The following is a 144,179-nucleotide window of genomic DNA, read 5'->3' on the forward strand; positions in this document are numbered from 1 at the left end:
GGGGTTATTTTCTTAAACTGGTTCCGATTAGCTGTAGCCTGGTCATGGAATTTGTTCAGGTGTTTGGGGTTGTTTTGGTTCCATTTGGGGTGGGGTAGTGCTTTACTGTGGTTTTTATTGCTGCTGAAACTGGTAGTGACTGGTTTTTGCATTTTCTGGATAGCCTTGAGGTTCTTTTCCTGGAGTTTTGCCAAGGTGTCAGGTTTAGACATCTTCACCATGTTAACCACTTCCTCTTTCAATCCACTCATAAAACATGCCTTATAGTAAGAATCATATAGGTGAGGTAAGGATGGCATTACCAGAGCTTTCAACATCTCAAACTTTTCAAGGTATTCAGCCACGGATCCAGTTTGCACCAGTTTGTTGAACTCCTCAATAGCTTCTTCTGGACTCCCCTCACCAAATCTGACACACAGAGCAGTTGATAATTCTGACCAAGGAATAGTCTCCTTACCATGGAAGACTCCATGGAACCAGATGTCTGCTCTGTCTCTGAAGTAGAGCTCAGCTACCTCAGCCTTCATATCCTCTTCAATTCCATGTATCTTGAAATATTTGTTAGCCTTCCTGATCCACTCCCTTGGGTTATCACCATCAAAAATTGGCAGATCCATTTTAGGTAACCTGTTATTGAGCTTGGTCTCCCTCCTGCCATATGTTTCCTTCTGTGATTCCAGCTTTGATTCATCAGGATGATCTCCTCCCCTTGAGCTGCTACTTCCTTCAAGCTCCTTCCCTCGGTCACTGATCTTAGCCATCAACTGAGCCATCATGTTCATCATTCCCTCATACTTCTGGTCCAACCCTTTCAGCAGCTTTTCAGTGGCATCCTGTCTGAACTCCATTGTCCTGATAGCTTGTTCCATTCCCTCACTCTTATTGGTAAAGGTCCTGACCACACTCCCCAATTCAACTACGTCTCTTCTCAGAGTTTCATCCTGATTCTTTGTCATCCCTATGGCTCGCAATCAAGCTCTGATACCACTGTTGTGGTACAGAACCAGAATTGTTGCAGGAAATGGAAAGAACAAAGCTTAGGAAATGAATTTAGAGAATTTGTAGGCACAAAGAATTCAAAACAAACACCTCCTTCGCATTAATCAATCTCGTAGTTCAAATACAGAAATAGACTTGGCGGAAAAAGTACAGAAGGGGAATTAGAATGTAGGAAACGTGAAGAAGAAGAAAATACAAAGAGGAAAATTCTCTTTGATTACAACAGCAAGGATTTAGCCAAAAGAATGAAATGAATATTACATGATCCTTAGCTTTATACTACTAGTAATCTAACTAACTAATCCCACTAGCTAATGAGCGAGTAACACGTGGCTGTAGGAATCTTTCAGTTAGCTTGGACCACAGCTTCAGCAGAGATCGCATGAACCCAGGAAAGACGTGATTTCCTGGTCACGCCTTCTTCTGTTGTCTTTGCTCCTTCCACGCCTTTCTCGTTCCATCTTTGCGCCTTCTTCCTGCTTATGTACTAACTAACTCTTGGTCGCGCCTTCCAGCTAATTTCTCTTCAGACTCACGCCTTCCCTCTTTCCCCTTCCACGCCTTCTGACTATTGACTTCATTACACTTTCATTTCCATCAAACTTGGAAGCGAATTCTTGATCGAAGTCTCTGCAAGTAATGAGTTACAATTGAATATAGACCCCATTTTTTGGTAATTTTTGAACACTCTAGATCTTTACACATGTTGTCTTTGTCATCTAATCTATTTTCAAGAATCGATGTTGTGATGGGTGGGTCTATATTTATCATAGTTGAAGAGCACCTAAAACATCAATTGATATTGTGACGATCCCACCTCTCCCAAGTGCGTACCCTAAGGTATCAGCGGGCCGTCTATCCAACTCTCGTCAGGACTCGTTAACAAACCACAAAATCAAACCCAATATCCAATTTTGCCACAAAATACGCTAAATACAACTAGTACATACAGTTGTCTGTCGAAACAACTTAAAATACAAAAGAGGGTTTAAGCTTACAATTCACATTCAAAATAATGTAATACCCTAATCACTTAGTCTAACTAAAATAAAAGCTAAGTGCTAATTCCCCAAATCACGAACCAACCCTGCTAAGAAAAACAAAAGAAAAGGTATGAGTTTGCACCACGTGAGGTCTAAGAAAGACATGCAATTTAAGAAAGCAATAATTTCATATTTTAAGTCAACAAGAAACATAAACAAAAGGTATCATATAAGCACATCATTAAAATCGATATGTCAATCATTAAAGATACTGAGTACTAGCAAACACTTTATCAATCAGTAATTCAAGTAGTTGATACTCCGTCAACTTTCATGTCATGTAGAATCACCACTTCACACCACTCCGTCCACCTTTCACCCCCTACCGGACCCGCACACCAACAAAATTTCAATGATTGGTATTACTCAAATATACCTAGAATAGTATGGATCCAACATATATACACTACCCAAGGTTTGCTAATCGAGTTGACCAAGCCCTTGCCGGCTCAATCTCGAATAACTAGCCATTGAGTTTTGGGGCCCCCACATATCATTAATATTATATCACATTCACTTATAGCAATAATAATTTAACAGGGTCGAGTGTGATAATGTATACACTTGCCCATTCATAAACAAGTTCAAAAGAATGACAGTTTATAATCATATCATTTTCTCAAGCTCATTAACATATCAAGCATTTGTATAGTGCTACCATGCACTTAGAACACTCACCAAATAGCACTTAACCGTCTACAGAAGGATTGCCTACACGTTCAGATTGCAGCCCTAGCAAACAATTACAACATATAAGTGAACCCTTAGTATTCACCAAATCAATTCACTTAAGCACGAAAACTTTGTTTTCAAATTAGTCGACTTTAGTATCCTAGACACTTCAACCCATTCAGGTTTTCAAATCAGCAATTCAGGTAAAAATACAACTTTTCATTAAGGCAAAAACATTTCAAAAGTTTGAACAAGACTTTTCACTCCTACAAGTTTTCTAGCAAACAAATCATAGCAAAAGTCTACTTTTTCAATTACTTACTTTCATAGTTTTTGTCCCAAAAATCATTACACAAACCAAGATCAAAGTTTAATAAGGTTTCTTGAACTAGACCAACCAAAACTTCATTAAAACAAGGATCCAAAGTCAAATCAATCCATGAAGTTGTCAACCACTAAATTTTGGAGGAAATCTTACTTTCCCCTCTTTTTAACTTCAAAATTTTGATCCAAAATTATTATACATACCAAAATCAAAGTCCAATAGAATCTTTTGAACTAAATTTCACCCAAAACAGTTTTTAAAATAGAAAATTAAAGTTGGAGTTTTTGGCTCACAAATTTGGCCAACTTAGGCCATTTTTCTAGCTTTTTCAACTTTACTTTTTCCAACTAGATAACCCACATCACCACTTCATTTTCTTACAAATTTTTCAACATAATCCAACCAACATACATAGAGTCAAGTAGCATCAAATTTCCTAAAAAAAAATTCAGTACAAGTGTACAAACAAGCCACAAATTCAAGGAAGGTAAAGATGAAATTTGTCCATGATAATTGGCCATTTAAATAGAAATTTTAGCATATATATACTCCAATTTTCACCAACAATCCACCATAAATCACACTCAAATCCTCATGGGTTTCATCAATCATTAACTTTAGGATCTCAAGAGACAAGAATCCCTCAAATTCTAGCCAAATATATCAAGATATAAGCGTACCAAGATCATTAAAGCATTGAGTACCAAATTTTTATAAAACTTTCAAACCCAACATGGGTTTTCTATAAATACCATAGATCTACCAAGATCTAGTCCAAAATTGCTTGAAAAGCAAAAGAATGAAGTAGATTAGCCACTTACCTCTTCAAAGCTCCAATCTTTAGCAAAATTAACCCAAGAAAATGGCAAGATCCACTCTTAGGAGCCTTTTCCTTCAAGATCTTTCAAAAGTTTAAGTAGTTTGGTGAAAGGGAAGTTTGGGTCTGCAAGAATTTCAAGAAGAATTGGAGTCTCTCTCTCTCTCTCTTCCTCTCTCTATGGTTCGGCCATCAAGGGAAGCAAAATGAGGGCATTTTGGTTGTTTTTGAGCTAATATACTAGCCACAAGAAAGGTTTTTAAGTCAACTTTGACTAGTGTCCAAATAGTGTCTTCCACTTAAATTTCTTGTTATTAACCCTTAGACTTTCTAACCTTCTTTTACCTCTCAAAAATCTTTTTTTATTTCACTAATATCTTAACTTATATTCTTCTAGGGTTTTGGCCAAATTCACTAATAAGTCGCGAAATCAACAATTTCAAGAAATTAATCGCTAGAAGGTTAAAATATGCAAGCAAAAGAAACTCATTTATCACTTAACAAGTAGATCACTAAATGAATGCAAATTTTATACAAATATAATTTAAATAGAAATGCAAACAGTTGGGAAGTGAGAAAATAATTTTTTTTCTAGGTTATCACAGATATTGTGTTACCACATGAATTGATATTTTATTATATAAATTCACTTTTGTTCCTCAGTTTTGTGTTGGGATATTTGATTGTTGTCCTCTCCTGAACCATGGATGGTCGATTTTGACAAAGCCAACGACCCGTCGTATCTAGACATCCTTCGAAAGGAACTTTGCAAGTTGAGTCTTTATTTATTAAATAGGAAAGATTCCAAATGAGAAGAGAGTCTCCACTCATCAATATAGACCTTTGGACCGTACCAATTGAGCCTACCGTCGAGACATTTAAAACGAGTTTTCAAAATACAAAAGAGGTACTTATTGGATGGAAAATAATGATTATCTCTAAGAACTCTTGAAACAATTAGATAATTACATGTCTGCATTTATATGAATTGAAATGCAATTTGATGAACATGTTATCTAAATTATTACATGCCTTAGCCAGTAATTAAAGTCCATTGCTTCTTGCCTTTTATAATCATTGATTCATTTAGTAAGTCCAAATTGAATAGACAGGAACTAAAACAACTTTATCTCTTAATGTATCTATAGTAAATACACTTGTCTATATCTAGTTTGGGAAAAATCTCTACAACTTATCATTTCTGGAGCTTCTGACTGATTTAGAGTTTCAGGTTGAACCTAGTAGCTATATGCTAGCTGAAAAGCTATTTGCTGTAATTTCAAGTTGAGTGCTTTAAGGCTATATGCCGTTGGATACAATGGATATGCTGTAATTTCAATTTTTAAACATTCAAGTGCATGACATATATAAGCTGTCTAAGAAATCCATGTAATCAATCAACAAATGGGAGTGGTATTCCTACATTAAAAAAAAAAGAAAGAAAGAAAAACTGGCAACGACTAAGTAGCAACTTCAGTAATCTGGCAACCTTCGTTTTACCAATATGACTCCCTTGTTTGCATAGGCTGCTCAATAATTTTTTAACTTTTAAGAGGCATCACAGTATAATAGCCAAGAAAACCTAGAGGAGGGAGAAGGAAAAATGCGCGAGAATGGCTCATCCCATGCGTGATAAGAAATATAAAATATTTTGGAAGTTAGTATAGCTAATGAATCATCCTTTGTAGATTTAGTACGAAATGTTTCAAAAGGACAAAAATGACAAAAATATTTACACCAAAAACTATCTTATTGCTATTATTAATTTTAATTTTAATTTTGTTTTCCATTCTTATTTCCTTCAGAAAATCTTTTTTGGAATTCCTTTCCATTTGTTTAGTACTTTTCTTTGTTAACCAAACAGAATAAAGCATTAGGGTTTTCAAAGGCATTCACTTCCCATTTTCCACTTTCTATTCCTCACTCGTTTCCTGGAACCAAATAGGGCCTAAAACAATTAAGATACATAGAATTTCTCACTACTTTGAATAGAAAATCAAGCTAAACATGAAAAAATTACTTACTGCTCTACTAAAAATATCAGGCTAAAATTATTCCTGTACAATAATAATTGACCATAACATGGCTAAATTATTATTTTCCAGCCATGCAATTGCATTACATTCAATATTTTTGTACATAGTCTTATTTAAACTGTAAAGAGCAAACAACTAAAGACAAGGCAAGTACACAACAAGACAAAACTAAAGACAAAACTAAAGACAAATCTAGCTTGATCATAGTTTAAAGAAATTAAGATACATGGAATAATTCATTGAGTAGTAAACCATGTCTGATAGTAGCAAAACTATCATAAAGAAAGCAAACACACGAAATCTATGTGCTCAGAATAGAAAAGAGATTACACAAGTACCAAAATAGGAAAAAGAAAAAACATCATTACAAAGATGAAAAAAGAGCAAAAAAATACACAAACAACAAACACACACACATATATGTTTGCAAATACACGATTATTAAAAAGGTAATAAATACTTAAATCTATATTTTTGTTTTATTTTGAATGTTCTCATAATAATTATTTTGACTTTTCTGTTGATTGTCATATAATTCATAAATAATAACCTTTATGGTTTAATAATAATACTAACCTTCATATAATTCATAAATATATGTTGATTGTCTTCTTGATTTTTGATAATGTTCTTGTATGGTGCTTTTTCAACTTAGACATACATCCTATTTTGGACAAGAATTAGTTTGATGGGGAAAATGCACTTTTTATCTCTAATATTTGGGATGTTGGGCAATTTCATCCCTAAAGTTTCAGTCAAAATACATTACATCCTCATAGTTTTGTAATTTTGACCAATTTCATTCCTAAAATTTCATGCAAACAGATTTCATCCTCATAATTTTATAAATTTGAACAATTGAGGACAATTGAATGATTGTTAACCAATTAGGACCGAAGATCATCACATGACTAGCATGTCCTGTTAATAAATGTATTGTTAATACTTAATTCGGTTATTGATTAAATTATATAAATAATAATGAGTGTATTCGAATAAGAATTTTTTTTTTAAAAATTTGTGATATTATGCATGTGAGAAAAAAATAGACTGTATGATAAATAGACGATTGAAAAACATGCATATGATGCAAAAATAAAATAATATTTTGCAAATTAATGACAATCTAAATAATTCTTTCTTTCACTTTAATATTTTTCTCCAATTGGTTGCAAATGGATTGCTTGAAATGTTTCTCCAATTGATTGTTTCTTCTCCACGACTTTATTTCCTCCCAATCTTTTTGTTCAATTTGTGATTAAGACATGAGTAATGGTGGCTGAAATTTTCTTAACTTTTTTTTAGAAATAAGAAAGTGAATTGAAAATGATTTTTGAGGTTTTTGTTGATACAATGTTTTTTGTGTTTTATTTGCATGCATAATATGGTCAAGCAATGATATTCCATTCAAATTGCTTAACAATCTATCAATTGTCCTTAATTAGTCAAATTTATGAAACTATGAGGATGAAATGTGGTTGCATGAAACTTTAAGGATGAAATTGGTCAAAATTATAAAATTTTGAGGATAAAATGTGTTTTGACTGAAACTTTAGGGATGAAATTGTCCAAAACCTCCAACAATGGGGATCAAAAGTGCATGTTTTGTGACGATCCAGCCAGACCCTAGGGCGAACCATAGGGTTTAGCGGACCGCCTGCCAACTCTTGCTAGAACTCACTCAAAAACCTTTCAATCAATAGCATTAACTCCAAAGTAAGCATTCAAACACCACAATTAAATATTACAAATCATCTAACATTGCAAATCATTCATACTTATATGTACAACTAAACGGATCAAATTATAAGTTGTTCAATCAATTCACTAAGTACAAATAGAATGGCAATTTACTTAAAACAAAGACTTCAATTCTCGAACTCACTATTCTCCGGTTCCACATTTCCAATCCATGTTAAGGATGATAAACTAAAGGGTTGTTTTAATGCCCAGTGAGGAAAATAGATAACCATAAACACATAATTTTACACTTTCAGTAATATAACAGGAATAACAAACCAATTAATAATAGGATAATTCGTGAAACAATTCTTAACAAATAGCACAATCAATATCAAATGATACGGTACTAATACGGACTCTAGAGGTGACTCTCGTCTATTTCCAGACACTTAACTCTATTTAGTATTTCATTGCATAACTTCCTGCAATCACTTCACACTCCACCAATCTCCTCCTTATATTCTCCAGAATAATAAACAGTCCCCTACAATCATTAATCATTTCATCACTCCAATAGGCACCTCAATAAGGGGGTAATACTCAAAGTATACCAAACATTTCAATGCCCAAAGTCTTCTAGCCTATTCGACCAAGCCCGCTACTGGCTCGAATAGACTGTCCAACAGTGGGGTTTGGGTCCAGTTCAGCCATTGTAATAATGTACACAATCGGCTTACATTCATACACAATTCCAGTAACAATTAGGCATTTATCATTTTCAACATTCATTTAGGTCGAGGGCAATAAAGTATGCACTCATCTTTCAGTAAAACTGTAGCAATTGTCAATTTTCACTCTAAACAATTCAAGCATTAATAATCCAACAAACATTAGTCAACTAAGCATATAACATTTATCATTCATCATATATTCAATCATTACAAACAAATATAGAACACTCACCCTAAAAGATTAATTCACACTTTGGCTCTGAGGTTTCCTCCTTGCACTCTATTGCCCCTAAGACAATTTACAATTACCATAATTATTTAGCCATTCATTTGATAAAACTCTTGAGAAAAGATCTACATACATGCTGTTTCCTAACCTCTAATCACAATTCCAAAAGGTGTTTAAGCTATAGCCATGTTTAGGTAAAGCAACCAGCTCACCGTTTTCCCAAATTCTCACACAACAATCCTACTTTTAATTTTCAAGGGGTTCAATATGCAACCAACATACATCTAGTAAAACAAGTGGAAAGTAACAATTCATCAAAACCCTCAAAATTCATAGCTACAAGCTGGACAAATAACCAGCTCAAGTTTGGCCAAACTTATGAAATAAAAAATCAGAAATTTCATTCCTCATGTTCTTGCAAACTCACCCAAATTCCTTTCTTAAATCAAGTAAATTACGACATGCAAGCTAAGTTTTAGATATTAAAAGGTATATGAAGCAAGGATATACTTATTAACAACTAAAGTTATGAAGTTAAAGTTGGAAAATTCCTAACTCTCCCCCTCGGCTCTCATCAAAAAATTTCAGTAATTTCCTTAAGTTTTTCTCTTAAAGCAACCAACTTTCACTAGAACCAAAAGTGAAACACATCATACGACATATATATAACAAAGGGTGAATGCATAATAGGAATTCTCCTAGCTAAATTCCTAAGCAAAATTTCGGATAAAAGTTGGGGAAACCAAACTCCTTTTCCTTTCGGCCAAAGCTGGAAATTCCAACAAGAAACCAATAAACTCAAGTTTTCACCCAGAAAACTTAGCATGCATCACTCTATAAACATTATACAAGACATAAAGCATGAATTCCAGCCAGGATTCAACATAAAATCCATTTAAATTGAGAAGAAAACCTAACATCAACTAGGTACCAGGCTGACGAAATTTCAGTTTTGAAGATTCAATTTTCATGATCAAAAATCCAATTTTCTTCAGAGATTTCAACATGCATTCATTCCACCATATAGTCTAGCGTATATAGCATGTATTTCCAGCAAGTTTAGTCAAAATTTAAAGCAAAATACTGCAAAATGCAATATGAACTTGATCCGGGAATATCACTCCAAAACAGTGATGAAATGAGTTCTAATCATCAAAGTTTGCTAGTTTCTTGACTAGATTCTAACGTGCATCTCACAAGTAACCACCCAAGCTTCTAGGTTAAAACTTGAAATCATAGCTTTCATCTTAAGTTTTATCAAAACTCAACCTCAAGGTGAAAATTTCAATCTCATTCATTATTTATTGCTGAAAATTTCAGCAAATGCCTAGCTTTGAAATTAGGATTGTTAACCAACAACAATTAGCTATTCTCCCCTCAAAACAACATGCAAGGCTGTAGAACTATACTCTAATAGATAGAGCTAGATTTCACAAAATTTTTATAAACCAAGTGGTAAACTTCCAGCTTTCAAATGGTTCAACAAGATGGTTTCTTTTCCAGCAAAATGCATTTGTCTTTCAACCAACTCAACATGTAATCATCATTAAACATAATACATAGTCCCTAGTAGGATTTCTATCAAGAAATTCACCAAAATCAACATATAAAAGCTATCTAACCATCCATGTTTCAACATAAGCAAAGCTGGAAAGAAATCCAGCAAATATTCGGTCCAAGTGAGGGATTTTTCCCAACAAATTTCATCAAATTCATCCCAAATCAACATGCAATCTCATAACCACTGAAATGAGGACATGCAGCTTTGAAATCCAGCAAAACTTTCCAAGAAATTTGAATTTTAAAATAAAAATTTCAACTAGACTTCCATTGAATAAGCCAACACTTGTCTCACAGCCATATAGTCCTTGTATAGTCATTTCAGCCCTATTAATTCGAATTTTCAGCAAAAAAACTAGCATGCAACACCACATAAAGATTGTACTGAACATATAACATGATTTTCTAACCACATTTCACCAAATACCCACTCACCATCAAATGATTCACTATCGGTTAGGCTGGAAATTTCCAGCAGCTGTTCAGCTTTTACTACTCAAACCTCATACTCTAAAGTCCAACTTTTCTTCAGTAATTCAACATGCATTCAAGTTCCTCAGTCCTAGTATGAAAATAGAGGGTTTTGGTGGAAAAATTTTACCTTTTTGACAAGTAACAAAAGCTGAAATTCAAGAGAAATGCAGTCCCTGTTTTTCCATAGTTTCTCTAGCTCAAAAGTGATTGAATTCTTCCTTGTTTTCCCCCCTTCCTTGCTCATGGCTGGAATGAAATGAAGTGTCCAAAATTTTGAAGCTGAAACAAGGGAAAGTAGGCAGCTTTTCTCTCTCTCTCGAATTTTGAATGGCAAGAAAGGAACCAAATGTCTCTCCTAGTTTTCTCTTGTTTCTTGCTCTCTCTCTCGGTTCCTTTGAAATGAGTACTAAGGTAGAAAATGGCTGAGAGAAAGAGTCTTTACTTGGCCTAAATGGCTGCCTTTCCATTGGTCAATGATCTTTCATGCAAAGAAAATCCATTTGTCCAATTTTGCAATCAAGGTTTATACTTGAAATCTCATTATGTTGTTACCCCATTAGTTCTTGTTCTAATTAGTATTATATCCCTAGGGTCTAATCTTGCAATGAATTACAATGCACTTGAGCACTCAAGTTACAACAAAAGCAGTTAACACGTAATTAAATCGATAAATAAGTAACATGACATATTTGAATTTCTAATTAAAACGTGAAGAGTATTTATACAAATTTTTGGATTCTCACACTATAAACTTCTATCATTGACTTCTCAAGTGGTAAAAACAATTAAACACTTAAATTCATCAATAATAAGGTATATACAAATTAAAATAAAAGGATGAAATTTACACAAAATTTTCTGGTCCTCACATTTTTTCCCTTAGTTTGATAATATCGAACTTTACAAAATCAAGTGTTTAACACCAATTAAATTGATAGTTTAACAATTCTATTCTAGCCATAGTTTTAACATAAAAACTCACAAGAGTTTTAAAATAAAAGAAATACGCTACAAATGGACATAAATATTCATGCAAACACATGCAAATTCAATACTTAATAGTAGTGGTAGCAAAGATTTGTAGCAGTGAAGAAGAATAACCAATAACCAGTCATTTGGTTGGGGGGATAGGGGGTCCTCAATAGGAATGCTCATTAATGATAATCATTGTCAGCAATTAATACACTACTATGATAATAAATCTATGATAATGGATGTGAGGACTCGTATTTTTATTCTTAATTTAGTCTATTTTAAAATTATTTACATTGGTGTTATTTAATTTTATTATTTTTGCATGAATTTTACTTAAATTATACTTTTATCGTTTACGCGTCAAAATTTTTCAAAAGTCGCGCCGGCATGACTAATCGGAGATTTGGAGAATTAATTTTTAGACTAGCAAGAATGAGTAATTGTAGTGCTAGAGGAACTATCTTGGAGGAGTAGTATTTAAGTGTAGCAAACAATAAGGATATTGGTAGTGCATGACAATATTACCTCCACTAGTCAAAGTTGACTTTCTCACCTAACAAAAAGCTACCTTTCTTCTTAACTTTTCACCACAAATCAAACACTCCAACTCCCTCACTTTCTCTCTCTTGGCCGAAAATTGGGAGATCAAAAGGAGGAAAAAAAAGTTTCATCTTTTGCTCTTGATCTTGCTTAAAGATCAACACCCAACTCTCAAGACCTTTGAATATTGCTCTAACTAGAGGAAAGTTGCTACCTTGTGGTGGTTTTGGTGGAGTGTTGGTGAAAAATCTTGCCTTCAACTAGGGTTCAAGAAACCTTCAAGAGGTAACAAATTTTACTCCCTTTGATCTTTAATTTTTCAAAGATTAGTAATGGTTAGTGGTTGTTGCTTGGATTTGGAAACCCTAACCATAACCTAAGCTAGAGTACTTGAGGAAAACCCTTGTTTCTTGCTTTACATTCTAGGTAGTGGCCTTAAGGTGAACTTTTAGGTAGAAGACTTGAGGATTCTTGCTTGTTTGGTTGTATTCTTGTGGATTATAGCTTGGTTGTTAGCTTGAAAGTTGGATTTGAGCCATGGAAGTTAGGTTTTGTTGAAGACATCTCTTGTTTCCCAATTATTTCTTTGCTGCCAGCTTTATTCCAGATTTGCACTTACCACTTGAACTGCATATTCATCCATGATAAAGGCCAAATCAGTTCTTTCTCAAAACATGAAAGTTGTTGGGATTTGAGTTAGCTTTCTACCCATAAAATTTCAGCTCAATCGGAGCACTGTAACTTATGAATGACTAAAATAACCCTGACTGCTCAAATGCCCTGTTTAACCGACAGCTTTCTGTTTTCTATGAGATTTCAAATTTTGACCAAGAAAATACATGATTTGGCTTGGGAGGTCTTCATAATAAATGTAGACCTATGTATTAGCTTCGAAATGCCATAAGATTCATCTCAATCCGATAAGTGTAGCTTCAGTTGTGATTAAAATTCCAAAAGGTGAGAGGAACTTGAAAATGAAGGGGAAGGGGCTGACGAATTTGGCTGTCTTGTTTCCTTGCTTTAATTTCAAATTTTGTTGCTCAAATGGCTGCAAAATGCTTGTTATATGTTTTATTGTATGGTAAAAATTATCTTTCAAAAATTGTTTCAATTGGTTGGGTAAAACTTGAGTTTTCAGAAAAGAAAGAAAACTAAAAAAGTTGCCCAGGCCAGCCGACCAGGGGCTCTTTGACTGCTCATAATCTTTGTACAAAAGTCAAAATCAAGTTTCGTTTGTGACATTTGAAACTAGACACCAAAATCTTTCCAACGATATAAAATTCCCCTGCTAATTCGTTTTGAGTGAGCCGTAACGAACCGGCAAAATGGACTGATTTACTTCACCTGTTTACCCGAGAAAATCATATAGCTGCATTTTGTGGCTCAATTTTATCCCTCTTGTGAAATGAATTTGGAAATGATATCTTCTGATGAATTATAGAATTTTGAATCTAGTTTCCAACGCCATAAACCATTTCCAATTTGGACTTGTGTGGAGTTAGATATGGCCTGATTTCAAAGCTGTGTCAAAGCTGGTAACTGGAAAAAAATGCTGAACAGGTTGCGAAATCCAGCCATCTTCAAACTATTGCATCTTGTTGTTCAAAAATCCAAATTTAGTTCTGCTTATTGTGTTTAGAACTTGACATGAAACTCTTGCTGTGTTATAAATTTCAGAGGCTAATTCAATTCCTGTGAATTTTGCCGAATTTCCAAACATTACTGAAAAATCAAGACTGGTTCTGCCCTGATTTCATGAAACAGTAACTTTGAGCTGAGATTTGAATAATTTCTAGTTGGAATCTAGGAAAAGTGTCTTCTGGAAAGTTTTAGTACTATGAATCTAGTTTCCAACGGTGCAAATTTTCCAATTTTTTGACTTACCAAACTCAAGATACGATATTTCAAGTATTGTCAAGTAAAGCTGGAAATTTCTGATTTCTTAAGAAATGAACTTTTATCAACTTCCAACTTCCTTTTGAGATTGATGGTTCATTTTAAACTCGATTTCATGAATGATTCGAGTTCACTTGAGACTTTAAATCCTCATTTTGAATCTCAATGTTCGATGAGAAAAACTCTCTTAAGGCATTGTCTTAAGTTTTAAGCAAGTGCATTTTCTTCCTTGAATGTTAAGTGGTCTAGAGTATATGTAAGTGATGGTTGATCACTATTTCTTCAGGTACTCAAGAGGATTTCGAAAGGAATCCCGGTGCGGACAACTGAAGGACTTTATTTGATCACTTGCTTTTGAATTGGTGAGTGTGAAGTGCATGACTTGTTGCTAAATACTTGAATTGTTTTTTGTTAATTAAGTGGTTTGGATTTGTCGAGACGAGTGTGTACTTTATCGCACTCGTTCTCTTTTACTTGACTAGACAATTGACTTGCGTGAACGTGACTTGACAATTGAATTGCGTGAACTTGGCAAATTGTACTTGTATATCTGGGGACGCCCAAAACTCATTGGCTAACCTTGCGACTCGAGCTGGCATGAGCTTGGTCGAGAAGTCTAGTGAACCATGAGAAAAATTATAAGATTGATCTTTTGAGGTCTTGCTTGGCATACTCGAGTTGTATTGCCCTTTCAGTGAGTGTTTGGTTACGGATCCGAGAGGGTGAAATGAGGGATGGAGGAAGTAAGCGGGGTTTCTACGGACTTGCTACCTAATGGGGAATTTAGCTCCTAAGAGCTCCCGTATCTTTATTGATTGTGCTTCACTGTTATTTGTGAATTACATGGACTTTCTAACTATATTTCTTGTACAAGTGTTATTGTTACTTGAACTTATATGTTTGCATGCTTTTTCTTGGCCTCACTGAGCGTTAGCTCACCCCCATAGTTTGTTTTCCTTAACAGGAGCTCGGAACGGAAAGATTTTTGGAGAAGCTGACTTGATTACGTTTTGTTTAGAATTTGGATGTAAATGGTTTAGTCAACTTTGGATGGTTGTATTTTTGGAGAAATTTGATGTACCTTTTGGAAACTTTGTGATGTAAGACTTGAATGATTATAGAAGGAAGCGGCTTTTCTTTATGTTGACTTTTATTATTGGTTGATTACCTTTAAATTTAGATTTGACTAGTACTGAGCCCTGGCGAGAGCTAGGCAGGCGGCCCGCTGAAACCCTAGGGTTCGCCCTAAAGAGAAGTGGGGTCGTTACAATGGAAGACCTAAAAGTGTGTATTCCCATTCCTGACCAAATTGGACACTTTTGCTCCACTATCACCAAAAAAATACTGCAAAGTAATATCTTTTCTTTTTCTTTTCTCTCTCGTCTCTCCATTCTCCCATCTCTCTTCTCTCTCACCTTTCATCAGTTGTCTCTCTTATTCCTCCATCTTTCTTGCAAAAGTTTCAAACCCAATCTCGTAACCCAAAGCTCCTCGTCAAATTCTCCAAGAGACTAGTTTACCCTTATATTCAAAATTCAATAGCCAGGAACATATTGAGCAAGTTTAATCAAAGAAGAGTAGGACCCCTTTTCAAAATCAACTTCAGAAGCCTCAGACCTCAAGGGGATATGTTCTGGAAGAACTATTAGGTCAGACTCTTTTGGAATTCTTCCGTTGCAATTAGGCCAAGTCCATCTAGTTGTTGTGTTATCTTCATTGTCTTGTGGACAAACCCATCTTCTCTTTTAACCCATTTAATCAGGTCTAGTGGCTGCGGGACCAACTGGCTAGGAAAGAGCCTAGCAGTAGTGGTTCAATTGCTAGTGGTGAATGTTCGTTTAATCGCCAATGGTTCTATTGAATTCAAGATTTGAAAAACTTTTAAGGCCAATGATTAGACATTTTTTATTAGAGTTCGTGGTTTCCAAAATGTGTTGAATTTTAAATTGGGATTGTTGGGTGTGTTGGGTTCTTCATAGATTGTTTGCAGATAGGATGCTAAGACATTGAGGAAGAAGGAAGGTGAAAGAAAAAAGAAAAGAAATGTTTAGAGATAAAAAAAAAAGTGGAAAAAAAAGAAGAAAAACCAAAATAGATTCTCATTGAAGAGACAAACCAAACAAGTAAAAAGGAATACCAAAAACTAGTGCTGTTAATCGAGTCAAGTCAAGATCGAGCACCTGATAATCGAACTCCACATGAACATTTATCGAGCTAGCTCAAGCTCGCTTGATTAGTAGTTTGAGCTTTAAAAGCAGTTTCAAATTGACTCGTTATACTCGACTTCAATCTCGAACTCGAGTTCAAAAATCAAACCGAGCTTAATGAGCTCAAGTGAGCTCGAGACTCGAGCTTGAACACCTAGACATTAGCAATCATAATGTCTAACCTGTTAACAAATTTTCCAGGCAAATTCACAACTAAATCTGCATTTGAAATAGATGCAGAAATTACAAATTCACAATACAACTTTTTCTGCATTCAAAGTAGTCAATGTAAAAAGATTCAAGTAGTTCACAATTCAAGTAGTCTAAACAATTAAACATCAGCCATCAAGTTGTTCTAAACAGATTCTAAAATGTCCAAACTTTAAACCAACATGTTTAAGTTCAAGAGTTAAATATAGCTTTCTTGAGTGAAAACAAATTGTGAATGATTGAGCTTGTAAATGAAATCAGCTTGTGAAATCAGCATGTGAACGAATTCAGCTTGCACAAGCTAGCACCAATAGCCACCAAATCAGATTGTGAATGATTCAGGAAATTCAACTTGTGAACTTCCTCAAATGTGATTGATTCAGCCATATCAAGTGATTCTGACAAAACAAAAGTAAAAAAGTTATAAAGTTCTTTAAAATCAGATATAATGAAACTCTAACAACAGTAGAAACATCCAATTAATTACTTACGCGAGACTTATTCTTTAGACTATGAAGACTGCGAATCTAATCATTGCTGCAAAGCAACATTGCACTGTCTCAACTGACATAGAAGCTCGTCAATCACCAATTACTCTACCTCCAACACTAAAGGTAGATTCTGAAGCCACAGTTGTAACAAAAATGAAGAGTATATCCGTAGTTGTCCTCGACAAGATAAGAAACCTCAATCTTTCCCCTTTCCACCAAGCCAAAACATCTAGATTTGCATTTGCATCACAAGCATACTTACCTTCTTCTAAATAAAAATCTAAATCTGATTTTTCTGGTGGAGCCTTGTCAATTTTACTCACATGCATGTGAAACTTTTCTTTACTAGTTAAAATGGTGGGTCCAGTCATTTTACTAGTTTTTTAACTAAAAGAACTAGAAGCTTCATTTTGTCTCCCCTTTTACAGCCTACCTTTGTTGTTGTTTGGAATGGGAAAAAATGTGACAATCAACGTATTAGTTGTAAAGCTCATAAAGAATATCTTTAATCTCAGCCAAAAATCTAGGAGCTGCATCCTCACTATAAATCACCATTCTTTTTTTTTAATTATCTTGGTTTGAACAAAAATGAATAGTCCTTTTAAATTCATTTATTTACAAAACCAATTCGATTTGCAAGGCAGCATCTTTACCTCTTTCAGTAGTAAAATCTAGAAAAAATATTTTTTAAAATCATGTTAGAAGTAGTGTTACAAGCATAGAAAAATTAGTTAAGAAAATCCCAAGCAAAGTCCTTCATTCTTTTGATTTATGCTTGATATGTTAGTCCACAAAATTCTGTATATTGATAGAAGAGCCCTCAGCCCAGTGGCTCAGATTACTGTCAATTAACAATTTTATCAAGTGGATATGCACATTTTGAATATAAATCATGAATATATTGATTAAATATTAGTAGAACATTGCTTAAAACCTCTTCAGTACTGTTCAATATGGCATCCAAATGCTACTCTTGTCCAATATTTGAGGGCTGGAAAGGTCAATTTGCCTGGATTCTAGCTAACTTGATTACAGTTCAATTGTATGCCTCGTGTTAGTTTGTTCGCATTCGACTTCCCTGCCCTTTACTGTTTCTTAAAACAATGCTTTGATGAGATTCGTAATGATAGCCTGAGGAGATTAATTTACTTCTAGTATAGCTCAATGTATTAGCCTTTTGAATTTGGTGACGATTTGATCAGCTTACACGTATTACGGATGTCTTTCTGTAAAAGTCTGTGTACTAGAAATAGTACGTGAGATGACGCGGAAATAGTGTAACACTTTTAAAACAAATTGTAACTGGTTGTATATGTTTAAAACAAGAGTGTAATATTATTTCGTTACTGTTCATGTGAGTCTTATGTATAATAATTATGTGTCTATTATGCAATTTTATAAGTAATTTGTATAGAATCATAAGGTGTTCAAAAAGTATTATATCATTTTGAACAGTAATCACTAACAACCATTCGTGCTTTTAGTCCGTAAAATTCGGTATTTTCTATAATCGGTGAAGTGTTTTATCTCCAATAAACCTGTAAAAATGACTAGGAAATTATAAAAATACTGTGATTTGGAAAACAAAAAGGGATTTTTTTGGGGGGGGGAGAGGAGGATATAGTTCTCACTTATTAAGAAAATATAATTAACAGTTTATTTTGGCCAATGCATTCTGATTGCCCTATTTGAAAAGGCATATATAATTCAGGATAATGTAAAACGTCTTACTATTGGCAGGACAAGGTGATGCAAGTGGAAGGTCAAAATAGGGCTAAACTTCTCGTTGAGACCACTTTAGATAGCAGTATTAGTGATTGATTTATGGTAAACTTCTTACTTTTTGGGACTGGAATCTCGTATATTGATATGTTTAGTACTTTTCAAACATGCAAATGTTTGTCATCCCAAAGCCGGATGTGTTTAAGAGCCCCAATTCAGACACTTAAAGTTATTTTGGCAAGGACCAGATTGAGGATTTGAGCTACGGAAAATCATTTTCATAATTCAGTATAATTCATATCAAAATGTGATTAAAATTGAGTAGGGTGCATGATTTGTATCCGGCTCTGTCTTTTGTTTGTGCAGGCATCTGCTATTCTTGTACATCATGTAAGAGTTTTTAAGCTGTTGCTTCTTCCATCCTTTTTTCACCAAAGACAAGATTGCAGGGATATAGCAGCCTATTTAATAGCTTAAAAATAATAATTAAAGGATATCTTATGAATAAACAAGTTTTTATCTTTTTTGCATCATTATCCACTAAAGTTGTTCAAACAAAATTGAGAATAGGAAAATTGACAAAATAGATCTGATATATTACTGGATCCTCTTGCGAACCTCTTTCTTGATTCTTCTTGGAGGATCGAGTAATACATCAAGATCAATTCTCAACCCAAGGAAAAAAAAAAGGTAATTGAGTCTGGTTTTATATGCATGTCGAATACCAATTCAGTTAGATAAGAATGCAGGTCAAGTATCAGTTCGTATTTTCTAACAATACATGAATACTGGACCATACATACAGTAACGGTAGATCAGTGATTTTGTCCAATATGGCTAAAGCTAATCCAGCAGGACCGAAGTTTCTTCTTTTCAATTCTCATGCTTGGAACGATGATTTTATATCATGTTAATAATTTTGAGTTGTTAGCTTTGCTAAACTTGTAATTTTTTTTTATTATGGAAGGATGTTGTTTTGAACACTTGTTTATTGTGAATCTATGAGAATTGATGTTTTTTTAATGGTTTTGCTAACACTAGCATAAACTTACGATGAGATATTTTTTACTAATATTTGGATGCCAATTGTCCATTACCGAAATATGACCATTTTTCTTTTTCAACTTAGGTACCAAAGGATTCCGAACCAGTATGACTAGGTAGCATATGACCATAGTCACTAATAGTTCAAAATTTTTGACTATCTTGTAAAACTGGTTTTTAATAATGTAACATTCCGATGAACTAATTATCTGGTTCATGAATACCTCAATGTCGATCCAAACATTGGATGTGTTATTATACTTATGTTATTATGTTAATTCTCCTATAATGAAATACCAAACATTACTATTTAACAAAAACTATAATCTTGAAAAGAAAATAAACACTTGATAACTCCTCTTCACTCGATTTAATCTAGCATAAATGAGCCATAGTTCTTCGTTCATATATTTCATGACCCCTTACAATTCCTAATTAATACACTCTTCAAGTAAAATCCTCTTGATTAGAGTAAATTAAGATGTTTCCAACTTGACTCCATCCCAAGTGTACTTAGGAGGCATAGTATTTTTACTTTCATTATATTTTTTTTACCTTCTCTCCACACTATTTTCATCCCTAACTGCTATAATTCTTATTTAATTTTAAACCCTCCCACCTACCCCGAACTGGCATAGTTCTTCACTAATATAATTAGGAGCCCAAGTTCTTTATTAATATACAGTCTCATAATAAAATACTTTTGACTACATTGTAAAAGTGAATCAGTTGAGTTAAGTTTGAGTAGTACTTTACTTGAGTTTGACTTATCTAAAAATGATATGGCTTGAGTTTGAGCAAATTAGACTCAAGTTCGAGTCAATTTTCACATAACTTCGAGGCTAAGGTAATTGTTAACACATCTCAATCCACTACTTCTAAAATTTAGTGTTAATTAGAGTATTTGTATTAAACCATTGGACTAACATTTTATATCCTAACAGTGTAGTTATTTTCTTACACTAATAGCATTGAATGTATGTCACATATGCATTATTTCAATTTCAAATTTGAATTCATATTATGTGGCACAATCTAAACGTGCTAATGTAAACAAAATTATACACTGATAGTATATAAAAAAGTTATTCGAAATCATTATCTATTATCTATTATACTCTCTTGAACATTTAATTTTTAGTAATTTAATACCTTATACGTTCAATCAATGACACATTTTCAATTAAAATTGAAAGTTAACGAATCCTTCTATAGTTCTATTACTTTTGGATGAAAAGGTTTCAAGTTTCAACACCCCCAAGCCCTCCACATTACCTAAAAAAAAAAAAAAAATTTAACACCCCTAATTTAATAACACGGTAAATTGAAAAAATTGTTAAATTGGAGCCACAAATCGAAAACCAATAATAATTCGAGGATACAAATTGCAAATACTGTTGAATTTTCTACCACAACTATTTAGGGTTCTTGGAGGGGTTCTTTTCTTTCACCCCAAATCCTCACTCTAAAACAGACACGCAAACGACGTTTACTCTCCGACAGCATGACTGCTCAGTCCCAGGAAGAACTCTTGGCCGCCCATCTCGAGCAACAAAATATCGATGTAATTTTAATCTCTCCTGTCTCTGTTGATATTTTTTTGTATAAATTCTTGCTATCTGAACTTTTGATTTTTTTTAAAGGAAATTAATATATATTTGCTGCCTCAGTTGCAAAAAATTCGTTTTTTTGTAGTTCAGTATATCTTTTGGAACCTATATTTACAGGAAATCCTTTATTTTTTTGGCCATATTGATCAATGAAAAGTTAAGGTATATTGATATTTAGGTGATGATTTTGTGTTAGTATTGTGGCTTAAGTGGTAACGTGGCTTCTTATGTTTTGCTGGAAATTTATCAATTTTGATGAAATGAATTGGAAAATGAACGAGAACTAACAATTCCATATTCAATTAAAGCTGAAAAATATGACCTTTTTGGTGTTTCGCGGCTACTGATTAGAGAGGATGTGTGCTTCAAATCCAAAAATGTGTTGAAAATGAAGGCTAGTTAATTAATATTGCGGGAGTCAAGTTTCTAAATCGGAGAAAGATATAATCTTTTTGGTATTTTGTGGCTACTGATTAGAAAGTATGTGTACTTCAAATTCAAAAATTTGTCGAAAATGAAGGCTTGTTAATTAATAATGCAGTAGCCAAGATTTTAAGTCAGTTTTTTATTTTGACATATTGGTGATTGCAATGAAACTTTTAGGCAAAAAGATGCAATTTTTGAATGGAAAGCGGTAGTTTTTTTCGCCGAGTTTGGGTGCAAGGAACTGCACTAGGAATTTCTGTGAAACCATCGCAATTAGCTAAAATGATATTACCCTTCTGAAAGCTGATAATGGAATTGCCCTTGGCTTCGTGAAGAACCTGTTGATTGCAACTCTTTTGTGATGCAGGTAGTGCTTCTAAAGTCACTATTATGTGATTTGGAATTTTGTTAAGAGGGATGCAATTACTCATAATGAACAATTCAGGATCCATTTTTTCATGTCCCCCATCACTCATAAAAGTGTGGCACTTGACATGGATGAGTAAGGACTATTCTTTTGTTAACCTTGGCTTGCAATTAGTAGTATAACTTTTCAGAGTGATTTATCAAAGGGTTGTCCTATATTTAGCTGTGCGCACTATAGTGACATACTGTACTTTTTGATTTTTAAGGACTCTAAGGTTGGTTATCAGTTTAGCCAAGGCTTGCACTTATTAAGATATTGTTGTCTCCAAATATCTCACATGTGGTCAAATGTTGTAAAATACTTAATTTGACAGGCAATGATGCCTGGGATCGCTGAGTCAATTTAGTTCCTGTTCTATCTCTTGCGGATTTTGGAAAATAATTGTTTTGTTTTCCTACTAGAGGTTCATAGTGATGGTTCAATTCTTCGTTTATTGCTTCTCCAACTTGGTGAAGATAACCCGCTAGAATGTCTTTAGCAGATGTCACCTTGTGGTTTACTGGGCCTGTCCGGGCTTCTATGAGTTTACCCCTTTACGGCTGTTATAAGTTAAGGAAATGAAAAGAATGGGTACTAGATTCGTCTCAATTATAGATGAATTTACAAGTGTCAATTATGGATTTCATTCTAGGCTGCATTAAACTCCTTTAAATTTAACAGACCACTGGATCCTTTCATCTCTAGAACACAATCAATAAATTTGTGCCTTCTATGCACTGCTCTCATCTTCTGCTGCATGGTTTTGATTCTGAAGTATTGCATAGTTAGAAAAAAAACAAGCAACTGGCCAAAATCTTTTCAATATGGTTAATCTGCCTTTCAAAATTTTCCATTGTTGTCCTGCTATGGGCTAAAAATCTTTTTTCTCCTACAATCTCCCCCTTGTTCGTTCAGCTAAATCCTGCCTAAAATGAAGTCAATTGTTGCACTTGTTTGAAGCTGCATTGCTGGCGTATTTTTATTTAATGATGAATATGCTATTTTACAGCCTGAGGAACCTGTGATCGAGGATGACGATGATGAGGATGAAGAAGATGATGATGATGACAAAGATGAAGATGACGTTGAAGGTACTTGTACATTCTGTATGATATAGCACCTTTTACACTCGCTCTTAACGTTTTTTGTGGAAACTTGATGTCGTGGACTATTCAATTAGAGAAATACAACTGTTAAAAGATTTCTACTTATAAATGTTTTCTCATGAAATCTTACCTCTCATGTCTGGTTGGTGCAATAATTTTGTTGTTGGATAATAGAATTCTTGTAGAGGTGTTTTCATGTTAAAGTATGAATTGTTTATAGTGTACAATACAGCCACATTCTGTGAGATTTGCATACATAAAAACATATTCTTTCTGATTCAAGAAATTATTCTAATTTGCCTGCATCTTCGGTTGGATATAGCACAACTCTTTGTCATGCTTTTATTTAACTTCTTCGTAATTGAACACTATTTTGATGATGTAAGAAAAATATGTTGTACCTTTTCATTAATATGACAAATTAAAACGAATTGCTCCCATCCTTTTACTGCCTGTTTGTTGCTCCACTGGTCATTTTCATTCCTCATTCCCTTGTGTCTCTCTATTTTTCATAGGGAAAATGATCGGTTTCATCCTTCACATTTCACAAAAATATTCTTTTCATCCCTCACTTTTAAAAGGAAGCAATTTCGTCCTTGACATTTAAAAACTGAAGTTCTTACATCCCTGAACCCAAATTTCAATCTGAATCAAACCACCAATCAACCTGATTACAAATTTTGGGAGTCTAATTGATAGATCACTTGGTTAACTCAACTTGATATTCATGTAAAATTTAATGAACCCAAAAATAAAAAATAAAAAATTATAACATAAAAAAGAAATATTAATCTTTCCTATATTATCATTGTATACACTGACGGTTTTATGTACCGCATATCATTTCAATTTAAATTTAAACATCAAATTTTGTATTTATGATACACATCTAGATTCGCAAGTCGATATACTAACGGTGTATGAAAAGATTTACCCAAAAAAAAACTCTACTAGTCCAAGACAAAGAATGGTCTTTTATGTTATAATTTTTATTTTTTTGATTTAATAAATGTCATGTGAATATGATGAAATTGACCGAGTGATCTATCAATTCTATTTTCGAAATTTATTACTGGGTTATTGAATGGCTTGATTCAGATTGAAAATTAGGTTCAGAGATGTAATAGTTTTAATTTTTAAATGTCAGGGACGAATTGCTTCATTTTAAAAGTGAGGGACGAAAAGAATATTTTTGCGAAATGTGAAGGATGAAACAGGTCATTTTCCCTTTTTCATATATTCGATGTTCACCCAAATTTCCTGCTTGCTTTCTCCTGCCACCTCTGGCTTTCCTTCCCTCTTGCTCTCTTTGCCTGCCTCCACTTCTGGCTTCGCCCTTCTCTTAATCTCTTCCCCCTCTCCCTGCTTTTGTTAAGCATTTCTCCTTTCTTCTGGCCCCTGTTGCTCCTCCATTTCTTTTGCTTGCTCCTTTCTCTCTGCACCAGGCCACCCAATGATCATTACTTTAATGCCGACCTTGTGCTACTTACAACTCTTCCCTGTTGTTCACTGGTCCCTCTGCCACTTGCTTATAGCAAGCTCTCTCTTTTTCCTATACACTTGTTTCTGTTTGATGATAATGCCCTGGTAATGGTATGTTTTTGCTTGTGCTCAAGAAGCTATAGCTGTTGTCTTGTGGACTTTGTCAGAGCGTTGGTATGTGTCTTTGTCTATGCTGGTGGAGTGTAGATCTCTATGCTGGTGGTGTGTTGTTTCTGCTATTTGGAAAACTGGAGTGAGGGATCAGAGTTTTTCAGGCTTAGTTTTGAATGAGAAAGACTTTATTTTTGGTGTTGGTTAAACTTGAGTATAGGTGGAGATGGTGTTGTGGTGGTTACTCGGCTGTATTACTGTGGTGGAATGTTTAATCATTTGTTTTACTTGGGAATTTTGGCTAAATGAATCTAGACTCTAAGTATGCCGTTTTAGCATGTCATCCACTAGGAAATAGCTGTCCAGCCATCCAGGCTATCCAGCCAGTGCTACGTCTATGCTGGTGATTGGGAAGAAGAAAAGAAGATTGTAGTGTTAAAGAAAAAAATTGCAAGAAGAAAGGGGGAATAGAGCAAGTGTGCTAATAATCTGTTTTGTGGTTGTGAAGGTAATTTGGCTGATTGTCAAATGATTCGCTTTTACCAATTAAAAATTATGCTGAGAGTGCAAGGGTGCAAGGGACAAATCACATGCTCAATTGATACTGTTATCCCATCAAATTCTAACATGAGTGTAATTTATCAAAACCAGATGGTAGGTACTTGTGACTTTGGCAAACTTCATGTCAATGTAGTTTTTTGTGTTAATCACATCGAAATTTCTCTCTTTTTTTCCCTACTATTCTTTTCCAATGCCTTTTCTCAGACTACTTGTGCAGAGTAGAGAAACTTTGATATTGAATACAACTTTGGTAGGAATATGCATACGAATCAGCTATGACTTGAGGCACTAAATTTTTGTTTCTTCTCTTTTCCTTTTGCCTTTTCCAAAGTGTCTTGAGTCTTTATGGGTTTCACATGAAAGATTCTTTGCAAAGCCTGTAATTCACATACTAGACCGACATTTCAATGTGGAAAGAGTGTCTTCAGTTCAGATGCTTACAATGTTTTAATAAGCTACATTTGTTGCACCAACTTTCCATCATTCATTACTTGAAATGATAAGCATAAACACATATCAACGTGATCTGGCAATTGACTGCTTTGAAAATGGTTACAATATGCGCTTTGCATCTAGAAATTTCTAAAACTGCATACTTTATGAATGATATCACACTGCTGCTTGTCAGGACAAGGAGATGGTAGTGGAAGATCAAAACAGAGTAGAAGCGAGAAAAAGAGTCGGAAGGCTATGCTAAAGTTGGGGATGAAGGCCATCCCAGGGGTCAGCCGGGTCACTGTTAAGAAGAGCAAGAATGTCAGTATATTTAGATGATTTATGAATTCTACTGAAAAGTTATTTGTTTATTATTTTCTGTTCCAAATTTGGAGATATGTTACTTTTTCTGAATATTTGACTTTGTTTATGTTTTAGATTCTGTTTGTCATCACAAAGCCAGATGTTTTCAAGAGCCCAACTTCAGATACATATGTTATATTTGGTGAAGCAAAGATTGAGGATTTGAGCTCACAATTGCAAACTCAAGCTGCAGAGCAGTTCAAGGCTCCTAATATCAGCAATGTGATATCCAAGCCTGAGCCATCAACTGTAGCTCAGGATGATGAAGATGTAGACGAGACTGGTGTAGAACCCAAGGACATAGAATTGGTCATGACGCAAGCTGGTGTTTCAAGGGCCAAGGCTGTGAAAGCTCTCAAGGCTGCAGATGGAGATATTGTGTCTGCCATTATGGAACTTACAAACTAGGAAGCCCTCCAAGAGTTTCCTGAGACCAATGAGGGTAGAATCTGTATTGTCAAGTTTTATACTGTTGTGGCTTTCTTGTTTTATATTGTTGTGGCTTTCTTATTGCAGCTCTTTTTCATTGACTTCTTTTTAACTACTCTTATAATGTTTGAGCTTATCTATAGAATTTTTATGTATTGTATCAGATTTAGAAAAGTACCATGCGATTTATGATGTGGTAATGGCTGGGTGAGAGTTTTATGGCCTCGTGTCCAGCTTCTTTGTATTGGTTTATAGGGTTTCACTTCCAAAACGATGACGCAGGGAAATGATAGAAAATGACATTATTGGCAATTTGAGATCCCAAATCTCTGTGGTGGCTTCTGCTGATGCGACCAAAACTGATAAATGTGTTGTCTTGGGTATCTTCAGCTTCTAAGTGAAATTTTGTCTTGACTTCTGAGATGGTGAAATTTGGTATGTCAAGGACTCAGAGAGACCTTATAGGTTAGAAGTTAGTCGTCATTTAATGTGTAGTAGCTTAGTCGGGCACATGAGGAGGTCTCTATCCCTGCCTATTGCCTGATGGGTGTCAAATATCAAATATCTTTTTTTTTCCTTTTCAAAATGAATTGATATTCAAATATTTTTTTTTTTGAGAACGTATTGATTTGACCTCATAAGTGGGACCAAGCATGTTGCTGTCAAGAGAATCTCCTAATTGTGTAGAGCAGTTAGAAAGATATTTTTTAGGGTTAATTGCACTTTATTCCCTTTACGTATAAGTCATTTATCAATTTACCCTTCAATGTTTGTTTTTTCACAATTTATCCCAAAAATTAACGGTCAACCCTAATGGAGATAAAACAGAATAATGAAAAGACAGTAATATCTTTAAGAAAATAATGAAAATCCAAAATACCCATATCTCTAGGTTTATGAAAGGGATAAAGAAAAGTTTTCAAAATTACTCTGGAATAATGGAGGAGGGAAATTTCCCTCCATCTGGCACATGGCACAAAAAAAAAAAAAGAAATTCGGAAGACAAAAGGTAGGGGAACCTTTTGTCATTGTCGGTCATCTTTTCTTTCTCCTCTATTAGCCACTTTTTCCTCCATCTTTTCTCTCTCCTCTATCTACCCATGAAAAGTGTCCACATGCATGACGGTTCTAAATAAAAAGAAAATATAGCGGTCTAAAACTCTTTTTGACTTATTCATGTATAGAGCAAAATTAAAGACAATAATAACAGATTATTAATGAAAAATTCTAATATTGTAATTTGAGCAGTAGTAAAATCTTCTTCCCAGATTTTCAAGTGTCCAAGAGGTGCATAATGGTGCCTCTTAACCACATCCACACATTTTTTGGAGCGATCTTTCAATGTTATTTGAAACACTTTGTGACATTTTTATGATACTTTTGGTTGACAAAGAAAAATTTTAGGAGCTATTGAATCTCTTGAAATGAAAGAGAAAAAATAGGCTGCAATTGGATGGAAGCATGAAAGAGAAAAATATAGGCTAAAAAGCATCAGACATCCCTTTTTATAACTCATTGAGGGACATTTTAGTAAACCAAAACAAACGACTCCCTTCCAATGGCAATTTCGGCATCTTGAAGTTTTTAACGGTGCAATTGATGAGCTGGACTAACGGAGGGGGTAAACTGTGAAAAAATAAATGTTGGGGGTAAATTGATAAATGACCCATACTTAAAGGGGATAAAGTGCAATTAACCCTATTTTTTAACCAAAAAGAATTTGGTTTAAATGTAGGATACCTATCTAGAAGTTTTTGCAACTCAATCATAGATGATGAGATTTGACCTTTTTGAACTCTGTATGTAACTCAATAGAGACCAGGGAAACAAAGAGAAGATGTGTACGAATGAGATATCTAGCAACAAGAAAGAAAAGGCAATCATAATTCAATTGAATGTTATTATTTTATTTTCGGAGTGTGATATGATGATTGACAAAAAAAAAATGGTTGAAACGTTCATGGTAACATTTGTTTCCTCGAGTGTTCTTTCATGCCAAACTTTTTCATTGTATTAATTAAACGTTCTCAATGTTTGGACAAATTTGAGGTAATCTGACTCTTCTTTTGATCCAAAAAATGGTTATATCCGTTCACAGCCTTGCAATAAAAGGGAAAAATTACCTTTTGCTTCAAAAACATGTATTCTACCTATCTTTGCAATAGATTAATGGTCAACTAGATGGCACGTTTTAATACATGTAATATGAGATAAAATATATTGTTTTTGGGGTCTACGAAGCAGATAAATTTATAAATTATTATGAAAAAAAAGTGTTTCTACAGGGACTATTTGTGAAGCCATTTCTATGACAAGGGTGTTTGCATTTGTTGAATATAAACTAAGCTAAGTTCATATTTGGCAAATACAAATTAGCGTATTAAAATTAAAAAAAAAAAAGGCATACCTTGCATTTGAGAAATGCGAGACCCTTGTTCTTTCAATCAATAAAAAAGAGCTCACAATTGAAAGGCGAAGAACTTCATTGGCACATTTTTAAACCCCAAAATTAGAAAACCCTAAGACATGAACAACATTGGGAACTGCAAATTGAACCCAAAATCCATCATTCAAATATGTGGAAGTGCAGAATCCATCAAGAGGAGGTACGAATTGTAGGGAAGGTCTGCAATTTTGCTTTATCTTACAGCCTCGACACCGAAAGCTATCGCTAGAAATTTGAAGTCACTGGAAAGCTGCAAAATGGAGACCATTACATTGATGCTACATCCATTAGCCAGTGAATGAGGTACGTTTTCTGATGCTATCATCTGGAACAGAAGAAGATGCCTTGGAGCCCGTAGTTATCTCCAATTTTTATTTTGTTTTTTTCTCTTTCTATGGAAAAAATGAATGAACAGGTGGTTTATTAAGCTATTCCACACATCCTAATGTCCTATGTACCGATTTGCAAATGGTTTTTTTTTTTTTTTTGTTTTTGTTCAAAGAAGAAGCCGATTGGTTTTTTAATTGTTAAGCTTTAATTAGGACTGCCGGAACTATGTACTATAACTAGCTGCTTGGAGTTTGCAATTTCTCTTGGTTTGAACTGATCTTTTGGAGAATCTGTATTCAGTAGGATCTTTATGAACTTGCACTGTTAAAGTAATTTTTTTTTCGAAATGGCTGATTTGTCTTATAATTAGGACTGGGTGAATGATGAATTCGTCAATGCATGAATCAAATTACTATGGAATGTAAATGATGAATTTGTTCACTTCCTTTTACATCTTTTTTATTGCTAAAGATGGTTATGTTAAGAGTTTATATGCTTGAATTTTAAATGAGAGTTTATACGCTTGATGAATGTCAAAATAAATCTATGAAACATAGACTTTATTTACATTTGAAATGGTCTCTATTTTGGTTTTAAAACCCAGAATTTAATTATTGCATACTTGGTTTATTAGGCACTCAAATTTTCACTCCATACGTAATTCAAAGAACTAATATTAGAAGGTTTCTTGGAGGCTCCCATTTGTATGTCAATGAAGTTCGGTTCTAGGACATAGGTTGCTTGTTAAAAATTCTAATAAGTTGATCAAAATTTTTGACAAATACATGCTGCAATTAATTTTTTCATTTTTTAGGTTTATGTTGAATATACCTAGATACGTGTGATATATTATACATCAATTATAGGGATTAGATAGCCTGATTATTAGCCTGATTATCCTAGTCTAATTACAGGAAGTAGATAGCTAATTATTCTAGCTTGATTTTAGGATCTTGATAGCTTCATTTTAGGATCTAGATTATTTCAATCTTATATATATATGTCAGTTGTACTACTCACACAAATATGAGAACAAATGTTATCTCAAAACATCTTCCTCTCTTGCTTCTTCTCTTACATGGTATCAGAGCCAGTAAGAAAAAGAAATTCGTTTTCGAATCATCCCACCCGGTGATTTTACTCGGTGAATTTTTTTTTTAACCCAATATCATTATGTCTACATCCTATACATCTATAACATCTACATCTAAATCCACAACTCCTCTCATGGCCAATCCATCTATTACTGGTTCTACTATTATTACTACCGAAAAACTAAAAGGCAGTAACTACTCTACTTGGGCTGCTGACGTTGAGCTATGGTTTATGGGACAAGGATATAAAGATCATCTTACTACTAAACCTAATGATACTATGACTGATCCATCCAAGTGGGAGCGAATCGATGCTCAATTGTGTAGCATGCTTTGGCAGACCATTGATTCTTCACTAAAGCAAATTTTCCGTCCACATAAGACTTGCTTTAGTGTTTGGGAGCAAGCCAAAGCATTATACACTAATGATATATCTCGTGTTTATGCTGTTTGTTCTGATTTGATGAGTCTCATTGCACCTCGAAAACTTGATATGCCTATGAGCTCTTACTTAGGCAGAATTCAAGGGGTCCTTTCCGATTTCAATGAGTTGCTACCCCCTGCCGCAACTCAGCAGGAACAACTCTCTCAGCGAGGTACATTTTTTACGCTTTTGGCTCTCTTTGGATTACCTACAGAATATTCTACCATTTGTGATCAGATTCTTGCTAGCTCCACAATTCTTACTTTGTCTCAAGCTTTTTCACGGTTGTTACGGCTCCCGAATGAATCAAAATCATCTTCGGAGACTATCGTTGTTGATTCATCAGCTTTGGCATCTCAATCCAGCCAAAGAGGAGGTCGTGGACGTGGCCGTGGTCAAGGTGGTTATAATGGTAACAAAAATCGACCCTACTGTGACTATTGTAAAAAGGTTGGCCACACAGAAGATCGGTGTTGGCTCTTGCATGGACGTCCTCCCCAACAAGTGGTGAATATTGTTCAATCCGAACCTTGCGCAAGTTCATAACCAACTCTCAAGCCCGAGTATGAAGATTTTGTGAAATGGTTTACAGCCAAACAGTCTTCCACACCTACTGCCTCAGTTGTACACACTAGTAATGTTAGCGCATGTGTCTCTCAATCTCCATCTCTTGGCCCATGGGTTTTAGATTCTGCTGCCACAGATCATATCTCTGGTAATCCACAACTTTTCTCTTCACTCCATAGTTCTACTTCTCTACCCAATATTACTCTTGCTGATGGATCACAAACCCAAGCTAAAGGGATTGGCCAGGCTAACGCTCTACCTTCTGTGCCTCTCGATTCTGTTCTTTTTATACCCAATTGTCCTTTTAGTTTAGTATCTGTTCGTCGTTTGTGTTGTTCTCTTAACTGCTTAGTTACATTTGATGAGGAATCTGTAATTTTACAGGATCAAGGTACGGAGCGGACGATTGGCACAGGGCGTGAGTCTCAGGGACTTTACCATCTGTCTTTACCAACACCAGTATCTTGTTCTGCCGTAGATGATCCTCTGCTAATCCATAGTCGTTTGGGTCTTCCAAGTTTAAATAAGTTTCGAAAGATGGTGCCATCTATTACTATGTCTTCCTTAGAGTGTGCATCATGTCAGCTTGGAAAACACACTCGTAGTCATTTTCTGAAAAGGGCTAATAGTAGAGCTGAATCTCTATTTTCTTTGGTCCATACTGATATTTGGGGACCGAGTCGTGTTATTTCTACTTTAGATTTTCAGTATTTTGTCACTTTCATTGATGATTATTCTCGTTGTACTTGGGTGTTTCTTATGAAAAATAGATCTGAAGTGTTTTCTATTTTTCAAAGTTTTGTCTCTGAAATTCAAACACAATTTGGTGTTTCCATAAAATCCTTACGTAGTGATAATGCACATGAGTATTTCTCCACCTCTTTCAAGTTCTTTATGGAGTCTAAAGGGATCATACATCAATCATCATGTTCTCACACCTCACAACAAAATGGGACTGCTGAAAGGAAAAATAGACATTTGGTTGAAACAGCACGTACTTTACTTCTTCATGCAAATGTTCCGTTACGTTTTTGGGGGGATGCCATTCTCACTGCATGTTATTTGATTAATCGCATGCCATCATCTGTCCTTAAGGACCAAGTTCCTTACTCTCTTGTATATCCTAATGCTCCTCTATTTTCTATTTCCCCTCGTACATTTGGCTGTACATGTTTTGTACATGATTTCACTCCTGGAAAAGATAAGCTGTCTTCACGTGCTATCAAATGTGTATTTTTGGGGTACTCTCGAACACAAAAAGGGTACAAATGTTTTTCTCCTGATCTTAGACGATACATCATCTCTGCAGATGTTACGTTCTTTGAGTCTACTCCTTTCTTTCAGCTTAACAAGTCTGAGCATTCTACAATCACGGAGGATATTCCTGTTTCTACTTATTTTGTTCCTCTTACTCATGACACTGACATTAGTCAGCCTCCTAAAGCGTCTTTACCTTCACCCGCATCACCACCATTGCTCACTTACAAGAGATGCAATGTAAGGAATTGTCCTACTACAGTTCCAGATAATGGTGTTGGAGAATCTGCTGATGTTCCTGATGCCTCACAAACTATTCCAAGTTCTTCACCTACCACGATCTCCTCTCCAGCTAGCCCACCCATTGCTGTCCGCAAAGGCATTCGTTCCACTCGAAATCAATGTCCCAATTATACTTGTCTCAATTATCAGCGCGTCTTTATCCTATTATGCCTTTTTGTCCTCTTTGTCGTCCATGTCTGTTCCTAAAACTATAGGTGAGGCTATGTCCCATTCCGGGTGGCGTCAGGCAATGATAGATGAAATGGTTGCTCTTCACTCCAATTCCACTTGGGAGTTGGTCCCACTCCCACCTGGTAAATCAACTGTTGGTTGTCGTTGGATTTATACTGTTAAAGTTGGTCCGGATGGTCAAATTAATCGTCTTAAAGCTCGTCTAGTAGTTAAGGGTTATACTCAAATTTTTGGTCTGGATTATACTGACACCTTTTCTCCAGTGGCCAAGATGTCTTCTGTTCGTCTCATCTTATCTCTTTCTGCTGTTCATCATTGGCCTTTGCACCAATTAGACATCAAGAATGCATTCCTTCATGGTGCATTGCAGGAGGAAGTTTATATGGATCAACCACCTGGTTTTGTTATTCAGGGGAAGTCTAGTGGAATGGTTTGTCGACTAAAACGTGCACTCTATGGTCTCAAACGATCTCCTCGGGCTTGGTTTGGACGCTTTCGTGATGTTGTCAAAAAATATGGCATGATCCGTAGTGAGGCTGATCATTCAGTGTTTTATCGTCATTCTCCGTCAACAGGTAGTATTTATCTGGTCGTTTATGTCGATGATATTATTATCACTGGACAGGATCATGATGGAATTGCTCAGTTAAAGAACCACCTTTTTGGCCATTTCCAGACGAAAGATTTGGGCAAGTTTCGTTATTTCTTGGGTATCGAAGTTGCCCAATCCAAAGAAGGTGTTGTTATTTGCCAACGAAAATATGCATTGGACATTTTGGAGGAGGCAGGCATGTCAAATGCTAAGCCTGTCGAAACTCCAATGGATCTCAATATTAAATTATTTCCAGGACAGGGGGAGCCACTTAAGGATCCTGGAAAGTATCGTAGGCTTGTGGGACGGTTGAACTATCTTACGGTAACACGTCCTGACATATCTTTTTCTGTCTCAGTGATCAGTCAGTTTTTAGATTCCCCGTGTGATACTCATTGAAATGCAGCTACCTGCATTCTCAAATATATCAAAGGAGCACCTGGCCAAGGATTGTTGTATACTGATAAAGGAAACATGCAAGTAATTGGTTACACTGATGCAGATTGGGCAGGATCACCTATTGATCGTCGTTCTACCACAGGCTATTGTATTCTGGTTGGTGGCAACTTAATATCTTGGAAAAATAAAAAACAAGATGTGGTTGCTAGATCCAGTGCTGAGGTTGAGTATCGAGCCATGGCTATGGCTACATGTGAGCTAATATGGCTTAAACAATTGCTCAATGAGTTGAATTTGGGGACTAGTGACCCAATGAAGTTGATTTGTGATAATCAAGCTGCACTCCACATTGCTTCCAATCCAGTCTTTCATGAGAGGACTAAGCACATTGAAGTTGATTGTCATTTTGTTAGAGAAAAATTGATCTCCAAAGTTATTGAGACAGGTTTCGTTAATTCAAGTGATCAACTTGCAGATTTTCTTACCAAGTCCCTAAGAGGTCCTTGTATAAAATATATATGTGGCAAGCTTGGTGCATATGATTTGTATGCTCCAACTTGAGGGGGAGTGTTGAATATACCTAGATCCGTGTGATATATTATACATCAATTATAGGGATTAGATAGCCTGATTATTAGCCTGATTATCCTAGTCTAATTATAGGAAGTAGATAGCTAATTATTCTAGCTTGATTTTAGGATCTAGATTATTTCAATCTTGTATATATATGTCAGTTGTACTACTCACACAAATATGAGAACAAATGTTATCCCAAAACATCTTCCTCTCTTGCTTCTTCTCTTATAGCAGTTAACTCCGTTCTATACATATCCGGAGTTGGTGACACAAGGGCAAGCCTTTAAGAGGCTTTGATTGGTACTACTAGGATCAAATACACACAAGACCATCTTTCGAAACTCAGACTAGTTATTGGGTAAGTTTGTAAGTTTACGATTTGAATGAGGTTACCTCTCTTTAGATTTACGATATTTGTCCCCTAGTCCAACTACTTGAACAAGTAGGTTCTGTGACGCCTTTGTTGCTATCCGGAACTTAACAAATGGAGAGGAATTTTTTTTAACCTCTTTACCGCTGACTTGGAAATTTGGATTTTATTATAGGGAACAGACAATGTTGCTTTCATTTTTCAAAAAATAGATATAATTGTTGTCCAATTTATGTTCTAATTTTCAAATTTTTGTTCGTAGAAGAGGCCATTTCATTTTCTTTGGGTTTATTTTATTATCAATTGATGAAATTGAACTTAAGTCCTCTCTTGTACTATATACTGGAATTGCATGCATATGGAGGAGGCCCGTTATTGCAGGCTCATTAGTGTTGCTACAAGTACATTACACTTGATAAAAGTGAAGTGATTTAACTATTATATTGTTGCAATGTCATAATGATTCAAGGTTTTTTTTACAACTATGAGCATGAGAACGTATACCTACTATGTGCTCTGATCAAGTGCAGCCGTTGGAGCACTACTAGTCCTTATGGAGCTTGGTGCGCACATATTTTTCAAAGTTGTAATCCTAATCTTTAATTCAAACAAGAATCATATGTACTAATTACTTGCCTCTTCATTTATTCTATGTAGGTGGAATGCTGAATTCGATCTACACAGGATTGCACAACATGTCCTACCTATATTTCGAGATCAGTTGATAGGCTTGCGTCCTGAAGAGGTATTATAATTATACTGTGACTTTGTTCTTAGACTTTGCCAGTGTACTGACCAAGCTAATAAAATATACAAACTTGTTCGAATAGCCTAACGGTATTTGATTCTCGCAAGATTGTGTTTGTTGGCAGGGAGTTTCCCTCCAGCTATAAGGCAGATTCTGTGGAACTTTTTTACAAAAAATTTGTAAAATATTAGAAATATGCCCAAAACTTATTATCTTTATTTCATTCGACAAAGTTGAGTGATGTATATGATAATTTGCCTACAGATGACACCGTAGAGTCCGATCACCAGGACCCACCAGCCAAACTGGATTCGATGAGGGTCATAGGCTACTGAGCACCATGTTGGCGCATCTACTCTAATCATACTTCAGACTCAATTCATGCAAGAGCACACTACATCCATTGGGCAATCTAGGTCCCCAGTTATTTTTTCGGAGTTTACATCTGGTGGGGACTTACATCATGATAGTTCTGAACAACATGCAGAATGTACAAATGAAGATTAGAGCATCAAAAATCGTGATGCTACACTAGAGTCATAGATTACTCAAGTCAGTACAGTAATGCTAGACCTGCCATGTCAAACACAAAGAATACGTAAACGTAGTGGATGTGGTACTCTTTAAAAATTTGGAGAGCATTGATAACACACTAATGATGTAGTTGTTGTATAAATTACATAAATCAGAATTACGAACTTTTTCATGTCATTTTCCGTTTATATGACATTTACTTCCACGAATGCTAGTACAACAATTTAATTAGGCATGTCTTATTTCTCATTTCATATGGGTACTCCTTTATACAAATCCAAAAACATTCATAAAATTATAAAGAAATGCTCTATTTCCATAAATAAAAATAATATAAAAAGGGGTAAAATACACTAACCTCTCTTCTAGTTAATACAAAAAGTTAGGTACTTCCTCTCGTCATTTCAAAATAACACAGACCTGCTACCTATGATATACTTCCTTTGTCGAATATTAGAGTCATTTTTTGAAAATCCAACTTTTTATGAAGATATGATAATCATTATGTCCAGATGAAATGACATTAGTAAATTAACAAAAGTGTCATTTAAATTCAAAATATTTTCTTGATAGATGTGTATGAGGATTTTAAAAAGTTGCTTTTTCAAATGGCAAGATTCGAAAGCATGCGTTAAATTTGAAATGGTGACTCTTATTTTAAAACATCAATAAAGTGAAAATATGAAAATAACACTGGGACAGAGGGAGTATTTAAATGTATAATTTTATCCTTTACCTTTTTTACTCATATTTTTCCTACTAAACATAAGAAAAAAGATTTAATACTCTCCTAGAAGAAAGTAAATTAATACTCTCCTAACATATTAACAAATTTATTTTAACTTTTTTATTTTGACTTATGAAAATATGGAAGCATACATGTGTAATTATTTCTTTACAAAAATTTATTAAAATAAAATGAGGTGTTTCCAACCCTATAATTATCAAATCTTTTAATATAGAAGAAGTATACATGTGTAGTTATTTCTGTACAAAGAATTATTTTGAATACAAATTTTTTGGGAGCTCGCATTTGCTAACTGCGAGCTCATGTGAGCTTTAAAAGTAAAAAAAAAAAATATTTAATTTCTTTGCTAAAAAAGATTTTTAAATAAGATTTCTCTGGGAGCTCACTTTTGATAAATACGAGAGCCAAAATAAAAATGATTGCAAGTTCTAAAATTAAATAAAATTTTCTAAGAGATCGCATTTATCAAATGCGAGCTCCAAAATAAAAATGATTTTCTAAATTTTCTAAGAATAAAAAAGATTTTTTAAATAAAATTTTCCTAGAGCTCGCAATTATCAAATGCGAGTTCCAAATATAAATGATTTTTAAATCGTATGTTTTGCAAGCTTGTATTTACTAAATGCAAGCTGTATAATAAGAAAAGATTTGAAATAAAATTTTACTCTATGTGCTCGCATTTACTAAATGAGAGCTCAAAATTAAAAAATAATTTTAAACAAAATTTTTTGGGCTCCAAAATAAAAATAATTTTTTAAACCCATTTCTCAGTTAAGATCGCATATTACTGGTCAGAACTCCACACCAAAATCACCCCTTTTGCATAAATGATTTTGAAGGGAAAATTATTCAACATATCTCTCACATTTTGTAAAACGACTTTTTTATCTCTCACTTTTAAAAGTGTAATTTTATGTCTTTTACAAATTTACATTAGTCAAATTTGGTTCCTATCTAGGTTTTCAACTAGTTTTTGGTCGAAATCCACTATATGCCTTGCATGTGATTATTTTTAGGGATAAAATTGTCAAATCACATTTCACATAATTTGATCCGTAGTCCTTCATATTTCATAAAATGAATTTATTCATCCCTTACATTTTACAAAATAAAATTTTTCGCCCTTGACATTTCATAAAAAAAAAAATTCATCCCTCATTATTCATGTATACGAATAGTTTTTTTTCTGTTTTTGAAAATCCATATATATGTCTATTTGATTTCATTTTAACAGTACAAATAGCATGTAATATATGTATATTTGATTTCACCTACAACTACAATATGTTTGTTCAAGTGAAATCAAATACACATATATTACATGTTATTCATACTATTCAGGTGAAATCAAATTGATATATATGGGTTTAAAAAAAATTATTTGTACACATGATCAATGAGAGATGAAAAAATTCATTTTGTGAAATGTGAGAGACGAAAAAATTTATTTTATGAAATACGAGAGACTATAGATCGAATTACGTAAAATTTGATTTGACAATTTTGTCTCTCAAAAATGATCACGTGCATGGCATGTGGTGGATTCCAGTAAAAAACTAATCGGAAACATAGGTAGGGATCAAATTTAGCCAATATAAATTTGTAAGGAACATAGAATTATACTTTTAAAAGTGAGGGACAAAAAAATTATTTTACAAAATGTGAGGAATGTTTTGAATGATTTTTCCATTTTGAAATTCATCATAAACTTGGAAATTTCTCTCAACGCAACAACCTAAACCAACTTTGTTCTGGGTTTTGCATTTGCTTTCCTTTCTCCTAATTCTTTCATGTTGAGGGCTAAGCTTTTCTCATCTGTTGACAATTATGTTTGTCTTTGTTTATTTGTGTGTTTCATGGTGGCTATGAGAGGCTGAGGTCATAGTAAAATGTTGAATGTGGTGTGGAGCTTAAAGTTGGGCTGGAATTTGGATTTTATGTATCTAAGAACCAATCTCATGAAGATTTTGATTGACAACTGCTAGCCGAGTTTTGGCTTCTAACAGTAGGTTATATCTTGATTTTCTTGTTAGACTTGGGCTTTTTGGCTCTATATTGTGGCAGTTTGAGGGTATCGGCACTGTTGTTTCTAAAGATTTAGGGGAGTGTTGTCACATGTGTAACGCGCCAAGTCCACAGGGTGATTCAAGTGACTGTTGAACTGAAACTACCGATTTAAAATGGGAAATCTAAGTTATTCAGTTGCCCATGGGTCAGAGGTAATATACTCTTCCTTTCTCCTCTTCCGTCCCAATGTGGGACATTTAAAATTTTCCATTCCCATCCAATGTGGCATTTAGTCTTGTAGGCTCTAGAGGTGGCTCCCATCGAATGTGGCGCTTAGCCTAGCATAGAATTTAACTATTTCATACTTCCTTGTGTAGTTGTGACATTTAGTCCCATGAGTTCTAGAGGTGACCCTCATCGAATGTAGCACTTAACCCTTGTCCAATGTGATACTTAGTTCCACAAGTTATAGAGGTGACTCCCATCGAATGTGGCACTTAGCCCCGCACAGTACTTAACTCCTTTGTACTTCCTTGCATGATCATAACCATAGCACAACTTTGTTCTTTCGCACTTCCTTGCATAGTCAGAACTATAACACCACTAATCATAGAGGTGGCTCTCGTCTAATGTGGCACTTAGAAGTAGTTGGAACCATAACACCACTGGCTTTAGAGATTGCTCTCGTCCAATGTGGCATTTAGTCTTGTAGGTTCTAGTGGCGACCCTTATCGTATACGACACCTGTAGACACCAAATTTTTGTCATTTTTAATATTTTCATAAATTTTTCTATTTAATGAGTTATTTATTTTCTTACATTTTAATGTGTATTTTTCTCATTTTTGTAGGTTTATTTTAGGAAAAAGAAAAACAAACAAACAAAAAAAAAGAAAGAAGAAAATCAAGAAATCAAAAATCATCCTAATCATTTTTGTTTCACCAAAACCACTATTAACCCATTTTTACGCTCCATCCTCATTTGACCTTTCTTCTCATTTTGGTAAAAATCCATCATGTTATTTCATGCATATTTTTTGTCATTTGGAAAACCATCATTTTGACTAACCAAACACACAAACTCCACTTTTGGCTCCCAATATACATCTCTCGGCTCTCTCCCTCACAAGACAAGACAAGCCAAAAAAAAGAAAACACTCCACTCTTCCTGCCTCAAAAACTCTCTCTTGGCCTTGGCTGATTTCTCTCAACGGGCAGAGGACAAAAATAGAGGAGAAGAAAAAAAAAAGGGAATGCTCCACTCTCTCCCCACTTCGGCCTTTCCTGGAGCTCCCAACAAAAAACACTGACAGAGGAAAGAAAAGAGGGCTCTCAGTTGAGAGCTTCTTCCGGGCTTCCAGACGAAAGCCACAGATGAAAAAAGGGGAAGCTTGGGAGCTTGCTACTAGTGCCATTACCACCACCACTGCCATAATAATCTCCATTGTAAAACCATTGTAAGTCTTTCCTTTTATTTTTTGTTTTGATTCCAACGAGATAGCTCCTGGAAATTTGGCAAAGATTTAGTTGATCCTTATTTTAATGCAAACTGATTCGATTTTTTTTTCTTCTTTTCTTCGACTTTGATGATCAATAATTTTGTGGGTTTTGTGAAATAAATTGGTTGCTGGTGTTGTTGTATTTTTTCGGAATAAGCCATGAACAAAAATTAAGAAAAGAGAAATGGCATTGTAAATGCCTTGTTTGTGTTTGATAAAATGCCACAATGAAAATATGAGTTAAGTTAGTGAATATTTTTTGCATATTTTCGTCAAAATAGGTGATTGTAGCTGGCACAAGGTTCGAAAATGTTGAATTATCTAAAATTTTTGGAGTTTTGAGCTTTACAGGCATTGAAGTGTTTTTCTTCATTTAGGGGCTGTTTTTGCTTTAATTTAGGCTTTTTATGTTGTTTCTTGTCAAATTAAAATCATAGTTGTATTGTAGAAGTTGTAAGGAGTGTTATGGTATAATTATTATGATTTTTAGTGAAAGATATGGTGATTTCAAAAAATAAAATTGGGCTTTTGCTATTTTGGCCACTTTCAAGTCATTTTTTTGTAAAACTAACTTAAAAAATGGAATCTACGCGAAAAATCTGAGTTGGGGTGTGTATTTTGGAAATTTTTTTGTGAAAGGAGAAGTCGCCGGCGATCGGTGGTGGCGGCGCCGCCGGCAGCCTCCATGGCCGCTGGTTGAAGAAGCTTCAGTTGGCCAGACAAGAAGGAGAAGAAACGGAAGGGAAGAAGAAGAGAAAAGAAAGAAAGAAAAAGAAAAGAAGAGAAAAGAAAGAAAGAAAAAGAAAAGAAGAGAAAAAAAAGGTTTGGGCTAATGTTTTATTTTTAGGTGGGCTCGTGGTTATTTTTGGTTGGGTTTTGGGATGGGTTTCGGTTTATTTCTTTTAGATTTCGGTTTGGGTTCGGAGGTCAGAATCTATGCATTTTTTGATTGGACTTGACTGATAAAAAAATGGGCTGGCTTGCTTGCTTCTCTTGAACTTTCGGCTGGGCTTAGGAATTTCGGCCCAAGCAACAATAAAAAGAAAGGCCCGATGCCTTTTTCTTGACAGAAACTAAAATTTTCACTTTAGCCCTTGATCTTTGGGATAGTTTTATTGTGGCCCAGAACATTTTAAATTTCTTTCACTTAGGTCCTTAAATTAATTACACTTTGGTTCCTGAACTTATCTTCCATTTCATTTTGGCCCCTAAACTTTAGAAAATTATATTTTTAACCCCAAAAGTTTTTCAATTTCTGTAATTTATTCCCTAGTGAATTTTGACTCTTTTTATTATGATTATTTCTTTTCTTTAATAGCTAATAATGTTACTTTTGAATATATTTAACTTGTAATTTTTAAATATTCTTAAGTTTCTTTATATTTGACATATTAATGTGAATTTAGTATTTTTATCATTATTATTACTTTCAATTAAATTGGTGCCATGATTCTTTTGTTCATTTTGAGTATAAATAGAGTAATCTGACTCCATTTAGTCACCATTTCGAAAGGGAGGTACCGCTATTATTATTATTTCAATGTCAATTACGTGTTCTTACGTGCTTCTACGTGTTCCTATGTGTTTATATATTTTTATATGTTTTATTTATTTGATTTAAATATTCATTCAAATTTTCTTATGTTTGTTTAGTTAATTTTTATAATTATTTGAGAGGCATTTAAATACCTCAAAAATGTAATAGATAGGATAACTAGATTTGTTTTATTATATTTTCCCATTTTAGATTGTAATTAGGTCCTCTATTGTAATAGATAAGGTAGATAGGATTTTTTATTTTCCCATTTTAAATTGTAGTTAGATTCCCCACTGTAATAGGTAGGTTTTTGCGTGTTATGTGGCTTATGTGTTATGTGCTTTATCCGCTTTTCTTAAGATTTTTGCATCTAGATATTATGTTTATGTGTTATGTGCTACGTACTTATACATGTTTATTTGTTTTAATTTATGCCTTATTTGTCTTGCTATGTATTAAGAATGCATGACGTCACCACACTAGTCCAATGCTAGTTGTGGCTTCTCCCTCCGTTTACTTGCTAGTCCAACGCTAGTAAGGATTTTTAGAAATGGATTAGTCCAACGTTAGACCCTTAGATCGTTCGTACATAGATTCATTTTTGTGTGATATTCATTACATTTTCATGTATATTTTTTATTTTTGGGATCTTTTCTCATTTGCATGATATTGCCTATTATATTATTCTCTATCCTCTATATGTGTTAATCATATCATTTAGGATTGCACCTCATTTAAGAAATTGTAAAATAAGTAAGTTCATTTGCTTGTTCATGTTAGGAGAATTATTCTTCAAGCATAGGAAATGAGTGATAATAACTTTTTAGTTTAAATACCCTATTAATTCCTGTATAAGAAAATTATGTCACGAGTTTTTGCCTCTCATACCCATTATGTTGCATTCCCTATTCTTTGGCCACTTATATCTAGATATATAATTTCAGTTTCTTTTCTTTTTTTTTGAATTTCATTCATGCATGCTTGTGACCCCTTCAAGGAATTATTTTGACCTTCACAATTAATGCGATTGGTATCAATTAAACCCCTGAATGGATATTTTGTCCCTTTCGATATTTTATAAATTTAGATTTGCATCCATGTAGGAAACATCCAAATGTGATAAAATTAAGGGTTAGATTAGGAAAATTTTGACTAAACCTCGCAACTAGCTTATATTAGATTGAAAGGGTGCCTTAGATTTGAGTTAATCGAGCATTTGCCTTCCCTCTCTTCAACCGTGACTCCCGAACTCATTTTCTCTTATTTTTCAAAGACCTGGAGTTGTCGAAAAAGGTTTTATTTTATTTTATTTTATTTTTGTCAAAAATATTTTTAGGGTGACTTGGTACACCCAAAATTCAATACCAAGTGGCGACTCCTATTTTTTTCTTAAAAATCCTTTTAGACTAAATTTTGGATTCAAATTGTCGCATTTTTTAAAATCCCATTCTAGGTCCTTTTCACTTATTCTTAAATAAAAATCACATCTTTTGCAAACACTTTATTTTCCATAGCAAAAAATGGGGCGCGACAACTTGGCGACTCCACTGGGGACGCTAGAGAGTCCAAGCACTTAGTTTAGTTGTCTTTTCTCTTTTTAACTCTTTTATTTATCATATTTGGATGTTTTAGGTTGCATTTTTCTTTTTTAGGATGTTTTGCGTTTCATACTCGTATTCGTTCATCGTTCCTTGTGTATGTGATGAATGGTTTATGTATTTATTTTTGTTTATTTACTTATTCGTATCGCGCTTTGCATTTGGGGTGGGGAATATTACCTTAGAACCTTCACGTACATTTAATGTTAATCCCTTCCCTCAAAGAAGCATTTCATACGTGCATACGTTATTTATTTACAACCCTACATCTTATTTTCTTTTTAGTGGTTGTCACACCACTCCTCCCTGATAGGATTAGGATCGATTCATTTGGACATGTGGCCGTGGCACGACGTGCACGTAGCAATGTTTGAGGGATCACTCAAGCCACCGACCGAAGGCCTTGGGATTGATGACCCTTCGCCTCTTGATTTGAAGGCTTGGGAGTCTGAATCTTATCGAGTCTAGATGCATTAGTAAGTCAAACCTTATGCATCCATATTAGAAATTACCTAGGATAGAGTCAACCTTATCCAATTAGTAACATTAGACACGAGGGGAGGGATTCCACCCTTCTTTCTTTGCTTTATTTATATTCCATTCTTGTATCATATTTTGTCCCAACGTGCTATGTGTTATGTATTGAACTAACATCTCCTTGTTTTCTCTTTTTCTGCATACACAAACCTTAGAAATAAGAGTCCTGACGTGGTATTCGTTAAGGACAGACCGCCTTTTGTAAATAGCACGTCTAAATTTCAGTCCATCGCATGTATAAATATACACATGTCATTTTAGCTTTACCCTGGCATCTAAATGGGGTACCCTTAGATCATGTTTCAATAACTGTATTGCACATTTATTCATTTAATAAACTGGCATCATGCATTAACCCTAGAGGGAATGCCATTTAGGGAATTACATTTTAGGAATGTACCAACCTTGTTTTCACTGGGTAATTAATCTTCTATGGGATATTCATGTTTAAATTTTTGTAAAACTGGAGAAGTGAGACCTGTAGGTAAGGTATTTAATCGAGGTTACGTGCTTCAGATGGACAGATCTCAATGAATTAGTCAACTATTAGCGGCTCCAATAGAGGTTCGAAGATGGCCAGGGCTTCTCTCATTTAGTGAGATCAATCAAGTTGCCTCCTACCTCGGGCCAATTGGAGATTTCAAAGACATTGAATTAGATGGGTATTTGGTAGAAGGTTTAATTCAACTGTGGGATCCCAACGGCTCAACATTTAGGATAGGAAACAAGGAGCTGACTCTGACAATTGAAGAGGTAGCCGGTCTTCTGAATTTGCCAGTAATGGGTACAGCAGTGATATTTTCAATTGCTTCTGGCAACATCGAATTCTGTCATTTTACTGGATTAAAAAAGTCTGTAGTGCGAGGATCAGATCAAATCATAGATGTAAAATTTTTGTTTGACAGATTCGCAATGAAAGATGGATTTGATAAGCATTCGAAGGATTTTTCATTTACATCTAAGGCAACATGGGAATGTAAGAGGCCACTGGTGTACGGACTTGTGATGGCAGGGATTTATTTGTTTCCTAGAAAAGATAAGAAAATTGGTTTCAAAATCACTAAACTCTTGTTTGATTTATTTTTTGGGATTAAGGATCGACAAGCCTATATAGTACCGACTGTATTGGCTGATATTCTTGTTGCATGTATTAATTGTCAAAAAGGGTCAAAATTCTTTTATGGGCCAAATCGAATCTTACATATTGGGTCATGGAACACTTTCGGAGACAGTTGCCTGCTCCTGATGGTCTACTGTTGATTGGGTATAATTGGATAGCTACCCATCATAAAAGGGTTGACAAAAGCAATTTTGTTAAGAAATGTATCAGAATGGTTGGACTTTTTTAGGGTAATGGCAGATCAAAAGATTAGATGGGTACTAGACTGAACCGACTGTTACAACCTTGCTCTGTGCGCTAAGTCATTAGATTTTATACCGCTATTGGGAACTCAAGGCATCATGACATACACTTCAAAAAGGTTTCTTAGACAGTTAGGGTGTATTCAAAGAGTACCACTCACACCTAATTTGATCGATTTCACCATCAGTTTTGACAAAAGGATCTGTTCGAACAAAATTCCAATGAAAATGCCAATTGTCGAAACATGGGGAACATTGTCCGATGATGAGGAGATCGCTTATGTTCCACAACTCAAGCAGATGGCTTTAGTTACCCCTCAATACGAGGAGTGACTCAGAGAATCTAATGTTGAGCGACCACTGATGGAACAGTTCCGAGGAAGTCAAGAAATTAATGGCTATCATTGAGGCGAAAGATAGAGAAAATGCACAATTAAGGCAATCTGTGGACGTGAATAAGGGTTTGGCAGAGAAGAATAAAAGACTGTGTGAAGAAATGCAAGAAAAACACCAAGAGTTGAAAAGAAAGTATGGCAAATTGTATGATCAAGTTGAACAAATACAGAATCCCTATTCCAGAGAGTCAAAAGACGTTGTGATAGATAGATTGAAGAAGTTTAATAATCTTGTACGAAATCAACTTCGAGAAATGATGTAGATGATGTATGAGATTTTGAAATTTATCAATGAAATGATTCTTATCTTTTGCAAGGTTATTTTCGAAACACAGGTTTGGTGAACATGCCTCACTTCGAAGGTGTTGCATCATATTAGGCTTACTCTTGGCAGAAAAGGGCTCTCCATAGGACATGCATCTGAATTATTTAAATATTTCCTAAATATTTTCTTTTTTCTTTTTTTTTTCTTCTTTCTTTCTTTCTTTCGAAATAAAAATTCGGCAGGTCTAGTCAAGAATAAATTTCTGAACCAGTTTCTCCTTTAATCTCTCAGGTATTTTAAACATACTTTCACGAAGGAGCCCCATCATAACCAAGTCTCGAAGTAGAGCCTTGAGACAACCTGTAAACATGAGTTCAGTGCCAGAAACTTCGGAAAGATCTGCTATAGTTACGTCACTGGACTTCATAGCATTGGGAGCTCAGTTAAGTGAGGTACTTGGCAAGTTCAATGAGTTAAGTGCTGAAATGGCCACACAGAGGCGTGTAATTGATCAGTTGGTCGCAAGCAACAGTGGTGGTGGTGTCCCGAACGACCATGAACTTGTCGATAATCACCCACCTGCATAAGACTATCAACCACCCCACACATCCAATACCCAAATAATTTTCCTTCCTCATTTCGCTAATCTTCTTGAAAATACCTTTACCCGACTAAATTCAGACTTTTCCTATATGCATCCGAATTATATATTGATGAATCTAACCAGTAGTCAAATCCCTCAAACCCATCCACAAACCAATCTGAACGTTCCCCTCAACCCTCAGGGACCCTACCACCACATTACAGAGTCTTTTGTACTGGATACGGCATCTCAAAGGAAGGCGGCGATAGAAGAACAACCGGTACCTATTGACAAGGACCTATTGAGAAGGTTGGACCGATTCGATGATTTTATGAAAAAGAATCAAGGATTGAGCAGGCATGGTGGATCAGACTACGATGAATTATGTCTTTTTTCAGATATTCAGCTACCGTTGGGATTCAAAATCCCTAAATTCAGCAGGTATGATGGAACTGAAAATCCTAAGACGCATCTCAAGATGTTTGCCAACAAGTTAGGCAAGCTAATGATGATGAAAATTTGCCTATGCATCTATTTCCGGAAAGTTTAGAGGGAGATGCTCTAGATTGGTATTCAAATTTGAAGTCTGGAGAGGTCAAAATTTGGTTGGATCTATCAACAACTTTTGTGAAGCAATATGAATTTAACTGTGAGTTGGCACCAACAGAACAACACTGGAGGGTACGAAAGAAAGCCGTCGGAAGATCACAAAACCTACGCAAAGCGGTGGAGAAAGTTAGCTGCTAAAGTGGAGCCTCCTATGACTGAGAAGGAGATTGTTCGTACTTTCATCAAGGCTCACGATCCACCCTACTTTGAAGAGATCTTTCGCATGATTGGAAGTTCGTTTGGTGCTATCATTAACAAGTTGGAGGAGTATGATGAATTTGTCGAAGAAGGGAAGATTGTTAATGTGTCTGTATTAAAGTTGCAATTGGATGCTCTACAAAATCAAAGCAACAATGGAAAAAAGCCCCCATTCAAAAAGAAAGAAGGAGAAACTGCTTTTATATGGGATCAATGCCCATCTTTTAGACCCAGAATCCGAAACCATCCCACATATTATGTTCCTTATCCATAGTATCCTAACCCTCAACCGGTCTACCACACTACTAACCAATTTCATCAATCCCGACCAAGTCAATTGAATACCTCACCGTTACCTCCAATCCCACAACCTATCTTTCAAAATCACTCCCGTCCCATTTATCATCCCAGACCAACCCTATAAAATAATAATTCTTCTCAAAATCCTTTTTAAACCAGCGAAATTCAAACTCAGAAGCAATTTCGAACCCTCACCAACTTGGGCCGACCTATTGATCAATTGTATGAGCAGTTAAAAGTAGCTGGAAAAATTGACACCGTTCCTCCCAAACTTTATCCCAAAGGCATTCCTCCAGGTTATGATGTGCAAGCAATTTGTGCTTATCATTCTGAAAATTCAGGTCATACCACTGGCAATTTTTGGGCTCTAAAACATAAAATTCAGGATATGATTGACTCTGGAGACATTCTTCTTAGAAGAAGGGGAGACCAAGGACCGAATGTCAGCAAGAATTCTTTACCTGAGCATGGAAGCACTGTGGGGGTTATCATCGATGATGAAGACTTTATCTATCCCACTCGGTACATTGTATATGAAACTGAGGTGTTTGGCGTAATGGAGATCGACCACGTGAAAATGAGGAAATTGCTGTCTGCTGAAGAGTCCATGACTAAGGATAATGTTGAGGAAAAGTTGAGATCTTTTGTGTTTGAAAAAGAGGGACCATTTATAGTAGAAAGAGGGCCTTCCGAGGTTGAAAATTCTAAAGCTCCTTTTATTCTGGATCTACCATCTTTTGAATGGGATATATTAGAACCTGTCATTCTTGAATTTTCGGAACAAATGCCTGTCAATAACTTGCAAGAGGCGCCATGGAACTACGAGGAGGTTATTCTGTTGATTGGAGATAAAAAAATGCTTAAAGGAAGAGGAATCTACTATTACCACGTCTGGGAGAATTGTGGGAAACTCCGAAATTGATGTTCAGTCCAGGGCCAAAGTTAAATCTCCGACGCCCAAGCCTTTTGTGTCTAAAAATGAAGCTGTGAATTTCTTAAAGATGTTGAAGAGAAGTGAGTACAAAATAGTAGAACAATTGGATAGGATGCCTGCTCAGATTTCTTTCCCGAATCTTCTCTTGACCTCCGAGCTACACAGAGAAGCATTGCTCAAAATCCTGAACGAAGCTCAAGTCCCTAAAGATATCCCTGTGGATAAATTTTCTAACATTATGGGTGTAAGGCCTGGTGCAACCCAATGAGTACAAACAATTTCACAATGATGCACAAAGATATATCAAATTTAAGCACAATAAAGAAAACTTAATTAAAGAGAAAAGATAAGAAATGCAAACCAAATATCAATCCAATAGCCTCTTCAATAGATGGCGATGCTAACCAAGATGTACAAGTGAAGGCTCACTCCTTCCTTACCCCAAACACACTTTGGTTGAGCCAAGGAGTTTTACAACTATTCTAGTTAACCCTCAACAACCTACACTTGAAAGATCACTCACCCAATTAAGAACTATTTTATACAAATGAGGCAACCTTCACCAAGGTTTTACCACTTCAAGTGATAGGTTCACCTTCACCAATGTTTTACTCCTCCTAGAGAGTAACCTTCACTTGAGCAACCTCACAACCCAACTTCCCCAACCCCTTATACAACTAACAAAGAATCTTTCTACTCAAAAATCTCACTTGTAAGCTTGTATTTTGTGTTGGCAAAAGTCCTTTTTCTTCTTGTGCTTTGGGGTGTTTATAGAAGGTGAGAAATGGCTCCAAAAGGCTCTCCAACGGTCAAATATTAAATGCTGTCAAAACTAGCCGTTGGCCTGTCGGACGTCCGAACCACCTGTCGGACGTCCGAACCCTGCGTCCAAACCACCTGTCGGACGTCCGAACCCTGCGTCCGAACGTCGTCCAGAGAGTTATCAAATCTTCGTGGAATTTTTAGGACGTCCGACACGATCGATGTGCGTCCGAAGAGTGTGTCCGATCCATCCGGACGTCCGATGCTTCCTCACGAGCGTCCGACAGAATATCCTTCCTGATGTTCTTCATCCTTTCGGACGTCCGATAGCTTCCTTTCGGACGTCCCACATGAGTGCCCTGTTTTTGCTTCTTCTTTTGTGCCACAAGAATCTGTTCTAACAAATTGCTCACATAAAAACATTAGCCCAAATCTACATTTTGGTTTGTTAATCATCAAAACCAAGGATTGATCGACCAAGGTCAACAATCTCCCCCTTTTTGATGATGACAAACAAAATGAAGATTTCTTTTATCAAATAAGTTCAATTAAAGCTCCCCTTTAGAAAGTGCCAACATACAAAGAAATTTCAATAAATCCTACAAAATGAAGATTTCTTTTATCAAATAAGTTCAATTAAAGCTCCCCCTTAGAAAGTGCCAACATACAAAGAAATTTTAATAAATCCTACTCCCCCTTTTGGCATCAATAAAAAAAAAACAAACTCCCCCTTTATTTTTCAAATCAAGACCATATTGAATATCAAAATTTTCAAATGTACTTACAACCATTTAGTACTTCTTAGATCAAATCTTCATGATGTACCTAAATATGAGAAATTTCATTTGGTACCCTTTCTTTATAGGGTCCTTGGGAGTTAATACGACATGATCTAGCAATCCACATGGATTTCATGCCTTTTCTCATATTTTTCTTTACATAGCAATCATTTTGCATATGTCTAAATTTGCAACAAAAGTGACACATGATAGAAGTATTTTGCACATTGGTGGATTTAATGCAACTAATTTTCTTACTTCTTATCATAACAAACTTATTTGTGCCTTGAAAAGATTTGCTTTCTTTTGTTTGAGAAAACTTTTGTTTTTCATTTTGGAGAAACTCGTTCAAGTCATTAATTCTTTTCTTTAACAAATTTTGTTCCTCCAATATTTTTTCATAAAACTTTATTTTCTCTTCCAACTTCCTTTTCAAATTATTTTTGCAATCAAAAACATTTTTTTGATTTTTTAAATCATCATTTTCAATTCTCAAACATTTGTTTTCTTGAAAAAGTTTGGAATTTTCTTCCAACAAATCATTTATTTTTGTTTTCAAATCTTTATTTTTAGCATAATATTTTCTCAAACTTTTATGCATTTTAATCATAAGAATTTTCACATCATCATCTTCATTATCTTCATCACAAGAAGAGTGATAAGAATTTACCTCATCTTCTCCAAAGGCCATTAGTGCCATTTGTGCCAACTCTTCTTTTTCTCTTTTTGAATTGCATTCATCCCATGTAATTTTGCAATCTCCTCTTGAACTTCTCTTGTTGAAGATCTTCTTGAAACTTTTGATGTGAGGAGTTATATCATTGTCCACTTCCATGTTTTCATTACCCATGAAGGATGGGTTATCCCCCACATGAGATGCTTTAAAAGCTATGCCTCTCTTATACATTCTTGCATTTTCTTCCTCTTGCACTTTGAATTTCAGCTTTAATTCATAAGAGGTTAGGGAATTCACAAGAGATTCAATGGACATAGAATTTAAATCCTTTGCCTCTTCTATAGCATTTATTTTGTTTTCCCATTCTTTTGGTAAGGCATTCAAAATCTTTCTATTTTTCTCACCCAAAGAATATTCTTTTCCAAGTAATTTAAGATCTTGAATAATATCACAAAATCTACTACACATCTTATCAACATTTTCAAGAGGATGCATTTTGAAAAATTCATATTGAGAAACAAGCAAAGATTTCTTTTGTTCTTTAATATCTTGGTTACCTTCATGAAATACACACAATTTATCCCAAATATCTTTAGCTGATTTACAACCTTTAATCCTACTAGATTCATTTACATCTAATGCATTGTACAATATACACATGGCCTTGGCATTCAAAAAAAAGGTATCTCTTGTCTTTTTCATTCAATTCTTGTCTAGTCTTTAATCTACTCAAATTAGTGGTAGAGTCAATTATTCTGGCTTCATAAGGACCATCTTCTACCACATACCATAATTCAATATAAACGGATTGTAAGAAAATCATCATTCTTTGTTTCCACATGCTAAAATGAGAACCATTAAACATAGGTGGTCTATCAATAGATTGCCCTTCTAAAAAAGAAACTTTTATGGTTGCCATGATCTTTACTCTAAGCGGTTAAGCTTGATCAAAAGAGACCAAGCTCTGATACCAATTGTAAGGCCTGGTGCAACCCAATGAGTACAAACAATTTCACAATGATGCACAAAGATATATCAAATTTAAGCACAATAAAGAAAACTTAATTAAAGAGAAAAGATAAGAAATGCAAACCAAATATCAATCCAATAGCCTCTTCAATAGATGGCGATGCTAACCAAGATGTACAAGTGAAGGCTCACTCCTTCCTCACCCCAAACACACTTTGGTTGAGCCAAGGAGTTTTACAACTATTCTAGTTAACCCTCAACAACCTACACTTGAAAGATCACTCACCCAATTAAGAACTATTTTATACAAATGAGGCAACCTTCACCAAGGTTTTACCACTTCAAGTGATAGGTTCACCTTCACCAAGGTTTTACTCCTCCTAGAGAGTAACCTTCACTTGAGCAACCTCACAACCCAACTTCCCCAACCCCTTATACAACCAACAAAGAATCTTTCTACTCAAAAATCTCACTTGTAAGCTTGTATTTTGTGTTGGCAAAAGTCCTTTTTCTTCTTGTGCTTTGGGGTGTTTATAGAAGGTGAGAAATGGCTCCAAAAGGCTCTCCAACGGTCAAATATTAAATGCTGTCAAAACTAGCCGTTGGCCTGTCGGACGTCCGAACCACCTGTCGGACGTCCGAACCCAGCGTCCAAACCACCTGTCGGACGTCCGAACCCTGCGTCCGAACGTCGTCCAGAGAGTTATCAAATCTTCGTGGAATTTTTAGGACGTCCGACACGATCGATGTGCGTCCGAAGAGTGTGTCCGATCCATCCGGACGTCCGATGCTTCCTCACGAGCGTCCGACAGAATATCCTTCCTGATGTTCTTCATCCTTTCGGACGTCCGATAGCTTCCTTTCGGACGTCCCACATGAGTGCCCTGTTTTTGCTTCTTCTTTTGTGCCACAAGAATCTGTTCTAACAAATTGCTCACATAAAAACATTAGCCCAAATCTACATTTTGGTTTGTTAATCATCAAAACCAAGGATTGATCGACCAAGGTCAACAATGGGGAATGTACTTGCAACTAATCATATCGCCTTCTCCGATGACGATCTGACTGTAGAAGGGATTGGACATAACAGAACCTTATATATATCAGTCCGCTGCAATGGAAAGCTGTTGCCAAAGATCTTAGTGGATAATGGGTCAACGCTGAATATCTGTCCATGGAACACTCTCACTAAACTTGGATTTCTTGACGTTAAACTCTGCCCGTCTATGGGTGAAATAGATCTGGTATTGGAGATAGGCCCTGCTCAATTCCAAGTTACTTGCCAAGTAATGGACTTCTCTAGTGTTTATAATATTTTGCTTGGAAGATCTTGGATACATGTTTCCAATTCAGTGTCATCTTCTCTGCATCAAATGTTGAGATTTATTGTGAATGATCAGCTCATTACTGTGTTTGCTGAGGATGACTGTACCATGATCGTTGATGCAAAATTCAAAGGTGAAGATAGAAAAAGGACTCCAATTTCATCTCATCATATTGCTGATGTCGTCTTTGTGGGTTGGGTATCCAAAGATAAGTCGCTGACTAAATCAGACTTGCCAGAAGCCAGTATTATGATGGCTAGGGAGATGATCCGAGGTGGATATGAAATAGGAAAAGGTCTTGGACGGGAATTGTAAGGAATTTTGGAGCCAATAGAGATCCTGACGCAAAAAGATACATTTGGACTGGGATTTCATCCAACTACCAAGGATAAAAGAGAAATGCAAGCTCGAAAATAATTTGAAAAGAAGGATGAGCAAACTGTCTTAAATGTCCCATCACTATATCACACTTTTCCTCGTCCATCAGAGGTGATCATGCCAGAAACAAAGAATCCTGTGGAGGAGATTGAAGTGGATCTATCTCAATTATTTGTCGAGACCACTTGTGAGGAGGAGCCATCAAAGAATTCAGAATTTTTGTCAATTACCGAAGGAGCTATTCAGAATTGGACTGCTGATTATCTTCTCTCTCGAAGGAAGTTTCGGTAAATTTAAGGGGATTGTCTTTTGGTCTAGATTCATATCCAGATAGAACGGTTGTCTGGATCTTTTGTTAAAAGAAATTGTTTTCATTTTTTGAACCTTTATTCTCGTTTCAGTTAATATAGTTTGTTTTGTTCAAGAAAATTGCTGAAACGGAAATAAAGGTTTGGCCTAGATATGTCTTTAAATAGCAATCATGTCTGTATATTTATCTTTTTGTGAAGTCTCGATGCATTTTCAATTTAATGAAATGGAAAACTTCTCCTGTATTTTCTATTTATTTATTATGCGTATTTTATTCTATTTTCAGATGGCCACAAATAAAATCCCTTGAACCTTTAGATGTTACCATTTTGGAATTCGATGGCTGCAATCTCAATATCTCTTATAAACTTGAAATCATGCAATCTGAAATTCAAAACGAGAGCGATACTGAGGAAGAAATTAAGTCTATTTCAAGGGATTTAAAACAGTATGAAGAGAAACCCAAACCCAACTTAGAAGAAACAGAAATCATCGATATTGGCACTAAGACGGAGATTAAAGAGGTTAAAGTCAACATTCATTTGAATAAGAAACAGAAGGAAGAAAAGATTGAATTCTTAATGCTATTTCGAGATGTGTTTGCATGGTCATATGATGATATGCCAGAAATCTCTACGGACATAGTGGTTCACAGGTTGCCAACAGATCCAAATTTTTTACCTGTGAAGCAGAAGCCATGTAAATTCAAACCAGAAATGAGTCTCAAGATAAAGGAACAAATTGTGAAACAGCTCAATGCTAAGATAATCATGGTGTCTCATTATCCCATCTGACTATCGAATCCTGTGCCAGTACCTAAGAAATTTGGGGAGGTGCGAGTATGTATTGATTACAGAGATCTGAATAAGGCCGGTCCGAAAGATGATTTTCCTTTGCCAAATATTCATATTCTTTTACCCAATACTGCTGGATACGATATTGAATCTTTTGGTGATTGTTTTGTTGGGTATCATCAAATTTTAATAGCAGAAGAAGACAGAGAGAAAACTTCTTTTATCACCCCATGGAGAACCTTTTGTTATCGAGTGATGCTTTTCGGGTTGAAGAATGCTAGAGCTACTTATCAGAGAACCATGACTACCCTGTTCCATGACATGATTCACAAAGAGATGAAGGTTTATGTGGATATTACAATTAAATCCAAGAAGATCGAGGACCATTTGGTTGATTTAAAGAAACTATTTGAAAGATTGAGAAGATATAATTTGAAATTGAACCTTGAGAAATGTGCTTTTGGAACCCCAACTGGCAAATTATTGGATTTTATTGTCAGTAAAAAGGGTATAGAGATAGATCCTGCGAAAATTAAAGCAATTCGACATACGCCCATTTCAAAAACTCAAAAAGATGTGAAGAGTTTTTTTAGAAAGATCAATTTCATTGGTCGATTTATTGCACAGTTAACCTCTACTTATGAGCATTTGTTGAAATTGTTGAAAAAGAATGCGCCGATGAATTGGAATGAAAATTGTCAGCAAGCTTTTGATAAGATCAAGACTTACTTGTTAAATCCTCCGGTCTTAGTGTCACCTCAGTCAGGAAGTGTGAGGACCCGGAAATTTTCTTATTTTTATAGAATATTACTGGACTATTTAAATGATTATTCACACATTTTTTTTTCGAATTAATTATTTCGATCATTTTAAATCCATTTATATGGAACGACGCTTCTTTTATGTTTTTAAAGCGTTTTGTTGGAAAATTCACTATTGAAAAATTCGTTTAGTTTGGAATGACGAGTACACGTTTTTCGAGACTATACTTGAATCGGGAGTGTATTAATATTGGAGAGTTAAGAATGATCAATGGTAGATTAAGAAAGACTAATTAAGGAATTAATACTCGACTCATGTGAGGATTCACAAGAAATTTATTTATTTTGAAACCCTAATTTGGGCTTATTTAATGATTTAATTGTCCATTTATTCCGATTATTATTTTCTAGACCTATTGAATCTAATTACATGGAATTATAGCTTCATTATATTTTTAAAGTGACTTGATTCAAAATTTAATTTCCGGAAGCACGTTTAGTGAGAATAGTGTATAGTGCTTGGAAATTTTAACCGATTGAGAGTGCAATAAACTTGGAATATTGGTGACTTATACAATGGACCTAAATTAGGTATTTTAATGTTTAAATACTCAAGTGATAGTTATTAGTATTATCGTTATAAGAATTTCTCGGAGGTTTCGCGTTATAGCGTTAAAATTGACGGTTCGGGTTTTCACACGCGCGACTTTATTTGAGGGACTTTAGACCCTTATTTCGGGACAATTAAGAGTGAATAATATTTATATGAACATAAGTGCATTAGAGGTTTAGTGCACTAGTGAACCAAACGCGAGAGAAAATCGAGCCCTAAACGCACCAAACGAGCTCTAATGAGAGTTGACCTTGGAGTGAATTTACACCACTCATTTTAATTTTCTCTTGGAAGCTAACCTTGATCAAATCTCACTCTCTCTTCTCTCTCCTATTGCCGGCCAGCCCCTTCTCCTTCTCTAACTCCATTGTTTCAAAAATTTCTTCACCAAATCAACAACAAAACTCCAACCAATCTTCACCAAACTTGTAGATCAACTAGCAAACTACTTGGAGGTTGGATCTAGCTAACCAAAGGGCTGCATTTCACGGTTTCTTGGAGCCTCTTGAGGACCGAAACTTTCTGATCTAAGGCACTAAGGAGGTATAACATAATCCAACACCTTAAACTTGGTTTATGGTAGTAGAAATGCATCTCTAAGCACTTGCATGTAAGTGGATGGCTTGATATTATTGGAAAACTTGAAAAGTGGGCTCTATGAACTCCCACTCTTGGGTTGTTGCTGATAAGAGGTTTAATGTTGGATTTAATGGTGGTTTAGTGGTTAAAATGATAGATCTATGGAGTATTATTGTTGGAAACTCAAAGTTGAGGCCATGACAAAAATTTCTGAAACTGCCCCTGCTTTGTTCGGCCATGATAAGGCCAATTTTTGATGATCTAATGGCTTGAATCTGATGTTTATATGTTGTATTAGATGTGTTAAAATTTTCATTGGAAAACATTAACGTTTGGTTGGGCAAATGAATTTATTTGTGAACTAGTCAAGTTGGAAAACTGTTTTCGGATAACCCTATCCAGCGGTAGCATTTCGACCATAACTTTGTCCTCCGATGTCGAAATCGAGTGCCGTTAGTGGTATTTGAAACTAGACATCCATACCTTTTCAACGGTATAAAATACACGTTCTGGTTCCATGTGTGGGAGCCGAAGTATTCGTTTTAAGATAGCTGTGCTGTTTCTCTGTTCTGCTGGAATGATTTGTAGAGGCAGCAATTTGAGGCTCAATTTCGAGCTGGTTGTTTGCCAAATTTCAAAACGTTTTCTTCTGTGAATTTTTATCCCTATGAATGTATTTTCCAACGCCACAAACCATGATCAATTCCGAGTTAATTCGACTGAGTTGTGATCAAAACGAGAACACTGCTCTGTTTTGGAAAAACCTAGTTTTGGACAGATTTGAGATGAGACTTGTTGTGGTCTTACTAAATGAAATTCTTGGTGTTAAACACCTACCAAATGTATCATGAATGTTCCTTAGACTTTCCTTTCACATATGAACCATGATTGGAGGATTTTCTTAGCCAAACGATTGGATTTGGAAAGAAAAGGATTAAAGGCAGATTGCCTTAAGAATTTTTCCAAACTTTAGTTGGTTTGTTGACTACCTTCCCGAAGGTATTTTTCTGTAAAATTTGATAGAGAGATACCCTTCATATAAGAGTAAAATACTGCCAATTTTGGTACCAATTCAAGTTCGTTTCGATACCTAACTAAACTTCCAATGTTGGAAGTTCAAATCTTGAAATTCTTCTCCAGTCTTGAATTTTCCCCAACTTTGAGCTACCATATCCTGGTGCTCGAAACTCCGATTCTCGATCCGCTTGTTCATTCCTAAACCTTACTTGCATCTCTAATTGTGTTATAAATTTCAAGGGCTGGTTTACAACGAGTGAATTCTGCCGAATTTCCAAAGTTAGCGAAAAACCAACCCCAGCTCAATCCTGAACATTCTGGAACAGTGATTTCAAGCTCATTTTTGAATACCTTCCACTTAGATTCATGGAAAGGTGTCTTCTAATAACTTTTAGTACTTTCAAAGAGGTTTCCAAAGGTACCAAGTTTTCCAATTTTTGACATGTAGAATGTGAGATACGATTTTTTTAAAATATCATATCAAAACTGAAAATTTTCCGAATTCCAAAAGAAGGGAGTTTTCAAACACTCCTTATCCCTTCGATATTACTTGAACGTTTTATACTTGATTTCCCAAAATGAAAACTCGATCGCTCTTGTACTTTAAGAAACTCTAGTTGAACCTCGATTTACGAGTAATTGAGGTTCGTTTTCATGAAATTTCCTTAGATTGTACTAACATACAATCTTCCTTGATAATTGAAGCACGTGAATGATAATACATTATTATTTGCTCAGGCGCCCACGAGGACCTTCAAGAGGATCCTACAGTGAACACTTGAACTTCCAGAAAATATTTCTTCTTGATTTGCTCGGTGAGTGTCAAGTGTGTGTTACTTGAACTCCTGTGAACTCGATACATGATTACTTGTTATTGATACTTGAGATTTTGGAAAATGGAGTCGAGTGTGTACTTTATCGCACTCGTTCTCATTTGAAATGATTTAACTCGTGCTCAAATTGCTTGAATATATCAATTGCTCGAATACATCGATTACTTGTATATATCAATACTTGATACATGATATGGTATGCTATGGCTGCCTACATCATTGGAGTGAATCTCCTCGACACATAAATGCATATGGGGACGCCCACATCTCATTGGCCGACCTTGGACTCGAGCCGGCTTGGGCTTGGTCGGAAACCTTGGCGAACCATGGGATATATAAGCTTGACCTAATGAGAGGTATTGCTTGGCATACTCGAATAGTATTGCCACAAACAAATGACAGGCGGGCCCAATACAGGGGTATGTAAGGTGAAAGGGGACAGGTTAAGTGGAGTTCTACGAACTAAACCTACCCGATGGACGGAGTGTCAATTCGTGGAGGTTATTGCTCGTGCAAGTGGAACTTAGCTCCTGAGAGCTACTATATCCTTGAATTGTTTCTGTTTACTTTTCACCGCTCGAATTGTTAATTATTGCAATATTATTGCTCTATTTGTTCAATTGGGATTGTTACTTGAACAATGTGCTTGCATGTGTGTTCTTGGTCTCACGAGCGTTTTGCTCACCCTGTAGATTTGTTTTCCTTAACAGGAATGGGTTTGGAATGAGACTCGAAGGAACTCCCTTTTGATGTACTTTTGTATTAGGCTTTCTAATGTATTTTGGACTAGACCTCTTGTTGGTTGTACTTTTGGAAACCTAATGTATGATTTGGATATTTGATGTATTTGGATGTAGTACATTTTGGGTTTCGATGTACTTTTGAAAATCCGAGGCAAGGATTGGATAATTGTTATGTAAGGTTAAGTTTAAAGTTTTTCACACTTTCTTACTTTATCTGGTGTTGTTGAATAGTATTACGTTAAGCTTGAATGGAATTTGCCTTGAGTCCTGGCGAGAGTTGGGCAGGCGTCCCGCGGATACCCTTTGGTTCGCCTTAGGGAGAAGTGGGTGCGTCACAGTTGGTATCAGAGCCTAGACTTTAGATCTCTGTAGTGTATCCTAGGATTGAAGTTTAGGATGCCGGACTGTGGAACTGGTTGGGAAGTTAAAGTGACCACTTGTGGGGATGAAAATTGGAACCTAGGTTTGAACTAATGGACAGTTGGGAGTCTCGATCTTGTAAGAGATATGTGATATAGTACGAGATGATCAAATGCAGTTTGTTTAAGATTCTTGGACCCATTTAAGCTTTTAATTTTAATTGTAAGTTACGGAAGGTAACGGTGGTAATGAACCGTCTCAGGGACGCGTTATGGAGGCCATTGTTGAGAAGGGCTTAAGGGAGCTCGTTGGAAATATAACTCATTTCGCCAAACTAGAATTCTATGTGACTACTAGAGGACTTGCTTATACTCAAATAATGTGATATTAGCGATAACCGATAATCGAAGGAGATTATTCAAGGAAGCTAGGGTAGTTCAAGAGGATAAACGAGGACCGAGGGCAATTGTCGATGCCCAGACTATTAGAATTTTGAAGTGGAAACTGTGGTACTTGAGGAGCGAGGAAAAGACAAAGACTCCTAGTGAGCAGCTTTAAAAAGCTAAGAACTGACTTGCTTGGGTAGTACACGAAATTAAAGACCGGATGGATAAGTCAATGACTGGGTGCGTTACCTTGGTTGAACAAGTGGAGAATGACAAGATACTTGATAAGGGACATGAGATTAAAACTTGAATTTTCGAAAATTCGTTTAGTTTGGAATGACAAGTACACGATTTTCGAGACTATACTTGAATCGGGAGTGTATTAATATTGGAGAGTTAAGAATGATCAATGGTAGATTAAGAAAGGCTAATTAAGGAATTAATACTCGACTCATGTGAGGATTCACAAGAAATTTATTTATTTTGAAACCCTAATTTGGGCTTATTTAATGATTTAATTGTCCATTTATTCCGAATATTATTTTCTAGACCTATTGAACCTAATTACATGGAATTATAACTTCATTATATTTTTAAAGAGACTTGATTCAAAATTTAATTTTCGGAAGCACGTTTAGTGATAATAGTGTATAGTACTTGGAAATTTTAACCGATTGAGAGTGCAATAAACTTGGAATATTGGAGACTTATACAATGGACCTAAATTAGGTATTTTAATGTTTATGTGACGGTCCCACCTCCCCCTGGGCGTACCCTAGGGTTTAGCGGACCGCCTGCCCAGCTCTCGCCAGGACTCACTCACTCACATCAATTAAAATAAGGTGCAATCTCAATAATAAACGAAATAACGGTTCCCAAGTTTGGAACATACGAATACATTCATTTCTATTTCAACCATCCATAGATAATGAATAACATCGCAATTCAAGCTTATAATTTACATTGATGCCTAATCAGGATACAAAGTCTCAATATACCCGAACTGGTTCAAAGTGTATACAATCCAAGTACAATCATCCTAATCGAGTGATAGTGCGAGTACAAGTCAAAAGTCAAAACAACTAGGCTACGCTAGTCGTTACATATCTCACGCCTCGCTCGTACCCCTGTAAGGAAAACAAATGGCGTGGAATGAGCTAGAAGCCCAGTGAGGTTACAAATAGCAAATTGACCATTATTTATAAGTACAAGTTTTCGATATAGCAAAGAAACGAGCATGAAGAGTTCATAAAAGTGAGCAATAACACGTCAAGTAGAAATCTCAAAATGAGCGAGTGTAAAATTTTTTCAGAAGAGTCAATAATCCAATAAGCAATAATCATTCCAAAGTATAAGGATACGGATGGCTCTCAAGAGCCAAATTCCCATTGCATTACCAGAAGCTTGATCACGTAGTAGTTGACACTCCGTCAACTTTCAAGTAAAGGAACCAATCCAGTAGAGCACCACTTACGCTACTCTCCGTCCACCATTCAAACCCCCTACTGGGCCCAAAATCCTCAAGAAACACGGGTGGTAATACTCGAGTATATCGATTAGTCGAGGAGATATCACTCCATTCGACAAACATGAGACCCAGGGTTCGTTACCCAATCGACCAAGCCCTTGCTGGCTCGACTCGAGTAACTTGCTGCAGGGTTTCTGGAATTCCAGGAAGTGCGCACAACATAAACAAGTATATCAATTCAATTTCAACAATAAACAAGTATATATCAAGTAAGGGCAAGTGCGATAAAGTACACTCTTGCCCGATCAAGCCAATCATATATCATTTAATCATATTGATCAAGTATTGAAAACAAGTGTCCAGTTCAATCAGGTATTTGGAAGCACTCACCAAAATGAAGTGCCTCTAGTAATCACGTCTGGGTTATACTCCGGGTTCGGAGTCCAAATCTGCGATAAAACTTTGTTTCAGAACTTTGAAAATTGACTAAGGTTCGAAACTTAGACGTTTCGTTCAATAAGAATCAAGAAATGGAAATTCCCTTGGAGAATATTCGTGAAACACTCGCTCGCTTTTCAAACTATATAACTTTGTAACATTTATACTTGGAAATGCCATTTGAGTCGAAAGTACAAGGAAAACATGTTCCGAGCAATCATTATTTTATTTCTCAAGGGTACAAGTCCGGCTAGGTTCTAACGTATAACCCTCGATAAACAAAGTAGCCAATGTCCCAGATGGTTCAAGTGATATTCATTTACCAACTTTACTCAAGTCGCAAGTGTATTTCTCTAGTCCTCGAGCGTAAATTTGGGCAGCATGCCCATTGTGTTTACCTAATTTTCCAGCCATTTTGGCTTCACTATTTTTCTCATTCAAACCCAAAGGTACACACACAACAATCTAACTTCAATAGCCGTCCAATAGGCTCAAGACAATATAAGGACAAAATTCAAGTTAATAACAAGTGCGGAAATGAGCTTTAGTAAAAGACAGATTTGATAGGGTTTTGCGGAATGGACACATCCGAGGCTACGCTTATCGGATTGAGGTGCAACTTATACCAATTCGAAGCTACGACGAAGTACTACAACTTTCATGAAGATCAATTGGTCAAATTTCCAGTGTAACCTGGTCAAATTCCCAATTTACAGAGCCAACTTCCAACTATACGGCTAATTAACCGCACTGCACTAGAATGGTCATATCTCAGGCTACCAAGGTCCGTTTAAGGTGTTCTGGTAGGTGTTGAAAAGCTAAGACAGAGTACTAAAACTTTCATGTTTTAGAAAATGGCTAAATCAGCACGGATCCTAGTGAATAAACATGATAAACTGGATGAACTGACTAAAACGGAACACTGGAAACATCCTAAAACAGTGAGGGTAGTTTGGTCTTTTCACAGGCTACGTTACTCCGATTGAGTTGAAATTTTGTAGGCAACTATAAAATACCATTCTATACAACTTTCATGTTTTATTCCAATCCTAATTCGGCCTCTAACCACACGAACTGAAACCAGACAGAATAGGGTGAAATTTTTCCAGAAATCTGGAATTTTTTATTCCAATGATAACTTTCTTCATTTCTTGCTTCACTTGCTACCAAAACCCCCTATACAATCTTGGATACAATATATATTAATCATACATCAAGTTTGGCAGCAATTCATCAAACCCTAATTCATGTATCCGCAAGGAAAACAACACCCAAGACATGATAACAACCATTATTCACCACAAATTTGAGATGCTAAGCTAATTTGAACAAGATTAAGAGTAAGAAATGGGGAAATCATCATCCTTACCTTGCTTAGTGTCTACCAAGAGCAACTCTTGCTTTCCCCTTCAAAATTTCACCAACACCTCACTAGATAAACACTCAAGGATGACTTTAATCGGTTTAGTTTTCTTTCTTCCTCACTTGGTGACTAGATTTCAAGAAGAAATGGTGAACTCTCTCTTGGGGTTTTTCTCTCTCTCTCTCTCAGCCAAGACCAGAAAAAATGAAGAAGAAAGATGGCTGAAATGAAGGATGAAAGGCAAGAAAAAAAAAATTAATCAAGGAGCCATGAGGTGGTGACACTTGGCACCACCAAAGCCATGCAAATTTTTCTCTCTCTCCCTTGCATTTTTGGCCACAAATTTCGGTCAAAGGCAGCTGGAAATAAGGAGATATTTTGCTCAAATATCAATGAGCTCATGTGGTAAGAAAGTGGTGGTCCAGTGGTGCGTTCAATCGGTAGTGCGCGGTACACGTCGGTTCGCACCGTTTTTCCTTAAATCACACGTACTAGGGTTTTTTTTTCCTATTCACTAACTTTATATCATTTCTTCTAATCACATATTATTTCTCATCCAAAAGTCACTCTTAAGCACCAAATTTGATCCTTACTCCGTACCGGATAATTACACTACGGAAAAACGTGAAAACCCTAACTTGCTCCAACTTGAAAACGAAAAGTGAAAACCTTTACTTTCATGTTCATTTACACTTATTGTGGGGTGATTGGTTGGTAGGGCTATTATAAATTCATAATTTCCAATTAAAAGGGCATTTTTCAGAAAACATGAGGGATTTTACAATTCCATAAATTGAATTTAGGGTTTCGGTTGAAATATGAGAAATTTGAGAAAACGGTCAGTCACAAATGAAACTAGGGTTTTGATTAGACTTTATTTCTAGAATTTAGGGTTTCTAGTCTGTAAAACAAAACAATAAAATAAAGAAACCGTAATACTCTCTTTGAGGCTAAACAACAATAGTATCCTAAAAGTTGGGGTATCACAATCTCCCCTCCTTAAAAGAATTTCGTCCTCGAAATTCTAACCTTTAATTCAAACATTCCTGATATCTCTTCTGTCTTCTGACCTAGTTTCACTGGTCATTACATATTCCTTCTGGTAGAAGATCCATACCCCAACCCACTCTCTCGTGTACACTTATAAACTTGCACAAGAAGAAACCATGTGGTTATCCAAATTCCACCAAAATTCGTATACAAGTACAGAACTCACATTTTTGTTCCTATGCGGTATCACAGAGGTGTAAAAAAAATAGACACAGCGGTATAGGAAATAGAAAAATAGTTAACCAGTAGTTAAAATGAGTTCATAAGAAATTCATGCATATCCGTAATCAAATCATAATAAAATCATAGAAACACGAAATCAAAGTATGTAGGTACCGAAGAACCAAAGCAATGAGAATACCAGCACCTTAACGTGTGCAACGATCACAAATCTAACTATCATATACATAACCCTAACCAAACGTGCACAAGACTAATCCATGACAACACTCACTGATCCATTTTCCTTAATTAGTTCAATCTCAAATCCAATCCTAGAATCCTTCATGCCTTGACGTTTATCATCCAAATTTATCTCAAGTTCAATCGAGATATAGCTCTTTATTCTAGTGTTTTCCAGTTTTGGTATTCGGGTACAAGAATCCGAAACTAGGAGCATTCACATCTCAGGCCGTACGCTCCCAAGTGCAAATCATCCAAGTTAAGATTCCTACCCAACATACATATCTAAGGTCCTCAATAACAGATATATGTTCCACACTTAACAAGCCAATCCCCACAGTCTGAGAACCTTCTCCCGGCACGAGCTTGATAGGAGCTCTGATACCATCTGTGACGGTCTCACCTCCCCCTGGGCGTACCCTAGGGTTTAGCGGACCGCCTGCCCAGCTCTCGCCAGGACTCACTCACTCACATCAATTAAAATAAGGTGCAACCTCAATAATAAACGAAATAACGGTTCCCAAGTTTGGAACATACGAATACATTCATTTCTATTTCAACCATCCATAGATAATGAATAACATCGTAATTCAAGCTTATAATTTACATTGATGCCTAATCAGGATACAAAGTCTCAATATACCCGAACTGGTTCAAAGTGTATACAATCCAAGTACAATCATCCTAATCGAGTGATAGTGCGAGTACAAGTCAAAAGTCAAAACAACTAGGCTATGCTAGTCGTTACATATCTCACGCCTCGCTCGTACCCCTGTAAGGAAAACAAATGGCGTGGAATGAGCTAGAAGGCCAGTGAGGTTCCAAATAGCAAATTGACCATTATTTATAAGTACAAGTTTTCGATATAGCAAAGAAACGAGCATGAAGAGTTCATAAAAGTGAGCAATAACACGTCAAGTAGAAATCTCAAAATGAGCGAGTGTAAAATTTTTTCAGAAGAGTCAATAATCCAATAAGCAATAATCATTCCAAAGTATAAGGATACGGATGGCTCTCAGGAGCCAAATTCCCATTGCATTACCAGAAGCTTGATCACGTAGTAGTTGACACTCCGTCAACTTTCAAGTAAAGGAACCAATCCAGTAGAGCACCACTTACGCTACTCTCCGTCCACCATTCAAACCCCCTACTGGGCCCAAAATCCTCAAGAAACACGGGTGGTAATACTCGAGTATATCGATTAGTCGAGGAGATATCACTCCACTCGACAAACATGAGACCCAGGGTTCGTTACCCAATCGACCAAGCCCTTGCTGGCTCGACTCGAGTAACTTGCCGCAGGGTTTCTGGAATTCCAGGAAGTGCGCACAACATAAACAAGTATATCAATTCAATTTCAACAATAAACAAGTATATATCAAGTAAGGGCAAGTGCGATAAAGTACACTCTTGCCCGATCAAGCCAATCATATATCATTTAATCATATTGATCAAGTATTGAAAACAAGTGTCCAGTTCAATCAGGTATTTGGAAGCACTCACCAAAATGAAGTGCCTCTAGTAATCACGTCTGGGTTATACTCCGGGTTCGGAGTCCAAATCTGCGATAAAACTTTGTTTCAGAACTTTGAAAATTGACTAAGGTTCGAAACTTAGACGTTTCGTTCAATAAGAATCAAGAAATGAAAATTCCCTTGGAGAATATTCGTGAAACACTCGCTCGCTTTTCAAACTATATAACTTTGTAACATTTATACTTGGAAATGCCATTTGAGTCGAAAGTACAAGGAAAACATGTTCCGAGCAATCATTATTTTATTTCTCAAGGGTACAAGCCCGGCTAGGTTCTAACGTATAACCCTCGATAAACAAAGTAGCCAATGTCCCAGATGGTTCAAGTGATATTCATTTACCAACTTTACTCAAGTCGCAAGTGTATTTCTCTAGTCCTCGAGCGTAAATTTGGGCAGCATGCCCTTTGTGTTTACCTAATTTTCCAGCCATTTTGGCTTCACTATTTTTCTCATTCAAACCCAAAGGTACACACACAACAATCTAACTTCAATAGCCGTCCAATAGGCTCAAGACAATACAAGGACAAAATTCAAGTTAATAACAAGTGCGGAAATGAGCTTTAGTAAAAGACAGATTTGATAAGGTTTTGCGGAATGGACACATCCGAGGTTACGCTTATCGGATTGAGGTGCAACTTATACCAATTCGAAGCTACGATGAAGTACTACAACTTTCATGAAGATCAATTGGTCAAATTTCCAGTGTAACCTGGTCAAATTCCCAATTTACAGAGCCAACTTCCAATTATACAGCTAATTAACCGCACTGCACTAGAATGGTCATATCTCAGGCTACCAAGGTCCGTTTAAGGTGTTCTGGTAGGTGTTGAAAAGCTAAGACAGAGTACTAAAACTTTCATGTTTTAGAAAATGGCTAAATCAGCACAGATCCTAGTGAATAAACATGATAAACTGGATGAACTGACTAAAACGGAACACTGGAAACATCCTAAAACAGTGAGGGTAGTTTGGTCTTTTCACAGGCTACGTTACTCCGATTGAGCTGAAATTTTGTAGGCAACTATAAAATACCATTCTATACAACTTTCATGTTTTATTCCAAGCATAATTCGGCCTCTAACCACACGAACTGAAACCGGACAGAACAGGGTGAAATTTTTCCAGAAATCTGGAATTTTTTATTCCAATGATAACTTTTTTCATTTCTTGCTTCACTTGCTACCAAAACCCCCTATACAATCTTGGATACAATATATATTAATCATACATCAAGTTTGGCAGCAATTCATCAAACCCTAATTCATGTATCCGCAAGGAAAACAACACCCAAGACATGATAACAACCATTATTCACCACAAATTTGAGATGCTAAGCTAATTTGAACAAGATTAAGAGTAAGAAATGGGGAAATCATCATCCTTACCTTGCTTAGTGTCTACCAAGAGCAACTCTTGCTTTCCCCTTCAAAATTTCACCAACACCTCACTAGATAAACACTCAAGGATGACTTTAATCGGTTTAGTTTTCTTTCTTCCTCACTTGGTGACTAGATTTCAAGAAGAATTGGTGAACTCTCTCTTGGGGTTTTTCTCTCTCTCTCTCTCAGCCAAGACCAGAAAAAATGAAGAAGAAAGATGGCTGAAATGAAGGATAAAAGGCAAGAAAAAAAAATTAATCAAGGAGCCATGAGGTGGTGACACTTGGCACCACCAAAGCCATGCAAATTTTTCTCTCTCTCCCTTGCATTTTTTGCCACAAATTTCGGTCAAAGGCAGCTGGAAATAAGGAGATATTTTGCTCAAATATCAATGAGCTCATGTGGTAAGAAAGTGGTGGTCCAGTGGTGCGTTCAATCGGTAGTGCGCGGTACACGTCGGTTCGTACCGTTTTTCCTTAAATCACACGTACTAGGGTTTTTTTTTCCTATTCACTAACTTTATATCATTTCTTCTAATCACATATTATTTCTCATCCAAAAGTCACTCTTAAGCACCAAATTTGATCCTTACTCCGTACCGGATAATTACACTACGGAAAAACGTGAAAACCCTAACTTGCTCCAACTTGAAAACGAAAAGTGAAAACCTTTACTTTCATGTTCATTTACACTTATTGTGGGGTGATTGGTTGGTAGGGCTATTATAAATTCATAATTTCCAATTAAAAGGGCATTTTTCAGAAAACATGAGGGATTTTACAATTCCATAAATTGAATTTAGGGTTTCGATTGAAATATGAGAAATTTGAGAAAACGGTCAGTCACAAATGAAACTAGGGTTTTGATTAGACTTTATTTCTAGAATTTAGGGTTTCTAGTCTGTAAAACAAAACAATAAAATAAAGAAACCGTAATACTCTCTTTGAGGCTAAACAACAATAGTATCCTAAAAGTTGGGGTATCACAGTTTAAATATTCAAGTGATAGTTATTAGTATTATCGTTATAAGAATTTCTCGGAGGTTTCGCGTTATAGCGTTAAAATTGACGGTACGCGTTTTCACACGCGCGACTTTATTTGAGGGACTTTAGACCCTTATTTCGGGACAATTAAGAGTGAATAATATTTATATGAACATAAGTGCATTAGAGGTTTAGTGCACTAGTGAACCAAACGCGAGAGAAAATCGAGCCCTAAACGCACCAAACGAGCCCTAATGAGAGTTGACCTTGGAGTGAATTTACACCACTCATTTTAATCTTCTCTTGGAAGCTAACCTTGATCAAATCTCACTCTCTCTTCTCTCTCCTATTGCCGGCCAGCCCCCTCTCCTTCTCTAACTCCATTGTTTCAAAAATTTCTTCACCAAATCAACAACAAAACTCCAACTAATCTTCACCAAACTTGTAGATCAACTAGCAAACTACTTGGAGGTTGGATCTAGCTAACCAAAGGGCGGCATTTCACGGTTTCTTGGAGCCTCTTGAGGACCGAAATTTTCTGATCTAAGGCACTAAGGAGGTATAACATAATCCAACACCTTAAACTTGGTTTATGGTAGTAGAAATGCATCTCTAAGCACTTGCATGTAAGTGGATGGCTTGATATTGTTGGAAAATTTGAAAAGTGGGCTCTATGAACTCCCACTCTTGGGTTGTTGCTGATAAGAGGTTTAATGTTGGATTTAATGGTGGTTTAGTGGTTAAAATGATAGATCTATGGAGTATTATTGTTGGAAACTCAAAGTTGAGGCCATGACAAAAATTTCCGAAACTGTCCCTGCTTTGTTCGGCCATGATAAGGCCAATTTTTGATGATCTAATGGCTTGAATCTAATGTTTATATGTTGTATTAGATGTGTAAAAATTTTCATTGGAAAACATTAACGTTTGGTTGGGCAAATGAATTTATTTGTGAACTAGTCAAGTTGGAAAACTCTTTTCGGATAACCCTGTCCAGCGGTAGCATTTCGACCATAACTTTGTCCTCCAATGTCGAAATCGAGTGCCGTCAGTGGCATTTGAAACTAGACATCCATACCTTTCCAACGGTATAAAATACACGTTCTGGTTCCATGTGTGGGAGCCGAAGCATTCGTTTTAAGATAGCTGTCCTGTTTCTCTGTTCTGCTGGAATGGTTTGTAGAGGCAGCAATTTGAGGCTCAATTTCGAGCTGGTTGTTTGCCAAATTTCAAAACGTTTTCTTCTGTGAAATTTTATCCCTATGAATGCATTTTCCAACGCCATAAACCATGCTCAATTCCGAGTTAAGTCGACTGATTTGTGATCAAAACGAGAACACTGCTCTGTTTTGGAAAAACCTAGTTTTGGACAGATTTGAGATGAGACTTGTTGTGGTCTTACTAAATGAAATTTTTGGTGTTAAACACCTACCAAATGTACCATGAATGTTCCTTAGACTTTCCTTTCACATATGAACCATGATTGGAGGATTTTCTTAGCCAAACGATTGGATTTGGAAAGAAAAGGATTAAAGGCAGATTGCCTTAAGAATTTTTCTAAACTTTAGTTGGTTCGTTGACTATCTTCCCGAAGGTATTTTTCTGTGAAATTTGATAGAGAGATACCCTTCATATAAGAGTAAAATACTACCAATTTTGGTACCAATCCAAGTTCGTTTCGATACCTAACTAAACTTCCAATGTTGGAAGTTCAAATCTAGAAATTCTTCCCCAGTCTTGAATTTTCCCCAATTTTGAGCTACCATATCTTGGTGCTCGAAACTCCGATTCTCGATCCGCTTGTTCTGTCCTATACCTTACTTGCACCTCTAATTGATTTATAAATTTCAAAGGCTGGTTTGCAACGAGTTAATTCTGCCGAATTTCCAAAATAGCAAAAAACCAACCCCAGCTCAATCCTGAACATTCTGGAAAAGTGATTTCAAGCTCATTTTTGAATACCTTCCACTTAGATTCATGGAAAAGTGTCTTCTAAGAACTTTTAGTACTTTCAAAGAGGTTTCCAACGGTATCAAGTTTTCCAATTTTTGACATGTAGAATGTGAGATACGATTTTTTTAATATATCGTATCAAAACTGAAAATTTTTCGAATTCCAAAAGAAGGGAGTTTTCAAGCACTCCTTATCCCTTCGTTATTACTTGAACGTTTTATACTTGATTTTCCAAAATGAAAACTCGATCGCTCTTGTACTTTAAGAAACTCTAGTTGAACCTCGATTTACGAGTAATTGAGGTTCGTTTTCATGAAATTTCCTTAGATTGTACTAACATACAATCTTCCTTGATAATTGAAGCACGTGAATGATAATACATTATTATTTGCTCAGGCGCCCACGAGGACCTTCAAGAGAATCCTACAGTGAACACTTGAACTTCCAGAAAATATTTCTTCTTGATTTGCTCGGTGAGTGTCAAGTGTGTGTTACTTGAACTCCTGTGAACTCGATACATGATTACTTGTTATTGATACTTGAGATTTTGGAAAATGGAGTCGAGTGTGTACTTTATCGCACTCGTTCTCATTTGAAATGATTTAACTCGTGCTCAAATTGCTTGAATATATCAATTGCTCGAATACATCGATTACTTGTATATATCAATACTTGATACATGATATGGTATGCTATGGCTGCATACGTCGTTGGAGTGAATCTCCTCGACACATAAATGCACATGGGGAAGCCCACATCTCATTGGCCGACCTTGGACTCGAGCCGGCTTGGGCTTGGTCGGGAACCTTGGCGAACCATGAGATATATAAGCTTGACCTAATGAGAGGTCTTGCTTGGCATCCTCGAATAGTATCGCCACAAACAAATGACAGGCGGGCCCGATACAGGGGTATGTAAGGTGAAAGGGGACAGGTTAAGTGGAGTTCTACGGACTAAACCTACCCGATTGACGGAGTGTCAATTCGTGGAGGTTATTGCTCGTGCAAGTGGAACTTAGCTCCTGAGAGCTACTATATCCTTGAATTATTTCTGTTTACTTTTCACCGCTCGAATTGTTAATTATTGCAATATTATTGCTCTATTTGTTAAATTGGGATTGTTACTTGAACAATGTGCTTGCATGTGTGTTCTTGGTCTCACGAGCGTTTTGCTCACCCTGTAGATTTGTTTTCCTTAACAGGAATGGGTTTGGAATGAGACTCGAAGGAACTCCCTTTTGATGTACTTTTGTATTAGGCTTTCTAATGTATTTTGGACTAGACCTCTTGTTGGTTGTACTTTTGGAAACCTAATGTATGATTTGGATATTTGATGTATTTGGATGTAGTACATTTTGAGTTTCGATGTACTTTTAAAAATTCGAGGCAAGGATTGTATAATTGTTATGTAAGGTTAAGTTTAAAGTTTTTCGCACTTTCTTACTTTATCTGGTGTTGTTGAATAGTATTACGTTAAGCTTGAATGGAATTTGCCTTGAGTCCTGGCGAGAGTTGGGCAGGCGTCCCGCGGATACCCTTTGGTTCGCCTTAGGGAGAAGTGGGTGCGTCACAGTTGGTATCAGAGCCTAGACTTTAGATCTCTGTAGTGTATTCTAGGCTTGAAGTTTATGATGCCGGACTGTAGAACTGGTTGGGAAGTTAAAGTGACCACTTGTGGGGATGAAAATTAGAACCTAGGTTTGAACTAATGGACAGTTGGAAGTCTCGATCTTGTAAGAGATATGTGAGATAGTACGAGATGATCAAATGCAGTTTGTTTAAGATTCTTGGACCCATTTAAGCTTTTAATTTTAATTGTAAGTTACGGAAGGTAACGGTGGTAATGAACCGTCTCAGGGACGCGTTATGGAGGCCATTGTTGAGAAGGGCTTAAGGGAGCTCGTTGGAGATATAACTCATTTCGCCAAACTAGAATTCTATGTGACTACTAGAGGACTTGCTTATACCCAAATAATGTGATATTAGCGATAACCGATAATCGAAGGAGATTATTCAAGGAAACTAGGGTAGTTCAAGAGGATAAACGAGGACCGAGGGCAATTGTCGATGCCCAGACTATTAGAATTTTGAAGTGGAAACTGTGGTACTTGAGGAGCGAGGAAAAGACAAAGACTCCTAGTGAGCAGCTTTAAAAAGCTAAGAACTGACTTGCTAGGGTAGTACACGAAATTAAAGACCGGATGGATAAGTCAATGACTGGGTGCGTTACCTTGGTTGAACAAGTGGAGAATGACAAGATACTTGATAAGGGACATGAGATTAAAACTCCTAGTGCTGGAAATGAAAATGATCCTATGGAGGTAGTGAAGACTTTTGGCTCCGCCAATCACTAAGTTAGTGATTTAAACTATTTTAATAGTTTTGCCAAAGATAGACAGGGTGGCGCTCGCTTAAAGGCCATTGCATTTTGTATCTTGTTTTACTATGTTTCCGATCTTTTGAGGCAATTAAACGTTACTCATGACATGCTTGACTTTACTGCTTTATGATTTCAAATCCATGATTGGGTTGTACACATTTGCGATTATTTCGGTGTGTTCCCTTTTATTCTTGTATTTGTTTGGCGTGATAAAGGTATCACTTTTCAAACTCCGTTTATGTGCACTCACTTTATGTCATGCCTTTAAACATGTTAAATTTATGGGTGACCAAAGAAGTGAAAAATGATCGAGGGTGAGGAGTTAAGCAACTCCAAACTCAAGGGGGCGATTATAGAGCGACTGCTGGACTGAACCAAAACCCTAGAAACGAAGGAAAACAATCGCGTAGCTATTGCTATTAACCAGACTATTGATGCTCTAGCACGATTAGTTGAGCACTAAAGCTCTAAACCAATCAACCAACCTGGGGACCAAGAGAGAGATGTGAAAATGGAATGATTCTTGAAGTTCGCCTATCTAAGTTTCACGGAGAATCTAACCTCGAGATAGTAAGATTGATTTGAAAGGATACCATAAGCCACTAGTGAAAGCAAGAGGTTAGGGTTTCTTCTCAAGCCAATTCGTAAGTGAGTATTGGAGAGTGAATTAGGGTTTGAAACTTTTATATTAAGGAATAAGGCCCGTATCTTGCTGTGTTTGTAAATGATGATAGTAACCTCGTGGAAACCTAAGGACTTGGCCGTATTAAGCAGAGAATAGCTAAGATTTATATGCCGGAATAAACCAAAAGCAAAAGAATGCAAGACTAATATGGCTCGAGTCTCCATTATAAACAGCTACACATTTTGATCCTTTGATTTGCTTGGCAGGTTAGCATTTGACTTAAGTCAATTGGTAAGATGAAAACTTTGGAATAAATGCGTAAGGAGATGAACATTCTTCGAAATGAGGTAGAATTTCAAAGGAAATTGGCTGACTACTGGAAAGGACGGTGGAAACAAGAATATGCAGAGAAAACTGAGCTGCTACGCAAGAACGTAGAACTGGAGAAGAAATACAAAGGAAATCCTCAAACTAGTCAAGCCGTCACTTCTCACGTAAATTGTGGATACTGTGGCAAGATTAACCACACTGAGGACAAGTGCTAGATGAAGCAAGGAAAGTGTCTGAGGTGCGGTAGTATCGAGCATAAGATTTCGAATTGCCCCAGTGCATCTAAAAAGAGGAAATATTCAGTGGCCAGCTAGATACGCCACCAAGCAATCAAGAGCCAGGAGGGAATCTAAGCACTGGAAGTTTTACGAGTAGGGGTGGTTAACTCCACTCGAGGGATAGAGGTTGTAACTTTATCCTAGACTAGACTGGCACTTTTGGAGATTTAATCTCTTGTATAAGGGAAAGTCTTTTGTTATTTTGTATCTTGGTAACTTGACACATTTTGGTATAATCTTGTTGTTTTCCTTTCCCTTTTGAAATGATTTAATAAATCTATCACGACTTGAAGCAACTATTACGATTTTCCATGACCTACGGAGAGGTACGTTGCTTTTAATCGATTTCATGACTTATATGTATGGTCGTACCTTTCCCTACACCTTTAGGTTGATAATAAGATATGAATGATAGTAGACATGATCAAGATTGTACTTGAGAGCATAGGCAAACTTGAGATCTTGAAGATAACCAGGGATTTGGACCAAAATGAGAACTTAGTATTAAAGTGGGATCCAATGTTTGAATGCCAATTCGAGATATTAAAATCGGGAGATTTGAGTTGGTGAATTGAAATATTTGACAAATTCGATGAGCCTAACAATTAAGGACCGGATATCATATTTGGAATAGACGCTTGAGGCTATATGTATATAGATTATCGAGACTTGAACGATGTGACTAATAAGAACAAATATTCCGTAGCCTCACATAAACAAGAATTATAATCAATGGCCAGGAGCAGCGAATAAGGGATTTAAAGTAGAGTTACTACCAACCAGGAATCCTAGGGACCGGTGTGCTTAAGACCACTTCCAATTCAAGATGGGGATGCTTGAATTTTCAGTTATGCCCTTTTTGTTGACTAATGCACTAGCAGCAATTATTGCTTTAATGCATCAAGGTTTTAAATCGTAATTGGATTAATCTGTGGTGACGTTTATTGATAATATATCGGTATACTCTAAGGTTTGAAAAATCATGAAAAAAAAAACACACCTGATGATAGTTTACAAACCTCGAGAGAATGCCAATTTTCGTTAAGTCCAATAAATGTGAGTTCGATTGGAAGGAAATAGCATTTCTAGATTGTACAATGTCTAAGGAAGGAATTGTTATTAACTCAGCTGCAGTAGAAGTTGTTTAAGAGGAAACAACTAGGAAATTCTACCGAAAATTGGAGTTCTTAGAGGTAGTCGAATATTACCTTTGGTTTGATCAAGGAGTTTTCCAAGAGTGCAAGACTTGCCAAGTTATTTGGGATTCTAAATGTGAGGAAAAATTTTAAAAGTGAAAGGTGTTTTTAACTGATACACTTGTGTTAGCCTTACCGAGCGGAAAAGGTAGTTTTGTAATTTACCCAGATGCTTTAAAGGATGAATTAGAATGTATACTAACGATACATGATGAGACGATTGTGTATGTCTCTAGAAAGTTAATATCACAAGAGAAAGTAGCCAACTCATGATTTGGAGTTAGTAGTTATAAATTTGCATTATAGAAGTGAAGACATTACCTATATGAGGTAGACCCGGAACCGATTAAATTGCCATACGACTTGGAAGTTAAAATGCCTATTGGGGTCAAGACTTGATTGCTAGTGGGATGAGTAGAAATTTTGAAATATGAGTTGGAAAACGTAAGTTAATGATTGATCTGATAGGCTTAACCATGAAGATAATGATATTGTTCTAAGAGTGAATTTCGAGGACGAAATTCCTTTTAAGGAGGGGAGGATGTGAGGACCCGAAAATTTTCTTATTTTTATAGAATATTACTGGACTATTTAAATGATTATTCACACATTTTTTTTCGAATTAATTATTTCGATCATTTTAAATCCATTTATATGGCACGACGCTTCTTTTATGTTTTTAAAGCGTTTTGTTGGAAAATTCACTTTTCGAAAATTCGTTTAGTTTGGAATGACGAGTACACGTTTTTCGAGACTATACTTGAATCGGGAGTGTATTAATATTGGAGAGTTAAGAATGATCAATGGTAGATTAAGAAAGGCTAATTAAGGAATTAATACTCGACTCATGTGAGGATTCACAAGAAATTTATTTATTTTGAAACCCTAATTTGGGCTTATTTAATGATTTAATTGTCCATTTATTCCGAATATTATTTTCTAGACCTATTGAACCTAATTACATGGAATTATAGTTTCATTATATTTTTAAAGTGACTTGATTCAAAATTTAATTTCTGTAAGCACGTTTAGTGATAATAGTGTATAGTGCTTGGAAATTTTAACCGATTGAGAGTGCAATAAACTTGGAATATTGGAGACTTATACAATGGACCTAAATTAGGTATTTTAATGTTTAAATACTCAAGTGATAGTTATTTGTATTATCGTTATAAGAATTTCTCGGAGGTTTCGCGTTATAGCGTTAAAATTGACGGTACGGGTTTTCACACGCGCGACTTTATTTGAGGGACTTTAGACCCTTATTTCGGGACAATTAAGAGTGAATAATATTTATATGAACATAAGTGCATTAGAGGTTTAGTGCACTAGTGAACCAAACGCGAGAGAAAATCGAGCCCTAAACGCACCAAACGAGCCCTAATGAGAGTTGACCTTGGAGTGAATTTACACCACTCATTTTAATCTTCTCTTGGAAGCTAACCTTGATCAAATCTCACTCTCTCTTCTCTCTCCTATTGCCGGCCAGCCCCCTCTCCTTCTCTAACTCCATTGTTTCAAAAATTTCTTCACCAAATCAACAACAAAACTCCAACTAATCTTTACCAAACTTGTAGATCAACTAGCAAACTACTTGGAGGTTGGATCTAGCTAACCAAAGGGCGGCATTTCACGGTTTCTTGGAGCCTCTTGAGGACCGAAATTTTCTGATCTAAGGCACTAAGGAGGTATAACATAATCCAACACCTTAAACTTGGTTTATGGTAGTAGAAATGCATCTCTAAGCACTTGCATGTAAGTGGATGGCTTGATATTGTTGGAAAATTTGAAAAGTGGGCTCTATGAACTCCCACTCTTGGGTTGTTGCTGATAAGAGGTTTAATGTTGGATTTAATGGTGGTTTAGTGGTTAAAATGATAGATCTATGGAGTATTTTTGTTGGAAACTCAAAGTTGAGGCCATGACAAAAATTTCCGAAACTGTCCCTGCTTTGTTTGGCCATGATAAGGCCAATTTTTCATGATCTAATGGCTTGAATCTAATGTTTATATGTTGTATTAGATGTGTAAAAATTTTCATTGGAAAACATTAACGTTTGGTTGGGCAAATGAATTTATTTGTGAACTAGTCAAGTTGGAAAACTCTTTTCGGATAACCCTGTCCAGAGGTAGCATTTCGACCATAACTTTGTCCTCCGACGTCGAAATCGAGTACCGTCAGTGGCATTTAAAACTATACATCCATACCTTTCCAACGGTATAAAATACACGTTCTGGTTCCATGTGTGGGAGCCGAAGCATTCATTTTAAGATAGCTGTCCTGTTTCTCTGTTCTGCTGGAATGGTTTGTAGAGGCAGCAATTTGAGGCTCAATTTCGAGCTGGTTGTTTGCCAAATTTCAGAACGTTTTTTTCTGTGAATTATTAGCCCTATTAATGTATTTTCCAACGCCATAAACCATGCTCAATTCCGAGTTAAGTCGACCGAGTTGTGATAAAAACGAGAACACTGCTCTGTTTTGGACAGATTTGAGATGAGACTTGTTGTGGTCTTACTAAATGAAATTCTTAGTGTTAAACACCTACCAAATGTACTATGAATGTTCCTTAGACTTTCCTTTCACATATGAACCATGATTGGAGGATTTTCTTAGCCAAACGATTGGATTTGGAAAGAAAAGGATTAAAGGCAGATTGCCTTAAGAATTTTTCCAAACTTTAGTTGGTTCGTTGACTACCTTCCCGAAGGTATTTTTCTGTGAAATTTGATAGAGAGATACCCTTCATATAAGAGTAAAATACTACCAATTTTGGTACCAATCCAAGTTCGTTTCGTACCTAACTAAACTTCCAATGTTGGAAGTTCAAATCTAGAAATTCTTCCCCAGTCTTGAATTTTCCCCAACTTTGAGCTACCATATCTTGGTGCTCGAAACTCCAATTCTCGATCCTCTTATTCTGTCCTAAACTTTACTTGCACCTATAATTGAGTTACAAATTTCAATGGCTGGTTTGCAACGAGTGAATTCTGCCGAATTTTCAAAGTTAGCGAAAAACCAACCCAAGCTCAATCCTGAACATTCTGGAACAGTGATTTCAAGCTCATTTTTGAATACCTTCCACTTAGATTCATGGAAAAGTGTCTTCTAAGAACTTTTAGTACTTTTAAAGATGTTTCCAACGGTACCAATGTTTCTAATTTTTGACATGTAGAATGTGAGATACGATTTTTTTAAATATGATATCAAAACTGAAAATTTTTCGAATTCCAAAAGAAGGGAGTTTTCAAGCACTCCTTATCCCTTCGATATTACTTGAACGTTTTATACTTGATTTCCCAAAATGAAAACTCGATCGCTCTTGTACTTTAAGAAACTCTAGTTGAACCTCGATTTACGAGTAATTGAGGTTCGTTTTCATGAAATTTCCTTAGATTGTACTAACATACAATCTTCCTTGATAATTGAAGCACGTGAATGATAATACATTATTATTTGCTCAGGCGCCCACGAAGACCTTCAAGAGGATCCTACAATGAACACTTGAACTTCCAGAAAATATTTCTTCTTGATTTGCTCGGTGAGTGTCAAGTTTGTATTACTTGAACTCCTGTGAACTCGATACATGATTACTTGATATTGATACTTGAGATTTTGGAAAATGGAGTCGAGTATGTACTTTATCACACTCGTTCTCATTTGAAATGATTTAACTCGTGCTCAAATTGCTTGAATATATCAATTGCTCGAATACATCGATTACTTGTATATATCAATACTTGATACATGATATAGTATGCTATGATTGCATACGTCGTTGGAGTGAATCTCCTCGACACATAAATGCACATGGGGACGCCCACATCTCATTGGCCGACCTTGGACTCGAGCCGGTTTGGGCTTGGTCGGAAAAATTGGCGAACCATGAGATATATAAGCTTGACCTAATGAGAGGTCTTGCTTGGCATACTCGAATAGTATCGCCACAAACAAATGACAGGCGGGCCCGATACAGGGTTATGTAAGGTGAAAGGGGACAGGTTAAGTGGAGTTCTACGGACTAAACTTACCCGATTGACGGAGTGTCAATTCGTGGAGGTTATTGCTCGTGCAAGTGGAACTTAGTTCCTGAGAGCTACTATATCCTTGAATTGTTTCTGTTTACTTTTCACCGCTCGAATTGTTAATTATTGCAATATTATTGCTCTATTTATTAAATTGGGATTGTTACTTGAACAATGTGCTTGCATGTGTGTTCTTGGCCTCACGAGCGTTTTGCTCATCCTGTAGATTTGTTTTCCTTAACAGGAATGGGTTTGGAATGAGACTCGAAGAAACTCCTTTTTGATGTACTTTTGTATTAGGCTTTCTAATGTATTTTGGACTAGACCTCTTGTTGGTTGTACTTTTGGAAACCTAATGTATGATTTGGATATTTGATGTATTTGGATGTAGTACATTTTGGGTTTCGATGTACTTTTGGAAATCCGAGGCAAGGATTGGATAATTGTTTTGTAAGGTTAAGTTTAAAGTTTTTCGCACTTTCTTACTTTATCTGGTGTTGTTGAATAGTATTACGTTAAGCTTGAATGAAATTTGCCTTGAGTCCTGGCGAGAGTTGGGCAGGCGTCCCGCGGATACCCTTTGGTTCGCCTTAGGGAGAAGTAGGGGCGTCACAGGAAGACCTCTGATTATGTATTTGTCTGTTCTCGATGAGGCTGTTGGATGCATTCTGGGACAGCATGACGAGTTTGGGAGAAAGGAACGAGTCATCTATTATCCGAACAAGAAATTTACAACATATGAGGCCAACTATTCTTTCCTTGAGTGAAGTTGTTGTGCTTTAGCATGGGCAACTCAAAAGTTGAGACATTATTTGCTCGATTATACCACTTACCTGATTTCTCGTTCTGATCCTCTAAAATACCTGTTGAAAAAGTCAATGCCCACGGGACGCATGGCTAAGTGGCAAATGATCCTTTCTGAGTTCGACATTGTCTTCATAACACAAAAGGCAGTCAAGGGACAAGTCATAGCAGATCATTTGGCAGAAAATCCAAGAGAATATGATTACCAGCCATTACATACCTATTTTTTGGATGAAAAAATTTTATTTATTGGAGCAATTAAGGATATGAGTGAGCAGTATCCTGGATGGAGGTTATTTTTCGATGGTGCGTCAAATTCTTTTGGAGCTGAAATTGGAGTAGTTTTAGTGTCATATGAAGGAAAACACTATCCTGCTACTGCCAAATTACTGTTTCCATGTACCAACAACATGGCCGAGTATGAAGCTTACGTTTTTGGATTGAAAATGATATTGGACATGGAAATCAAGGATCTAATAGCATTCAGTGATTCTGATTTACTTGTGCACCAGACGCTTAAGTAGTGGGTAAGTCGGGATTCAAAAATCATGTTGTATCATTGTAACTTGCTTAGCTTCGCCAGCAAATTCAGGAATTTAGAATTCAGACATATTCCCCGCACTCGCAATGCTTTTGCTGATGCTTTAGCCACTCTGTCTTCGATGATTCAACATTCAAATGAGCTAGTAATTGAGCTTATACAGATTCGACTTCAGGATAGGCCAGCGCATTGTCTGGTTATGGAAAGGGTCTCTGATGTTCGCCCTTGGTACAATGACATTAAAGCATTCATGAAAATGGGATCCTACCCTTCTGATGCTGATTCTGTCGTAAAAAGTTTCTTGTGCAGAATGTCATCAAGATTCTTCTTGAACGAAGAAGTGCTATACAAGAAAACATTTGATTTGGGCCTTCTGAGATGCATTGATGAAGAGAAAACTGATTATATGATGAAGGAAGTGTATAGTGGGGTTTGTGGGTCACACATGAATGGGCATCTATTGGCTAAGAAGATCATGAGATCAGGGTATTTTTGACTTACAATGGAGCATGACTGTATAGATTTTGTCAAAAAATATGTCAAATGTCAGATACATGGTGATGTCATACGTGCTCCCCCTACAAAACTCCATGGCCATGTTCGATCTGGGGAATGGATGTGATTGGAGTAATTGATTCTCCTGCTTCAAATGGGCATCGATTCATTCTAGTGGGGATTGAATATTTCACCAAATGGGCTGAAACTGCATCCTATAAGCATGTGACTAAAAAAGTGGTGTCAAATTTTTTGAGAAATAACATCATCTGTCGTTTTGGCGTACCAGAGACATTGATCACCGATATTGCTAAGAACCTCAATAATGACATGGTGGATAGATTATGTGAACAGTTTAAGGTCAGACATCGAAATTCTGCCATTTACATGCCTCAGATGAATGGAGCCGTTGAAACCGCAAATAAGAATTTGAAAAAGATCATTCGTAAGATGACTGAAACATACCGGGATTGGCATGAGAAGCTGCCTTATGCATTGATGGCGTACAGAACTACTATCAGTACTTCTACCGAAGCAACTTCTTACTCTCTTATGTATGGAATGGAAACAGTATTGCCTGCAGAAGTTGAAATTCCTTCCTTACGCATTTTAATGGAAGCTCAGATAGAAGATGCTGAATGGATCAGGGAACGCTATGAGCAGTTGTCTCAAATTGATGAAAAGAGGTTGAATCCCGTCTGTCATGGACAATGTTATCAGCAACGAATGACTCGGGTTTACAACAAAAAGGTTAAGCCCTGTTTGTTTGAAGTTGGAGAAAAGGTCTTAAAACGGATTCTTCCAATGCAAGAGGAGGCTAAAGGAAAGTTTGCTCCCAATTGGCAAGAACCATTCATTATTAAGAAAGTGCTATCCGGAGGAGCGCTTATCCTTATGAAAATGAACGGTCAAGTTTTTTTCCAACCAATCAATGCAGATATGTGCAAAAAGTTTTTCATTTGATTATAAAAATTTTCCTTTAAAATTACTGCAATAGACGGATTTAAGGCAAACTCTCTCCCATTTCTCCACTTCGATATCCTATCTCTAACTTTTTCCTTTTGACTTTTCAGAATCAGCTTCTTTTTTCGCTTGGCAGTCCCTTAAGATCACTAACCCTATATTGGGGCAATTTTGTTTCATTGAAAAAAAAGAAATAAAAGAGAAATAAAAAAAGAAAAAAAAAAGAAGAAGAAAAATAGAGCAAAAAGAAAAAAAAAGAAAATAGAGAAATTTGGTTAGAATTAAATTGGGGCAAAATTTTATCTTTTTCCAACCCTAGACCGGAGCAAGTTTTTCTAAAGAATGCTATCTCAAATGATTGCAAAGCCATCATATGATCCCCTGTCAAGCCTTTCAAGCGTTTCAACCTTTAAACTTTCCTTTATTACTCTATCCAATTCTAATCACAAGAGCCAAAATTGTCAACTTTCATCTTTTGCAGTACTTTGAGGAAAATTTTTCTTAATTAATTGGCAAATGATGTAAATACAACTTTTCTGAAATTGTCAGAGATTATTATCTCACTGATGTCACAAATTCTCAAAATATGACTGGATTGATACAGTTGGGGTTTTAATTGTCTTGTCTATGTCTCAAGATAAAAACCTGAAAGCGCACCTTCTAATAAAAAAAAAGAAAGAAAAAAAGGAAAAAAAAAGAGAACGAAAGAAGAACGAAAAAAAAAGAACACAAAAAAATGAAAAAAAAGAACAAAAAAAAAGAAAGAAAAAGAAAAAAGGGTGAGGGTAACCTTAGTGAAAACCCGAAAGGGCGCTGAGGTAGGGTTTTGAAATACAAGAGGATCATGAACGCAGAAGAAGATGCTGAGGTCTGAAAGCTGGTGACTATGTTGATTTGGGTCTCTTTTATATTGTTGTTTTTTTGCCGATAATGAATTCCAAAATGGATGACGTCGAAGGGGTCAGATGGAGCATTTCTCTTCATCAAAGGCCGTCCTCTAAATATGAATTCAACTTTTGATCCTTGGACCTATGTTCATAAATTCAACAATTTTATTTTACTATTCTATTTACTATTTTATTTATTTATTATGTATAATTGTTTATTTCATATCAGCATTATTGCATGATAAATAATACAAATTTCAATTGTTTATATTTCTCATTTATTGTGCCTTACTCAAAAGACAATCCCCTATAATTTGTCCCAAAGGAGTCAGGAAATTGAAAGTCCTATGATAATAAAGCATGGATAATTGACATTTGACAATTGCAAAGATTTTGGAGGGGTTGTCGACCGAACCTAAGGGAGCGATTTGTCGATATTGAAACTCATGTTTACACGGCTCTCAAGGCAAAGGGATCACATGGTGGTGGCAGTGTTTCTATCACAGTTGTTTCTTTTCCTTTTTTCCTTTTTCCAGGAAAAACTATATGACACAATACTGGTTTAGTTGAGCATGATTCACACTGGGGCAAACGGTAGAAGGATTGAGTTCCAAGCTCCGCTGTACATTTCTGAATAAAGAAGAGAAAAATCATTATTCCCTTTCTTTTGAAGTTCGAAAAATCAAAAGAGTTGTAAGTCCACCAAGTAAGTTTTTCTTGGATTATTACCTTTTGAGCAACATGCACTCTGATCTATCAGTTCGATAGCATAGAACTTATGTTTTCATTTCTTCCTTTTTTTATTTTTATTGGGTTGGGTTTTATCCCACCAACCTCAGCAGGTTCGAGTTTTATCCCACTGATCGTTTTTATATTTATTGGATTTGAATTTTATCCCACCAACCTCGGCAGGCTCGGGTTTTATCCCACTGATTATTTTTATTTTTGTTGGGCTCGAATTTTATCCCACCAATCTCGACAGACTCGGATTTTATCCCACTGACCATTTTATTTCGTTGGCCTTGGATTTTGTCCCACCAACATCAGCAGACTCGGGTTTTATCCCACTGACCGTTTTTATTTTGTTGGGTTTGGATTTTTTCCCACCAATCTTGGCAAGTTCGAGTTTTATCTCACTGACCTTTTTTATTTTGTTGGGTTTGAGTTTTATTCCACCAACCTCAGCATGTTCGGATTTTATCCCACTGACTGTTTTTATTTTGTTAAATTTAGATTTTATCCCACCAATCTCGGCAGGTTCGGATTTTATTCCACTGATCATTTTTATTTTGTTGGATTTGGATTTTCTCCCATTAACATCGGCAGGTTCGAATTTTATCCCACTGACCGTTTTTATTTTTGTTGGGGTTGGATTTTATCCCACCAATCTCCGCAGGTTCGGGTTTTATCCCACTGACCGTTTTCACCAACCTCGATAGGTTTGGGTTTAATCCCACTGACCGTTTTATTTTATTGGGCTTGGGTCATATCCCACCAATCTGTTATTTCCGGACAATCAAATTTAATTTTCTGTTAGCGAGTCTCAGCGTCCACCGCGTACTCTTCTACATCCCTTCTTGGAGCGTAATGGCACCTCTCCGCGCATCTTTTCTAAATCATGACAACCCACTTTTCTTGACAATTTGATTAATAATTGTGTTTTATCATTCATTTTGTATTTCATGTTTAGAAGTTCTGAGAGCTCAGATTTCTTTGACTTTGCAAAAATCACAGATGGTCAATGTACTTGTTTCATTGTGGTTCACTTGTATTCGAACTACGTTTGACCTGATTTCCATGGCGGGATACGTAGGCAACTCTATATGAGTTCGGTCACGTCTTTTGTAACATTATTGCATCATTTTTGCCCAACAATTATAGCCAAATGTTGGCTTGATTGTTTTAGCTCAGGTGCAGGTAGAAGAAGCAGGTGAGCATTTTGGTGTCTATGTCTTTGTCTTGAGTTTTTTCGAAACTCTAGACAAAGAGGAGCAAGTTGTAGACACTAAATTTTTGTTAATTTTTAATATTTTCTTGAATTTTTTCTATTTAATGAGTTATTTATTTTCTTACATTTTAATGTGTATTTTTCTCATTTTTGCAGGTTTATTTTAGGAAAAAGAAAAATAAACAAACAAAAAAAAAGAAAGAAGAAAATCAAGAAATAAAAAATCATCCTAATCATTTTTGTTTCAACAAAACCACGATTAACCCATTTTTACGCTCCATCCTTATTTGACCTTTCTTCTCATTTTGGTAAAAATTCATCATGTTATTTCATGCATATTTCTTGTTATTTGGAAAACCATCATTTTGACTTACCAAACACACAAACTCCACTTTTGGCCCCAATATACATCTCTCAGCTCTCTCTCTCACAAGACAAGACAAGCCAAAAAAAAGAAAACACTACACTTTTCCTCCCTCAAAAACTCTCTCTCGGCCTTGGCTGATTTCTCTCAACGGGCAGAGGACAAAAACAGAGGAAGGGAAAAAAAAGGGAATGCTCCTCTCTCTCCCTACTTCGGCCTTTCCTGGAGCTCCCAACAAAAAACACTGACAGAGGAAAGAAAAGAGGGCTCTCAGTTGAGAGCTTCTTCCAGGCTTCCAGATGAAAGCCGCTGCTAGTGCCATTACCACCACCACTGCCATAATAATCCCCATTGTAAAACCGTTGTAAGTCTCTCCTTTTATTTTTTGTTTTGATTCCAACGAGATAGCTCCTGGAAATTTGGCAAAGATTTAGTTGATCCTTATTTAATGCAAACAGGTTCGGTTTTTTTTCTTCTTTTCTTCGACTTTGATGATCAATAGTTTTGTGGGTTTTGTGAAATAAATTGGTTGCTGGTGTTGTTGTATTTTTTCGGAATAAGCCATGAACAAAAATTAAGAAAAGAGAAATGGCCTTGTAAATGCCTTATTTTTGTTTGATAAAATGCCACAATGAAAATATGAGTTAAGTTAGTGAATCCATTGTGCATATTTTCGTCAAAATAGGTGATTGTAGCTGGCACAAGGTCCGAAAATGTTGAATTATCTAAAATTTTTGGAGTTTTGAGCTTTACAGGCATTGAAGTATTTTTCTTCATTTAGGGGTTTTTTTGCTTTAATTTAGGCTTTTGATGTTGTTTTCTTGTCAAATTAAAATCATAGTTGTATTGTAGAAGTTGTAAGGAGTTTTATGGTATAATTTTTATGATTTTTAGTGAAAATATAGTGATTTGAAAAAATAAAAACTGGGTTGTCTTTTGTTATTTTGGCCACTTTGAGGTCATTTTTTTTTGTAAAAAATAACTTAAAAAATGGAATCTACGCGAAAAATCGAGTTGGGGTGTGTATTTTGATAATTTTTTTTGCGACCGGAGAAGTAGCTGTGGCTGAAGAAGCTTCAGCTGGCCAGGCCAGACAAGAAGGAGAAGAAACGAAAGGGAAGGAGAAGAAAAAGAAGAAGAAGAGAAAAGAATGAAAGAAAAAGAAAAGAAGAGAAAAAAAAAAGGTTTGGGCTAATTTTTTTTTAGGTGGGCTTGTGGTTATTTTTGGGATGGGTTTCGATTTATTTCTTTTGGATTTCGGTTTGGACTAGGAGGACAGAGTCCATGCATTTTTTGATTGGGCTTGAGTGATAAAAAGACGGGCTGGCTTGCTCGTTTCTCTTGGACTTTCGGCTGGGTTTAGGAATTCCGGCCCAAGCAACAACAAAAAGAAAGGCCCGATGCCTTTTTCTTGCCCAAATCAGAAACCAAAATTTTCACTTTAGCCCCTGATCTTTGGAGTAGTTTTACTGTGGCCCAGAACATTTTAAATTTCTTTCACTTAGGTTCTTAAATTAATTGCACTTTGGTCCCTGAACTTTATCTTCCATTTCATTTTGGCCTCTAAACTTTGGAAAAATTATATTTTTAACCCCAAAAAGTTTTTCAATTTCTGCAATTTAGTTCCTAGTGAATTTTGACTCTTTTTGTTATGATTATTTCTTTTCTTTAGTAGCTAATTATGTTAGTTTTGAATATATTTAACTTGTAATTTTTAGATGTTCTTAAGTTTCTTTATATTTGACATATTAATGTGAATTTAGTATTTTTATCATTATTATTGTTTTCAATTAAATTGGTGTAATGATTCTTTTGTTCATTTTGAGTATAAATTGGGTAATCTGACTCCATTTAGTCACTACTTCAAAAGGGAGGTACCCCTATTATTATTATTTTAATGTCAATTACGTGCTCTTATATGCTTCTACGTGTTCCTATATGTTTATATGTTTTATTTATTTGATTTAAATGTTCATTCAAATTTTCTTATATTTGTTTAGTTAATTTTTATAATTATTTGAGAGACATTTAAATACCTCAAAAATGTAATAGATAGGATAACTAGATTTGTTTTATTATATTTTCCCATTTAGATTGTAATTAGGTCCCCTATTGTAATAGATCGGGTAGATAGGATTTTTTATTTCCCCATTTTAGATTGTAGTTATATTCCCCACTGTAATAGGTAGGTTTTTGCGTGTTATGTGTTTTATCCGCTTTTCTTAGGATTTTTGCAACTAGATATTATGTTTATGTGTTATGTGCTACGTGCTCTTACATATTTATTTGTTTTAATTTATGCCTTATTTGTCTTACTATGTATTAAGAATGCATGACGTCACCACACTAGTCCAATATTAGTTGTGGCTTCTCCCTCCGTTTACTTGCTAGTCCAACGCTAGTAAGGATTTTTAGAAATGGGCTAGTCCAACGCTAGACCCTTAGATCGTTCGTGCGTAGATTCATTTTTGTGTGATATTCATTACATTTTCATGTATATTTTTTATTTTTAGGATCTTTTCTCATTTGCATGATATTGCCTATTATATTATCCGCTATCTTCTATATATGTTAATCATATCATTTAGGATTGCACCTCATTTAAGAAATTGTAAAATAAGTAAGTTCATTTGCTTGTTCATGTTAGGTAAATTATTCTTCAAGCATGGCAAATGGGTGATTATAACTTTTTAGTTTAAATACCCCATTAATCCTTATATAAGAAAATTATGTCATGAGTTTTTGCCTCCCATACCCTTTATATTGCATTTCCTATTCTTTGGCCACTTATATCTAGATATATAATTTAAGTTTCTTTTCTTTTCTTTGAATTTCAGTCATGCATGCTCGTGACTTCTTCAAGGAATTATTTTGGCCTTCGCAATTAATGCGATTGGTATCAATTAAACCCTTGAATGGATATTTTGTCCCTTTCGATATTTTATAAATTTAGATTTGCATCCATGTAGGAAACATCCAAACGTGATAAAATTAAGGGTTAGATTAGGAAAATTTTGACTAAACCTCGCAACTAACTTAGACTAGATTGAAAGGGTGCCTTAGGTTTGAGTTAATCGAACCTTTACCTTCCCTCTCTTCAACCGTGACTCCCGAACTCATTTTCTCTTGTTTTTTAAAAACCTGGAGTTGTCGAAAAGGGTTTTATTTTATTTTATTTTTGTCAAAAATATTTTTAGGGTGACTTGGTACACCCAAAATTCAATACCAAGTGGCGACTCCTATTTTTTCTTAAAAACCCTTTTAGACTAAATTTTGGACCCAAACTGTCACATTTTTTAAAGTCCTATTCTAGGTCCTTTTCACTTATTCTTAAATAAAAATCACATCTTTTGTAAACACCTTATTTTCCATCGCAAAAAATGGGGTGCGACAGCACCTAGTCTCCCATAGCACTTAGCTTTTTCACACTTCCTTGCATAATCAGAACCATAACACCATTGGTCAAATGAGGCCTGCACAGCACTTTGATCCTTCACACTTTCTTGCATAGTCGAAACCATAACACATCTGGTCGAATGTAGCACTTAGCCCCGCATTGCATTTAGCTTGTTTGCACTATCTTGCACAGTGGGAACCATAGCTGCAGCGCTGGTCATAGACTCACCTAATTGAATGCAGCATTTAGTTTCACACAGCACTTAGTTCCTTTGCACTTTCTTCCATAGGCAAAACCATAACACTGTTAGTCGAATATGGCGCTTAGCTCTACATAGCACTTAGTTTCTTTGTACTTTCTTACATAGTTAGAACCATAACACTGCTAGTCATAGACTCACCTTGTCGAATGTGGCACGTAGCTCTGTATGGCATTCAACTCCTTCGCACATCCTCGCATAATCTTGCATGGTCGGAACCATAACATCGTTGGTCAAATGTGGCACTTAACCCTACACAACACTTAACTATTTTACACTTTCTTGCATAGTTGGAACCATAATACCATTGGTGGAATGTCACACTTAACTCGCATGGCCTGGTGGAATGTGGAACTTAGCTTTACATAGCATTCAGTTCCTTGGCACTTTTTTGCATAGTTGAAATCATAACACCACTGGTCATAAACTCATCCCTAGTGCTGTTAAATAGAATGAGCAGCTCGAAAACTTGATTGAGCTCAACTCGATAAGACTCAAACTCGGCTCATCATTTTTAGTAAATGAGTAGAGTCTAAGCTAGAAATATACTCGATTCATTAACGAGTCGAGCAAGCTTGAATAGTTTGTTATTCAAGTAGTTCATTTGGGTTCGATAAGGAAGGATATATATGTCATTTCATAAGTCAAAGGAATAGAAACTCAGATTTAGGGTTTTGTTTCATCATTCTTCTTCTTCGATTTCACTCAGTCTCCGCATCTTCGCCTATCCGTCACAGTCCACAACTACCAACAATCTGCACCACCATTGAACCACCAGTCGCAGCCACCTCTATCCATCACCGCAACCTTGGATGCCCAGTCGTCTCTGCTTTCCACCAAAAACAATCACGAGGAACTAAGGAAGTTTTCCATTTGTCATGGTAACCACAACCACTGTGAAGTCCTCCATTTTTCACTGCCAAGACCAATCATTGCAACCTTGGACCTCTAGCCATTTTTGCTTTCCAATCTCCAACAAAAATCACTGCAAGCAACCATTGACCAGTGACCACTAACCAGTCCAATTTGGCTGGTTCACAAAACCACCATGATTTCTGATAAGTAGAAATTTTCTTACTTATGCAAGATTTCTAGTAAGTAGAATTTTTGGATACAATGGTGCTTTGAGTGTTAATGAACATTTGTATAAATAAATTATATCACATAACAAATCTAAATCTTTCATATATATACACATATATGTGTGTGCGTGTGTGTGCGCGCTAATGATTAAGGCCTTGAGTGTTAATTTTTACATAACTTATTCGAGTTTCCTCCCTAAATGCACTATCTAGCATGATTTGCAATTTGTTGAGAAGGTGTCCCTAATAAATTGTTTGAACTTCATTCCTACATCGTTGCCTCCAGGATTTTGATGAGTTTTGTTCCATACTTACACCTAGTGTGTTTGCCTAGCATATTTGCTCTACCTGACTTTCTTTTATAGCCTACAGTATTTTAACTTTAGTTCTATTATTAGTCCTCATTACTGAAAATTTTTGACTACATCAAGTTGCCTATAAAATCTTTCTACTATTCAATGGTGCTTGGAAAAGTTTTTAGTAGACATGAAGTTGGATAGAAATGAATTTTGAAGCTACATAATTTTGGTGATGCCTAGGTGTCTGAAGTAGCATTTTAATTTTAATAGTAGTTTTCCCAGGCATGGCACAAGAAAGTTTCATGTTAAATATCCCTTTTGCAATTTTAGATGAACTTTTTATGAACATTGATAACTAGAGGCCTTAGACTTTTAAGGATGACAAGTTATTTTCTAACCGAAATCTCATCAGGGTTAGTATTTGGGTTATTTTTCTGGACTTTATATAATCTTTTCTTACTTAGCCAAATAATTTTGTGAAATTTCATAAATGTTCGTTATTGCTGTTCTTTATGCTCCTTCCACTCATTTTGTGGAATTTCATAAATGTTCCTCTATTTTGAGGATGTTGGCTATGCAAACTTTTTTATACTATTCAATTTGTGGCCAATTACTTTACAGCTACTTTGTCTACCATAGAAAGTCTAACTCAGTTATGCAATGCATAATTTTATGTGACTGAAATGGCAATTCATAATTAATGACAATACACAGCTATTTTCCTTACTTTTTTGGATCATGCTAACAAAAAATTGATTGGTTTTTTTTCGTTTAAAAAAATAGGTATGTACAGTCTTTCATTTCATTCACACCAAGGATCATCATCAAATCCTGTTATGGAGGTTTGAAAAGAAGTTGTAGATCAAGAACTTGAGATGGAGAAAAATGCTGATGAGATGAGCGAAGAAGAGCTAGATTGAGATATTTTAGAGCAGCCAAATGAAGGAGCAGAAACAGAGCAAAAAAGTTCTGATGAAGGAGCAAAACCATTTGACAAAAAGCAAAGGAAAAAGAAGTCAACAATATGGGAGGATATGACAATAGTAAAGTAGGCCAGTAGAACATTGAAAGTGCAGTGCAATCACTGCAAGGAGCTGTTTGCCAAAAGTACATCTGGAGCCACTTTTCAACACAAGTGTCACCTAAAAAATTGTCTACAAAAGAAGTTGGCTCTTGGGAAGGAAATTAGAAAGAGGCAGTAGGTCTTATCCTTCACCGAAGGACCCTTGGACGATATAACTTCTATCACTAATTTTTCCTATAATCATGCAAAGGTATGAGAGTTAGCAGCTCATATAGAATCAATGATCGGCGTGCTTCTATGTCGGTTGAAAATGTGCAAATGCTACTTTGTGGCAATGATTTGATCCGCAATCTTCATGAGTTAAAAAACAAGTCTCGTGTAAGTAAAATATGTCTTCTCTTACTGGTTTATTTTGGTACCTCATTTTACCTTGTTAAAAGTTGTACCTTTCTTGTTTTCATTTTGTAGGAACCATTCAATGTTCCTGAATCATCTACAATTGAAGAAATTGATCTTTCTAACATCTAAAGGCTATTTTCTGGAATATGTGATTTTGTTTCTTGTTGAATTTGTTTCCTGAAATAAAGCTGGACGTTTCTTGTGGTTTGTGGAGCTAGACTTGTGAAGCTGGACCTTTCTTGCGATTTGTGAAGCTAGACCTTTCTTGGTCAAATTTTTAGTTATCTAGCATTGTTTTATATAGTTATTTGGCTGTAGTTTGTGTATTTGTTTAGTTGAAAAGAATTGATCAAATCTTGTTATGGTCTTATGGATGTTTGCCTCGAATGGAATTTGGTTGGAGTTTGTGTATTTGTCAACTTAGCAAGTTTGGTTAACTTTTGGACAGGTGTGGCGTTTGTTTCCTAAATTGACATTAAAACTATTTGACAGATATTTCGAGCTCGAGCTCGAACTCGTGCAAGCTCGGCTAGTTTGTGATAAACAAGTCGAGCACAAGCTCGAATTTGATTCACATGTCCCATTTGGCAAGTCAAGTTTTAGCACACTTCAAGGCTGTCTGTTTAGTCAAGCGAGCTTGAGCCTAGCTCTATATAAGCACGAGTCAAATACAAGACTCGATTCGACTCGAGTAACAGCACTACTCATCCCATCAATGTGGCACTTAGCCCTATACTGCACTTGATTTCTTTGAACTTCCTTACATAATTTTGCATAGTCAGAACCATAAGACCGCTCATGTGGCACTTAGACCCACACAACACTTATCTTCTTCGCATTTTCTTCCAAGGTCAGAACCATAAGACCACTGGTCATATGCTTACCCCGTCGAATATAGCACTTAGCACTAGTCACAGATTCACCCCGTGTACAAACAACGCAAGATTCGCTCTGATACCATTTGTAACTCCCGAGCCCACAAACAGGTATGAGTAACTTTTGAACGGATACCATGGGTTCAAAATAATTAACCCAAGTTATTCAATAACCCATGAATCAAAAATTATATACCATTCCTTTCTCTTGTTTCATCTCGATGCAGGACATTCAATATGTATTTCCTTGTAGTAAATAAAACTTGTGATATGATGAGTGTGAAGCTATATCCATCTTAAAGTGTTATTTGGATCAAGACAAAAATTGGCAAGCAAATCAGGCAAATGACTGATGATAGTGCAGTTGTACGTTTGTGGCTATCTAGACTCTAAAGGCAATAATGAATGATAGGTAGGAAATAAACTAAGACTAATGCTAAATCCTTTGCTTCAAGTCCTAAAGACTGGAAGTATCATAAAGGGATTTAAGAGCGAGCTCTTGACATATCATCATTTACTGAATTTCAACTGGAAACATTGAGAAAAATCTAGAGAACATTGCCTTCATAGAGACTGCCATGAACTATCTTTATAACTTACTATTATACTATGAACTCTCTTTATAAGTTTATAACCAATGGTGCACTCTTTATAATAGTGAATGAATCACTGATATATTTGGATGCTTAAGCCACCATAAACTAAATGTAGTTGTGCTTGGTGCAAGAACAACTCTAGATATAGAACTTGTCTATCAATTCAAGTAGGATGCCCCTAGAAGCAAGAACGAAAGGGATCCTAGGCAGGCTGCTAACATATCAAAACTAGCTTGTCAATTGTCAATAAGATGAAAAACTAGAAAAAAGAGAAATCAAGAGAAAATAAAAAACTGCAAGGCAAGATACTAGAAGGATGTATAGGTGGGGAAGAGGATGAAATTCTTCCCTACTAAGAAAGTCTAGTGAACTTCATAGTTGATTTTGGGCAATGCAGTCTAATTAACCTAGTTGAAAAGGCATAGATTTGAAGATAATCGAAAAATTTTTACAATTAGCAAGACAAGGCTATGCAAGTCGAAGGTCAAAACAGAGTGGAAGTGAAAAAACAGAGTTAGAAGGCAATGCTAAAGCTGGGATGAAGGTCATAACAAAGGTTAGTCGAGTAACTGTTAAGAAGAGTAAGCATGTAAGTTCATAGATATCATTTCAGATAGTAGTATGTCCAATACTTTTTTCAAAAATACACATATTTGTCAGTAAATGTTTGTCATCTCAAAGCTATATGTGTTTAAGAGTCACAATTTAGACGCTTATGTTATTTTTGGCGAGGCCAAGATTGAGGATTTGAGCTCACAATTGCCAACTCATGATGTTGAACAATTCAAGGCTCCTAATCTCAATAATGTGGCATCAAGACCTAAGCCATCAACAAAAGCATGACATGATGAAGAAGTACATGAGACTGGTGTAAAGACGAAGGACATAGGGTTGGTAATGACTCAAGGTAGGGTGTGTAGGGTAAAAAGCTGTCAAAGCTTTCAAGTCTGCAAATGGTGACATTGTCTTTGCCATTATGGAGCAAACAAACTAGCAAGTCTTTCCATGTTGTTCTTTGTATTTTTGAACTTTTTGTTGCTCTCATTTTCTTGCTCCGTTTCTTTACTTTTTTTCTTTTTCTTTTTTGGTTCTTCAAACTCGAGAGCTTGTTCAATAGATCAATTTTTAGCTTTGCATGCATTGACTACTCATGATCTTTGAAGTTATAAAAAGTGATGAAAAAAATGAGTTATTAGGAGAAATGATATTAACAGTCCTAAAAAAACTTCAGGCACTGTGAGGATTCGAAAGTTATTTTTATATTTTTTTATCTTTTACTTACTTGCCCTAAATTCTTGATTGCTTTAATGGTTGAGTCATGATTTTTATCCTTTTGCCTTATTTAATTTGGTGCATGTTGAGTTTTGTAGTGCATTATACTAGTGTGACCAACTAGTGAGGTGTGCGCAATAAATTTGATGAATTAGAGGGAATTCTATGCAAAAAGGGATTGTTGGAAAGAGGTGTTAATAGATAATTAAGAGAAAGAGAGATATTTGGGTTATTAGATAGTTATTAGCTCTTGTTTTGCCACTTGTCAAGTATCCAAAGACTCTTGACCAAGACTAGAGGTAATACTTATCTAATTTAAGCTTTTCTTGCATCACTATTCCTTCATCTTTTTCCCTTGTCTTGGCCGACTTTGAGAGAGAAAAATCTCAATTTCAAGTCTTGATTTCTTGTTTATTTGGTGAGAAAACAAGAGACAAACCCTAATCTACTCCATCAAACCTTGAATCAAGCTTGGAAGGAAACTCTTGGAGAAGTACTTGGAGGAAGAAAGCCTTGCAACCTTCTTGATTTGCTTGCCATCCTAGGTTTTGGAGACAAAGAGGTGAACTTGGCTAGAAACCCTAGTTTTCTTCCCTTATCTTTGAGTTTAGTTGATGTATGATGTTATAGAAGGTAAAGGAAGGACTTTTATGAAGGATTTCATGTTGTTGCAAGTTATGTTGCAAATTTCCAGCATTGGTGAATAATCTCTTTAGCTTAGTTTAAAGCTTTATCTATGTGATATTTTGATGGATTTCTTTGCCTAGAAGATATATTGTACACCTCATGACATGTTAGTTTGATTTGTATTTGCTATGGAAATAGGGGTGGTAGTTGAAGGTTTAATTAGAGAAAACTTGGGCAAGTTGCTGGGAAATTTTTCCTTGTAGGTCAAGTGAGAGAGGGAGTGTTTGAGTTTTAAGTTTAAGGCAATTTTGACATACCTTTGCTTGAGATACTTGAGAAAACCTTGATCTTCACATGCATGTTGATTTTGGGCAAAAACAAAGAAGTTTAAACGGAGGAAAATGATGTTTGCCCCAAAACGTTTGATAGTTGGACATTTTCAGCTTTGAACCCCAAGACTCTTACTGCTTTTCTTCAAAATTCTTGTCTATACTTAACATAATTTTGCTCCATACTATGCTTGAAGAATTGAGCTACCATATACGTGGCTTTTCCCTTGATTTTTACAAGTAAAAGTTATGATTTGTGACTGTTATGCTGGGAGTATATATGTGTGGTGTGCAAGTGGAAGTTTGATGGTTTCGTGCTATACTATATATGATCGTATGATTCGAGAGCGGCCAGGAGGCAGATCCTGTGCTTGACGGTGATAGATCTTGATCGGTTGGTGAGTGTTCTAACTGCATGTTAGGACTTGTTGCTTGATTGATGTGTAATCTGGATGAGATTGTAAATACTCGAAGAGGGTAATCAGTTTTGGTTTTTTATATGTAAGCTAAATATCAATTTAGACAGATAAGATTGCAGGTCACGTATCAGTTGCATTTTTTGAAATTCAATAGGAACAAAAAAAATCAAATAATCAATAGAAAAAGTTAGACAAAAATAATACAATGATACTTGAATATGGAGGTTGAGGCATGGATTCAAGCATCTATGGAAAAATTAACTCCGATGTGGCAAATTCTCTAGTTTTTCATCTCAGGATACAATAGCCCTACCATACAATGATGCTCTCTTTAAGATGGTTCAAGCTTCTATGGAAAAATTAACTCCGATGCGGCAAATTCTCTAGTTTCTCACCTCAGGATACAATAGCCCTACCATACTTATTATCACTCTCTATAGTCTGCACAACTACGAGAGTATAGATCTATAAATACATTCTTTTCCTTGCTTAACTATGAGATAGATTGTAACTCTCATAACATATGTTGTAGTGGTAATTCTTCTATCTAAATTACACATATTTATAGGTGATGAAAAGTTAGTCAAATATAACTTACACTACTAATAATACACTAAATAAATGCCAAAATTGATTGGCTGTCCAAATCATATTCATATTATAATTGTAGGTTACAAAACTTATCGGGATTGAAAACTCTTAGTTTCATATAATAAAGTTTTAGTCAAAGAAAATCATTCAAATACCAATAAATCCCATAACCTGTTACCAATTTCTTCTCCTTGTAATCTATGTAACTGACACAATTAATTGAGGATTTGACTATTTCATTAAAATACTACAATAATTGTTCACTTATTTTAATAAAATAAGAGAGAATATTATAATATTTTATATGGAACGATAATGTTATAGTAATTTCTGATACCGCATCTAGTAGTGAACTACAGTCTTGGACTATAGGTGCTTTTGGAATATTAAATATTACCATTTATATATGATAGTCAGATGTCCTCGTAAGCTCTTGAAATTAGCACTTTATGCCCTTTGCTCAATGTCAATTCTTTTATGAGTGTAAAAGAGAACAAGTCTCAATTCTCTTTAGGGCAGTTCCACTCATAACACTCATAGTGGTAAGATCAATTAAGAGTGCTATTATAACTCAGGGCCCGTTTGGGATTGTGGTAGTTTATTGAAAAGTAATTCCCTAATAGAGCTTTTAATAAAACTAGTTATTAATATTTCAAGTGCTTTTAAATATATTGTTTGAAATATAGTTCAATAAGTACTTATTGTATTAGATAATATGTAATTTAAAAATTTTTAAAAGTGTTTATCTCTTTATTTGGTTCATAATGTAGGATAAGATAATTAAATTTGATGTTTTTATTTTTTAAATCACAAAAGCTTCTCTAAAAGCACCAAATTTGAGCTTTTGCTAAAAGTGTTTTTAACACCAAAAACTCTACTCCTAATTTTATGGGACGATACTCACCAAATATTTTAAAAGTACTTTTAGCATCTAAAAGTGTTTTTTTAGGATCATAAGTAGAAAATCCTGAATTGGGTGATAAGGGGAGGAGGGCCAAGACCTCCTACTTACAAGAAAGAAAAATCATAAGAGTTTTAAATTTCATTAAGAGCAATAAAGCTCAATTGTAGTTACATTACAAGATGTATGCACATATACTATAAGGATGGACTATAAATATAAAAAGTTGTGCATACCTTTATTTTTCAAATCTCCATGTAATTCTTTTTCCTTTTGAACCTAACTCATGGATTTCTAATCATTGAATTGTGTATCCTTACATGTGATTTATGTATTTAAAAACTTTAGTTCCATCCCTCTGAAGGTATTCCAAACTCTTTCTCTGACTAGAGGCCTTGTCAAGGGATTAGAAATATTATCCATTGACTTTATATAATTCACATTGATGGTATGATTTCCATCCTATGCTTCAACAATATTATACTTTCTCCTTAATGCTCTTGATTTCCCATTGTAGTATTGATTGTTTGCTGTGACAATAGCTACAATGCTGTCACAATGTATCAACATTGGTGGCACTAGTTTTTTTCGTAATGGAATCTCATGTGTAAGATCCCCTAGCCATCTTGCTTCTTCATTAGCAAAAGTCAAAATAATTGACTCAACTTCTATGTGAATTTTGATAATTTATTGCTTCTTTCATTTCCAACATATAGCACCACTAGCTAACATACAAATATATAGAGTAGTTAATAAAGAATCTCTAGACAATATGTTCCAATTTGCATCACAAATTTCTTCATTATCAGTAGGGGTAATTTGCATAGAATAAATTATATGATTATTTTAGCTAAATATTTTATATGATGGTCAATTGCATGCGAATGAATAATATTTGGTCTACTAGTAAATCTTTTAGTACTCCTATAGCATGTGTTATATCAAATCGTGTGCAATTAGTTGCATAACGTAAACTTCCAATTATATTAGCATAATCATTTGGTTACACACATCATTTTCATTTTTAGTAGAAAATAAATGAGCATTAAGAGCAAAGGGCGCATTTACAAATTTACTATCACCATAGTTATATTTCTTTAACAATTTTTCAACATAATGTTTTTGATCCAAAAGAATACCATTATTCAATTTAAAAATTTTTATTCCAAGCATAATATTAGCTTTACGCAAGTCCTTCATGATAAAATAGCTTTTTAGATATATTTTTATTTTCTCAACAACACTTACATTGGAGCCAAATATTAACAAATCATCTAAGCAAATAATCACATGTAGATCATCCATGTTTTAAGCATATAAATATCTATCACATTCACCACATTTAAAACCATTTAATTACATTTAGATCATACCACTACTTATGAGCTTGTCTTAGGTTATATGAGAATTTATTAAATTTACACACTTTATTTTCTTAATCACAAATAACAAATCCGTCTAGTTGGCTAATAAATACATATATAAATATGCACACACACACACACACATACACATATCTTCATCTAAATCATTATTCAAAAAAGCTATTTTTAAATCCATTTGGTGAATAAATTCATTATATAGCAATTAAAAATCATATTGATACTACTCTTGAAACAGGAGAAAAAGTACCAAAGAAATCATTATCCTCTTTTTGCTTGAAATTTTGAGCAACTAATCTTACTTAGTATTTTTTTATGATGTATATTTTTAAGGACCCATTTATGGCCAATAATTTTACAACTAGATGGTGATTCTACTAATTTGTAAGTCTTATTAAAAAATCAATCTCATCATTAACAGCTTCTCACCAAAAATTTGAGTCAAGAGATGATAAAACCTCTTCAATGGAATTATAAATTTATTCCAAATTATAAACATAATAATCTTGACTATAATGATTTTCTATTTTAATTCTTTTACTTCTTCTAGGCTCAATATCATCCATCTTTTGGTTTTCCATAGAAGATATTGACACATGTATTATCGTTCTTGATTTCTTGACCCTTACTATTTCTAGACATGTAAAGGAATTTATCTTCATGAAAAATAGCATTTCAAGATTCAATCACCATATTATTTTCCAAATCTAAGCATCTATAGGCGTTACTTGATAAAGAATAGCCAACAAAAACGTATGTAGAAGCTCTGGCACCTAAATTTAGTCTTTTAGAATCATTTAATCATACATAAACTAAGCAATCCCAAACTTTTAAATAATTTAAATTAGGCTTATAATGTTTCCACAACTCAAAAGGAGTTACTTTAGTATGTTTATAAGATAATTCATTTAAAATATAACAAGTGGTCAGAATTGCTTCACCAAGGATTAGATTGTGCATTAGAACTAACAACCATACTATTAGTCAAATCAATTAAAATTATATTTTTTCGTTCTGCTACCCTATTAGAAGATAGAAAGTAGGGAGATGTAGTTTCATGAATTATTCCTAATGATTGAATATATGAATTAAAGTCAAAGTGATTGGTTTTCTTTACCTCTATCACTTCTAAATCTCTTGATTTTTTATCAAATTGATTTTCTACTTCTTTTATGTAGATTTCAAAAACATAACTCTTGTTTTTTAGTAAGTAAATACAAGTATACTTTAAAAAAAAACATCAACAAAAGTTACAAAGTACCTTTTACCACCACGGTTTAAAATTCTTTCAAATTCACACAAGACTTATGAATTAAATATAGAAGTTGAGAGTTTGTTTTAACACTTTTAGGAGATTTCTTTTGATTTGTCTTATTGCAAGACTCACATTTTTCAAATTCATGGTATCAAACCAAGATTATTTAGACTCTTCATATGCGCTATAAGTCCTTGAGCCTGATACTAACAAAATCTGAAAACTATCTCTTCCTATAGGGTTTCAGGCGCCGGCTAGGGTCCAGGTGACGGCTAGCTGCTGCCGTTGCCAGCCATGGCGGCATCTCTGCTGCCAAAACCTTCTTCTAAAAGCCTTCCCCACCTTTCGGGCAAGTCCTTTGCGGATGTAGTGTCTGGAGTGGGCTCTTCGGCACCAGCCCTGGGATTACTGGGCAAACATCGAGGCTAACCAGCTATTGTGCTTTCGAAACAAGAGTTGGCGTCCCTGGCCGCACCCTACAGCAACGTGTTGATTGGGAGGTTTGCTTACTTGTCGCGCCCCATTTTTAATAAAAATAAGAATGATAAGTGAGTGAGGTATGGTTTGAAAAATGGTGATGTGTGTGAAAATGAAAGGGAAAGGCCATGGGACTTTGAAATGCGACGTTTTGGCCAAAAATAGTAATCTAAAAAGGTTTTGGTAAAATGTAGGAGTCGCCACTTGGTATTGAGTTAGGATGTACCAAGTCACCCAAAAAATGTGGATTTAAATGTAAAACCTTTTTAGATTGACTCCAAAATCTACGATAAATTAGAGAAAAATGGTTCGGGGGTCACAGTTGAAGAGAGGGAAGGCAAAGACAATGTCTAAGGCACCCTCTCAACCTAGCCTAAGCTAGTTGCATGATTTAGTCATGATTTTCCTAATTTCTAACCAAAAGATGTATCGCATTTCGATGTAACTAATATGAATGCAATCCTAAACCTAATGAGGAATCGAAAGGGACAGATATCTCTTAGAGGCTCGATCGGACTAAATCACATGAGTTGTGATAGCCAAGGATAAGCCCTCCAAGAGGTCACGAGTAATGCCAATGGAATGAATGTATGCAATATTTAAAACATGAGATTGTGTAAAGTGAAAAAAGTAATAATAAAAATAATAGCGTGTAGGTGGGAGTGTGCAAATAGGGGTGCAATGTGAGGTATGTAAAGTGATAGCGTGAAGTACATGTGTGCTCAGTGGTAATATATATAAAGTGCAAGTAACAGAGTGAAAATGTGCAAAATAAGAGTTGTGTGAAGTGAAAATGTGGAACAAGGGATAGAATGTGAAGTAAAAGTGTAAAGTGATAGTGGATAAATGAAATGCATGAACCCTAAAGGAATGCAAGCAAGATGGGTACGGGGAGACCCTAAATCGTGACTTTTGCTTTTCCTTTTGGTTAGAAAAAAAGAATGAGCGTGCTAAGGCTATGTGTAGCCAAACTCGTCCATTCCCCTTACCAGAAGGGCGACTCCCTAACCTAATCAGGCAAATGACCCTAATGACTAGAGTGAAATGCAAAATCCTAAAGATCATACTTTGCATGTGGGAAAAGGGAAAGGATCATGCAAAAATGTAAAAATACTAACAAATGCATGAAAATGTAGTAAGGGCATGCGAATATGTACTAGCGAGGGACGACCCTATTGGGTCTAGCATTGGACTAGCCCTGTACTAACGCTCTCTCACAAGCATTGGGCTTGTGAGAGCTCGAGGGGAAGACCATGACTAGCATTGGACCAGCCACGGTAACGTGCATTCCATATACATAATCAGATATAATAATAAAAGCAAATAGATATGCAAGGCACATATTTTCACATAGCACGTAGCACATAAGCATGTTTAACTAGATGCAGAAACCTAGGGAAAGCGGTAACACATAGCACATAAGCATGCAAAACACACAAAGCAAACAAGCCCTAACTATTACATTTGAGGGGGGGCCTACTACAATCTAAAAGGGGAAATGAAAATAAATGATTAAAATAAACCTAACTATTACAATTGTGGCATTCAAGTGCTTTTCAAATAATTACAAATTGAACTAAAATAGAATAAATATACTAAATTAAAACAAATAAAGCGAATAAAAGAATAAATAAAATGAAAGCATTCAAAAGGCATGCAATTGAGCATATAAAGTCACATAAGGCACATAGGGTCAAATAAAGTCAAGAATAAGGGATAGGGTGTACCTCCCTTGAGTTGGAGCTCTAATGGAGTGAAATTATTTATTTACCCTCCAAAATCAAAGAAAAGGTCAGGTACCAATTTATTTGGGAAAATTAGAGAAAATATGCAAGAGGCAAACTCACTTGGTCATAAAGCCCTTAAAATTATTAATTAAGTGCGATTTAAACCAAGCACGGTGGTTAATTGAAGTAGACAAGCAATGAAGTTGCAAAATTAAAGCTGCCAAGGACTAAATTGCAAATATCAGAAAGTTTTTAGGGTCTAATCTTAATTTCTAGAATTTTGGGGCAAAGATTGAAGGAAAGATAAAACTCAAGGACCAATTTGCAAATTGTAACAGGGACCCAATTGAAAGCCTTTATAAAAGTCTTGGGGTCAAATTATGAAGTCCTAAAAACTTTGGGGTTAAATTACGAAGAAAGAGAGGATAGAGGGGCTGAAATTATATACCTAGTCAAATGATCATCTTCTCCAAACGGTTTAAGCCTCAGTACCGCCATTTTCGTCTTTCTTACAACCAAGCAATACCCGAAAAATCAGTTTTAATTCTAGCCCTTTCCAATCAACACAAAAATCACACAAACCTCTTCTCATACCATTTCAATTCGAATTCATTCAACCAGAAATAGGAGAAACAGAGAAATGGAAGACAGCAATGCATCAAAATTTCTCAAACGTGAGGAAACGGATTGGCCGACTTAGCCGGTTTCTTCACACACGAAATGCAACAAAACATCTTTCAACAAGAATTTTCGGCTAGACATTTCATCGAACAGATTGGGGGCATTAGAAGTTTCACCAATCTTTGATATATTGGAACTATAATCAGCCCAAAATTCTTCAGTAATAAAATTTTCAGTCCAATTAATCCCATAAGAGCACCTACGATCAAAAAATGACGGACAATCAATCAAGAAAGTCGCAATAACCAATTCATAGAAACATGCTTGGGGTTGGGGATTTCCAGAATTTGCACTTGAAGAAGTAAAACTGAAATTTAAAGGAAGAACACGGCTTACAATGTTCTTGGTGAAGCTTCGCAGGCGGTAATGGCAAGTTGGGGTGGCGGCGGCGACAGCAGCAATTCCTTACTGATTCCTTTTCTCCTCTGTTTCTATTTTTCCGCCGAATCCCTCTGTTTTTCGTTGCTTTTCCTTCTTGTTCTGCAGCTCACGGCCTCCCTTCCTGCTCCTTCTGTTTTTCCTGTCTGCTTCCCCCCACGACGAAGCTATCTTTTTTCTGTTCTTCCTCTTTTTTTCCGAAGCCCCCAAACGAAGTTCCCTCCTCTCTGGTTTCTGATTTTCTTCCGCTCTGTTTTTCTCTTCTCCTTTGCTTAGACGAAACCCCCTGTTTTGTTTTTCCCTTTTGCTCTGTTTTTTTGTCTTTCCCCTCCGCTCTCAGACTGCCGCTCCTCTTTTCCTTCCTTTTTGCTCTGTTCTCTCTTCTGTTTCTTCACCGAAGCCCCCTTTCCCTTCTCCTCCGCCTTCGTTTTTCCTCCCCTCCCTCTCGTTTTTTCCCAGACCTCCCTTTGTTTCTCTCCGTTTTCCTTCGTTTCCCTGTCTTTCTTTCTTCCGACCGAAGCCTTTTTCTTCTTCATTCCCTTTTTCCTCTTTTTTTTTTCCGTTGTTTTGTCTTCGCTTTGTTCCGTTCTCACGAAGCTCCCTCCCCCCAGATTTTTCCAATTTTCCTCAGATGTTTCTCCCTATTCTTGTTTCTATCCTCTTCTTCCTCTGTTTTTCTTTACCCAGCCGAAAAACCTCTCTCTCTATTTTCTCCTTTTTCTTTATAGCCGAAGCTCCCTTCCCCTCTTCTTCCTTTCAGCCGCTCCATCCGCCGCCCCTTTTCCTCTTTTTCCTTGATTTTTGTTTCCCCAAAATTCCTTAAACCACCAAGTGTCTAGACACCTAATCCCTTAGGTGTTGTGTTGTCCAAAATACAAAGGGACACTTGTCCCAATGCATGCCCCCCACTTGCCATTTTTATTGTTTTTTTTCCTTTTTCTTTTCTTTTTTTTCCTTTTTTCTTTTTTCCCTTTTCCTTTTTTTTCTTTTTCTTTTTTCCCTAAAATTTAGTGTAAAATGCTCTTAAATCAATTAAAATAAAATGAGAGACACGAAACATAAACAAAATAAAATAAAATAAAATAAAAACCTAAAATTGAATCAAATAAGTCTAAAAATCAAAATTTGGTGTCTACAGTTTGCCCCTCTTTGTCTGAGTTTTGAAAAAACTTGAGACAAAAAAGTAAACACCAAATACTTACCTGTGTTATTCGGCTGCGAACGACTCGAACGACTGACGCTTTTGAAATGAGGACTGACCTCTTTAACAAAATTTTCAAAAATGGGACTGACCCAGACGAGAAATTTAAAACGGGACTGACCCGAACAGAAAATTTAAAAATCGGGACTGACCCAAACAGAAAATTTAAAACGGGACCGACCCGAGCAAGAAATTTAAAACGGGATTGATCCGAACAAGAAAATTAAAACGGGACTGACCCGAACAGAAAATTTAAACGGGACTGACTCGAACAGGAAATTAAAACGGGACTGACCCGAACAGGAAATTAAAACGGGACTGACCCGAACAGAAAATTTAAAACGGGACTGACCCGAACAGAAAATTTAAACGGGACATTCTATTATACTTACTTGAAAATAGCCCAAAATTTGGCCCCAGTAGAGGTTAAGTTTTTGCATCTGAGCCAATAGTTGATTCTGCATTGCCATGTTGTTGCACCTTTTGATCAAACTTGCTTACAGCATTTTTCGATCCGCCTTTGTTCACTGGAGAACTCTTTCCAGTACCGACTCTAGTGCAAGGTGTGATTGTTTTCGTTCATGCATGAAATTTTTCAGGTATGCATTTTGCCATATTGTGAAGCTTGGAAAATTATCCAAAAATTTGCCCCAGTGTGATGTGTTATCATTTTCACTTGAAACTTTTGTCGAAAATCGTGTAAACATGAGTCTTCATGTGACCTTTCCAAATCTTATCATCCGTGATGTCCAATTTTGTTCGGCAAGCTGTTTTGACATCAAGCCACTTTGAGACTTTCGATTTCTGACATTCCGTTGAGATAAACCTCTCTGTCTGGAATCAAGATGGCTAACTGTTCATTGTTTCATCGTACTTTTCCAGGGATGAACAGATCCAAATGCTCTTTGATTTGGTCAGTGGGATGAATACCCAAGCTTGCCTTTATTTGGGTCAGTGGGATGAATCCCGAACCTGCCTTTGATCATGAAATTTAGCAAAACGATTGATCACTGAAAACTTCTCTAGATTTTGACATTCCATGACCAAGTCCAAAACTGATACTCTCTTGTCCAACCGCAAAAATTCATCTTCAAGCTTTCTTGGTCTTGCTATGAAATCATCCATGACTTTCAACAGATGCTGATCTTTAATACTTCCTGATGTTATCACCTAATGCTAATCTGAGTAACCCACACTCTCATATTCTAAATTAGCATCCACAGACAGTATTGCTGCTGATGGAAGGTGAAGTAATTTTTTGCATAAGCTGTGTTGTCAAGACAAGCCTTCTTTTGGTGTTAAACATCAGTGATCCATCATCAATCTCACATCAACTTCGACCTTGTCAACAAGTCGATTTGCTGCTTTAGCCCACCTAATCTCCTGCATACTGATATTTTGAAGACCTTGGGAATCTAGTGACACTTCTTTGTGCCAGGGGTGAAGTTCATAAGTAGCACTCTCGCGCTTCTTCATCAATTTTCAGTTATAAACACCTACACAGGGGGCTTACCAAAATACAACATGCAACTATTCCTCATGAAAGAGCAGTGTTATTGAAATCAAAAGTATATTACTTGACTCTTGGGCGAAATCCTCAAATGTGTTACAAAAATTTGCCCCAATGTAGGCTTATTTCGCAAAATCTCACAAATAAAAATTTGCCCCAGTGTGGGCTCTTTTGATTGTAAAAATTTGTTCAGATGATTCCTCATTTATTTGAACAAAGAGAAACTGCACTTTCAAAAATTTAGAAAATAATTATATATACAATGTGAAGAAATTTAAACGTCGAGTTCGAACTCATGCAGAAATTTCATGATGAATCCCTCAGACTAACACCAAATTCAAGAAGATTTCTTCCTCACTTTTAGCATCGGTGCTTAGAGTAACGGGTCACCACTTTTTGTTGGCTCATCTTTCAGGACCAATCAAGTGGGCGTTATTTCTGACTTGGAAGTGGCTAAAGGAAATGGGAGGTCAAGATTTGTCTTATTTTGTGCCCATTCGATATCACATCTTAGTGAAAGCAAATAGTTTGTCACCCCTATTTCTTAAGAAGACTTAGTCAACACATAAGCTTTGTAAGCTTGTAACAGCGGGGTAGAAACGATACCAAAACATGCGAAAACAGGTTATAACCTTATGATCATGAGTGACAGGTAGATTTCTTAGGAGCGTAACCCTTGCTTTGAGTTGTTATGAGAGATAAGTCAGCGATGGACTTTATGAACTTGTAATGCGGTTGGAAAATGATAGTTAAAGAAAAAATTTTCGAGGGTATTGCACTGAAAATCGCATTTTTCTCAAAATTGCTCTCATTTCGTACTCAAAGATTTCGGACTTTATTTGCATTTTTCTCATCATTCACCAGGGACTTCAGCGTCGAATTTTTTTTTGCATTTTTCTTGCATTTACTTTTCTTATTTTGCTTTTTGCTTCTTTTTCTTTTTCTCGACCTAGTGGGTTTTCACATGGTGAGTAGTGTCAACCCCATACCTAAGCAATTCAGAAATACAGCTAAAATTTTCTGGCATCAGAAATTTTCTTGACAGGGCCATTGCAAAGAACAGAAGTCAGGACTTTCGGCTTTTGTAATGGGGTCTGGTGGGGTGTTTAGAAAAGTTAAGGCTTGAAGGCAGCTTCAAAAGTGGTTTAAGTAATCTGAGATCGCATTGTTGCGCCAACCCTATTTTAGGGTTAAATCAAAACTTGCCCCAGTTCATTCTCCATTGAAGCTTTTTCATTCATTTTCCTCCTTTTCTTTTCTTTTCTTTCTTTTCTTTTCTGGCCTTCGGTCGTTTCATTCACCGAGGTTTTCTTTTCTTTCATTTTCTTTTCTTTCGGCCTTCCTTCACAAAATTAAATTTGCCCCAGTTTGGAGTTTTTCTTTTTCCTTCTTTTTCAAAACTCAATTTACCCCAATGTGGGGTTTGCGATTCTCAGGGGTTGCCAAACGAAATAGTTTATTCTGAAGGTTCAAAAGGGATAACTAGAGATAAAATGTTTGATTGGAAAAGAAGACGGCCTGACTTCCGTTCCATTCCTCACATTGACCCTGAAATGAAACTTTCATTAATGCAAAATTTCTTGCATGTATCTGAATTAATTGACTGAGGAAGACTCTTGCTCATCCATAAGTGGTTCGTCAGACAAAACTCTTTCTTTTTTTCTTTTCCGTCAAAATTGAAGCACAGATAGTAATGGTAGAATCAAGTTTTTCCAATTTAATTTTAGCATTCATGCTTTTTCTTTCCCTTTTTCCAAATTCTCCAATCTCCTTCCCCATTGTGGGGTGCGATCATAAGTACCTTTGAAAAGAACCACCCATTTTAGCTCAAATGAGGATGCAAGGGATAAGCAGTGTTTAGGTTGTAGAAACGATAGCCAAAATATCATTCTTACGCCTCATGACAACCAAAGTAAACGAATGGCTCGTTGAGAATTCATTCCCTTTTGATATTTAAAAATTTTCCAATGTAGGGTAATGATCATTAAGGCTCTTATTTGAAATGAAATTATTCTTTTAAAGGCTCAAATGGGAGAGCAAATGATAAAATCTGTATAGATAGAAAAACGAATGTTTAAAGTATCATTCCAAATTTTTAAAACAAATAAAAATAATGTACATTTTTGCTTTCACTTAGATGTGACTGAATCTGGTTAGACCAGTGAGCATTTTTTCGAGCAAAGATTGCCCCAATTTACAATTTGTCAATCAATGTGACTGATTTTTTGGGGTCCATAGAAGTGGGCAAAATATGGATTGTGTAGTGAAGGAGAAAAGGTATTGCATTGGATATTTCGAAGCAGACCAATCAGTTTGAATGATTTCTTTAATCTCGAACACTCTTATTGTATAGCTCAGATCACCAATCTAGTGTGAATTTTCAGGCAAGAGGTTGAAAAAAATCTCAATTTGAGCTCATTTCTTAAAATTCATCATGAAATCTCTTAATGAGCTCAATAAAGAATGAAATGTAGACGAGTATATACAAAACAAATAATTATTTGAATAAAAGCTTCATTATTGCCAATGTTTGAAAATTTTTAAAAGCAATACATATGAGAAAAATTCTAAAAAACTCCTTTACACATGTATACACACTTTTCTCTCTTAATAGCCTCCTTTTTTCCTTTGAGCAATAAAATCTCTTAAATGTTTTACACGAGCGCTTTCAGATGAATTTTCAAATTTACATTGTAGGGCCTGCCCAAAAATCAAGTAATTCTTGTAATTTTCAGGATTTATTAGACAAAATCGTTATTAAATATAGAAAGAATATTTTTACCTCATTGAAATCTCTTTTATAAATGCAAGGGAGGGGGAAAAATAAAAGAAGAAAATACCCAGAATTAGTAAGCAAAATTATAAAATCGGTATGTGTGTCCTATGGGGGAGCCCTTTTGCGCCAAGGGTTGGCCTATCATGAAAATGCAATCCTCTAGGGTAGGCACTATACAATACTTGATGGATCCGATCAACTTATTGAGTGAAAAATAATTTGAAAAATTTGGTCAATTGGAGTGACGAGAGACATTTGTTAAAATGAGGACAACGTCCGAATGGATTGATCACTTTGATCGATACAAGAATTTGCAAAAATGCACCGGTTTGACCTTGACGAACTTCCTATCAGAGAGAATGAAATTCGTTGACAAATTTTCTCAGTGAAGCATGGGTCAAAACCCCAACAGACCAAATGGCTGGATGCAATGGATGGTTTTCTCAAAATCGACTAGGTTTCCCAATTTGAAATTCGACATTGAAACCCTAATTGGTCAAATGGGTTGAATGAAATTGACAATTTATTTAAAATAGACCGGATTACCCTAAAAAGGGTAAACTAGTCAAATGAATTAGATGAAATTGGTAATTTATTCCAAGTTGACCGGATTGCCCTAAAAATGGTAAACTGGTCAAAAGAATGAAATGGATGATTTATTCAAAATTGACGATGTTGTCCTAAAATGAATGAATTGACCAAATAAATCGAATGAATTTGATGAATAATTTGATCAAATGAATTGAATGGAAATGATGGTTTATTGAATTGTCTACCTATTGGTAGTTTCAAAAAAAATCATTGCGATGCATTAGTCTATGAATCTTCTAAAATCAAGATTTGGCCTCAATATGTTTATCGTCTCAACAAAGAAGGACCATTTGTAAATTTCTTCAAATTAATGTCCTTTCCGCAAGGGATTTTTACCAGTTTTTGATAAATGGCTAAAAAATGATTGTTAGATGTTCATATTCTAATGTGCAAAATTCGTTCTACGATTACGGAAGAAGATCGGATCCCACCTTACCTTGCGCACTACCCCTTTGGAAGGTACAAGAAACATAAACATGCAAGTCTCATTGGACTACATGTCCGAGACATAAGGTAGTTTATTCCTATCGTGGGATCCCCTAAATGGCATTCCCTTCTACGGTTTATGCATGATGCCATTTTATCAAAGCAATAAAATATACAATTTAAACGATATCATGACCTAAAGGGACCCTTTATACGCCAGGGTGGGCCTAGAATGATATGATATTATTAATTTATGAATGAAATACACCCAAAATTTTTAAACGTGCAATAACCTATTTACAAGGGTAGGTTCTAAAAGGAGATCATGCCAGACCTCTTCTTTCCCAACGTTTGTGAATGCAAAAGACAAGAAACAAAGAAAGTTAGTTCAACACATAACACGTTGTGGCAATCAAATAATAAATATAGAAAGCAAAAATAAGGAAAGAGGGTTGGAATCCCTCCCCTCGTGCCTAGTGTCCCTAATTCAGGATAAGATCGACTCTACCCTAGGCAATTCTATTATGGATGCATGAGGTTTGGTTCACTAATGCATCTAAACTCGATAAGTGTGAGAACTCGTAATTTTCCATTTTCTAGGTTTTATTATTTTTCATGGCTTGTTTTCTGCATTTTCGTGAGTAGGAAAAATTTCTAGATATTTTTAAGGAGCAGATATAGTTTTTAGATGATTTTTCTAGTATCGAATAGGTTTTGAGAAATTAAGAGCGTATACCGGACGTGGGACCCACTAGTGCGAAAAGTTCGGAAAAATTCGGCCAACTAGGTTAAGTTTTGGATACTGTAATTAATTTACCGGGTGTTAAGAGATAAGTAGAGGATGCTAAGTGGATTGGTATGAGGGAGACAAAAGCTAGGCAAGCATTAAATGAGGTGACAAGTGTCACCATAGGATTGGTTCTTACATAAGACCACTATTCACCTTTTTCTATTTGACCAAATAAATCACAAAATTAACCAAAATTTCACCATTTTCTCTTCTCTAGTGGTCGGCTCTTACTCTCAAGAAAGAAAGAAAGAAAACTCTCCAAGTTGCTTCAATCTTTGCTCCAATCTTCTAAATCAACCATTAGATTTTGTTTTTGCTCCATAGAAACACTTAAGGAAGTGTTAGTGAGTTGATTTGTGGTGTTATTTGGAAAGCTAAGAGGACCTATTGCTCTCTCTCTCTTGTTTCTAAGGTGAGTTGTGAAGAACCACTTTCCTTCCTCTAATGATGCCTAATTTATGATTAGTGGTGGTATGTGATGAAACTTTATGGATTACATCTTGATTTGTGGTTGAATTAGTGAAGTTTTTTATTTATTGGTGATTTTCTGTTTTAATATGAACATGATTGTGTGGCTATCTATGATGATTGGAAATGATGTATAATGACTCTAGAAGGTGGAAAAAGTGGATAATTGCAACCAATTTCTGGTTTGGAAGAAATTGTAGAAAGTTAGGGTTTTCTCGGGAACATTCTGCCCGATTTTGTAGCTCCTAGTTAGAGGCCGAATTGGTATTGGCTTAAAACATGAAAGTTGTAGGAAATAACATTTTAGAGGTTCCTGAAAAATTTCAGGTCAATCGGAGTAGTGTAGGATGAGAAAATTCGAAATTACCCTTGCTGTCCTGGTTTTATCCGAATGTAAGAATTGCGCCTGTAATTGATTGTTTTGGTTGGAATTGCTTCGGAATTGGTTGTTAAGGCCTTCTGATGAAATGTAGTCCTGTTTCTTAGATTTCAGCTGTGACGCCCCCACTTCTCCCAAGGGCGAACCCAAGGGTATCCGCGGAACGCCTGCCTAGCTCTCGCCAGGACTCGAGACAAATCAATTCAAACTTAACAATATATAACAATTTATACCAGTCTAAAAAGGAAAAATCGCTTCCATAAACGAATATCCAAGTCTTGTACCACGTGTTCAAAATACATCCGTTATCCAATTCTTACGTCAGGATCCAAAAGATACATCAATTCCCAAATATATACAATAGCCAAAATGTCTAGTCAATTACAATTGAAACCCTAATACAAAAGTACATCCAAAGGGTTCCAACGAGTTTCACTCCATCCATTCCTGTTAAGGAAAACAAATCTACGGGGTGAGCGAAACGCTCGTGAGGCCAAGAAAACACACATGCAAGCACGTTGTCCAAATAACAATCCCAATATTCAAGTAATTTACAATTCGAGCGAAAAAAATAAACAGAAACAATTCAAGGATATAGGAGCTCTCAGGAGCTATTTTCCTCTTGCTTCGCCACGGCTCGATCCGATACCCCCTCGTGATGACACTCCGTTATCCGGGTGGGTATTTCATCCGTAGAAACTTCACTTATTACTTCCTCCGGTCAACATTCCACCCTCTCGGATCCGAAACCAAACACGCACGAAAAAGGCGATACTCGTCGAGTATGCCACACGAGATCTTAAGAGATCAAGTTTTGATTTTTGAACACGCACGAAAAGGGTGATACTCCACGAGTATGCCGAACAAGATCTCAAAAGATCAAGTTGTGTTTTGTTACTCTCTTGGTTTATCAAACTTCTCGACCAAGCCCATGCCGGCTCGAGTTGCAAGATTGGTTAAGAGAATTGGGCGTCCCCATAAGTCGAGGAGGTTCACTCCACCCGACAACAAGACACGCACGACATACACGACATGTATGGCAACACGGCACGCACACGAAAACGGGTATATTTTAGTCGACGAGATTCACTCAATCGACTTTGAAAACCAAGTTAATACAAGTAAAGTTCGAGTAAAGGAGAACGAGTGCGATAAAGTACACACTCGTCTCATCGAGTGATATTCACGTATATAAGCAGGTAAATCAAGTAAACACGACAAGTCAGGCACTTGACACTCACCAATTCAAAAGTAATTGAGCGAGAAAATCTTTAGTTGTCCCCTCCGGGATTCTTTTCAAGACTCACTTGAGCACCTGAAGCAATTAACAAGTATTTTTCACTCACAATCACGTATTAATCAAGAAAGGAGTTACGCTCATTTGGACTAGTCAATACCTCAAACCAAGAACCTTAGCCACTCAAAATAAAGGTTCAAAAGTGAGGTTTTATTAACACAAGAAAAACTGATTTCCTTCATGAAATCAAGTTTAAAGCGATCAATTATCATCAAGAAGGAGTAACAAGTTTTCAAATTTTCATTTTCTAAGAAATCAGCAAATTTCAGCTTTGCGCGTCAAATTTAGAAAAATCAGATCTTGCACTCAGTAGGTCCAAAATTATAAAACTTGGTACCGTTGGAAACCTCTTAGAAAGTACTAAAAGTTCTTAGAAGATACTTTTCCATGAATCTAAGTGGAAGGTATTCAAAAATGGGCATGAAGTTGCTGTTCCAGAACATTCAGAATTAAGCCGGGGTTGGTTTTTCACTAACTTTGGAAATTCGGAAAAATTCACTCGTTACAAACTAGCCCTTGAAATTTATAACTCAATTAGAGGTGTAAGTAAGGTTTAGGGTAGAACAAACGGATTGAAAATTGGAGTTTCGAGCACCGAGATACGGTAGCTCAAAGTTAGGAAAATTCAAGTCTGGTGAACAATTTCCAGATTTGAGTTTTCAAAATTGGAACCTTAGCTAAGAGTCAAAACGAACTTGGATTGGTATAAAATTTTGCAATATGTTACTCCTATATGAAAGGCATCTCTCTATCAAATTTAAGGGAAAAATACCTTCGGAAGGATAGTTAATTAATCATCCAATGTTCAGGAAAATTTCTAAAGCAACCTGTCTTTTGACTTCATTTCCCAATTCAAATCGTTTAATCAAGAAAGCTATCCAACCATGGTTCATTTGTGAAATAAAGGTCTAAGATACATCCATGATACCTTTGGTAAGTGTTTAGCATCAAGAACTTCAATTAATAAGATCACTCCCAGGTTTTGTCCCAAACCAGTCCAAGTATTACGTTTTTTTCCAAAACAGGGCAGTCCTCTTGTTTTGGTCACAACTCAGTCAATTTAACTCGGAATGAGGCATGGTTTATGGCGTTAGAAAATAAATTCATAAGACTAAAAGTTTACAGAAGAAGACGTTCTGAAATTTGGCAAGCAACCAGCTCAAAATTGAGCCTCAAGTTGATGCTTCTACAAACCATTCCAGCAAATCCGAGAGACAGGACAGCTATCTTAAAACATTTGGTTCGGCTCACTCACAAAGAATCAGAACGTGCATTTTATCTCAAATTAAATCCAGGAATGTCTAGTTTCAAACGCCACCGATGGCACTTGATTTCGACACCCGAGGACAGAGTTATGGTCAAAATGCTACCGCTGGACAGGGTTACCCGAAAATAACTTTCCAGCTTGTCTAGTCCACGAATAAATTCGTTTGCCCATCCAAACGTTAATGTTTTCCAACGAAAATTTCTACACATATAATATAACAAATACACATCAGGTTCATGCCAATAAATCACCAAAAATTGGCCTTATCATGGCCGAACAAAACAAGGGCAGATTCAGCAATTTCTGGTCATGACCTCTACTTGAGTTTCCAACAATAATACTCCATAAATCCATCATTATAACCATTAAACTACCATTAAACCCAACATTGATCCTCAAATCAGCAACAACAACCCAAGTGTGGGAATACAAAGAGCCCACTATCACATTTTACAACCATATCAAGCCACCCATCCATATGCAATAGCTTAAAGATGCATTTCCACAATCATAATCCTAGTTTAAGGTGTAGGATGAAGTTATACCTCCTTAGTGCCTTAACCCAGAAATTTTCGGCCCTCAAGAGCTCCAAGAAACCGTGAAAATGCAGCCCTTTTTGTTAGCTAAATCCAACCTCCAAGTAGTATGCTAGATGATCTTCAAGTTTGGTGAAGATTGGTTGAGGTTTTGGGTTGATTTGATGAAGGAATTTGTGAAGCAAGAGAGTGAGTGAGAGAGAGATGTTGGCCGGCTGTCTTGGGAGGAAGAAGGAGTGAATTTTTTATCAAAGTTAGCTTCCAAGAGAAGATTAAATGGGTGGTGCACAATCACTCCAAAGTCAACTCTTATTAGGGTGCGTTTGGCGCGATTAGGGCTCAATTTTCTCGCGCGTTTGGTTCACTAGTGCACTGAACCTCCAATGCATTTATATTCATGTAAGTATTATTCACTCTTAATTGTCCCGAAATAAGGGTCTAAAGTCCCTCAAATAAAGTCGCGCGTGTGAAAACGCGTACCGTCAATTTTAACGCTATAACGCGAAACTTCCAATAAATTCTTATAACGATTGCACTACTAACTATCACTTGAGTATTTATTCATAAGATTACCTATTTTAGGACCATAGTACAAGTCTCCAATATTCCAAACTTATTGTGCTACTACGCGGATAAAATCTCCAAGTACTATTCACTAGTTTTACTAAACGTACTCCAGGAAATTAATTTTTTAGAACGAGTCACTATAAAAATATAACGAAATTATATTACCATGTATTTAATTCTAATAAGGTTAGAAAATAATATTCGAGGCAATTGGCCAAATAAATAATTAAATGAGCTCGAAATAAGAATTTAAATAAGAAAATTTTGCGAGTCCTCACATCAGCTGGTTTTGGAATTTCTGGATTTGGACTTGGATAGCCTGATTTATGATGTTTCCGCTAGAATGCATTTTGTGAATCTGTTTTACGGTTTTGGTGTAGTATCTTGCATTTTTGACATGGTTGCACTCAAAACTGGGTTGAGTGACCTTCTGTAATGTTGTAGCCCTATCTTTTAGCTTCGAAACGGTGTATCTGACACCTTCATCCGGTAATCATAGTGCCTTGGGTGCCATTACCGCAAAAAGAGGTCAAAAACTGTTTTTTTCAGGGCAAAGCTAAATCCATTTCCGGATTTTCTGGTTTTCTCTAATGCTTGTATATGCTTGTATATGCTTATTGGGGTCGTATTTGGCATTGGTTTATGACTCGTTATCGAGTCTCATTGTACTTGTTTGCATGTTTTAGGGCATGACGTTGGTGCACGACGTTCTTTTTGACGGAAGTGCATGAAACCTCATTTGCAAGCTTGGTGAGTGTACTACTCACTTGTGTGTTACTATATGGCTTTGAATGTGAATTGCTTGAAGTGAATTGAATGTGAATTGATTGAAGTGAGAGCGTACTTTATCACTCTCACTTATTGTTTACCATGTTATTGGAATGTTATACGACATGTTACATGAAATGAAAGTACATGGCTTGGTGTCGTTTGGACGAGTATCCAACGACTACAATTGTTATCTTTGAACTCAACCCCATTGGTAGTTGATTGCATCGAGCCGGCGAGGGCTTGGTCGTGCCAATTGATGTGCCTTGGGGAAATGTTATATGGAATCTTGTAGTATGAGAGACTCTCGATTCCGGTTTACTCGAGTAATACCAAAGTGCAAGTGTTTAGAGTTCGGGCCCGGTAGGGGTATGTTGGGTGGAAGGAATGGAAGTAAAGTGGAGTCTACGGTTGGTTACTTTTGAATTGACGGAGAGTCAATGAAGTTCGATCAAGAAATGCAAACGAGGGAAAATGGCTCTTGAGAGCCACCCGTATCCTTTTATCACCACATGTGATGTGTGTCTTTGCTTACTTTTAATGTATTGAATGAAAAGCTTGATGCTTAAATGTACTTGGTTGCTTGAGTAATAGTATTCTCACTGGGCAATTAGCTCACCCCGTTCCTTTTGTTTTCCTTACAGGAATCTGACTACTTTTGGAATGACTTTTGATAATTGGTTGCCGAATGAACTAGATGAATATCTCTTTTGTATAGTTTATGAATTGAAACCCTAAATGTGCCATTGGGGCCGTTTTCACTTTTATTTTGGCAACCGTACATGTATTACTTTTGAGTAATTTTCATATGCCATTTTGGCTTGTAAATGCTAAATTTCAAGGTGTGAAGGTTTGCTTGATTTTCGGTTGGGTTCTGACGGGTCGGTTACTATTCATGACCGACTCCGAATTTCATTTTTTTTTATTTTGGGTTATTTTGCCAGTTTGACTTGTTTGCGCGCGTTATAAGTTCCGAAACGCAATAGATCACTCTAAACTGCACCGTTAGTCCTGGCGAGAGTTGGGCAGGCAGTCCGCTAACCCCTTTGGTTCGCCTTAGGGGAAAGTGGGGCTGTTACAATAAGGCTTCGGCTCCCAAGCCTTCAGACCTAAAGGCGAAGAGTCATCACTCCCAAGGCCTTCGGTCGGTGGCTCGAGTGATCCCTTACGCATCGCTATGGGCGCAGTGCACACTATCTGTCTACCTAAGGAAATCAATCCTAATCCTACAGGGTGGTGTGGGAAACGCCCACGATAAAGAAAAAATAGGGTAAATAAAACTATGCATGCACGTATGAGGTGCTTTTCTTTTGAGGAGAGGGATCGAGAACCAACGCGAGGCTCTAGGGTAATATCCCCCCACCCAAATGCAATGCAAAGCGCGGAATCACATAAATAAACCATCCATCCATCCAAACAATCGTACGCCAATAGTGAGGGAGTGAGTTGATACGCGTGAAATGCAAAAATTCTAAAAAAGAAAAATGCAACCCTAAACATCCAAATCCAATACATGAAAAGGGTAGAAAAGGATAAGAATAACTAAATCAAGTGCTCAGACCCACTTAGGAAGTCCCCAGTGGAGTCGCCAAGCTGTCGCGCCCCATTTTTAATAAAAATAAGAATGATAAGTGAGTGAGGTATGGTTTGAAAAATGGTGATGTGTGTGAAAATGAAAGGGAAAGGCCATAGGACTTTGAAATGCGACGTTTTGGCCAAAAATAGTAATCTAAAAAGGTTTTGGTAAAATGTAGGAGTCGCCACTTGGTATTGAATTAGGGTGTACCAAGTCACCCAAAAAATGTGGATTTAAATGTAAAACCTTTTTAAATTGACTCCAAAATCTAAGATAAATCAGAGAAAAATGGTTCGGGGGTCACAGTTGAAGAGAGAGAAGGCAAAGACAATGTCTAAAGCACCATCTCAACCTAGCCTAAACTAGTTGCATGATTTAGTCATGATTTTCCTAATTTCTAACCAAAAGATGTATCGCATTTGGATGTAACTAATATGAATGCAATCCTAAACCTAAAGAGGAATCGAAAGGGACAGATATCTCTTAGAGGCTCGATCGGACTAAATCACATGAGTTGTGATAGCCAAGGATAAGCCCTCCAAGAGGTCACGAGTAATGCCAATGGAATGAATGTATGCAATGTTTAAAACATGAGCTTGTGTGAAGTGAAAAAAGTAATAATAAAAATAATAGCGTGTAGGTGGGAGTGTGCAAATAGGGGTGCAAGGTGAGGTATGTAAAGTGATAGCGTGAAGTACATGTGTGCTCAGTGGTAATATATATAAAGTGCAAGTGGCAGAGTGAAAATGTGCAAAATAAGAGTTGTGTGAAGTGAAAATGTGGAACAAGGGATAGAATGTGAAGTAAAAGTGTAAAGTGATAGTGGATAAATGAAATGCATGAACCCTAAAGGAATGCAAGCAAGACGGGTACGGGGAGACCCTAAATCGTGACTTTTGCTTTTCCTTTTGGTTAGAAAAAAAGAATGAGCGTGCTAAGGCTAGGTGTAGCCAAACTCGTCCATTCCTCTTACCAGAAGGGCGACTCCCTAACCTAATCAGGCAAATGACCCTAATGACTAGAGTGAAATGCAAAATCCTAAAGATCATACTTTGCATGTGGGAAAAGGGAAAGGATCATGCAAAAATGTAAAAATACTAACAAATGCATGAAAATGTAGTGAGGGCATGCGAATATGTACTAGCGAGGGACGACCCTATTGGGTCTAGCATTGGACTAGCCCTGTACTAACGCTCTCTCACAAGCATTGGACTTGTGAGAGCTCGAGGGGAAGACCATGACTAGTATTGGACCAGCCACGGTAACGTGCATTCCATCTACATAATCAGATATAATAATAAAAGCAAATAGATATGCAAGGCACATATTTTCACATAGCACGTAGCACATAAGCATGCTTATCTAGATGTAGAAACCTAGGGAAAGCGGTAACACATAGCACATAAGCATGCAAAACACACAAAGCAAACAAGCCCTAACTATTACATTTGAGGGGGGGCCTACTACAATCTAAAAGGGGAAATGAAAATAAATGATTAAAATAAACCTAACTATTACAATTGTGGCATTCAAGTGCCTTTCAAATAATTACAAATTGAACTAAAATAGAATAAATATTCTAAATTAAAACAAATAAAGCGAATAAATGAATAAATAAAATGAAAGCATTCAAAAGGCATGCAATTGAGCACATAAAGTCACATAAGACACATAGGGTCAAATAAAGTCAAGAATAAGGGATAAGGTGTACCTCCCTTGAGTTGGAGCTCTAATGGAGTGAAATTATTTATTTACCCTCCAAAATCAAAGAAAATGTCAGGTACCAATTTATTTGGGAAAATTAGAGAAAATATGCAAGAGGCAAACTCACTTGGTCATAAAGCCCTTAAAATTATGAATTAAGTGCGATTTAAACCAAGCACGGTGGTTAATTGAAGCAGACAAGCAATGAAGTTGTAAAATTAAAGCTGCCAAGGACTAAATTGCAAATATCAGAAATTTTTTAGGGTCTAATCTTAATTTCTAGAATTTTGGGGCAAAAATTGAAGGAAAGATAAAACTCAAGGACCAATTTGCAAATTGTAACAGGGACCCAATTGAAAGCCTTTATAAAAGTCTTGGGGTCAAATTATGAAGTCCTAAAAACTTTGGGGTTAAATTACGAAGAAAGAGAGGATAGAGGGGCTGAAATTATAAACCTAGTCAAATGATCATCTTCTCCAAACGGTTTAAGCCTCAGTACCGCCATTTTCGTCTTTCTTACAACCAAGCAATACCCGAAAAACCAGTTTTAATTCTAGCCCTTTCCAATCAACACAAAAATCACACAAACTTCTTCTCATACCATTTCAATTCGAATTCATTCAACCAGAAACAGGAGAAACAGAGAAATGGAAGACAGCAATGCATCAAAATTTCTCAAACGTGAGGAAACGGATTGGCCGACTTAGCCGGTTTCTTCACACATGAAATGCAACAAAACATCTTTCAACAAGAATTTTCGGCTAGACATTTCATTGAACAGATTGGGGGCATTAGAAGTTTCACCAATCTTTGATATATTGGAACTATAATCGGCCCAAAATTGTTCAGTAATAAAATTTTCAGTCCAATTAATCCCATAAGAGCACGTACGATCAAAAAATGACGGACAATCAATCAAGAAAGTCGCAATAACCAATTCACAGAAACATGCTTGGGGTTGGGGATTTCCAGAATTTGCACTTGAAGAAGTAAAACTGAAATTTAAAGGAAGAAAATGGCTTACAATGTTCTTGGTGAAGCTTCGCAGGCGGTAATGGCAAGTTGGGGTGGTGGCGGCGGCAGCAGCAATTCCTTACTGATTCCTTTTCTCCTCTGTTTCTATTTTTCCGCCGAATCCCTCTGTTTTTCGTTGCTTTTCCTTCTTTTCTCCTTCTGTTTTTCCTGTCTGCCGCCCCCCACGACGAAGCTATCTTTTTTCTGTTCTTCCTCTTTTTTTCCGAAGCCCCCAGACGAAGTTCCCTCCTCTCTGGTTTCTGATTTTCTTCCGCTCTGTTTTTCTCTTCCCCTTTGATTAGACGAAGCCCCTTGTTTTGTTTTCCCCTTTTGCTCTGTTTTTTGTCTTTCCTCTCCGCTCTCAGACCGCCGCTCCTCTTTTCCTTCCTTTTTGCTCTGTTCTCTCTTCTGTTTCTTCACCGAAGCCCCCTTTCCCTTCTCCTCCGCCTTTCGTTTTTCCTCCCCCCCTCTCATTTTTTCCCAGACCTCCCTTTATTTCTCTTCGTTTTCTTTCATTTCCCTGTCTTTCTTTCTTCCGACCGAAGCCTTTTTCTTCTTCATTCCCTTTTTCCTCTTTTTTTTTCGTTGTTTTTTCTTCGCTTTGCTCCGTTCTCACGAAGCTCCCCCCCCAGATTTTTCCAATTTCCCTCAGATGTTTCTCCCTATTCTTGTTTCTATCCTCTTCTTCCTCTGTTTTTCTTTGCCCAGCCGAAAAACCTCTCTCTCTGTTTTCTCCTTTTTCTTTATAACCGAAGCTCCCTTCCCCTCTTTCAATTTTCTCCCCTCTTCTTCCTTTCAGCCGCTCCATCCGCCGCCCCTTTTCCTCTTTTTCCTTGATTTTTGTTCCCCCAAAATTCCTTAAGCCATCAAGTGTCTAGACACCTAATCCCTTAGGTGTTGTGTTGTCCAAAATACAAAGGGACACTTGTCCCAATGCATGCCCTCCCACTTGCCATTTTTATTATTTTTTTCCTTTTTCTTTTCTCTTTTTTCCTTTTTTCTTTTTTCCCTTTTCCTTTTTTTCCTTTTTCTTTTTTTCCCTAAAATTTATTGTAAAATGCTCTTAAATCGATTAAAATAAAATCAGAGACACGAAACATAAACAAAATAAAATAAAACAAAATAAAATAAAACAAAATAAAATAAAATAAAAACCTAAAATTGAATCAAATAAGTCTAAAAATCAAAATTTGGTGTCTACATTACTCTAAGCCACCAATGGAGAACATCAGGAGATTCTTCACGTCTGTCGGATTGAAAGGCTCTTGCGAGGTGGGTTTGCTTGACTCAAAACATGTCCTCATTCGGCCTTCCACGGAAAAGGACTACGCTAGGATCTTCTTTAGGAGAACATGGTTTGTCCAAAACTCGCCCATGACAATCTCCAAGTGGACAATGGATTTCATGATTAATAAGGAATCCTCGATTGCACCAGTGTGGGTTTCCTTGTCAGGGTTACCATTACCGTTGTTTGAGAAGAAATACCTACTCAAGATTGGGTCACTGATTGGAAGACCGCTACAGGTGGACTCTGCGACCCTCACTCTTAAACGACCGTCAGTTGCACGTCTACTGATCGAGGTGGATGTGGCGAATCCTCCTGTTAGGAGAATTTGGATAGGGGACGATGAGGTGGGGCAATAGCAGAAACTTGAGTATGAAGATTGGCCAGATTTCTACGGGTTTTGTGAAAGGATTGGGCATCGTGAGGCAGACTGCTACATGAAGAATCCATCACTCAAGCAAGGTCGTCGGAAGGAGATGTTTGATAGACTTGTCCAGCCATACCGCCCCAAGTCTCAGCACAATAAGGGTAAGGAAATTGTGGATGATGGACAACATAGCAATTTGGAGGCATCTGCTTAGTTTCTGCAGGTCGGCACAGGAGGTATTCATTTGAACGAGACCCAGCGAATTGTGCCAGTACCAGTTTCAGATTCGATGTCGTGTCCAATTCTTTCTCAAGGGGAACAGCACGCGGCACTAGCTAGCAGAAAAAGGGAGTAGTGATGATGACAAGCCGCACTCTGGGTCGCAGAAGCTACACTGCCCTACAGAACGACATGCGTCACTGCTGGAGTTGGGGGAGATGATTCTCACTGCGGAAGCTTCCCGTCAACTAGATAACACTGATAAGGAACCAGTGGTGATGTCAGGAGAGGAGTCCCAGGCCGGCGTAGAACATCCCGGTTTGCTGGTGCAGCATGATCTCGTCAAGCAAGTTCACATTCGGGTCTCGGAACCAGTTCCTGTTTTCAACTCCTTTGAAGCACTGGGTGCTGTGGACAACACTGATCATTCAAGGCTGACTGGAGGTTGTTGTTCAGCTAGCGTTTCGACCCGCTCAACTCCTACAAGCACCAAGCCATTACGTTGGAGCAAGTCGTTGGATCGTGAGTCGGGGGAGACTATTCTCGCTACTGGGTTACAGCAACTTCAGACGGGTTTCGAATGTCACCTGCGCAAGGCTGCACTGCTGGATCCTATGTTACTGTGAGGCGCGGTGATTGACACGAAGAACATTGAGCTTCTCAACAATCTCTCCAAAAAATATGGACGGCCAATTAACTATAATAAAAGGTTATAGCAATACTTATCTCAAGCTAAATTATCTCTAGCCCCTTATGACTAGTCCCATAAATTTTCTTATTTGGAACATTAGGGGCGTTGCCCGGGCATATTCTCAACATTATCTTCATAAACTGTGTTACCAAAATCGTATTCGTCTATTGGTATTGTTGGAGCCTATGGCGAATATTGATACATTGCCTTTACTTGGAAGAAAGTTGAATTACTCTAATGCTCAGTCATTCCTAGAAGGCAAAATCTGGGTCTTCTGGAATGATGATTTATCATTGGTATTTCGCGAGCTTGGCGACCAGCTGGTTCATATGGTGATATCATGGGTGGGTTTCTCTCTACAAGTGTCAATAGTTTATGCCAAATGTACAAGAGTGGGTCGACGGGGTTTATGGCAAGTAATGGAGAAAGTCCAAGGGAGGTTTTCAGGTCCATGGCTGGTGGCGGGAGACTTTAGTGTGGTTTCCAATACTAGTGAACGATCTGGTGGGGTCCCGCCAAACGGGCGCAATATGGAAGAATTTAATGAGGCCATTTTCGCTTGTGAGTTTTCGGATGTTGGCTTTGATGGCCCGCTTTTCACCTAGACTAACGGAGCGGTTTGGCAACGTTTGGATAGGGTTTTAGCAAATAAGGCTTGGGCGGACACGTTTGAGGTGACAAAGGTGTCCCATCTGTTGCGGGGTAGATCTGATCATGCTCTGTTATTGATCAAATACGGATTGAATATGATGCGAAGTTCATCGTTCCACTTCCTCAATGTCTGGACTAAACACTTGAATTTCATGGGAGTGGTGCAAGACGCTTGGCTCTTACCTGTCCACGCAGGGGGCATGCTCAGTTTCTTTCAATGACTGATGCATGTTAAAAGTAAACTTCAGGACTGGAGCAGGCAGTCGTTTGGAGATATCTTCCAAGCAGTGAAAGATACTGAAGAGAATTTACGGCAACGACAGGAAGAGTTTGACGCGGCCCGTGATGACTTATCCAGGATGAAGCTCGAGGAGGCTCGGGCAAAATATGCACATGCACTAGGCGTCGAATGTGATTATTGTAAGCAAAAATCGGCAATTAAATGGATTCAGCAAAGAGATGTCAATACCAAATTCTTCCACTCGTTCGTTAAGCAGCGGCGGAGTGTCAATTTTATATTGAGGATTAAGGATGATGCGGGTCATTGGCTTGAAGATGAGGAGGAGATCAAAGCGTCAGTAGAGCAGTTCTTTGCAAAGTTGTTTATGGCAGAACGGGAGGGCCGGGCTGCTCCATGCTTGGACTTCTCGCTCCCCTCATTGACTAATGAGGACAATATGAAGCTCCAACAGCTGCCATCCCTACAGGAATTGAAAGAGGTGGTTTTCTCGATGTCTAAAGATAGTTCTCCAGGACCAGACGGCTTTGGGGCGGGTTTCTACCAAGCCTGTTGGCCAATAATTCAAAATGAGTTATTATAAGCGGTTCAAGATTTCTTAAAGGGGGCTCCTCAACCCAGTGGATTTTCCAGTGCACTGCTAGTGTTAATCCCAAAGGTGCCAGGGGCGATCAAATGGCAAGAGTTTAGACCTATTAGCTTGTGTAACCAAAGCTCCAAATTTATTTCTAAAATTTTGACGAATAGACTCAATCACCTGCTCCCCAAACTGATCTCACCTTAGCAATCAGGCCTTGTCCCAGGCAGGAGTATTACTGACAACATTCTCGTAGCACAGGAACTGGCAATGGATATTGATAGGAAGTTGCAATGCCCGAACTTGATGTTGAAGTTGGACATGGAGAAGGTGTATGACAGAGTAGAATGAATTTTTCTTATTTTTATGCTCCGGCAATTTGGATTTCAGGAGTGGGTGGTGGATCTAATCTTCCGAACTTTGTCAAACAATTGGTTCTCGGTGCTAATCAATAGTTCTCCAACAGGATTCTTCAAATCTTCAAGGGGGGTTCGTCAGGGAGACCCGCTTTCTCCAGCTTTGTTTCTACTGGTGGTAGAATTCTTGGGTCGGGGACTGCATCATTTGTTTTGTCAAGATGAGAGTCGGTTCTTTGTCTCCTTTGGGTCGCGTATTCCTTATTTGGCATTTACAGATGATACCTTAATCTTTACTCGCTACTCCGAGGATGGGTTGGCCTCTTTGAAGTTGTTCCTCGACTCCTACCAGGCTTTTTCGGGTCAGAAAATTAATACTCACAAAAGCTCCTTCATTCTGTCTGCTCGAGCTTCCGCTGAACATGGGCCGGTGGTGGTCTCAAAGTTACACTTCCAGCAGCAGTACCTCCCGTTCACGTATTTGGGGGCCCCTATATTCAAGGGAAGAACTACGTGTATTCTGTTCGATTCCCTCGTGGCTAGAATGCGAGGCTGGCTGTTCCATTGGAGCTCGCAGCTCCTTTCGTCAGGAGGTAAATTAGTGTTACTGCGGCATGCCCTTACCTCAATGCCTTCGTACTTGTTGCAAGTGTTGGATCCTCCCCGGGCAGTTTTGCTCAAGTTGGGAAGGATATGTAATGATTTTTGTAGGATAAAAATGTTGGATCGAAGGGCATTCACTGGATGTCTTGGAAAAAATCTGTTACCCAGTAGATGAAGGTGGACTGGGTTTTCGCTCCTTTGAGGACATGTGCTCAGCCTTTGCTTGCAAGCTTTGGTGGCGGTTGCGGAAAAATGAATCGTTATGGGCAGATTTTATGCACGCCAAATATGTTGGGGGCAAACATCCGCTCCAAGTTCGGGTAACCAGACCCTCCCCTGTATGGAGGCGGTTGGAGGGAATTAGAAGGGTAGCGGAGAGCAACATTAGATGGTAGGTGGGCAAAGGTTTTGTAGATTTGTGGTATGATCGTTGGCTTTTCGAGGTTCCTCTGGTTGACTTGCTCTCCATTAATGACCCGTCACACATGCTGCTCGCCGAGTTCTTTGATGACAGGGGTTGTAATGTCGAGAAGCTGAGACACTGGGTGCCTGCTCACCTGCTTAACCAGATCCAGGAAATCCATCTATTCCCGGATCAGTACAACTATATGGTTTGGGTGGGCTCAACCTCTAGGGATTTTTCAATCAAGTCTGCTTGGGAGATTAACCGACAAAAACGCAACACCTCACTGATAGACAGTTTCCTTTGGAACAGCTTATTGCCGCTGAAGCTGTCTTTCTTCGCACGGAAGGTGTTGCGAAATCTGGTTCCCTTGGATGTGACCTTGAAACGACGTGAAGTCTCCCTGGCATCACGATGCTCATGTTGTCTTTCGCAGGAAGAATCACTTGCTTACCTCTTCGTGACAGGCCCAATAGCAATGGAAGTATGGAGCTCTTTTCGACAGAGGTTTGGAATTCTTGATTCTCACTCCTCTTCAATGTCTGCGGTGGTCTTGTCATGGTTTAGCTCGACCTCACTAGTAACACGAGACCACATAAGGAATGTTGTCCCGATAGTAATACTGTGGTTCCTTTAGAAGTCTAGGAACAAGGTGCACTTCGATGGTTTTGTGCAACAGCTGGGGATGGCAAGAAAATTCTCTGTGTGCCACTTTAGGGGTGACGCGGCAGACCCTTGGGCGCAGCTGTGCATCCAAGTGGCGAGGAGGAAAAGCGCACATGCAGTGTCCTGGAAGCGTCCTCCGGCGCGCTATGTCAAGTTGAATACGGATGCTAGTGTCTAGCACAATCGAGCTCACGGGGGTGGCTTACTCCAGGACTCCGAGGGCTGCCTAATTTTTGCTTATTACAAGAAATTTGGGGAGATGGATGTCTTGAGGGCAGAAAGCTCATCATTGTTGTATGGTCTTCAGCTGTGTAAGGATCTAGTCAGGGGTCCCCTGCTAGTGGAGGTAGATTCTAAGAGTCTGGTTCATTTACTTAATGCGGGAGAGACGTCCCAGTGGCCCCTATGCAATACGTTAAGACGCATAAGGGCATTGCTTTCCTCTTTGTCGGAGCCCGTGTCACACGTTTTTAAAGAAGCAAACTCTTCAGCAGATAAATTAGCGGGGTTGCGTCTGGCATCCGAGTTGTTTTGCACTTCACTTCAACAACTTCCGCTTGTAATGTGAGCCTCAGTATACTTGGACAGCCAAGAATTCACTTCCCTGTGGTGGCAATCTGCGAGAGAGTAGCTCTCCTTTTGCTGCTTCTACGCATAGATGATAACTGTAGCTCTATGTACTCTGTCGTTTTATCAATAAAATCTTAGTGTTCTTCTTAAAAAAAAAAAGACTTTTTACATGCTGTTTATATGACATAGTGGTGCATGCCAAAAATTCACAGAGAAAAAGCATGTAAACAAAACTAGAAAAATCTTTGTTGATGTTCACAACATTTAACTTATCATGTTATCACATGCATATCCTTTACAAATAAAAGCACCATTTTATAATCACATAACTATCAGACTCAATAATTCAATTGAGCCAACCTCATATAGAAGAAATCCAAATTTTTTTCTCATTTCATAAGTGTGAAGCACATCCTTAAGAAGTATTTGGTCAAAAATAAAATTTAGTTCAACTACACCAACACCTAAAACTTTAATAGTATGCGAGCCACTAAGCATAACTTGCTTTTCTTTTCAATCGGTGTGTAACTCTTTAAACAATCGTGGTCAAAGCACACATGTTTAAAAGCATTTGTGTCTACCTACCAACCATCGGAATCTCCAAATATGTTGAGTTCTACAATCATAGGCACAAATGATTTTTCCATAACGTTAGTGTGCAGTATAGTCCCACATTTTCAGTATCTGTATGCTTTAACAAAATGTCTTTGCTTTCCACACACAAAATACCTATAAATTGGAAAGGAGCAAATTTGGAAGGGGTTCCTTGGTTTTAGTCTTTGTGGTAGAAATTATTTCTATGCTGGTTTGAATAATGGTTCTTATGCCTGCATTTCATATTCTTTTTCTTTGGTTTTAGTGGGGTATTATTTTTGGCATTCTTCTTGTTGGATATGTTGTTGGAAGCAATGGGATTCACTTTGGCAGTACTATTTTCATTACCATTTTGCCTACCTTTGGCATTTTGGTTTATAATTTTTTTCTACAATCCTTAGGCAGGTAATGAGACTCTCCAAAAGAAATTCCTTTTGCTTGTGGCACAAGCTCCTTCAGAATTCCTTCTAAAATGGTGGAAGCTTGTCACTATTGCAGCAACTTGAAGTTGTTTATCAATTTGAATTCCTTTGAACCTTAACTTATGTAAGATCATTTGGAGTTCAAGAGTTTGAACTACCACTGATTTGTCATTCAACATTTGAAATTTGAAATAGGTGCTTGCAACATATTTCTTTGCACTTGCTTTTTTAATATCATATATTTTATGCACAACTCTCCAAATTTTTTTAGTAGAAGGATAGGAGTTCTGATAAAAATCACAAAACTCATCAAAAAGACAATTTGATAAATAGTCTTGTAATGGAATTCATAGTTTTCCTATTTCTTGATTTTTTTTTCATGAGTTTTTTCTTTTCTCATCATTCTTCTTATTGGTTGAGACTTTCTTGGGATTTTCTCCATTACAATGTACATCATCTTCATCAAATTAAGATAGAAGAGAACTTTTCTCCTCCACCATTTTGATGTGAATCACCTTAAAATTATTGTTCAGCTAGACAAGAGGTTAAATATTAAATAGAAAAAGTTAGACAATAACAATATAATATTACACAAGTGTGAAGGATTGAGGCATAGATATCTTGCTCTTTTGAGGTGATTCAAACCTCTATGGAAGAATTTACTCTAGTGTTAAAGGTTCTCTAGTTTTCACCTCGAGAATATAACAGTCCAACCACACTTGTCGCCACTCTCTTTAATCTGCATAACTAAGAAAGTATATCCATACAAGTACCTACTTTTTCTTGCCTAACTATGAAATAGAAAATAATAGAATAGTTTTCTCTTATGAATTGTACCTATCATAACATATTTGTAGTAATAGTTTTTCTATTTCAGCTATACATATTCATTGGCAATGAAAAGTTAGCTAAACATAACTTGCACTACTAATACACTAAATAAATGCTAAAAATTATTAGCTATTCTAATTGTATTCCAATTAGAATTTTAGGTTCCAAAACTTATTGAAATTAAAAACTCATAATCTTATATAATAAAACCTCAAAGAAAGAAATCATTTAAACACCAATAAAACTAAAAAAATCATTACCAATTTGTTCTATGTAACGTATATAACTTACACATTTAATTGAAAATTTGACTATGTTATTAAAATACTATATGTGAATGCTAACCCAATCCATATGGTAAGGATAGATTAGCAATTTTGACTATTATAGATAAAAACTAATATTGTAGGGTCTGAGTTTCTTTCTTTGAATTCCCATACTTGAAATAATGATAATCTAATATCATGTTTATGATGTTAGGTTATTAGCTTTACAATTTTCTCTTTTTTTGTGAAGGAGTTGGTAGCTTTGTTAAACTTGTAATTTTTTTAGGGTGAAGGGATGCTATTTTGAACATTTGTTTATTCTGGATCTATGAGAAATGGTGGTTTGGTGATGGTTTAGTCCTATTAATATGAACTTACGATGAGATAGTGAGACTTATAGTCGATTCCCAACCGTCAATTATCAAAATATGATATTTTTTCTTTCTTGAGTGAGATACGTAAAGATTCCAAATCAACATGACTAGGTATTGTATAACCACGGATCAATTATGGTTTAAAGTACACTAGTAAGACTGGTTTAGATAATAGAATTCTTCCACAAACCAATTACTATATTCACGATATGTTAATTCTCCCTCCGTCTCCAATTTGATATGTAGTAAAAGGTTCAAAATGGAAATGTCTTTCTAACTAGAATTTTTTTCCTATCAGAATGGATGAGAAACTATCTATCATTCTAGTGTTAGATACTTGAAGTTAGAATGAAATGTGTTTTTCATTTCTAACATTTGATATAATCATATTGAGAAAGTCAAATAGAATGAAAATTTATTATGTTGACTTAGCTACTCTAAATATGACATAAAACATTTCTTCTTTCATTTTGTTCGGCACTAGCGTCCTAGGCTAAATTGGTAGTTTTTTTGTGAGTTTGATTTGCAACTACACAACCAAACAAGAGTTGATTTAGAGATATATGACTTAATAATAAAAAATAACTTTTTAATAACATAAGATTATAATAGTTTATTACTAATTTAGCCAAACTGAATGCTCAAATTGTATACGTGTCAATTATTATGTTTTCGTGATTCATTTCTATTTATAAATAAAAAAGTATTCTTGTGACTTAGCAGATGAACTAGTAGTGTTTTTCTTCTTCTTTTTTGAATACATATTGACAAATGTCATCACATAATCCAATTTTGTAAACTAAAAGATGTTAACAAAGAGAAAAGATGTCAATATTTAATAGAATTAAAATTATTTATGACTAAAAAATGAGAAACATTATTAACTTACAAAATAACGTAACTTGACACGTATATAAAAGGTAGAGATGTATGGAAGAGAAAATTTGACCCCTATGGTTTAGGCATATCTTACTATAATTTAGGTGTTTCTTGAACAGAGTAGGATTGAGTTCTCCCTATATTTGGGTGGGGATGGGATTCCTGAAAAATGTTAGAATAGGTTTTTAAGGAAAAAAAAGGCCTTTCCAACAAAAAAGTGACATACCATCAAGGTTTGTAAAATCGGGATCCTACGTAGGATCGATTTTAGTTTCACAGGATCGGATCGTAGAATCGTAAGATCCTACCAAAAGCTCTTAATTGCAATTAAAGGTTGCAATTCTTTGATAAATTACAAATATACCACAAATATTTTCATTTATTTGCAAAATGGAGCTTCGTATTTCACAAATTTACAAAAAAATGTAGGATCGTACGATCCTACCGATCCTACGATCCTACAATCCTACACGATCCTGCACGATCCTACACGATCCTGCTACGATTCTATGCGATCCTGCAAAAATTAATATGATTTGCGACTCTGCATCCGATCCGGATCGATTTTGGTTATCCGGATCGTAGGATCGTACGATCCTACGATCCGGATCGCGATTTTGACAACTATGCATACCATACATTGGAAAAGAATCTATAAGTTGGAAAAGCCTTTCCATTTCAGGCTTTTTCAGCATACCAAACAAGGGAATACCAAACATGGCTATCTAATGGAAATTATAATCTTAAAAAGATGACAAACACAAGATGACTTTTATCTTGACACGAATCAATCAGAAATTAGTAACCCAACCTAAATGAGCCATAGTTCTTTGTTATATTGCATCATTATTTTTTATAGTTTCTTAAATCAAATTGTACACTTTTCAAGTAAAATTTTCTTGACTAGAATAACTATATGATGTTTCCGTCTTTACTCCATCTTAAGTGTACTTTGGAGCCATAGTTTTTTTTCCTCTTTACCCTCCCACCTTCCCCTTTCCATCAAACAGTCAGATTTTTTTTTCACCCTTCCTCCATTACCATAACTCTTTATTCTTGATATACTTAGGAGCCATAGTTCTTTATTAATATATATATTCTCAAATTTAAAATATTTTTGACTAAAGCATGGGGTAAATGAGCCGAAATAAATTCGAATAGTGCCATACTTGAGTTTGATTAATCTAAAAATGACACTACTTGAATTCGAGTTTGACGAGCTCCCAATAATAAGTCCAACCTAGAGTTGATTGTATTTTAAAAGAGCTCTAGTTTGACTCATATAAGTTCAAGACTAGAGTAATTGTTAACACCTTTCAATCCCATCGCCAATTTAGTGTTAATTGCAATACTTTCTTGAACTATTAACTATTATACTCTCTTCAACAGTTAATTTTAATACTTTAATATTGTACTGATCAAGGTTGAAGAATTAAGGAATTGAGGGAGATAAAAGGAGAGGAAAGAGAAGAACCATCGGGGAAGAAGAGAACAGAGCAAAAAGGATAGGGAAGCTAGAGTTCAGAGTAGAATTGATTATTTGGGAGAGAATATTACAATTCACATGCAAGCTGATCTTCATTACATCCCAAATTTTCTATATATAGATTCAACTTACAAAGAAGTTACACGTAACTCACATTTCTCTTACAACTAATTGGTCTAATTATCAGATTGGGTCATAACAATGCCTCCCCGTTAAACATCCTAGTCTCTAGGATTGAACTCTGAAAAGTCTAAACTAGAAACAAATTGATCCCCTTGAACACGAGTCTAGTGAATGCAAAGTTGATCGTGAGTCTTAGCTTCAAGGCAAAAACATGGTAACTATGCTCTCATCTTCCATTATCTGAGTTAATTCACCACCACCTGGATCCCATGCAAAATGTGATTTGCAAGCTCTGTAGCGCTGGAATTTTCCAATTGGAATAATAGCAACTGTCCAAATCATTTTCAGCCCAAAAACTTCACCCAAGTCGTCATGCCTCTATTTAATTCTATACTGGGCCAACTTTAAGACAGAATTATGCAATAGAATCAGCACTTGGGTGACTTAAAAGCTGTCATTTGTCATCATCAAGTCCCGGTCCCAATTAATGATCAAGATTATGTCGTCTTCAATAGGCCTCTTACCCAATGCAACCTCTAATATCATGACAACAAGGCAAGAAAGATCACTTTCTAGATTTGTAAGAGTAGAGAAGGCACACTCAGCAACCATATTTTCCCTTGTTCTAGCTAGTATAGTGACATTTTTTTGTTCTGGAACTAAGTTCATAAACTCCTACTGGAATAAAATCTCCAATCTCAATACTGGACTGAGCATAAAGCATCATATGACCTGACTCAACATCTTTGTGCATTGTCTGGTTTATGCACTGTAAATGCAGAGTTACAAGAGTAGAGTTTCCTTGACCATTACTTCTATCTTCCATGAACCCCTTTACACTAAATTCAATCTTAGCAAGGGACAAATAAGCTAGCACTCCCATCCTCTGTAATTTGGCTAGACCATCTTCACTATGCCATTTCTTAGTAATCTGCTCATCATTGTGCAGCATACAACTATAGTCCCATCTTCGTAGGTGACTAAAAACTAAACCCAAATACCTTGGAACAACTCTTGAGCAATCCTCCTCTTCAGGTATGACTAGTAATATTTTGGAGAATCTAGACCATAACATCTTGAATAGCCCATAACTGGGATTACAAGCATTATCTCCAACCCTCATTAACTTCTGCAGATTCGTCAAAATTTCAGCCTGGATTTTCCCTAAATCTTGATACTCAATCCAACTAATCATCTCTATCTCTGGCTTGAGATCAATTCCTCGTGAGTCAGTATCAATGAAAGCCAAGCATTTAATCTTTCTTATATCAACAGCAGCATGATTTCCATAAATGTCATCAAACAAGAAAGTGAGCCTTATATCAACCTTAGTTTTACTCAATAGATCATGAAAATCAGAGACATCATCAAGAAGACCCAAACAATCCTCATTCATGCTTAACGAACCTCTATAAGAACTGATGGAAGATGCAAGTTCATCAAGAACATGATGCAGTAACTTTGAATGATGAATCAAGATATGGAGTTTATCATTAAAATCCTCACTCAATTCAATATGACTCGTTTCCATTACAGAATCAGAATGATTCTTGCCTTCACTTGGTTCAAGGAAAAGCTCATACCTATTAGTTTCATCATCATCAGAACAATGTTTGGATTCATCTTGGAATTTTGCAACTCCCAAATAAAAAATCCCATTTGGCTTGATCAACTTTGTCTCCAACGAAACATTAGCCTGCAAATTGTGTGTATAAATCATTCCATCATTGCCTTCATTGTTGTAATCGGTTTCAACAGTCACTTGATTCGCATTAGGATCCCAGTTCTCAACTATCCCCAAAATAGAACCTGTAACTCCAACATAAGAAGAACATTCATCCTCTGCACTTCTTGAAGGGGAGAAGACTTCAAAGCTACAATCTATTTTTACCTCTTGATACCCAGGATTCAAGGTTATTCCTTCAGTAAGAAACATGGGATGGTTATTCCTCTTGAAAGATTTCATTCTCTCCATCCCCTATTCCCACCTCTTTGGTATCCTCCACTGGAGGTTCATCCAGATTTTTCAAGATTCCATCGTCCTCAATGAAGGGCATTTCAACAATACTATTTTCCTCCATATTCAATTGCTCATCCATTTTCACGGTCTCAAGTTCGAGAAGTTGATTCTTGAATTCTAATTCTCTTTCATTGCTCAACGTTAAATGTTCCAACTCCTCTTGAACTGAAATGGATGAAGAAGGAAGCTTTGAACTTTCACCAAACAGGTGGTGTTCTTCAATTGCAAAACCATAGTCACCTTCCAAATATTCTTCCATTTCACCATGGAGGACTTCAAACTCGTCTGTTTCTACCTTTGCCAAATGTGCATTAGTCCACTTCTTGATTGGGGTAGATGTTGAAAGAGGGACCTCCTCGGAATTTGATTCCTCTGTTTCTTCAAGAATTTGATTCGTGAAATTTCCTTCCATCCGTTTGGCTTGATTAGACACAGTTGAAAGCCACTCATTTTCATCCAAAATTGGATAATCCTCTCTTAATCGCCCCTCTCTAATTAGGGTTCTTAGGAATTCATTAAATGTAGTTGCAAATGAAATCATCCTACTCCTTAACTCCGAATCGATCTTGTCTGGCCTAGATTTGCATTCTGCTGCATTTACCTCCATTAAATTGTGAAACTCAGATTCTTGTGCCCCCATTTGATTAAGCAAGAATCAATTTGAAAAGAAGGAAAAGAGAGAAAATAAAGGAAATAAAAGAAGAATGCAGATTAATAGAAGAGTTGAAGGAAAAGAAGAGACAAGGAAGAGCAGAAATGAGAGAGGAACAGAGAGAAGATTCGAAAAAAGAATGATATCTTTGAGGTAATCGAAACTTGCAATCCGAGGACCGCAAGCTCTGATACCAATTGTAATGATCAAGGCTGAAGAATTAAGGAATTGAGGAAGATAAAAGGAGAGGAAAAAGAAGAACCATCGGGGAAGAAGAGAACAGAGCAGAAAGGATAGGGAAGATAGAGTTCAGAGTAGAATTGATTATTTGGGAGAGAAGATTACAATTCACATTCAAGCTGATCTTCATTGCATCCCAAATTTTCTATATATAGATTCAGCTTATAAAGTAGTTACACGTAACTCACATTCCTCTTACAACTAATTGGTCTAATTATCAGATTGGGTCATAAAAAATATCTTATTTGTTCAATAAATGATGGATTGTTCAATTAAGCTGAGGATTACTGATTCTTCTATTATTTTAGTAAGAAAAGCTTTAAAATTTGTAATCTAAAAATATCCTTATCCATCTAGAGCTATTTATGTTTTTAAATTCAAAGATAACTCTTGAACTCTTTTGGTTCTCAGCTAATTAGAGCAATGTCCTACAAGTTGATATTGCAACTCTCACTAAATTGTGAAAATTGATAAAGTAGGGCTACAAATTGAAAGTCAGTAATAGTTTGAGGATACAAATTACAAGCCAAAATTTTCTACTGCTAGTGTTTAGAGTTCTTTGAGGGTTTCTCTTCTTTCACCCTAAATCCTCTCTCTAAAACACACACAAACGACACATCCTCTCCGACAGCATGACTACTCAGACTCAGGAAGAACTCTTGACTGCTCATCTCGTGCAAGAAAAATCAATGTAATCCTTATCACTCTTATATCTATCATTTTTTTGGCATAAATTTTTACTATCTATAATTTTTCTTAAAGGAAACTAGTTATCTATTTGCTCGTTCAGTTGCACAAAAATTCATTATTTTTAGTTCAATGTATCTTTTGGTTTATGTATGTGTTTGTGTGTGTGTGTGTTTTGCCAGATTGATCAATGAAAGTTGAGGTATAGTTATATTTAGAAGATAAATTTGTGTTAGTATTGGGGTTTAAGTGATTCTGTGGTTTCGTATATTTTGATGGAAACTGATCAATTTTGATGAAAGGAATTGGGATATGAACAAGAATGAACACTTTTATATTCAATTAGAATGCAAAGATATAGCCTCTCTTGGTATTTTGTGGCTACTGATTGAATAGGATGTATACTTCAAATCCAAAAAATGTGTTGAAAATGAAGGCTGGTTAATGAATAATGCTGGAGTCAAGTTTTTAAATTATTTTTTGAACAAGCGATTGTAAAAAGACTATTAGGCAAAAATATGCAATCTTTTGAATGGAAAGAAAAAATATTTTCAATTGTGTGCATGTGGAACTGCACGAGGAGCTTCCATGAAACCATTGCAATTGACTAAAATGAAATTACCTTTTTGAAAACTGATTATGGAATTGCCATTGGCTTCATAAAAAACCTGTTGATCATAACTCCTTGTTGTTGCAGGTAGAAATGAAGGAGTATTTCTAAAGTAACAATTATGTAATTTGGATGATTGTTTTGAGAGGAATGCAACTATCCATAATGAACAATTCATGATGTATTTTTCATATCCTCCGTTACTCATAAAAGTATGGTATACTTGGCAATAATTAGTTAAGAAGTACTTTTCTTTTGTTAACATTGGCTTGCAATTTAGTAGTTTAATAACTTTTTAGAGTGATTGATCAAAGGGTTGTCCTAATTTTAGTTGTGTAGCACACTATGGTGACATACTACAGTCACTGACTTATAGGTAAAATAATACTTTAAGGTTAATAATCAATCTAGCCAAGGCTTGCAGTTTTTAAGATATTGTTGTCTACAAGTATCTCGCATGTACCTAAATGATGTAAAATACATAATTTATTGATAGGCAATGATGCCTGGTATCATTAAGTCGATTTAGTTCCGGTTCTGTCTCATGTTTATTGAAAAAAAATTTTTTGCTACTAAAGATTTGAAGTGATGGTTCGATACTTCATTTAATGCATCTCCAACTTGGTGGAGATTACCTGCTACAATGTCTTTAGCAGATGTCACTTTGTAGTTCACTGGCCCATTTGAGCAATAGAGTTTGTCCCTTGATAGTAGTTTTAGGTTATGTGACTAGGTGAAATAAAAATAATGGGTACTAGATTTATGTCAATTTATAGATGCAACTTATAAGTGTCAATAACAGACTTCATTCAGGGCTGCATTAAACTCCTTCAAATTTAACAAACAACTGGATTCTTGGTCCCTGAAACCCAATTAATAATTCAGTGTCTTTGATGCACTCCTCCCTTCTTTTATTGTATGGTTGTGATTCTGCAGTATCGTGTTGTCAATAGAAATACAAGAGACTGGCCAAGATCTTTTCAATGTGGTTAATCTGCCATTCAAATTCTTCCATTCCTGTCTTGTTGTTGGCTAAAATCTTACTTCTCCTAACATCTCCCCTTGTTTATTAAGTTACACCATACCTAAAATAAAGTCAATTGTTGGCATTTGATTGAATAGCTCTGCAATATTCCTGACATAATTTAATAACTATGCTCTTTTATAGCCTGAGGAACCTGTGGTTGAGGACGATAATGATGAGGATGAAGAAGATGATGATGTTGAAGGTACTTTGCACATTCTGTAAGATATAAGACCTTTTGCACTAATTTTGACCCTTTTTGTGAAAACTTGATCCCTTTGTTGTAGCCTCTATATTTTTCAATTTGCTTAGGATGCCTCTTATATAGACTATTCTATTGAAGAAATACAATTATTGAAAGATATTTACTTGTAAAAGTTTTCTCATGAATCTTAACTGCAATGTCCAGTTGGTGCAATAAATTTGATTATTGGTAATAAAATTGTTTTTATATTAATGAATGAATTGTTTGTAGTGTAAAATTCAGCAACCTTCTGTGAAATTTGCATATGTAAAAGAATATTTTTTTTTCTGATTCAAAAGGTTATGCTGAATGGTCTAGATCTTTTTGTAAGAGATGTTACAACCCCTTGGCCCCGCTTTTATGTAAGTTCGTTGTAATTGAACATTATTTTTATGATGTAAGAAAAATATGTTTTACCTGTGAGAACCCGTATTTTCCCTTAATATTTTTCCTAGGGTTTTTCCTCTTTAATGGCATGTTTTCTGCATTTTCTGGCTTAGGAAAATTTTCTTGGTGGATTTTATGCGTTATTATAGTTTTTAGATGATTTTTCTAGCATTGGGTAGTTTTTGAAAAATTACGGATATATAATGGACGTGGGCCCCACTAGTGCGAAAAGTTCGGAAAAATTCGGCCAAAAAGGTTAAGTTTCGGATACTATGTAAAATTTATCGGGTGTTAAGAGATAAGTAGAGGAGGTGAAGTGATTGATGTGAGAGGTAACAAAAGGATAGAAATGCATTTATGAAGTGCCAAGTGTCACTATGTCATTGGTTGGACTTTATGGGACACTATTCACCTTTTTGACTTTTTCCCATTAAGTTAAATATCTCAAAAAAATCAATGAAATTCACTCTTTTCTTCTCCTCCATGGCCGGAATCTCTTGAGCAAAGAAGAAAGAAACTCTTCACCATTTTAGCTTCCATTTAGTTCAATCTTCCAAAAACAATTGCCTAAACTAGTTTCTACTCCATAAAATCCCTCCATTAGGTGCTAGTAAGTTGTTTGGTGAAGTTTTTAAGGAAGCTAAGGTGTTCTACAACTCCCTCTCCCTTGTTTACTTGGTAAGTGGTGATTGAATATCCTCCTACACTTAATGATGTTTAATTTGTGCTTAGTGGTGGCTAAAGTGTTGAAATTTGTGATTTATTTCTTGGTTTGAGATGAATTGGTGAAGTTTTTATTTTTTTGAGGAATTTTCTGGTTTAATGTGATCATGGTGTTGTGGTTATTTATGATGGTTGGTAATGAGGGGTAATGACTCTAGTAGGTGTAAATGATTGGTAATTGCAACCAATTTTGGGTTTGGAAGGAATTTGAGAAAGTTAGGGTTTTATATCCCCAATTCTGTCCGATTTTGTATCATATGGTTAGAGGCCGAATTGGCCTTTGCTTAAAACATGAAAGTTGTAGGTATTGATGTGTTTGAGGTGCCTGTAAAATTTCAGGTCATTTGTAATAGTGTAGCGTGAGATATGTCGATTTTACTGTTGCTGTTCTGGGTTGATCAGAATGTGCGAACTGCGATTGAAATCCTCTGTTTTGACTGGAATTTCTTTGGATTTGGATGTTAGTGTCTTCTGATGAAATTTAGCTTGATGTCTTAGCTACCGCATGCCTTTGGAATCAATGCATTTGGACCTGTATAGACTGAGTTGGACTGATTACAGCATAGTGTGATTTGTAAACCTGCAATTACGGTTCTGGTTTGGTATTCTACATTTTTGACCTAGTTGTGCTAGGATTTGGACTGAGTGGCCTTCTACATTGTGGTAGCCCTGTCTTTTAGCTTCGAGTAGGTAGGTCTTACACCCTCATCCGATAAGCGTAGAGTATTTTGTGCCATTACCGCAAAAGGAGGACGAAAACTGTTTTCTTGTTAAGGTCACGTGAGTGCCTTGCTGGAATTTCTGGTTATCTATGCTACTTGTTTATGCATATGAAACCCTATTGGGGTTGTGATTGGCAAGGCTTTATGACTCGTTATCGAGTCTCATGGTATTTGTTTACGTGTTTTAGGGCGTGACGTTAGTGCACGACGTACTTTGGACGACGGTGCATGAAACCTCACCTACGTGAGTGGTGAGTATACTACTCACTTGAATGTTACAATGTGGCTTTGCTATATGTGATTTTGATGCCTTGCAGGCTTATTTGGCTATTGGAATTGATTGAGGTGAGGGTGTACTTGACCGCCCTCACCCCTTGTGATACCGTTAATGACTGTTTACCGCTTCACTGATATACTGCACTTGCTATATGAGATATTGAATTCACTTCATGAAAAACTGATTTGGTGTCGTTTGGACGAGTATCCAACGGCCTTACTGTACTACTGAGCTCAACCCCGTTGGTAGTCAATTGAATCGAGCCGGCGAGGGCTTGGTCGTGAAAATTGACATGCCACGGGGACTGTACTGGGGAATCTTGTAGTAATGAGACTCTTGATTCCGGTAAACTCGAGTATTACCAAAAGCTACTGATTGGAGTGCGGGCTCGGTTGGGGTATGTTTGGTGGAAGGGATGGGAGTGAAGTGGGTTCTACGGTTGGTACTCATAAACGTTGACGGAGAGTCAATGAGATTGGATCAAGAATGTAAGCGTGGAAATGGGCTCTTGAGAGCCGTCCGTATCCTTTTACCGATTTGTTTTGCTTCCTATTTGGATACTTGAAATGAACGGTTATGCTTAAGTGATCTTTGTTGCTTATGTGATAGTTGCTCACTGAGCTTTAGCTCACTTTGTTCCATTTGTTTTCCTTACAGCAAAATGATCATTTTTGGAAGATCATACTTGTTGGTTGCCAAATTGAGCCATGTATATGTCTATTTTGAATAGCTCTTTGCATGAAACCCTAATGTGTATTGGGTTCATCTTTTGATTGGCAAACCGAACATGTGTATCCATGATGAATAGCTTTTGGCATGCCAAATTGGTTGTAAATGTTGAATTGCAATGTATGAATGGTTGGTGGGATTTCGGATTCTACTATTCCAGGCACTATTCATCGTTTTCATTTTTTTTTTCTTTTGTTATTTTGATACTTGTGGCTTGTCCGAGCGCGCTTTCACTTTCCCGAAACGTTCTAGATCGCGTGTAACTGCTCGTTAGTCCTGGCGAGAGCTGGGCAGGCACCCCACTAACCCCTTTGGTTCGCCCTAGGGGAAAGTGGGGCTGTTACAAGTGGTATCAGAGCCACTTCGCGTGGTCTCTGCGCGGTGCGAGCTTGGGGCCAAGGGATGTTATGGTCCTGCTTTTGGTGAAAGTGTTTACAGGTATAAGTGCTCTTTTGAGCGTAAGCTATGAACTGTGCATGTCATTAGTGTAAGGATCATTAACATGGGACATGAGGAAGTTAAGTATGTATGTCGGGTAGGAATCTTTAATAAGGATGATTTACGCTTGGGACCGGCCGACTCGAGTTGTGAATTTTCTTGGATGGGATTCTTGGGCCCGGATACGAACGAAATAAGAGCGCCTAGGTTAGAGGATTTGGGCAATTGTGGGACATACGTGATAGGCCTTAGGGATACATTATTCTCTTTAAGATGAATGATATATTTTAAGTTGAAATGTCAGTTAACTAACGAATTAATGTTTGTAAGTATGGATCCGGGCAGTTCTAGCGGCATGGGACCGGGACCGAGACCTCCGAGTGTGAGGGGCCCAGAGGACCGGGTGCTGCGTAAGCGGGCGATCCGCTATCGGAGGAGGCTTGGGGAGCCTTATAGTTTGGATTCCCCTTTTGGACAGGTGTCGCGCCGACCCTGTGAGTGCTGGTATACCTATGGCTATCCTGACGAGGTTGTTTTAGCGATGGATGACGAGCGTTATCACCTAGGCAGGACAGTTGAGACTTTGAGGGCGCAGCTGGAGGAGGCTAGAGAGTTTAGCCGTTGGCAGGCGTTGCGCGTTAGGGACCTGGAGCGGGATCTTCGACACACACACCAGCACCTCTTCGCTATGAGGATGCAGCTTAGGGAGAGGGCCCGGAGTATTACGTTTGACTGTGGGGTTTTACTAGACATGGCCGCGGAGGCACCACCACGAGCTACTAGTCCAGAGCAGTTAGGCGAGATAGATACTTTAGGTTCCGTTGGGAACCGGGGCCCTAGGGGAGGTGATTAGGGTTGCTTTTGTATTATGAGTAGCTGGTAGATTACTTTTGCTAGGACTGGCATGGCTAATTTCTTTGGTTATTTGGTGGACTGACTAGCTTTTTGGAGCCGGAGTGCTCGTGTGCATAATGGGTTTTGTACCGACTGGAGGTCGGGTACTTTGTATATCTTTTGGTGTGGTTTTGTAAATAAATGTATATATTCGAGTCGTATCTTTTGGTACCTACGCTTTTGCGTGCTTTTCGTGTATTTATTTTGTGTTTTTATTTTGTTTCTAGTTGGAGTATTACGCACACGATAGGTGTGGATCTATAGACTTTTGCACCACCTGATTGGTAAGTGTTGGAATTTGCTCTACTTGAACTACTTGGGACTGACCTCGAACTACCTGAGATTGATCTTGAGCTGCCTGAGACTGACTAGACTGAACTTCCTTGAGACGTGACCCTGTTAGGCGAGTGTGTTCATACGTACTCTTAATGGACCTAATTTCACTGAATATATGGTATGTGACCTGTAGGTGGACTTGAATTTTATGACTATTTACGAATGTGAATTGCTGGACAGAGGTTAGGCCAATGTGTTCTTACCTGTACTCATGATCCTTGAACTTGAACTTGTACTCTTATTTGTGTTCATGCTCCCTGAACTTGTAATATTTGACCCTACTCTTGAACTTCTTCGTACTCATGTGGGTGTAGACCGGCTACTACTTTTCTGTAGCGGTTGAACTGAACCTCTCTGGTGGGGCATTGCCTGTTGTGTTGTCCAGCACCGCCATTCTTCTGGCGAGGCATGCCTGTTGTGTTGTTCAGCACCACCAGGGATGAAATACTTGAACGGAGGCTTTCTGGCGAAGTTTAGCCGTTGTGCGAACTTGTTGTGTTGTCCAGCACCGCCAGGGACCAATACTTGAACTAAGGCTTTTGGTGAAGTATAGCTGTTGTGCTAGTTTGTTGTGTTGTCCAGCACCACCAGGGCCAACTTACTGAACTGAAATTCTTTGGTGAAGCATAGCCGTTGTGCTAGCTTGTTGTGTTGTCCAGCACCACCAGGGATGAATTTTGATTTGAAGCTTCGCTATACCCTGAATGTCTTCCAAATATCTGGGACATTACGTCCGATTTCAAGCCTTTTGCCTGTTTTATCTGGTTACGCGATTAACTCCCTACTGGACCACTGGACCATGACTATTTGATAAGTTGGATTGGCGTGATACTTAGTACTTGAATTTGATAAGTGATTTACAAGATCATGAATTGTGATAAGTAAGATTAGAATGTTTCTTAGTATTTGACTGACTTTGGGAAAAATAAATTGGACCTGGTGAATACGAGTTGGAGTAGATGGAATTCTACTGCTTGATTGGTTTCTGAGCGATATCTTGACCGGCTTTATATAGGAGTTAGAATGTCGAGAACGACATTCTTTTAAGGGGGAAAGAGTGTGAGAACCCGTATTTTCCCTTAATGTTTTTCCTAGGGTTTTTCCCCTTTAATGGCATGTTTTCTGCATTTTCTGGCTTAGGAAAATTTTCTTGGTGGATTTTATGCGTTATTATAGTTTTTAGATGATTTTTCTAGCATTGGGTAGTTTTTGAAAAATTACGGATATATAATGGACGTGGGCCCCACTAGTGCGAAAAGTTCGGAAAAATTCGGCCAAAAAGGTTAAGTTTCGGATACTATATAAAATTTATCGGGTGTTAAGAGATAAGTAGAGGAGGTGAAGTGATTGATGTGAGAGGTAACAAAAGGATAGAAATGCATTTATGAAGTGCCAAGTGTCACTATGTCATTGGTTGGACTTTATGGGACACTATTCACCTTTTTGACTTTTTCCCATTAAGTTAAATATCTCAAAAAAATCAATAAAATTCACTCTTTTCTTCTCCTCCATGGCCGGCTCTCTCTTGAGCAAAGAAGAAAGAAACTCTTCACCATTTTAGCTTCCATTTAGTTCAATCTTCCAAAAACAATTGCCTAAACTAGTTTCTACTCCATAAAATTCCTCCATTAGGTGCTAGTAAGTTGTTTGGTGAAGTTTTTAAGGAAGCTAAGGTGTTCTACAACTCCCTCTCCCTTGTTTACTTGGTAAGTGGTGATTGAATATCCTCCTACACTTAATGATGTTTAATTTGTGCCTAGTGGTGGCTAAAGTGTTGAAATTTGTGATTTATTTCTTGGTTTGAGATGAATTGGTGAAATTTTTATTTTTTTTGAGGAATTTTCTGGTTTAATGTGATCATGGTGTTGTGGTTATTTATGATGGTTGGTAATTAGGGGTAATGACTCTAGTAGGTGTAAATGATTGGTAATTGCAACCAATTTTGGGTTTGGAAGGAATTTGAGAAAGTTAGGGTTTTATATCCCCAATTCTGTCCGATTTTGTATCATATGGTTAGAGGCCGAATTGGCCTTTGCTTAAAACATGAAAGTTGTAGGTATTGATGTCTTTGAGGTGTCTGTAAAATTTCAGGTCATTTGGAGT

At 36.4% G+C, this 144,179-nt stretch overlaps 5 protein-coding genes and 1 long non-coding RNA gene across 6 annotated transcripts; 5 read left to right on the forward strand and 1 right to left on the reverse strand.

The window, feature by feature from the left end:
* The first annotated feature begins 21,059 nt into the window (after positions 1 to 21,059).
* On the forward strand, positions 21,060 to 26,895 carry LOC140009607 (nascent polypeptide-associated complex subunit alpha-like protein). Its single transcript, XM_072055691.1, has 4 exons — positions 21,060 to 21,218; positions 23,106 to 23,187; positions 25,985 to 26,112; positions 26,230 to 26,895. Exons 1-4 carry the CDS (start codon positions 21,159 to 21,161, stop codon positions 26,560 to 26,562), a joined length of 603 nt encoding a protein of 200 aa, XP_071911792.1. The 5' UTR covers positions 21,060 to 21,158; the 3' UTR covers positions 26,563 to 26,895.
* A 13,336-nt stretch (positions 26,896 to 40,231) lies between these two features.
* Positions 40,232 to 41,635, forward strand: LOC140010035 (uncharacterized). Its single transcript, XR_011817292.1, has 2 exons — positions 40,232 to 40,605; positions 41,287 to 41,635. It is a non-coding gene; the product is annotated as an uncharacterized lncRNA (long non-coding RNA).
* Positions 41,636 to 53,971: 12,336 nt separating this feature from the next.
* Positions 53,972 to 80,978, forward strand: LOC140009822 (uncharacterized). Its single transcript, XM_072056153.1, has 4 exons — positions 53,972 to 54,141; positions 54,450 to 54,862; positions 54,977 to 55,728; positions 80,526 to 80,978. Exons 1-4 carry the CDS (start codon positions 53,972 to 53,974, stop codon positions 80,976 to 80,978), a joined length of 1,788 nt encoding a protein of 595 aa, XP_071912254.1.
* A 24-nt stretch (positions 80,979 to 81,002) lies between these two features.
* On the forward strand, positions 81,003 to 81,491 carry LOC140009823 (uncharacterized). The gene has a single exon (XM_072056154.1). It carries the CDS (start codon positions 81,003 to 81,005, stop codon positions 81,489 to 81,491), a length of 489 nt encoding a protein of 162 aa, XP_071912255.1.
* A 116-nt stretch (positions 81,492 to 81,607) lies between these two features.
* Positions 81,608 to 92,241, forward strand: LOC113696662 (uncharacterized). The gene is made up of 3 exons (XM_027216043.2): positions 81,608 to 82,250; positions 91,964 to 92,091; positions 92,182 to 92,241. Exons 1-3 carry the CDS (start codon positions 81,608 to 81,610, stop codon positions 92,239 to 92,241), a joined length of 831 nt encoding a protein of 276 aa, XP_027071844.2.
* Positions 92,242 to 132,061: 39,820 nt separating this feature from the next.
* On the reverse strand, positions 132,062 to 135,190 carry LOC140009608 (L-type lectin-domain containing receptor kinase S.6-like). The gene is made up of 2 exons (XM_072055692.1): positions 133,985 to 135,190; positions 132,062 to 133,902 (listed from the first exon to the last, which is right to left on the reverse strand). Exon 2 carries the CDS (start codon positions 133,811 to 133,813, stop codon positions 132,719 to 132,721), a length of 1,095 nt encoding a protein of 364 aa, XP_071911793.1. The 5' UTR covers positions 133,814 to 133,902; positions 133,985 to 135,190; the 3' UTR covers positions 132,062 to 132,718.
* Between the last annotated feature and the right edge of the window lie 8,989 nt (positions 135,191 to 144,179).

Source organism: Coffea arabica, chromosome 6e (assembly GCF_036785885.1).
Source record: "Coffea arabica cultivar ET-39 chromosome 6e, Coffea Arabica ET-39 HiFi, whole genome shotgun sequence".
Classification (NCBI taxonomy): Eukaryota; Viridiplantae; Streptophyta; class Magnoliopsida; order Gentianales; family Rubiaceae; genus Coffea; species Coffea arabica.

Excerpts from the sequence above, each read along its gene's own strand:
- LOC140009607 (XM_072055691.1), top strand. The coding sequence starts at position 21,159 with ATGACTGCTCAGTCCCAGGAAGAACTCTTGGCCGCCCATCTCGAGCAA. Across the intron at positions 21,219-23,105 it reads TCGAGCAACAAAATATCGAT|CCTGAGGAACCTGTGATCGA; the intron begins GTAATTTTAATC and ends GCTATTTTACAG. Across the intron at positions 26,113-26,229 it reads CTGTTAAGAAGAGCAAGAAT|ATTCTGTTTGTCATCACAAA; the intron begins GTCAGTATATTT and ends TTTATGTTTTAG.
- LOC140009822 (XM_072056153.1), top strand. The coding sequence starts at position 53,972 with ATGCCAGAAACAAAGAATCCTGTGGAGGAGATTGAAGTGGATCTATCT. Across the intron at positions 54,142-54,449 it reads CTCTCTCGAAGGAAGTTTCG|ATGGCCACAAATAAAATCCC; the intron begins GTAAATTTAAGG and ends TTCTATTTTCAG. Across the intron at positions 54,863-54,976 it reads ACCTGTGAAGCAGAAGCCAT|TACCTAAGAAATTTGGGGAG; the intron begins GTAAATTCAAAC and ends ATCCTGTGCCAG.
- LOC140009823 (XM_072056154.1), top strand. The coding sequence starts at position 81,003 with ATGTTGTATCATTGTAACTTGCTTAGCTTCGCCAGCAAATTCAGGAAT.
- LOC113696662 (XM_027216043.2), top strand. The coding sequence starts at position 81,608 with ATGGATGTGATTGGAGTAATTGATTCTCCTGCTTCAAATGGGCATCGA. Across the intron at positions 82,251-91,963 it reads CAACAAAAAGGTTAAGCCCT|GTATGAGAGTTAGCAGCTCA; the intron begins GTTTGTTTGAAG and ends AATCATGCAAAG. Across the intron at positions 92,092-92,181 it reads AGTTAAAAAACAAGTCTCGT|GAACCATTCAATGTTCCTGA; the intron begins GTAAGTAAAATA and ends TTCATTTTGTAG.
- LOC140009608 (XM_072055692.1), bottom strand. The coding sequence starts at position 133,813 with ATGATTTATACACACAATTTGCAGGCTAATGTTTCGTTGGAGACAAAG.